Source organism: Mustela nigripes, chromosome 1 (genome assembly GCF_022355385.1).
Source record: "Mustela nigripes isolate SB6536 chromosome 1, MUSNIG.SB6536, whole genome shotgun sequence".
In the NCBI taxonomy this organism is placed as follows: Eukaryota; Metazoa; Chordata; class Mammalia; order Carnivora; family Mustelidae; genus Mustela; species Mustela nigripes.
This window is the reverse complement of record NC_081557.1, coordinates 121,164,346-121,308,524: the sequence shown is the minus strand read 5'-3', so window position 1 is coordinate 121,308,524 and position 144,179 is coordinate 121,164,346. Positions and strand designations below refer to the sequence as shown.

Here is a 144,179-nt window from a genome sequence, read left to right as displayed (position 1 = left end):
TGAGCTGGAGATGAAGGACGGGTGTCTTTGCTGCCAGCACCCCACAGGGTAATGAAACCATCCTTGGTGACATCATGTTTTCTGAGTGGATGTTTGTTTCAAAAGCTGCAAAAATAATCTGAACTTTCAGCCCCAACTTCTCCCCAGAGAGCAGTGTCCTCTGAATTGGGCCAAAATAGAGCTCCTACCTCCACTCATTAAGGAAGTAATTAAAGGGCACCAACAAACTCTCTCATACTTCCCACCCACTTCCCCCATAAAAATCCTCATAGTCTGAATTTCTGTAGGTGCCAAGTACTGGAAAAATGAGAGCAAGGGCGGTTAAGAGGGGAAGGGGAAAGGAAGCACAGGTCTAAAGAGCCTGGTACAGGATGGGGAATGACCCCCATCTGCGTGCCTTTGGGGCTGGTGTCTTTTATTATCGGCACTTGGCTAGCAGGAACCCCACTGCAGGGTGCTGGCAGACCCAGGAAGGAGCTGCTGAAAATCAATGCTGACAGTAAAGCCATCCCAGAGGACACTGGAAATTTAATCTTTGGAGGGCCAAGGTTAACATGTCTGAGCCAGAGGCCAGAGCCTAGGAAAGCAAGTACAGGTAGAAAGACTAGTTTCCTATCAAACAGGGGCTCCCAGGCCTTGGAACTAGAGAGAGCTCGATGCAGATCCCAGCTGGGTGAACTTGAATAATTTGCTTGGCTTCTCCAAACCTCATTTTCTGCAGAAGAATATGGGCATCCAATCATTTACTTATATGTTTATTTATTCAACAGCTATTTATTGAGTGCCTACTATGAGCCAAATGCTGTGTTAGGCACCAGGGATATAATAGTAATCAAACTTTTGTCTCTGTTCCAAAGGAGCTTGGGGAGGATGGGTAGTGCTACTCTAGGGCTGTATATGTGAGCACATAGTAGTTTGGGGACAAAGAACATCTTTCCCATGGATATGGCATCTAAGCCGAGTTTGGCAATATAGGAAAGAGTTTTTGAGAAGAAAAAAGAAAGCAAAGAGCAACATGTACATGGGCATGGTAGTAAAAGAAAGCATGGCTTATCAGAGAAACAGAAATAGCTCAGAATGGCCAGAAATGGAGCATATGTGGTAGGAAGGAGATCAGGGAGGAGAGAGGCTAAAGATGACAGTGGAGATTTGCTATCTGTGCTTGAGTTCATATTTTATCCCAAGTCTATACTTTAATAGAGGTTTTTCAGCAAGGATATGAGATGTGGCTACAGGACAAAGAACTGACTGAAAGAGAAAAATACACAAGAAGGTGTATACATCTTCACAAGAAGGTGAAGAGACTGTTAGAAGAAGGCTGTTGGAGTGAATCAGACAGGAGACAACAAGAGATCTGACTATGGAGGTAAAATGAAGTCAGAGAAGGGGCAAACAGAGAAGTGTGAGAGGTAATTTAGAGAAAAAAAATCAATGGAACTTGACTGACTGGATGTTTCAGTAATAGAAGAGGCTCTGATGTTAGGTGGAGTAGTAACTATTTTTGGCACTGAAAAGAAGAAATGTGTTAGTGGAGAATGATAATGATGAGGAAAGATCCATAGACCATGCCATAGACCCCTGAAGAAACTAAGAATGGAAAGGCACCAGTTAGGGAGGATGGTAGTTTGAGGCATGGGAGAAAAATGAGGACATGTTTCAGAAACCTGTCTATCTTCAGAATTCTATTAGCCAGATACTTACTTCTTAAGCAGGAGATAGTGGTTATTCTTGAAAGAAAGAAAACAGAAGAGGTTATGGACTTAGGGATCTAGGCACCAAATAATGCAGGTAAATTTCAGAGCTGGAAAGGAAGAATTAGTTGAAAGTCTGATTATAGAGCAGGCAAACCGTTAGCCTCTTTGTCTTGCCCTACCTGCTAATGGGCATCTTTTTCCCAGGCAGAAAAATAGGATTATTTAGAGGAACTGAATGGTGCCTAGGGAAAAAACTTCCAGATACTAATATTCTGGGGTGATGTGTTCCAAAGAAATGGCCAAGTCTCATCCCATTTACCCTCAACTGATAAGAAACATGGAGTTTACAGTCAACATTTCATTCTTAAATATGAACAATCGATCTTACATATTCAGAGAGCTATGTGGCCATAAAACAAGAACAAGGAGCTATGCAAAAAGAATAATCATTTGATGAGAAAGAGTTCTTAAAAATTAATAGATTAAAAAAAACATTTAATAGAAGGGTTAGAAGATAGGATTGAGAACATTTCTGAGGAAGTTGAATATAGAAATAAGAGAGGAAAGATGAGGAAATTGAGGAATCGATTCAACAACTGACTAACAGAAATTTCAGAGAAAGAGAAAACAGAGAGGAAGAAATTATCAAATAAATAGTATAAGAAATGTTTCCATAACTAAAGAGTACATGTCCCTGGATTAAAAGAACCTGCCAGGAGCCAAACAAAGAATTTGAAAAGATCTGAACCTAAAAGTTTGATCCTAAGATTTCAGGACACCAAGCATAAAGCAAAGAGCTTACAAGCTTCCAGAGACAGAAGAAAAAAAAAAAATACATACAAAAGATAAGAATGGCATTGGATTCTTAAATGTATCCTAAAATTATGACAGAAAATTGTTTTCTATATCCAGTTAATCTATTAGCCTCGTGTGAGAGGACAAGAGGAATGTTTTCTGAACATACCAAGATTCAGAAAATTTAGTTCCCATCCAAACTGCTTTAGGAAACTATGGGAAAATAGGTGCCAGTAAAACAGAAAAGTAAACCCAGTTAGAAGCCATAGATTCCAGGAAATGGGATTGCCACCTAAAGGAGTAGTGAAAAAAAGTCTCAGAGGACTCTACAGCAGAACTAGGATATGACCTCTCCAGGCTGGAGAAATACTGAATTCTCAGAAAGGGAGTTCTCTATAAAACAAAACAAAACAGAGACCCAACGATATAAAAATATGGAAGATTATATAGTGGAGCTTCCAGAAAGAAGTATGGAAAATTACGCAAGCAATAAAAGAGCAATTAGTAACTCCAGGAAAAACAAAAAAACTATACAAGAAAGAGAATGCAATCATAGTGTGCTACTTGACTCTGCCACAAACAGTATTTACAAGATCTTAATGATGTAAACCTTGATTACTGATATAATAAAAGAAAAAATAGTAACTTAACTATATTGAAAAGAAGAGGAGACAACAAGTGGAAGAGGTATTAAGAGAGCCAATATCATATACTATCATAACAGAAATGGCAATAAATATATTGTGTCTAAAACTGACATACCAAAATAAAGCAGTATTATATTATTTTTATATTGTAGAATTAACTACCAATAGAAATGGGTGGAAGTGGTTGTCTAGGTGGTTTGTGAGGAAAAGGTTTTGGAATGTAGGGAGAAGTAAAACAGATGATTACTGTTTTTCATTAGACTTTTAAAACCACATACAGATGTTCCTTTTGTACAACTTTTTAGTTTAAAAAATTAAATGTAAATGAAATAGCAAAAAGGAAATGTGAGTTCTCTTTCCCATCCCTCCTCACCACCCGCCCCTGTACACACATCCTTAGAATGTGATGAGACCCCAGCAAAGTCCTCTTGCATTTCAGAATCAGGAAAGGGGAGAAAGGCAAGTTGCTGAAAGTGTGTCTACAGTCTATGATTGATTTCTGGTCAGAGGGCACAGAGATGAAGATGGTAAAGTACCCAGCACAAAAATCTCCTCAAGAAATGTCAGTTTTGCTTTCTCCCCACCCCTTGAATGAGCACTTGCCATAAATTTGAGTATTTAATTAAATGAACACAGTTCAGAGAAAGGCAAAAAATCAGGCAGAACAGACTTCAAAAAGCAGAAGCCGTCTTAGTGACCATGTGGTTTTACCACATGGCTTCTAACCTGTGTGATCATCAGAATCACTTAAGGAGATTTTGCAAAAAAAAGATTTCCCTTCTCAAGACCTGGGGTCACTTGGACTCAGAAAAGAGGATTAAGTGACCAGGCCAGGAAGAGGCAGGATTAGAACAAGATCCCATCTTCTTGCCCACAGTGCCATGGCTTCTGCACACCCATCTGGGTTTCTATGCCACCTGGTTTTCTCTTTAATGGATCCCATTGGGTCCAGAAAGTTCCAAGCATGCACTTCTTTGAATAATGTTACTGCCATTCAGTGCTAGGGCAAGGGTAAGTTTTGGGGGAATGCTGTTTCAAGTCCCATGGACTTCAGCTCAGACTCACCTGCCTGCCCTGGAATTCCCCCAGACCCAGAGGAGCAGTAGAGCTCCCTTGCCAAGTAAACAGCTGTTTGACTTCCCAAAATGCTTCCCTTTTCTACTCAGAAGCATAGGATGCTGGCCCAGGGCTAGAGCCAAAAAATCCAGCTGTGCCATTTGCATGACCAAACTAGTGCTAATGCATGGTTCCAGCCAACTCTGATTCATATATTTAACCACTTGGGCAAGATACCACCCACTGTCCCTCCTTTATTTCCTCTCTCTAGATCTCCCTCCCAGCAACTGGTTGGTGGGCTGGCTCAGCTAGCTGTACCCCAGGATGTTAGGATCCCCAGGTCAGCAAATTCAGTAGTATGTGGTTGCAGAAAATCAAAAAGAGATGTCTCTTCTCATATATATTATCTTAGATATTTGAGCCTCACAAACAATTTTTATGTTTGTCATTGGAGACTCTAAGTCCAAGACCCTACCTTATCAACTTCATCTCTTGTTTCTGCTCCCTTATTGTTGGGTGGAGAAAAAAAGAACGTTTTCTGTTCAAGGAGATGCCATTAACACAATATGACAGAGGATCTCCTGCTCCCCTTAGAAGGGTAGGAGGCAGGCTAAAGGAGGCCCCAGAGCCAGAACAGGCTAGGCAGAAATCAATGAGTACGTTGGGTTTAGTTAACATTTAGACATGTTTATTACGGAAATTTATTTATTTTTTAAGATTACTTATTTATTTATTTGACAGAGAGAGTACAATCATGGGGAGCAGCAAAGGGAAAGGGAGAAACAGGCTCCCCGCTGAGCAGGGAGCCCAATGCAGAGTTTGATCCCAAGACCCTGGTATCATGACCTGAGCCAAAGGCAGACTCTTAACTGACTGAGCCACCTAGGTGCCCTTATTATGGAAACTTAAAGCATAAAAAAAGTAGAGATCAGGGGCTCCTGGGTGGCTCAGTCATTTAAGTATCCAGCTATTGATTTCAACTCAGGTCATTCTGTCAAGGTCATGAGATCAAGCTTCATATAAGACTCCATGCTCAGCACAGAATTTGTCCAACATTCTGTCCCTCTCCCTATGCTCCTCCTCCTCCCTGCACTTGCACTCTTCTCTCAAAAAATAATAATAAGAAGAAAATATTAAAAATATAAGTAAAAAATTGATAATAATAAACTACTATGAATTTTGATTTTAATAAAAGAAATCAACTCATGGTCATACGTTTTTCAACTGTATCATTGCCCACTCCACTTCTCATCTCCACAAATGGATTGTTTTGAAGCAAATCCATCTTATCATAAGATTCAGTAAGTGTTCAAATTTCCCCCAAATGTTCACATCACATTTGATTGATATGTCTCTTAAGTCTCTTTGAAACTACAGGTTCCTGCTCCCTTTTTTTCCCTTCTGCACTTCATTTGTTGAAGAAACCAGGTCATTTTTCCTACATAGAGTTTCCCACATTCTCAATTATGCTGGTCACATTTTTAAAACCTGTTCTTCTGACCCAGATGTTTCCTGTAAACTGACAGATGTACACACATGAGGTATTATTTTTGAACAAAAATACTTCATAGGTGATATTATACATTTAGAGGTACATTATATCTACTGATCTTTTTGTGATGTTAGTGAACATGGATCATTATCTGGATCCACTAGCTCATATGGGCTTTGCAGAATGATGATTTTAGTATTACATCTTCACTTACCAGCTGGAATTCTTACAGAGGGAAGACTATCTCAAATGATTATCCCCAATAATGGTATAAAATTCCTATGGGAAAGGCAGATTAAATTCTTTTTCTCCTTCCTCCTTTTTTCCCCTAGTATCCAGAATATGTTGATCCTCCCACTATATCATTCAAGGATGACTTATGAGTTCTTTTTATTTATTTATTTATTTGTTTGTTTGTTTATGAACTCATGGGCTTCAACAATTTGGATGTGTTTCAACATATTGCATTTATTCTTCTTTTTTTTTTTTTTTTAAAGATTTTATTTATTTATTTGACAGACAGAGATCACAAGTAGGCAGAGAGGCAGGCAGAGAGAGAGAGAGGAGGAGGAAGCAGGCTCCCTGCTGAGCAGAGAGCCAGATGCGGGGCTCCATCCCAGGACCCTGGGATCATGACCTGAGCCGAAGGCAGAGGCTTTAACCCACTGAGCCACCCAGGGGCCCCGCATTTATTATTCTTATTTGTGGTCAAATAGTCCCATCTTTAGCCTCTTCAATTTTGTTCCTGAATTCTTCTGACCCAAACTTACTAGTCATTGGTATGACTTTCTAGTCACTGGTATTGCTTTCAGGAATGATAAAATGTTCTTGGCTTATCTTGTGTATTTCCAGTCTTGGACCTATATTCCAAGACTCTTAAAGGGATTTTGATTCCTTTTGGTGGAATATAGTATTTAGAATTCATAATCTGGGCACAGGAGGCTCTCATTGCTCTTGGTTGATAATGGTTTCTGAATATTTTAAAAGAATTATTTATTTATTTTAGAGAGAGAGCGAGAGCAGGAGGAAGGGGTGGAGGAAGAAGGAGAGAATCCTTAAGCAGACTCCCTGCTGAGTGTGGAGCCTGATGAGGGGCTCTATCCCAAGACTCTGAAATCATGACCTGAGCTAAAATCAAAAGTGAGCCACCCACGTGCCCCTATTATTTTTAATGGATAGAGCCAAGAAATACAGATATTTTGGTGCTATTACTTTTAGTTTTGAAAAAAGTTCAAGTTTATGAAAAAGTTGCAGGTAAAGTGTGAAGAACTCCACTCCCCCACCCCAAACTGAGACTAAATTTCTGGCATGAATGTCCTATAACTCCCAAATGCTTTAGTAGTATTTCCAACAAACAAAAACATTTTTCTCCATAAGCACAGTACAACCATGAAAATGAGGTTGTTTCGTCATGGTCCCATTGTCTTTTATAACAAGAGATCCAATATAAGATCCCACATTGCAATCGGCTGTCATATTCCTTTAGTGTCTTCCAGTCTAGAAGAGTTCTCCATCTTTCCTTGAAATGCATGCCCTTGACATTTTTGAGGATTATAGAGCAGCCATTTTGTGGGATGTCTTACGGTTTGTATTATTCTGATGTTCCCTCATGATTAGATTCAGGTTGTGCATCTAGGGCAAAAATATCACAGAAGTGACATCACTGCATCCTATTAGGTGACACATGATTTCAATTTGGTGAATTACGAATGATGTTTGTTTTGATCATTTGATTAATGGTGGTGTCTGCTAGGTTTCTCCATAGTAAAGTAATTCTTCCCTCCTTTGTAATTAATACACATTTTATGGAGAGGTATTCTAAAAACTCCTTATCAAACTTTCAATTTAATCATTTATATATTTATATTGTATAGACTCAAGTTTCTTGTTTTATTAAATGGGTTATAATCCATTGTAAACATTATTTAGTTTGGTGCTCAAGTTGTCCCAGATATGGTCAGTAGATGCTCCTTCAGACTAGTTCTGTGTCTCTCTGACTTGTACCCATTATGTCTAGGTTCATCTTGTCTTTTGCCCATTCCAGCTGTGAAATAAACCATTTCTCCCAAGAATCCAGTTTATTTTAGGGTAGAATAATATTTGGAAAACAAGATCAGGACCCTAGATGGGCTTATTGTTTTCATGAGTGTCTGCATTCTTAGAACTTCTCTCGGTGGACATAGCTAGGGAATACACACACACATACACACACACACACCCCTATATTTATTTCTATTTCCATAGAGTTCAATTCCAATCTAACACCACAGGGTCCATTCTGCTTTTTCCTTTCTGTATTTGTGATATCTTTTTCCAATGGTTAGACAATTGCTCCCATTATCCATAATGTATTTATTCATTGGGTCAATCCCCCTCAATCTTCCTTAGAAGCTGCCACTTCCTCTCCTATGAGGATCCCTCTGTCCACCCTACTGGGTGCCGCTGATTACCTGGACACCCTCTTCATCCTGCTCAACTCCAGTATCCAGTGTTGGGCTGCTCCTCTTCACAGGCAATCTCCTTGTCTCACTCAACTCTGACCCAGCACACTGGCAGCCCACCTGTTCACAGGGACACCCTCTGCACCCACTGGGTTTCTCTGTCCCCAAGCCCCAGCATGGACACCTATTTTACTCCTCAGCTCTGCATTATGGTTTTAGGAGTGAATTGTTCAAGAAAAGAAATGAAGGGAGGTGCCTGTGTGGCTCAATCAGTTAAGTGTCTGCCTGAGCTCAGGTCATGATCCCAGGGTCCTGGGATCAAGTCCCACATCGGACATCGGACTCCTTGTTCAGCAGTGAGTCTGCTTCTCCCTCTGCCTCCCTGCCCCACCCTGGCTTGTGTTCTCTCTTTTTCACTCTCTCTGTGAAAGAAAGAAAGATGAAAGGAAAACAGAAGACAAAGGAAAAGGAGGAATCGTTATACTTTTTCTTTAAATAAAGAGAAAATACTTCTTGAGTATATATAACATTTCCAATTCAGATTTAGGGGGAGTACACAATTTTACTTAACTTCTTCGATTCTATATATTTATCTTTTTCTCTTAAGCTAAAAATCTTGATTCCTGAAATCAAGACTATTAGTTATTTATTCCACCTTACTAGATAGTTAGTAGATTCAGAATAATCAAACCAATACCATTACAAATAATATGGCGAAACAAGTTTAAGATCTTTTAGAGTTCTTTTTATCCGTAGGGCACTTCTGACTAAGAGTGTACAGACAAATTATTGAGCCTTTTAGATCAATTAAAATATTACACTCGGTGTGATTAAGTCTCTGACTCAAAATGTGGTTATGTTTAATTTGCCTTTGTATTTTAAGAATAATTAGAGAAAAGAGAACCGAGAGTGGTTAGAAATTTTGGCAGAAACAACTCTCTGAAGGAGGCTAGTTCGGGATGGGTGCAGGATAGAGTGGAGACGTTCAAAAAATTGGAAGGTCAGAAAAAAGGATTGAAGAGCCACAAAAACCATATAAACTCTTTTAAGAGGATCTTAGCAATATCTACCAACATAAACTTGAAACCTTACTACCATGTAATATTTTACTGCTCAGTATAGTCTTACCACATAAATCTCTATTTACATACAGAATTACCCTTTGACCCACAAACTCTACCTCTAGGAATCTATCCCAAAGACACAACACCAGCATAAATATGAAAAGATATGTATTCAAGACTATTCATTGCAGCTCTGTTCGTAACAGTAAAAGATTAGGGATAAGACAAATGTCCATCAAGATGATGAGACAGGGGAGCCTGGGTGGCTCAGTTGGTTAAGCTCCTGGCTCTCGACTTCAGCTCAGGTTATGATTTCAGGGTCTTGGGTTCAAGCCTCATGTTGGGTCCCACAGTTGGTGGGGAGTCTGCTTAAGGATTCTCTCTCTCCCTGTGCTTCCCCCTGCTCTCTCTCAAATCAATTAAAAAAAAAAAAAACCTTAAAAAAAAAGATGTTGATACAATCATGAGAACATGGAACCATGAGGAGTCATGATAAACCAAAGTTTGAAGAAGCAGAAACTGTGGGGAAACAGAATGATGGGGGAGAAAGACAGGAAGAGAAAAGAAGAATTGGTTTAATTGGAAGCTCTGTGAAGCTAGTTAGGAACTGTTTTAAGTCATTACAGTATCTCAAACACCTAAAATGGCACTTGGCACATAATGGGTACTCAATAAATATTTACTGATAAATACATAAGTTAGCAAGGTAGGAAGAAAGAATGAACTTAACAGAGAGATGTGGTGACCAAAAACAAAGAACAAAACAAAACAAAGAAACCCAAACCAAACAACTATGCAAGCCGCAAAAGCAAGAAAAAGAAAGTAAGCTTTTCTTCCCTAGTCTACTGTGTTCTTAGCGTGTTTGATTCAAAGCATCCTGGGATCCAAAGATAAAACTCAGGAGTCAAGATAGTATCTGCCCTCTTATACTAGCCCCTGTCTTCTGCAGATTTTGATCAGAATCAAAATATGTCGTCAAACTTTTAGCTTTTTCCTGTTGAAGAGATAAGAAAGAAGTGACATCTCTGTGTAGTTTAAACTTGCATTTCTTTTATTATGAGTAAAGTTGATCATTTTTTTATATATTTTTTTAAGTAGGTTCCACTCCTGAAGTGGGGCTTGAACTCACAACCCAGAGATTAAGGGTTGCATGCTCTACTGACTGAGCCAGTCACCCCTCTTTTCCTATGTTTAATATCCATTTGTTCTTTTCTTTCTTGGCCCCTTACTGTTCTTTTTGACTTCCTGATTTGGGAGAGCTCTATATTGTCTTTGGGAACATGACAATCCTGTCTTAATTACTTTATGACCAATTGGAATCAATCCAAGTACCTATCTAAATGGGATTGATTAAATACACCACAGTACATCTACAGAATAGAATACTCTACAGTCTTTTTAAAAAGAAATATACTAATAAGAAAGATCTCCAAGACACTTTAGTGAAAAATCAAAATGCAGGCCCGTGTACACAAAATGCAGGCAAACACTGGCCAGTTTTTTTCCAAAATGTTTCCCCTTTTCTCCTGGCACCGCTAAGCAGCAATTCTCAACCTCCATTGCAATATTGATTAAATTGCGGCCAGTGAATGTAAGCAAAAGTGATTTAATGTCACTTGCAAGCCTCGCCCCTAAAACTGTCCAGGGGGCATTTGCCCTTCTTTCTCTTCTTATATGACTGGTTAGATCCATAGGATCTTAAAGAGTTTTCCAAAGCTTTAGTGGATGGTAGAGCTACTAACTAGAAGCAAAGTTCTTGAAGGCCTATATGATTGGCCAACCAATACCAGACTGTTGTGAGCAAAATTAAATCTCTTTTGAAATGTAGGGACTATTTGTTACACCAGACAGCTCACACTGATTATAATTATGCTACCTAAGTATTTCATTTTATGCATCAACTTGGGTAGGCCGGGGTCCTCGGTTAGCTTATCAAATAGCCATCTAGATATTGCTGTGCAGGTATTTTTTTAGATTGGTTAACATTTAAATTGGTAGACTTTGAGTATAGGAGTTTACCCTGTATAGCTCAGGTAGGCCTCATCCAATCAGTTGATGGGCCTTAAGAGCAAAGACTGAAGTCCCCCAAAGAGGGAAGGCTTCTGCCTCTAAACTCTAACACAGATATTTGCCTGAGTTTCCAGCCTACTGACTCATAATTGCAACATCAGCTCTTGCCCGGATTTCTAGCTTGCCAGACTGCTCTGCAGATTTCAGATTTGCCAGCCACACCCCACAACTGCATGAGCCAATTCTTTAAAAAAAAAGTGTGTGTGTGTGTGTGTGTGTTGGCTGAGATGTCCAGTAATGGGGGCCACACAAACATGGCATTAGAGCAGGTGGGAGGCAGAGTGGTTGGCTACATGCATGAGATTGAACAAATAACTTAATAAATTGAGGACAATGGGAGTCAGGTTTTTCACTGACAGAGACAATCGGTGTACATACGAAAACGAAGAAAGGAAGAATGAACCCTGTAGTATAGATTAAAATTAAAAGTATCAGTGTGAATTTGTGGTTTAATAGATTGGTAGATAGATGATAGATGGATAGGAAGAAAGACAATAAATGGATATGCTGAGAGGGCTTGAGAGCAGGATTCCCCAGCAGAAATGAGCATGTCTGGCTCAGACATCTCCATAGCCCTGACCTTTAAATACCACACTCTACTAAGAGGAGCCAGGAATTCATGAAAAAATGACTGATTTCAGGGCTGGGGCAATGGAAGTACAAGGTGAGCCTGGAACTTCTCTTTTTTCTTTTTCTTTTCTTCTTCCTCTTCGTCTTTTCCTTCCCCTTCCCCTTCCCCTTCTTCTCCTTCTCCTTCTTTCTCCTGCTCCTGCTCCTCCTCCTTCTTCTCCTCCCTCCTCCTCCTCCTCTTCTTCTTCTTCTTCTTCTTCTTCTTCTCCTCCTCCTCCTCTTGCTCCTCCTCTTCCTTCTTCTTCTTTTTCTTTTTGTAGTACTAGAAATTAAGGAAATTCTCAAAGAATGATAGTAGTATGTAAAAGGACATGGAAACTAGCTTGCAGGGGCTCCTGTGTGTCAAATCTGGAACAGTTCAAGCATCAAAACCATGACATTAATAGATTTTTTTAAAGATTTTATTTATTTATTTGACAGAGAGAGATAGAGATATCACAAGTAGCCAGAGGCAGGCAGAGAGAGATGGGGGAAGCAGGCTCCCTGCTGAGCAGAGAGCCCAATGCGGGACTCGATCCCAGGACCCTGAGATCATGACCAGAGCTGAAGGCAGAGGCTTAACCCACTGAGCCACCCAGGCACCCCGACATTAATAGATTTTAATCCATTTCTTAAAATAGGAAATCCACACTGATATATGTACACAAACTAATAAATAGATGAGAAGAGAAAGCTCTTTCATATAATAAAATAAGACCTAATAAATACAAAAGAACAATGAAGTTAAAAAAAAAAAACCCAATTCACAACCACCAAAAGAATAATTAAATCAGACCAAAACAAAAATCGACAGGTTAAAACTAGTAGGTGAGAGTAGAATAAAAAATAGAATAATCACAGAGTCTCAAAGGATTGCCATACCAAGTACCTATCTGGTACAAAGTAGGAAGAACATAGATTTTCAGTGGCAAAATCTGGCAGACCCCATCTTAATTAAGTGATTAAAGCTAATACCACTAGGAATGGAACAAGTCAAATCACGTGAAATCTAATAGGGTGTAACAAGAACACAGCATTGCTTCTGTGCTATTCCTGCCCCCCAAAATGCATAATCTGGGTCTAATCCCAAGGAAATACTACATGAATCCAAGTTGCAGGATCTCCTACAAAGGCTGGCCTTATAGTTCTAAAAATATATGTCCACGGTTTGAATTTCAAGGAGGACCTGTTCTGGATTGAAGGAGATTAGACAGGTGTGGCAGCTGGGTGTGACGTGTACCCCAGGACTGCACTGGGACCCATGCTAGAATATCTCCAGGGCGTTTGGTGTAATGTAAGTGGGGGCTCTTGGTGAAGTTCTTTGTAGCATTTTTGCAACTCTTCTCTAAGATCAAAATGACTCCAAAATAAAATAGAGGTGAAGATGTAGCTAAAGATAGATGTAGAGATGGAAGTGTAGATGTAAACGTTAGAATGATACCAAAAAAATTAATAAAAAGTGGTAAGCTAGGACACCAGAGTATGGGAGAAGGGATGGTTGGAGTCAGGCACGAGGACAAGACTTCCCAATGCATACCTTTTCACATAATTTTTATTTCAAACCATGCAAGTATTGATTTACTCAAAAAAAAAAACCAATTTTAAGAAGCACAAAACACAACTCCGACCATGTCCCTGTTCCACCTAAACCTTATCGTGGCATTTAGTTCTGTCTGTCCTTCTGTCTCAAGCAAGCTTCCTTGCTGTTCATCTCTGTTCACACCCCTTCAACCCTGCCCCCGGCCCTGCCCCTCCCTCAGGTTCTATTACTACTGTAAACACTTATGGGCACTCAAACTCACTCAGGTTATGCCAAGCACTTGGCACATACCTCATCTAATCCATATGCTTCCCCCGCTGTGGCCTTGGTTCCACGGAAGACCCTCTACGGAGAATGTTCTTCCACAACCTGGTAGGTTCCTTTGAAACCCAGCCCTCCTCATTTGTTTGAGTTTCTGCCACCAAAATGTCTTTGGGTTTAAATGATAAAAGGCACAGTCCTTGCCCTCTGGGAACAAATGATGGATTACCATTTACTCTGAGAAGTGCTAGAGATCATTCCAGAAAACCTCCAGAAAACCAAGAAACACGGAGAAAGAGCAGGTAACTCAGCCTGCAGGGGATCAGGGAGAGTAAAGCCTTCACAGGTCAGGCCTTGGCAGGGTCAAAGTAAGGGAGAGGACCAGGGACCCTTCCCAGGAGAGACCTACAGGTTGGGGTTATGGAGATTATAGGAGACGAGCCGTGCCCCACCGGTGGGTATCACCTGGGTGAGAAAGTGCACCTAATTCCAGCAAACACTAATCAAGAGATGCTGAGCAGCCCCAGGAGTGGAGGCTGGGTCTCCAGCCTTGCTCAGAAGAGTCCAGGGGAGCCTGATGGTTCAGAGGCAGCAGAAGCAGGATGGAGCCAAGATCACATCCTCAGGCCCAGATTTCCTCCTTTGTTCCTCATGTGAGCTTGAATGTCTGGTCTTCTCAGCATCATATTTGGGCGTGGAAGGTACAGAGGTAACACGTGCCCTCGGCAGGACTCCATTCCCTCCCTGACTACCATCCCAGCCCACAGGATGGTTCGCTTGCCACGGACTGCCCTTTCCCTTCTCTCCAGCCACGCCAGAGCTCATCCAGGAAGAGGAGAGATTTCTCCCCCAAACGGCTCCATTTCTAACCTCTTGTGAATCTTGTCTCTCCTCCAAGTTTGGGGTCTGGTGGGCCAGGGAGGTGGATGGGTCAGTGGTTTAAGGATATGTATATGGCATGGGAGTAGGGAGTGAGGGTAGGCCCTTCAGTCTGTGCCCAGGACTGGATGGATTCCCAGTTTGGGGGAGCCTGAAACTGACATGATTTGGCAGGAGACTGTTTTTAAGAAGAGGAACAGAATATAACAAGTGCAAAAATATAGACCTTGGGCATAGGTCTGTGCAAGGACACAGGATGGAGGTTACAAAGATAGTACTGGTCAGGGAGTCAGGACTCTGTTCCAGACCTGCCTCTGCCACTCCCTAGATGATGAAATCAGAGCACATCTCTGTCTAGCTCATCTCTAAGGTCCTTTTCACCTTCCTTCCCTCTTTCATTCATTCAGTCATTTCATGAGCAAAGCCATTTAAAAGTCACCCAAGCCCCTATTACTTTTTTAAGAAGCCCCTTCCTGCCTCACGTTAAATGCAACAAAATGCATTCATATCATCCATTAACTATATACTCGTATGTGCTGTGTTCTTAAGCTTTTTTTAAACTTATAAGTTGAGGGGTGCCTGGGTGGCTCAGTGGGTTAAAGCCTCTGCCTTTGGTTCAGTTCATGATCCCAGAGTCCTGGGATCAAGCCCTGCATCAGGCTCCTGCTTAGCAGGGAGCCTGCTTCCCTTCCTCTCTCTGTCTGCCTTTCTGCCTACTTGTGATCTCTGTCTGTCAAATAAAGAAAATAAAAATCTTTAAAAATAAATAAATAAATAAACTTATAAGTTGAACTTCAACTTCACTTTTGAAAATTTCATTCACTTGACAAATATTTCACTGAGCACCTAGTACGAGCCAAGCACTGTTCTAGATGTTGGGGTACAGAGTTAACTAAAATCCCTTCCCTTACGGAGCCTACATGGGGTCAAGCTCCACAAATAGATTTTTTTTTTAAGAATTTATTTATTTATTTGACAGAGAGAGATAACAAGTAGTCAGAGAGGCAGGCAGAGAGAGAGAGGAGGAAGCAGGCTCCCTGCTGAGCAGAGAGCCGGATGCGGGACTCGATCCCAGGACCCTGGGATCATGACCTGAGCCGAAGGCAGTGGCTTAACCCACTGAGCCACCCAGGCACCCCACAAATAGATTTAAAAAAATATATACACACACACACACACACACACACACACACACACACATATTACAGCAGATGGTGATAAATGCTAGGGAGAAAAATAAAGCAAGGGGGAAAAAAAGCAAAAAATAAATTTGAAAAATGAAGCCAGAATGGGGGGTGAGGTTGGTTTATTGCCCATGAAGTTCCCTGGGTTTCAGCGGTTAGTTCTGGCCCTAGGCCAGGATTAATAAAGGATCACTGAAGTTAGCCCTAGGGAGATAATATCGGTAAGACTGAAGGTCTTGCCAGGAACTCGGGATCCTGGAGCTGAGCCTTGACACAGAGATGATTCAGATGTTGGTTGGTTCAGATAAACTCGATCCCTTTATGGATGTGTATTGCTAAGTTACAAGCTTAGAATGGAATGTTTATGAATGCTACATTTCAGCATAAGGATGGCATCTTAGAATTACATTTGTAGACCCAGTTAAGTATATGTATATTAGATTGTGCTGGTGCCTATTTCAATTTGGAAGCCCAGCTGTGCTTTTAAAGGTGTCTCTGATTTCCTAGGCCCTGGAAAGCTCGTGGGTATTGTGCCGAGTAAATTGTCCTGTTAATGAACTTCTGACTTTGGGCAGCGGCTCCTGTGGGCATGGAAGTGAGTAAAGACCCAAGTAGGCCCTGCTCACAGGGTACTCATCATTTACCTTCCTATCAACTTTGAACTTCTGCATTTAGAGATCTGCAAAGAGATCTCCACCCCATCAGGGGATCAGAGGCTGCAACAAGATCACTCCCGATCCTTACACAGAGCCCCCCAACTCTTTGTACCTTCCTCTATATTATCCTCAGCATCTCTCCTTGAAAAACCGCCCCCTGCCACCAGCTCCCTTGCTAGGTCCTGCAACTCTCTATTCGGCCTCAGCCCATTCCCGAAAGTCTGAGTCCCAGAGCTCCTGTCCCTGAGCCCTGCCGTTCCAGCTTCATCATTGAGAACTCCCATGTCTTCTCACTGCCTTTCCTCTTTGGCCCTTCTCCTTAGTAAAGTGGTTTCCACCCTGTCCTTTGGGTACATTGGGAAACCCACTGCTATCACATTCCAGGGCCATGCGGAAAACCGGCGTGTCCCTTGCTACAACATCCAGACCATTAACTCATTGCTGTCCCCTGCTCCTCCTTGGAAGATCATGCCGTCTGGCTCTAGTACGTTCCCTTTCAACCCTAAGGTGTGGGCCTGGTGCCCTGATAGTCAGCGGTGCTCACCCTCAGAGGGGTGCCCCACCTGAGCTTGTTTCCACCTTCCTGACCTCTTCAGCCGCAGGCAGCACCATTTTCTAGGACACATATTGCCTTACTCCATGTGTCTCCTACTCAGGGCCTTCCTTTCCTACCATAACCAAACTCACTTTTCATTAAACCCTCAGTCACATAACCTATCCATTTCCCCCACTTCCTTTGTTCTACCTGATTTCCTTCCCCCGGGGCCTGGAGCCCCTCAGCCCCTTTGGTGTTGCCCCCACAAATGTTGCTCCCCTAAATTTACCCCTTAGTTGGTGCACGCTCAGCCCCAGACTATTCTGTCTTCCTTCTCCTTTCCTGCTCCTTGGCTGGGAGTTGGCTGGTGGAGAGGGTTATCATTCCATGCTAAATGGACCAACTGCAAAGTCATCCTATCTCAACTCTTTCCTTTTGGCAATCTGATGCCTTTCTCATAAAAGCACACTTTCATGACTCCAGTCACTATCTCAATCCTGCTCCTTCACCCTCAAATTTTATTCCCACTCCTCTCGCCAATTTCTGAAAATGTTTTCATCTGCCACTTTCTGGAAGCCAATCATTAAGGGTTTTGTCCTCTTTGTGCTAAAAATGCCCTCCTTGTCCCAGCAGATTAATCTTGTTCCCTCCAAGTCATAACTGCCTGGTCCAGGCGAAGGACATTCCAGGTACTGAAAACTTGCTAAGGGAGGTCATGCAAGTGTTATTTGTGAACGCAGAACTCATGGAAGGCAATAGATTAGAAAGTGGAGTTCTGATCTTCTGAGGGTCAGTGGTGATGTCCTGTAACTACAAGCTTGGTGAGCTTGCCATCATTCTCAGGGAGGATTACTGAAGGGCTGCTTTAGGTGATTTAGAAAACGTCACAGCAATTATTAGGAGCTAGTACAAGTTCTTTAAGTCTCATTTTGACAAAGTTGCTCAACAGGTAAATCAAATGCCATAAATCTATTTGATCTGGATTTCAAACAAGGTGTTTTCTGATACCTAAGTAAGCAAGGAGAAAAATATGGTCCGTATTAAAGTAAAATTAAGAGGATTAGTTACTGGGAGAGTATGCCCAAAGAGTGCTGAATAATTGAGTAATCTATCAGAAAGGATGGTTCTAGAAGTTTGCTGGGAAGGTCCTACCCTGAGACCATCTGCATTCAATGTTTTCCCAAATTTTTGAATTATAATATAGGAGGAATATTTATAAATAGGTAGGTAATATTTGTAAAGGGGATTATTTTGGAGTAAATAATTAAAACCAGGATTAAGTTAATGAATTCAAACAAGATAAATAGGAAAAATTCATTAAAAATATATTAAGTGAAAAAATCAAATCATAAAAAATATTTCAAGAAGATTCTAAGTGAATGTATCTTTCTATACACTTCTTTGTGTGTTTGTTGCATTTTACAGAAAAAAAAAAAATCAATCCATCCATCCATCAGGCCAAAGTCCTCGAATCCCAAAAAACTCCCCCAAGCCCCAACAATCTAATCACCATGAGGTATGGAAAAGACTCTGGGGTTGACAGTGTTGGTCAAAGAGTCAGCTGATTGAGGCTACACAGTGAAGACAGGTTTCAGCCCTGTTCTGCGCAAACCGCTGGGGTTGGGGCCAGGGACTATGAATCTTTGGGGAGCTGCTCCGTCCCTGGGTGTTAGGCAAATGACTGAGTGAGGGGCGCTGACCACATGTGATGTGAGAGGTCATCTTCTGTCCTCAGAAACCTGTTTTTCTGCTAAGGGGACACTTAGGAGCAATCCCAGGGGGCAAAAGACAAAATGATGGGTAGAAGTCACTGAGACCTGTGTGGCTCCATAAGTAACTTTCTAAGAGACACGTGGCTTTAGATTTTTCTTAAAGATTTTTTTTTATTTATTGGAGAGAGACAGAAAGCACCAAGTGGGAGGTGCAGAGGGAGGAAGGGAGAGAGAAAATCTCTAGCAGACTCCATGTTGAGAATGGAGCCCAACATTGGACTCAACGTGGGGCTCGATCTCATGCCCCTGAGATCATGACCTGAGCGGAAACCAAAAGTCAGAAACTTAACCGACGGAGCCATCCAGGTGCTCCTGGACAAATGGCTTTAGAAAGTACTGAGCTTCCTGTCTCTGAATGCATTCATGCTGACACTGAAGGAGTTCTGTAACAGGATATCATAAAGGGTACAAAGAGGTCCATTGGCTTTGGTGACCTTCAAGGTCCCTTCCAAACTCCACAGCACATGTTTCTATGAAAATCCATCATTCTATGAAATCTGTGCATGAATGCCTGTGAGGGAAAGCTAGAGGCTGAATCTGAAACAAAAGAAGTCTGTTTTTAAAGATAAGCATTATGTTTTGACAGCCATTTTATTTTTATTTTTTTTATTTATTTTTTAAAAATTTTTTATTTTTTATAAACATATATTTTTATCCCCAGGGGTACAGGTCCGTGAATCGCCAGGTTTACAAACTTCACAGCATTCACCAAAGCACATACCCTCCCCAATATCCATAACCCCACCCCCCTTCTGCTAACCCCCCTCCCCCCAGCAACCCTCAGTTTGTTTTGTGAGATTAAGAGTCACTTATGGTTTGTCTCCCTCCCAATCCCATCTTGTTTCATTGATTCTTCTCCTACCCACTTAAGCCCCATGTTGCATCACCACTTCCTCATATCAGGGAGATCATATGATAGTTGTCTTTCTCCGCTTGACTTATTTCGCTAAGCATGATACGCTCTAGTTCCATCCATGTTGTCACAAATGGCAAGATTTCATTTCTTTTGATGGCTGCATAGTATTCCATTGTGTAAATATACCACATCTTCTTGATCCATTCATCTGTTGATGGACTTCTAGGTTCTTTCCATAGTTTGGCTATTGTGGACATTGCTGCTAGAAACATTCGGGTGCACATGCCCCTTTGGATCACTATGTTTGTATCTTTAGGGTAAATACCCAGTAGTGCAATTGCTGGGTCATAGGGCAGTTCTATTTTCAACATTTTGAGGAACCTCCATGCTGTTTTCCAGAGTGGTTGCACCAGCTTGCATTCCCACCAACAGTGTAGGAGGGTTCCCCTTTCTCCGCATCCTCGCCAGCATCTGTCATTTCCTGACTTGTTGATTTTAGCCATTCTGACCGGTGTGAGGTGATATCTCATTGTGGTTTTGATTTGTATTTCCCTGATGCTGAGTTATATGGAGCACTTTTTCATGTGTCTGTTGGCCATCTGGCTGTCTTCTTTGCAGAAATGTCTGTTCATGTCCTCTGCCCATTTCTTGATTGGATTGTTTGTTCTTTGGGTGTTGAGTTTGCTAAGTTCTTTATAGATTTTGGACACTAGTCCTTTATCTGATATATCGTTTGCAAATATCTTCTCCCATTCTGTCAGTTGTCTTTTGATTTTGTTAACTGTTTCCTTTGCTGTGCAAAAGCTTTTGATCTTGATGAAATCCCAATAGTTCATTTTTGCCCTTACTTCCCTTGCCTTTGGCGATGTTCCTAGGAAGATGTTGCTGCGGCTGAGGTCGAAGAAGTTGCTGCCCGTGTTCTCCTCAAGGATTTTGATGGATTCCTTTCGCACATTGAGGTCCTTCATCCATTTTGAGTCTATTTTCGTGTGTGGTGTAAGGAAATGGTCCAATTTCATTTTTCTGCATGTGGCTGTCCAATTTTCTTAACACCACTTATTGAAGAGGCTGTCTTTTTTCCATTGGACATTCTTTCCTGCTTTGTCGAAGATTAGTTGACCATAGAGTTGAGGGTCTGTTTCTGGGCTCTCTATTCTGTTCCATTGATCTATGTGTCTGTTTTTGTGTCAGTGCCATGCTGTCTTGATGATGACAGCTTTGTAATAGAGCTTGAAGTCCGGAATTGTGATGCCCACCAACTTTGGCTTTCTTTTTCAATATTCCTTTGGCTATTCGAGGTCTTTTCTGGTTCCATATAAATTTTAGAATTATTTGTTCCATTTCTTTGAAAAAGATGGATGGTACTTTGATAGGTATTGCATTAAATGTGTAGATTGCTTTAGGTAGCATAGACATTTTCACAATATTTATTCTTCCAATCCAGGAGCATGGAACATTTTTCCATTTCTTTGTGTCTTCCTCAATTTCTTTCATGAGTACTTTATAGTTTTCTGAGTATAGATTCTTAGCCTCTTTGGTTAGGTTTATTGCTAGGTATCTTATGGTTTGGGGTGCAATTGTAAATGGGATTGACTCCTTAATTTCTCTTTCTTCTGTCTTGTTGTTGGTGTAGAGAAATGCAACTGATTTCTGTGCATTGATTTTATATCCTGACACTTTATTGAATTCCTGTACAAGTTCTAGCAGTTTTGGAGTGGAGTCTTTTGGGTTTTCCACATATAGTATCATATCATCTGCGAAGAGTGATAATTTGACTTCTTCTTTACCAATTTGGATGCCTTTAATTTCGTTTTGTTGTCTGATTGCTGAGGCTATGATTTCTAGTACTATGTTGAATAGCAGTGGTGATAATGGACATCCCTGCCGTGTTCCTGACCTTAGCGGAAAAGCTTTTAGTTTTTCTCCATTGAGAATGATATTTGCGGTGGGTTTTTCATAGATGGCTTTGATGATATTGAGGTATGTGCCCTCTATCCCTACACTTTGAAGAGTTTTGATCAGGAAGGGATGCTGTACTTTGTCAAATGCTTTTTCAGCATCTATTGAGAGTATTATATGGTTCTTGTTCTCTCTTTTATTGATGTGTTGTATCACATTGGCTGATTTGCGGATGTTGAACCAACCTTGCAGCCCTGAAATAAATCCCACTTGGCCGTGGTGAATAATCCTTTTAATGTACTGTTGAATCCTATTGGCTAGTATTTTGGTGAAAATTTTCGCATCTGTGTTCATCAAGGATGTTGGTCTATAGCTCTCTTTTTTGATGGGATCCTTGTCTGGTTTTGGGATCAAAATGAGTTTGGAAGTTTCCCTTCCATTTCTATTTTTTGGAACAGTTTCACGAGAATAGGAATTAGTTCTTCTTTAAATGTTTGGTAGAATTCCCCCGGGAAGCCGTCTGACCCTGGGCTTTTGTTTGTTTGGAGATTTTTAATGACTGTTTCAATCTCCTTACTGGTTATGGGTCTGTTCAGGCTTTCTATTTCTTCCTGGTTCAATTGTGGTAGTTTATATGTTTCTAGGAATGCATCCATTTCTTCCAGATTGTCAAATTTGTTGGCGTAGAGTTGCTCATAGAATGTTCTTATAATAGTTTGTATTTCTTTGGTGTTAGTTGTGATCTCTCCTCTTTCATTCTTGACTTTATTTATTTGGGTCCTTTCTCTTTTCTTTTTTATAAGTCGGGCCAGGGGTTTATCAATTTTATTAATTCTTTCAAAGAACCAGCTCCTTGTTTCGTTGATTTGTTCTATTAGTTTTTTTTGTTTGTTTCTATTTCATTGATTTCTGCTCTGATCTTTATGATTTCTCTTCTTCTGCTGGGCTTAGGGTTTCTTTCTTGTTCTTTCTCCAGCTCCTTTAGGTGTAGGGTTAGGTTGTGTACCTGAGACCTTTCTTGTTTCTTGAGAAAGGCTTGTACCGCTATATATTTTCCTCTCAGGACTGCCTTTGTTGTGTCCCACAGATTTTGAACCGTTGTATTTTCATTATCATTTGTTTCCATGAATTTTTTTCAATTCTTCTTTAATTTCCTGGTTGACCCGTTCATTCTTTAGAAGGATGCTGTTTAGTCTCCATGTATTTGGGTTCTTTCCAAACTTCCTCTTGTGGTTGAGTTCTAGCTTCAGAGCATTGTGGTCTGAAAATATGCAGGGGATGATCCCAATCTTTTGATACTGGTTGAGTACTGATTTAGGACCGAGGATGTGATCTATTCTGGAGAATGTTCCATGTGCACTAGAGAAGAATATGTATTCTGTTGCTTTGGGATGAAATGTTCTGAATATATCTGTGATGTCCATCGGGTCCAGTGTGTCGTTTAAGGCCTTTATTTCCTTGCTGATCTTTTGCTTGGATGATCTGTCCATTTCAGTGAGGGGAGTGTTAAAGTATTATTGTTGATGTGTTTCTTTGATTTTGTTATTAATTGGTTTATATAGTTGGCTGCTCCCACGTTGGGGGCATAGATATTTAAAATTGTTAGATCTTCCTGTTGGACAAACCCTTTGAGTATGATATAGTGTCCTTCTTCATCTCTTATTATAGTCTTTGGCTTAAAATCTAATTGATCTGATAAAGGATTGCCACTCCTGCTTTCTTCTGATGTCCATTAGCATGGTAAATTCTTTTCCACCCCCTCACTTTAAATCTGGAGGTGTCTTCGGGCTTAAAATGAGTTTCTTGGAGGCAACATATAGATGGGTTTTGTTTTTTTATCCATTCTGATACCCTGTCTTTTGATTGGGGCATCTAGCCCATTAACATTCAGGGTAACTATTGAGAGATATGAATTTAGTGCCATTGTATTGCCTGTAAGGTGACTGTTACTGTATATGGTCTCTGTTCATTACTGATCTACCACTTGTAGGCTCTCTCTTTGCTTAGAGGACCCCTTTCAATATTTCCTGTATAGCTGGTTTGGTGTTTGCAAATTCTTTCAGTTTTTGTTTGTCCTGGAAGCTTTTAATCTCTCCTTCTATTTTCAATGATAGCCTAGCTGGATATAGTATTCTTGGCTGCATGTTTTTCTCCCTTAGTGCTCAGAAAATGTCATGCCAGCTCTTTCTGGCCTGCCAGGTCTCTGTGGATAAGTCAGCTGCCAATCTAATATTTTTACCATTGTATGTTACAGACTTCTTTTCCCAGGCTGCTTTCAGGATTTTCTCTTTGTCACTGAGACTTGTAAATTTTACTGTTAGGTGACGGGGTGTGGGCCTATTCTTATTGATTTTGAGGGGCGTTCTCTGAACCTCCTGAATTTTGATGCTCGTTCCCTTTGCCATATTGGGGAAATTCTCCCCAATAATTCTCTCCAGTATACCTTCTGCTCTCCTCTCTCTTTCTTCTTCTTCTGGAATCCCAATTATTCTAATGTTGTTTCATCTTATGGTGTCACTTATCTCTCGAATTCTCCCCTCGTGATCCAGTAGCTGTTTGTCCCTCTTTTGCTCAGCTTCTTGATTCTCTGTCATTTGGTGTTCTATATCACTAATTCTTTCTTCTGCCTCATTTATCCTAGCAGTGAGAGCCTCCATTTTTTATTGCACCTCATTAATAGCTTTTTTTATTTCAACTTGGTTAGATTTTAGTTCTTTTATTTCTCCAGAAAGGGCTTTTATATCTCCCGAGAGGGTTTCTCTAATATCTTCCATGCCTTTTTCAAGCCCGGCTAGAACCTTGAGAATTGTCATTCTGAACTCTAGATCTGACATATTACCAATGTCTGTATTGATTAGGTCCCTAGCCTTCGGTACTGCCTCTTGTTCTTTTTTTTTTTTTTGTGGTGAATTTTTCCGCCTTGTCATTTTGTCCAGATAAGAGTATATGAAGGAGCAAGTAAAATACTAAAAGGGTGGCAACAACCTCAGGAAAATATGCTTTAACCAAATTAGAAGAGATCCCAAATCGTGAGGGGGGAGAAAGGGGATAAAAAGAGGTTCAAAAAGAAAGAAAGAAAAAAAAAAAAAAGAAAAGAATTAAAAAAAAGAAAACAAAGAAAAACACAAAAAAGAAAAAATATATATATTAGATAAACTAGTTAAAAAACGTTAAAAAAGAAAAGGGTAAAACTTAAAAAAATTTTAGCAGAAGAAGAGAAGAAAAATGAAAAAAAAAATTAAATTAACTGCAAGACTAAAAAAAATCACAGAGAGAAAGCCAGGAGTTCCGTGCTTTGCCATTTCCTCCTCTGGAATTCTGCTGCTCTCTTTGGTATTGAAACCGCACTCCTTGGTAGGTGAACTTGGTCTTGGCTGGATTTCTTGTTGATCTTCTGGGGGAGGGGCCTGGTGTAGTGATTCTCAAGTGTCTTTGCTCCAGGCAGAATGCACTGCCCTTACCAGGGGCTGAGTAATCCTCTCGGGTTTGCTTTCAGGAGCTTTTGTTCCCTGAGCGCTTCCCGTAGAGTTCCAGAGGACGGGAATACAAATGGCGGCCTCCCGGTCTCCGGCCTGGAGGAGCCGAGAGCCTGGGGCCCCACTCCTCAGTGTGCCCTCAGTGAACAGCTCCCAGTTACTCCCGTCTGCCTGACCTCCGGCCTCGCTCCGAGCTCACCGAGCCTGCCACCGGTTCAAGGAAACCCCGAGCTGTGAGCTTACTGTCAGCTCTGTCTCTGTAGCCAGTTTTCCCATTCCAGTACCTGCAAGCTCTGCGACACTCAGACACCCCCATCCTTCTGTGACCCTGCAGGACCTGAGGCCACGCTGACCCCGCGTGGGCTTTGCCCCCGTTTAGCCTCTGGAGCGATGGCCCTCAGCGGAACAGACTTTTAAAAGTCCTGATTTTGTGCTCCGTTGCTCCACCACTTGCCGGGAGCTGGCCCCTCCCCCCGGGGTCTATCTTCCCGTCGCCTGGATTCACTTCTCCGCCAGTCAGTCCTACCTTTCAGAAAGTGGTTGTTTTTGTTTCCTTCTTCTCTTCGATCTGCCGATGGATTTGCAGGTGTTTGTAATCTTTAGATAAGCTATCTAGCTGATCTCCTGCTAGCTGAAGTAGTCTCAGCCTGCTACTTCTCCACCATCTTGACTCCTCTCGCCATTTTCTTTTTAAATCAGTACATGGTATTGGTTTAGAAGATTTAGTCACCTTCTACCCCACATTTCTAAGATTTCAGTGGCAAAGAGCTTTGAGACCCCTCCCTCCTACCCACCCAGACACCAAAGCATAGCTTTTCCAGTTGTGCTTCAAGATTCTTGGTGCTGGAGGGATACCTGAGGTCCTGTCTTCCTCCCCCAATCCAAATACAAGACATTGATACAGACTCACAAGTTGACAGCTGGAACCACAACTGGACAGAAGCTAAGACCCATACTATTCTCTCCTGCCACCTGCTGGCCCTTCCCTTCAGGTCTTGTTTCTGCAGGATTCTCGTTCAGGAGAATTCATTTCCAGGAGGCCTAGAGGGGAACAGGAGTGTTCCCTGTCTCTAAGGGGAAATCCTGGATGACTTCCAGTGGTTCCTACTCAATCTAAGAAAATTATAACTTTGCAGATGACAATGACTGGAAGAGACCTTCAAACCTGTTGTAAGTCAACCCTCTATTGATAGCCCACAGACAGGACTGATTTGGCGCAGGAGTGTTGGGTAATTTTGCACTGACATACACAAATTTGACTTAAAAATCAGATTCATGGTGTAATTTGCTATTGGATAGTCACGAAGTCGCAAAACTGAGAGCAGCATGTAAGTGAGTACACCCACATTTCAGTTGCAAGCCATGCCAATAAGGAGAGGACAATAGTCACAAAAGGCCTGCACCTGCCCTGTCTATCTTTCCAGTCTCTGCACCCCCTGCCCCACCTTCTAGAAGAGCCGGCCACTGGGGAAGAGGGAAGCATTGGCGGTGGTGGTTGGGGGGAGAACTGAAAGAAGCGGTGACCTAGCTGGTGGGCTGAAGTTTTGAATCATATTTGGGATTCAAGTTTTTATTTAAATGGCAACATTTTTTATACCTAAAAGGACATTCTAATTTTAAAGGGAATCTGTTCCTATTTGGGGCACTTGATCAGAAAGTCTCAGAATCTGATCTCTTGGCCCAAGACATCATCAAAAGGTGGACAGGGGAATCCAGAGTTCTGCCAAAGAAAGACCTAGAAGGAAACAGCCACTTCTTTTTTCCTGTGCTATCAAGCTCAGCCCTTCTAATGAATCGGTTAATAAAACCTCGTTTCCCCATGGCAATTGTCCTGAGCTGAGAGGCAGCTGCCGCCTTTAGAAGCTCAAGCTTGGTTCGCCGCGCTGGCCCTCCTTCCCGTTACCTGCCTGACCCCCACAGCACTGGAATTTACCTCACTTGTAGTCCATTTTCCAGTAGGCAAAAGGAAGCCCAGAGGGGACAGTCTTGTGCTAGCTCACATAGAAAATGTGCTGAGTTGCATCCTAAAATCCACACTCCTAAAGGTAACATCCATGGAAATGGGTGTCTGGTGTATAGCTCCCTTTCCTTCATGTTCCTGTGCCTATCCTCAACCACACTAGATCTTTTCTCCCAACCCCTGGAAGGGGCAAAGGGGCGCTGGGGCATGGGGTAGCCAAGTTGCAGGGGGTTAGGGCATGGACCTCCTGAGTCACTTGAGGCCAGTTCTGTCCCCAGCCCCTCCTCTCCCACCCCAAGCACCAAACTTAGGTCAAAGCAAGCAGCTCTCTTCCTTCCTCGTGTTCCTTCTCCACTGAGCTCAGGCTGAACTGGTATACAGGAGACCCTCGAGAGGCAGCCTGTCCAAGCAGACATTGTTTTGTGGGTGGGGACACCGAGACACTCAACTCTTTTGCTCCTCTCTATTTCAGACCTCATTACCCATCCCAAAGCCCTAGGAATCCAGCGTGATGTCTGGGAAGTGGCTGGGCCTTTTCTTTTGGATTAGATGCCCCAGGAGGCAAACACAGAGAGAAGCCCCTCACCCCTCCCTCCTTAGCTGAGCCTCTGCTACATCCAGGCCCAGCTCAGCTGAGTCCAGAGAGAGAAATTCTACCTTTGATAAAAAACCGTTAACACTGGTTGCCTCCAAAAAGGGGAAACTGGGAACATATCACTCTGTACCCTTTCCTTCTTTTAAGTAGACTTTATTTTTTTAGAGCTGTTTTCTGTTCGCTGCATAATTGAACAGAGCTACAGAGTGTGCTCATTTACCATCTACCCCCGCCCCTACCTACACACAGCCTCCCCCAACATCAACTTCCCGCCAGAGGTGTCCATTTGTTATCACTGATGCCTAGCCACTGACACGTCACCATCCCCTGGAGCCCAGTTTCCCTTAGGGTCTATTCTCGGTGTCCATGATGTGGGTTTGGACGAATGTCTACTGACGTGTGTCCACCATGACAGTATCCTACAGAGAACTCTGTCCCCTCTGCCCTTTTATACATTTGGAATTCTGAACCATGTGTCCCTAATTCATAAAAGGGAAAACAGTCTGAACATTCTTCCCAACTCAGAATGCCAGGAGATCCTGGGGTGTGGGGTTAGTCCTCCAGAGGAGCTCACTTGCGGCACCTGGAGGCAGCCGTGGGCAAGATGAAGTGAGGGAGGGTTTGTGTTCTGTACTCTTTTTAGTCCCTGCTATTCGAGTTGTCTGAATACGAGCAAGGAAGAAAAAGTCCAGCTAATCAATGTGATGTGCTGTTCACCAAGGTTTTACGATGTTACAAATCTTCAGTCGTTGTCTGGTTTTAAACGCGGCAGATAACACTTTTCACCATGGCAGAAGAGAGAACAAGCAGGGCCTCACTTTGGGGGTGAGGGACAGGAACCTGGACAACCTTCTCCCTTTTTGTGGCAGAAGGAAACATTTTCTAGCCATGGGCATCCATAAAGCCTTCTCTGGGACAAAATTTAAGCTTTGTCTATTTGAGACCTTCCATCCATTCTCAGACTTTTTTTTTCCCCCATGAAGCATGTTAATAACATCCTGGAAAAGGCCAGGGAGAAGGAATTTCACAGTCCCTGAGCAGACAGCTATAACTTTAGCTTCTCATGCAGCAAAGGCGGTGGGAAGACCAGGCTGATCCCAGGCAAGGGCAGGAACAGGGGAGACCAGGCCTGGCAGGGTGGTTGGAGAGGCCACAAAACTTGCTTCCTGCTAGGACCTCTGGAAGCACCTGGGGAAGACTGGGGCATGATGGTGGATAGGGACTGCCCAGGGGATGCTTTCACATCCAACATTCAGCAGCCTTGGGAGGTCTCATGCCCATTTTGCAGATGAGAAATGAAGGCTCTCAGAGGTGAGGTGGAGACCAGCAAACAGCAAAGGCAAGGCAAGCAGGGCCCAAGGTTTCACGTGAGGTCTGGAGCAGGACTATCAGCACAGAGGTCCCCACGGTGATGTTCTCATACAAGCCAATGTATAGTGACTGGCTGAAGATGGCAGGTTACCATTCTCATTCTTCTACAGAACCATGTGGTCAGACACCCTCTCACTGGCAAAGAGGTTGAAGTCATGGCGGTCCATGGTCTCAGAAGCCAGGGGGATGGCCGCCTGGATATGAATGTCTAAACCCCACAGCACGGGAATTTACCTTGCCCTCATCCTAGTCATTTTCCGGTGGGCAAAAGGAAGCCCAGAGGGGACAACGGTCTTGTGCTAGTTCACATAGAAAAGGACAGAGGTAGGAGTAGGGGAGATAATGAAGTGCTGGGAATCACTCCCTACCTCGAACATCCTGTTCTGGCCCAAGTTCCATTACTCTGTACGATCCTCTTCCCACGGGCCGTAGGGCAGGGATGAAGGAACACTGAAGCTTGGAAACTCCTCCAGAGGAAACAGGAATTCAGAGAGGTTAACTAAGGCACCCAAGGTTGCACAGGACATTGGAGGCCATGAAGATAAAAGTCCAGGCCCAGGTCCCAGGCTGGGCTGCCTTCCAAGCCAAGGGAAGCAGGGTCAGGGCATCCCCCAATTGTCGCTCCAGTATAACCTGAGCTACCAGAGCAAACAGAGTATGGCTGAGCACTCCAGAGCCATATCTGAGTGAAGGCTGGCAGGTGAGGCCAAGCAGGGAGTTGCCCCAAGGAGGGGTTTTAAACTGGCTTTAGGAATGAAGGGAGAATGGACTTGAAGAGTTCCAAAGACTAGCAATTCTAGTTTTGAAATAAGTTATGGAAGCCTCACTGATATAGAGGACATTTATGATAAAATGGAAAAGTTGGAGTCTTGAAGTGACAAAACAGAGATAAGGGCTCCACACCCGAAAAGAATTCTGGCAAGGCTGAGCTGGTGTAAAGGGTGGCCTCTAGCAATATTTTTCTCTTGACCTTCTGCAGTTTGTAATTTTGACCCACTGACCCTGGATTTGGCCGAGGAGCTAAAAAGGTTTAAGACTAACGACCAGTCTTTGACAGCTGAAAGATCCTATTCTCAGAAGCAGAATGCAGGAGTGAACAGCACACGTTAGCCTGCTCTCTGTGAAGCAAAACCCAAAATACCAGCAGGCGTGCAGGCGCCTACGGCCTCAGCCAGGCAGGATGTGAAATGTCAGACCATTAGTCTTGTATTTTTACTGCAGTGGCTACAGGATGGGGTTGAGATGGGAATGAAAACGCATGCTGACTTAGGAGAGTTCTTTTCTTTCAGCCTTAAATATCACCACCCACTCACCAGGCTCGGGAACGAGTAATGGCTACAGAAGATACTGAGGCTGCGCCTTTGTTTCCCCTTGGCCTCCATTCCTTGGCTCTCAGCAAAGGCAGAAAATGCCAGGTCAGTGGCGACCGGTGCCTGCCAACAGCAGAGAAGTTTCTTATTTCATCTGGCTCTGAGACAGACTATAGTCACAACCACTGAGGTGGGAAGTTCCTACCATAAGTGATACTGTGAAATCTGAAAGGCAGAAGGAAGCCATCAGTGTGAGCAAGAAAGAGAGGTTAAGTCAATTCCAACGGTAAACCATGGGGAGCACATGGTGTGAGACAGCTATTTGTATTTGTAGTGTATTCCAAGTATATGCTCAGGTCTCCACTTTTTTGGCATGAAAATTCTGGTTTCAACCTATATTCCTTGTATCAGTTAATTTACTCAAAAACTGAAATCCAAGAATTCTCACAGCTAAGGCAATTCAAACCAAAAGGATCTATGTGTTTCCCTGACTAGTGAGAAACAGGACTCAAAAACGTCTTGTAATAGTCATTGAAGAATTCAAGTATGCTTTTGCAGTTGGGAGAGACTCTGTGGCTCCCCTCTACCCCAAGACCTCCCCCTGCAAAGGTACTCAGTTACAGAACAAGCACCACTACAGAAGGGGTGAATCTGTAAATAACACTGGTCCAAAGCCCCTACATTCACCAGAGATACTATTCCAAGGCACCTGGGTGACTCAGTCACCCAGTTCAATGTTCAGATTATGATCTCAGGGTCATGGGATCGAGCCTTGCGTTGGGCTCCTTACTCAGTGGGGAGTCTGCTTCTCCCTCTTCCTCTGCCCCTCCCCCTACCTGTGCTCTTTTTCTCTCTCTCAAATAAATAAATAAAATCTTAAAAAGAAAAAAAAGAAGGCATACCATTCCAGCAAGTCTTCAGAAGTACAGCCTCATCCTGGTCAAAATCTCAGCAGAACCCCCAGGAATTCTGGAAGGTCAGATATCAAGCTGTAAACTTCCAATACTAACGCTTAAACATCATGGCCCTTGGGCTCCAGGCTTTTTGCTTCTCTTCCTGGAATTCTTGGGCAGTCTTCCCTTCACCCTAATTTGCTCTTTTCCTCCTGCTAAGAAGCAAAACTGACTGTTTGAAGGGCATCATTTTAGGCAGCCAAGAACCTCCTTCTTCCTACTTGCCTAAAAGAAGTATGCACATCCCATCAGTGAGACAGAGGCTTGGGGAAGCAACGTGAAAAGTAAAATCACCCCCCCCCCCAACACACACACTTGATTCTACTCAAAACTATAAGCTTTTATTGTATTTTACATATCATTCATCCAGGACGCGATGAATATGCAGTTGGCATCTTCTTGTTTGTGAAATGACACAGTGCGCATAAAGCCTCCTTAAGTGTGCTGGGCCCGGGTGGGCAGAAGTTGGAATGGAGCCCTGCTTGGGCGCTGGCAGTGGCCTCATTTCTGAACCATTACACTTACTGGATGGAGTTAGATGGGTTGAGACTGACACTGAGCTTGGTATTTCAGTTTCTAATTTTACACTTTGGATTGTAAGACAGTTTGATTGTTTTATAGTCTACTTTAAAATCAAAAGGTTGCCCACTCACTTTACCATCATTTTGAGTATGGGATTTGTTATTCACCAAGCTGTATTTGCAATCAAACAGAGACAAAGCAGGCTTCAGTATCACAGTTCAGGAAAAACTGGGAAGGTGGTTCTATTTCCCTGTCCGGCACACTGTTCCCCAGAATCTGTTCCCACCCAGAGAACAAGGGCTTTGCCTCTCAGATGCAGAGGCAGTAGGGAGAGCTCTGGTCTCCAGCTGGAGGCTACAGCTGAATTCTTTCTCCTCCTGCTCTGTGTACGCCTGACACCTTCCTTCCTCAGTGGGGAGACTACTGGCACTGAGTAGTTAAAAGGCTCACCGATGGCCGTGTTTTGAGAAAGTGTTAAAAATAAAACAACAGGGGCACCTGGGTGGCTCAGTGGGTTGGGGCCTCTGCTTTCAGCTTGGGCCCTGGTCCCAGAGTCCTGGGATGGGGCCCCGTGTCAGGCTCTCTGCTTGGCAGGGGGCCTGCTTCCCTCTCTCTCTCTCTCTCTCTGCCTGCTTGTGATCTCTGCCTGTCAGGTAAATAAATAAAATCTTTAAAACAAAACAACAAAATAAACAGGAGCTACTGAGAGGGTTCAACCGAAGCTTGTTGCCTATTCTGCTAATAACCACATCCTCCAGACTTCGGGAAGCTTCCCAACATGTGTTTCAGCACCGGCACTGTGACTGAGCTGCCTTGCCCAAAGACTGTGACCCCAGATCCACAAAGGCCATTAAGAAATGAATTCTAAAGCTGTGAGAATAAAAGAGCCGAGCTTGTGAAGCCAATTAAATAATGTGACCCTCACCAGCATGCCGCTTGGAGCAGGGCAAAGAGACACAGGTAAAAAGACACACCCTTAGGATGCACAGATTTGATCAAGGGCACAGCTCATAAAAATAATGACCTGGAACTTTCCTATAGGAAGTTTAGCGAACACACCACTAGCAAGAAACGAGAGGGCTTCAGTGCCAGCAGCGTGACCGGTCAGCTCCGAGCCAACATCCTCAAGAGAAAAGGTCCTTGTCCTTTCTGGGATCATGGACGCTGGGAAAAAGACTGCCCCCTACCCAGAGGCAGGGGAGATCAGCACAGAGCAGCTCTGGAAGTTCAGAGAGCTAGGAAATCGATCCGGGACAATTCAGAGGAGAGGCTTTGACACTAAACCAGTGTGAGGTAAGAATGAGGACAGGTTTAAAATTTGGACCCCAGGATCTCACACATTACACCAAATATAGATGTCTGCTTCAAAAGCTCTAATTCTTCCTGCTGTAACGGGGGGTATACAGGAGTCCTTCAGAAGCACTGGCAGGCTAAGGTGATATGGTGAGGCCCATTCCAGATGTTGGCCACAGTGTGCAACAAGTACCTGAGGTGCCGAACTGGAGCCCTACTAGCTCCCACAGAGGGTGGGAAAGGGCTTCCACCTCGGCCCTGTGGTGGGCATGTGGGGGAGACACAGGGGCAGCGAGGGAGGAAGAGGGTACCCTTCTAGAAGCTGCCATGTTGAGCCTCAGATGGACAAGTTTCTCTTACAATCAGAGCACCCCAAAACCAGCATGGAGATGGGGATAATGAGCAAATTCTGAGAGTTCATATATTAATATCCTTCCAAATTAAAAAAACGGTTTTTTATTTTTACATTTCTAAAATCACAGAACTCCAGGCTGAATGTTATCAGACACACGTACACGTGCGCGTGCACACGCACACACACACACACACACACACAATCTCTGATTTCTGGAGTCATCTCCCATACCCTCTTTCAAAATCTGGCTGAGTTACGCCTCAGGGAAATTTTCCAGTTCAACCCTACACACCGACTTGGGATAAATAGAAACACTGAATTACCCACAGCTCCAAAGTGCTCTAACAGGGTAACTTTTGCTGAGTTGGAATACAATTAACAAGAAAAAAGCTGCATGTGGAGTTCTGGGTGTGGTTAAAATGTAAATTTGTATGCCTCCTGACCCATAGGCTTTGCTCTCCTCCCCTCTCGGTTTTGTTTTGTCTCTTCCTACCAGGACGGCAACAAAAACACACCTTCTATTCAGAATCCCACTGGAGAGTAGGTAGTTCAGATGAGCAGTCCTGTTACATATTAAGTTACTGGGCCTACAACTGAGAAATCTGAACTCTGAGGATACAACTCAAAGTCAATATTAACTCAAGGTAAATAAACAAATTACTTAGCTGGCCCCTGAAATGCTTCGCTGTCTCTAAAATCATAACCCCAACACAGGACTTCTGCCTTCTGCTGTATCTCAAAACAAAAATCAGGTAACCTGACATCCTCAAAATGATTCAGATAATGCCGTCCTATTTCTCCCCTCAGCGCTGAGAAATGACTCCAGAGCCTGGAAGTTGTCATGTATGTGGTCTGGGTTACTTGGTGCTTAGGTAAACAGTGCCACGTGCCTGACCTTGACTAACACAGACTACCTCTCTAAGCATGATGGTAACTGGGGGGAGGCTCTCGCTCAGAGAAAGTATGCGGAAGGTAGAAGCCAGGATGAGGGGAGAGCTGAGGACAATGCTGCTAACACACTCATACAACATTGGGACAGGAGTACTGAAGCCATCAGTCTTCTGAAAATGTCACTATCACCTTCGAAACGCACAAGCTTTTTTGTTCTAGGCCCCTTCAGGGCCAAGGGCAACACTTGCATATACTGCTCACCGATACATTCTTCTTAACAGAAGTGAAGCTATTTTAAGAATATGAAAAAGCTTTTCAAGACATCTGTTTTCAGGGACACACCAGAGTAACAAATACTTCTCAGGGCTGGTTTGCTCTAAAGTCTATCCTGAGAACGAGGGCCGCCAACTTTCATGAGGTACCAAGACAGGTTTCAGCAAAAATATTTTCACTTTCCTAAAGTTATATGCCGTTTTTCAAGTCCAAATATATTATAAATATCTGATCCTTTTCTGTCAGCAAAGAAGGAAACTTTTTTTTTTTAAGACGCCAACGTTGGTAATATTTGTGTAGAATGAAGGTAGGATTTTAGTTGTGTTTTTTTTTTTTATATAACACCAAACACAGATGAAATCAAACCGTCTGCAACTGTCCCGAAATTCACATCTTTCAAAGGTCCTTTCCTCCATTCACATGAATTCATCTGAATCATTGCCATCCTGCAGGGAACAAAAAAGTGCAACTGTAAAAGCCTTCAACATAAACTACTCAAATTTTAAAAACTATCTTTTTTTTTTTTTTTTAAGAATTTATTTATTTGCCAGAGAGAGAGAGTACACACAAGCAGGCAGAGAGGCAGAGGCAGAGAGAGAAGCAGACTCCCCGCCTAGCAAGGAGCCCGGTGCGGGACTCGATCCCAGGACTCCGGGACCACGACCCGAGCCGAAGACAGCTGCTCAACAAACTGAGCCACCCAGGTGTCCCTAAAAACTATCTTAAGTAACAAGCTTCCTGATGTGTAACTGCAAAGTTCAGAAAATAAAAGTAAAAAGTAACATCATTAAGTTCACTCACCAGTTCTCTACCTTAAAGTAGGAGTCGTTTAGACGAGCTGGATTTCTATGGTGTCATTATATGGCCTGAGTTACATAGCCACAAGTGACCAACAGTTTCTAAGTTATGAAGTAAAGGCCCACCCAATCTAGGATAGGACGGAACAGGTGTGACGAAAACAAAATGGGATTGCTCTAACAACAACAGCAAATTACGAATCCAAACAGATCCTGCCTCATATCCTTTGCCAATGATGCTGCCAATAGGCACACACATTTTTGGCCTAGACGCCATTATTCTGAGCCCCGAGGCTGTCACAAGATGGATTTTTTTTTTAATAGGAAAAAAGATTAGGAAGTCATGGGCTAGGTACTAAATTAGGTGGCTTGCCAAGTTTTTGATTAAAAAACCTTAAATGATGGTATACATTTGAAAGGCCCTTGTTTTATTGTGTGGCTTATAGACATGTCCTAAAGACCAAGGACAAAAGTAAAGCCTGACTCCTTTTTGATCTGTTGCATACCCTCAGAAAACTGCCCTGGATGCCACCATTCATTAAGTATCTAAGTTTGGGACATTTGCTTGAAAACGTCACAGCCTTAACATATTACTTGCTGCAGCTTCTCCTTCCCCCGGGCCTGATACCTGAGCTGTGAGAGAAGGGGAGGGCTCAGGCTTCCTCCAGGTGTATATTCTCTACTCCCCCTTATTACCTCTTATTAAAGAAGGGCAAGGAAACAGGAAATACAGGCAGGAAACACTGGTTTCTGAGGCCCGCTCTGATCTCGAGTTTCATTCGGTAGTTCTCTCTGTGCTTCTCATCAATGAGTACAACAACCTGAGGCCATGGCAAAAAATGCCTTAAATAATTGTATGAAAAGCAAACTCATGTTGGCATTCTATGCACAAACTGGAACTGTGACTACCTTAGTTAGTGTCCTACGCTGAAATCACAGCATTAGAGATGTTCGAAGAGTAACCATCTATCTTGGAAGGTCCATATTAGATTCCGAACACTGAGGTGGAAAAATGCTCTAAGAAAATTTGGGTTGGTGACAATGAAAATGTGTCACTCCCAATAAAGGCTGTGAGTCAGATTTGCAGAGTATCTGTCCCATGTGTCTGAGGATCTGTATTTGGGGATTACAGTAACTTTTAAATATACATCTGAGATCTAAGACTTTATTTGGACAATTTAATTTTTTTTAAAGAGAATGAGAGAAATGGTGTGTACGAATGGGGCAGGGGATGGGGAGGGCAGAGGGAGATAGATGGGGGAGAGAGAATCCCAAGCAGGCTCCAGTGCGGAGTCAAACGTGGGTTCAATCCCACCACCCTGAGGTCATGAGTTGAGCCAAAATCAGGAGTCGGACGCTTGAACAACTGAATGACCCAGGTGCCTCTATTTGGCCAATTTTTATATTGAAGATTCCCTTTAAGAGTCAATATTGGGGCGCCTGGGTGGCTCAGTGGTTAAGCCTCTGCCTTTGGCTCAGGTCATGATCTCAGTGTCCTGGGATCGAGCCCCACATTGGGCTCTCTGCTCGGTGGGGAGCCCGCTTCCCCCCTTCTCTCTGCCTGCCTCTCTGCCTACTTGTGATCTCTGTCTGTCAAATAAATAAATAAAATCTTTAAAAAAAAAAAAAAAAGAGTCAATATGTTTTTCAATATAGCAAATAGATTTCCCGTCATCCACCTATAAAGTGATAAATAAACTGAATTGAAAGGAACCGTTCGCTGGATACCAAATTTAAAAGATTAGGAAGAAATTACAGATTGACAAGAATTATACTAAATAGGAGAGCAAGAGCTCAAAATTAAAATCAACTTCAGAGTGGAGACTATTTTTTCCTGATGAATTTACATAAGCCACATGAAAACTCAAGTCCTATTTTACATAAACACAAAGCTTTAACTAAAGACTAACCGATCACGCAGCCAAATTGGATCACAAAAGGTCTGAATTCCCGCAAGAGGGTTACAAGGAGAATGGAAACCTCTTCTTCAGCAGTACTGGGGGAAAGATCTAAGAGTCCTTCCACTACAAGGCAGAATAAAAACACCCAATGCAAAACTTCCCTGGAAACACAAATCTGATTGAAACCTGGAGCTCAGCTCAGGGACAGGGGAGCAAACAGACAGGAACAGCAGAGCAGTTAGGAGTCCTTTGGTTTATAAATCCACCTCACTAATCCTGGAGCTTTTAACATAGGCCCCACTACTCAGATCATGTCTGTATATATATGTATATTTGTGTGTGTGTGTGTATTAATTCCAGAATATCCAAAATTTAATAATCCACAGTGATGGAAATGAAAATGCCTAAAGTTAACATAATACAGGTGCCAGATTTCTGCAGGAAAGTAGTCTCTAAATCACAGAAAATTTTTAAGCAACAATAACCGTGACAAAGACAATGGGCTGAGGGTATGTTAAAGACTTCTGTTTAACTGTTTAGCTGTTTTAAGGGTTCCAAGAGATATAAGAGTAGTTTCCAGAAGGTAAATATATCTCATCCTCATTAATACTGAAAGTCTGTGGGAAAAGAGCAATTAAGGACTATATTGATGAGAAGCAACAATGACCATTTATATTCAGAGACTAAGAAACAACTTTCACATATATATGCCCTTGTTTGAATTTTAGCGCAGACCCAGGAAGTCATTAGGTCTCCCTTCCACTGCTGCTGAATACTCCCTCAGAGAGGTTAAATTATTTTATTAGGCTTATCCACTTAGTAAATGACAGCTTAGGTCTCTAACCTTCAAGTTCAAGGCTGTATTTAATTACATAATGCTACTCTTGTATTTTTCAGAAATAAATTACAAAGCTACAGCTGTGACTCATAAAAGAACCCCGTAAATTTAGTTCTTCACAGAGACAGGAATAAGAATATTGTTCTTACTCATTTTTAGAAGGATACTGAGATATGAACAAGGTATAAAATACTACTAACAAACCCAACTGGTGAACTAAATATGCGGTTTGACTCATTGACCTTTAAGGGATCTTAAATTCTGCTGTTTCTAAGCATCAAAGGAAGTAGTGTTTAATATTATTTTCTGTGATGGTGGAAATGTTCTATTTCTGTGCTGTCCAATATGGTGACCACTAGCAACATGTGGCTAGTATGACCGAGAAACTGAGTTTTTAAAGTACATTTTAATTTGCTATTTTAAAATTTTAATTAAATTTAAATGGTAACATGTAACTAGTGCCTAGTATCCTGAACAATAAGATCTCAAGCATACATAGTTGACCCGTGAACAACATGGGTTTGAACCACACAGGTCTACTTCTACACAGACCTTTTTCAGTAAATATAGCTCAGAGCCATAAAAGTATTTTCTTCTCCCTATCACTTTATGGTCTTTTCTTCTGGTTTACTTTATTTTTTATTTTATTTTATTTTTTAAAGATTTTATTTATTTATTTGACAGACACAGAACACCAGTAGACAGAGGCAGGCAGATAGAGAGGAAGGGAAGCAGGCCCCCTGCTGAGCAGAGAGCCCGATGTGGGACTCGATCCCAGGACCCTGAGATCATGACCTGAGCCGAAGGCAGCGGCTTAACCCACTGAGCCACCCAGGTGCCCCTGCATGTAACTTTTGACTCCCCTAGAACTTAACTGCTGGTATCCTCCCCTAGAACTTAACTGCTGGTATCCTACTATTGATCAGAAGCCTTACCCATAACATAAATAGTTGACACACATATTTTGTATGTCATATGTATCACGTACCATAGTCACACAATAAAGTAAACCAGAAGAGGGCGCCTATTTATGTTATGGGTAAGGCTTCTGATCAATAGTAGGATACCAGCAGTTAAGTTCTAGGGGAGTCAAAAGTTACATGCAGGGGCACCTGGGTGGCTCAGTGGGTTAAGCCGCTGCCTTCGGCTCAGGTCATGATCTCGGGGTCCTGGGATTGAGTCCCGCATCGGGCTCTCTGCTCAGGAGGGAGCCTGCTTCCTCCTCTCTCTCTCTCTCTCTGCCTCTCTGCCTACTTGTGATCTCTCTCTGTCAAATAAATAAATAAAATCTCAAAAAAAAAAAAAAGTTACATGCAGATTTTCAACTGTGTAGGTGGGCTGGTGTCCTTAACCCCCTTACTGTTCAAGAGTCAACTGTATTTGTAAACTATAAAATATGCAACATAACAAATATATACACCCAGTTTCGATTTTCTGCAGCCTGGTTTAAGTGATAGCTAAACTGAGCTATCTCCAGCCACTTCCAAATAAATTCTGGTAACAGAGTAGTCATGGACAGTAAGTCCCTGACATAGTTCCAATAAAATCATTAGCTGCTGATGCTAAGAAAATTCTTTCAGTACTATAATCTGGATCTCCATTTCTCTTTATCTGAGGTCCTGAGGAACATGAAATCAACCAATGTTGTCACCGAGACTGCAGGAAAGACCCTGGGGTTAATATTTTCATTTTGTTTTTTAATTAAAGGTAAGGATTTTGTTTTCAGATGTTAATATAGAAACCACAGTCACATTAATGTAGAATATTAATAAGGGCCCTTCTGGCAGCTACAACTAGGAAAGAGGGAAATGAGCAGGAAAGTTCCGAAACAGACCTGGACATCATAAAGAGTGCAACGATCTCTTTCGTGAGGTGACCTACTTAAAAACACATTGCCCCGCTTTCCCTTTTGCTCCAGGGAAGAGGGGCAATGCCCAATAGAATGCACCTGAGTTGCCAAGTCATGTCAAGCCATCAGCAACACGTGACTCAGTACTGGCTAGTCACCCGATTATTAAAAATTCTTTATTAAGGCACAACACTGAAACAAATAACTTGAACATACCTGATTTGAAGACATATTCTCAACTTTCATTAGTGATGAATAGCTCCTAGAAGAAAACAACACATTTAAAATAAGGTCATCCAGGGGGTGCCTGGGCGGTTCAGTCAATTAAGTGTCCTAACTCTTGATTTCAGCTCAGGTCATGATCTCAGGGTGGTGAGATCAAGCCCCAAGTCAGCTGGGTGTGGAGCTTGCTTCCGATTCTCTCTCCTCCTCCCCGCTTCTCTAAAAATAAAATAAAATACAATAGCGCTATCCAGTCAGCGAGTATTTCATGAACATTCACCATGTATCCCGCACTGCTGAGGGTCTTTCAGAGGAAAATATGATCCCTCACCTCAAGGAGAATGCAACAAAAAAAGGGTAGGTATCTTCGAACAGTAAATAAAATGTGCACAGCACTTTATAATTTACAGAGTGCTCCAGCCAATCTAGCTTCAAATCTTAAAATTTTATCTACAAAATTACTTCTCCCCGGTCCATTTCTCCCCATCTTCACGACACCCCTGTATTCCAAGCTACCATCATCTGTCATGTGGCAATCTGCCACAGTTTCCTAACCAGCCTAGTTACCCCCACCTGGATCCCCTTCCCTCCAGGTCAGTAAAATGAGCTTTCCAAAACACAAAACTTATCATACAACCCCGTTAAAAGTCTTGATAACCTCACGAACGTCTGACGAGGGATAAAGACAAACATGACCAACAGGCCCTGTGTGCATGGGCACTTCGATCCATGCATTCCCTCACTCCTGCATTCCACACATTTGGGCCTGCCTTTCAGGCCCTGTGTTTTGCCTTGCTCCCTCCCATACAGTCTTTGTACACCTAGTTCCCTCTGCTTAGAGCCCTCTTGCCACTCAATCCCCTTTTAACCAGAAAACATTGTTCTGATCTTAGCTCAAGCATCACTGTATCAGAGAAGCCAAATTCAGTTATTTATAAATCCATAATACATTAACCAATCACTCACTGCATATGCAAAGCACCGGGTCACACATAAGAGATACAAAGATGCATATCAGTGCCTCTTTGAAGAAGCTTATCATTAAAATGGAGAGCTACAGCACACAGGACAGTATAGAAAGCAGCAGTGCTCACATATGAGAGAGAAACAAAAGAAGGTACAATTAAAGCAGTCAATTCTACACTGGACTATATCATCTTTTAAATTAATGGTCTTGCTGTTGCCTCTTCTACATGTTGCCACTAAACTCATCCTATGGGTCTACTACTTCCTAATATCCTAGGACACCTATAATGGTTCCTTATCACTTACAACCTGAAATTCTGTACTATGCAAAACCTTCTAAAATCACTCTCTGCTGTGCCTATTTTTTTAATTCTTTTATTTGCCTATATGATTTCGACTCTGGCCTAGCCAACCTGCTCCTTTCTTGCCTTACAGGCAGCACAGTGTGGACCTCAGGACTCTAGACTTGAGGTAGAATTCCTGCTTTGCCACTTAATAGCTATAATTTTCCAAACATTGACCACCTTGCTAAAGTCATCTTTGTCCCCAAATCAAGTGCAGGTTACTGTTCAAACTGATGATCCATTCACCTGTGACTAACCATTTCACCTGGGTCTTGTACTTGTCTGACTTTGAGTACCCGAGCCTTGGATTCAAATTCGACCTCCCAGACTCCCAGTTTTTAAAATGGGACTGTAGCCACAGTCCCTACCTTTTTCTTTTCTGATCTGTTACTCAACTTATCTTCTATTAACTGCCTTTCTCTATTATTTCCTCTGGTTTCAATAACCACATGGTAGAGCTTGACTTTGATATTGATGTTATCACACCACAAAGCCCAAATAAGAGAATATAAGGCTGAAAGAGACTGGCGAACTTTCATTTGCAGGCAACCATGCATTCCACTGCAGAGATGAAACAACACTACTAGGACACACCGAAGGGAGCCAGTGATGCTCTTCCCCAGCACCTGCCAACAGATGATGGTGTCTACTGGGAGACTCATGGGTAATCTGCCTAAAGGATTTCTCCAAATGCCTGCTCTCTCAAACCAAATGTAGAATGAGTAGAAGCCATTCTGCTTCTCTCACTCTCAAGGTCACATCTAAGACACCGACTACTCTGAAAGTCTGTGTTGAGTCTCTGCTGTCATCTCAGCTTGCTCAATGTATGGCTTATGGTGTAGCGGTCACAGAAAGGAAGGAACCTGTGAGGAGGCTTCTTTCTTACACCATACCCTACACAAAGATTCTGTAACCCCAAGCCCCATGAGCTTCTAGGCTCAGGAGGCATGTGTCCAAGGAGCTAACGAGTAAGATGGGTAAGTGAGAATATGCAAAGTCTAAGGAAGGGGAAATTTTTCAAATGGTTTGGATGAAGAAAATAAACGGTGAGCAGAGGGTGTTAAGATAGTGCCCTCCCAACAACCCAAATATTGCTAAAACCCGTCTAAGAGGATGATCTTTATGTAGACCTATTCACATGATCAGACCATTCCAGGTTCTGCATGCTCAGTATAAGGAGTATAGGCTCATCAGCAAGAAGAAGATGGAGTTCTGTCTCCAGAGGCTACCGCTCTTCACGGCAGAGCAGGAAGTAATGCCTTCCACAGGGTGGGCTGGGCTTTGTTCACTGCTGAGCTGGGGCTGGACAGGATCCAGACTAGAGCTTGGAGAACTTGGAGCTGTATAATGGCAATTCCATCCAGTGCTTCTCCCGGTAGACATTAGAAAGGAGAAGCTTATTGCCATTCTTGTTCAACAAGTTGAGAAGAGAAAGGGGACAAGAATCTTAATGGCTTTAGACTTGGAGGGAAGTGGGCTATCTCCGGATATGAGGCTGTTGAGTTTTTCTTTGCTGCAATCATCTGGAAGCATTGGGGAGAACTTCTGGGAGAAGAATATCCCTTGGTTTCTCTGCAGAATCCCCTAGAGACTCTCAGTTTCTTAGGCAATTGCAGCAACTAAAGTGGACATTCCCTACCAGATGGTCCAAATAAAAGAACCATCTGCCAATGAAAGCTCATGAAATTTTCATTGTCAGAAAGCCAAGGGAAGGATGGAAGGGGAATGTCAGACAGCCAAGGGAAAGACTTGAGGATGAGATGATTCTGTAGGCCCACCACTAGAGCTCCTGGGTGGAAGAGTCAAAGGTAGAAACTCAGGTCATGGATAAAGCACTATAATGTATAAAAACAGATTCTAAGGCAGGTCAGAAGCTTAGAGCTTGTGGCTGGAACTTCACAGAAGCTGCAGGGCACAGCAAGCAAACAGGTAGGGGCTTGGTGGGTGTTGGTTCCCCGCACAGCAGCCCTGCCTCACATCCTCCCAGCCTCGGCAGTTTGGAGAAGTAAGTCACTGTGGTAGCACAGGTTTCATGGGAACAAATATATCAGTCATTTTTCGCCTTCTCAGAGCCACAATCATTCATTAAAAAAGAAAGCATCAGGGACAAAACTGTGTAGAAAAACATGGACTAGAAAAGTGATTTCCCCATTTCCCCATTTCGTTCACTTACACTTTCCTTTTGATAAATACGGGCCAGAGCAATATATGATAAAAATCTGTGTCTGAGAAAACAAATGGAAAAATTACAGGTGACAAGGGACAGCTTAGAATATGGGACTGATTAGATAAATTTGCTTTTGAGGCAAAAATTTCATTCAACAACAATGAGAATTTTTTCCCCCTCAACTTATGTAAGTATTTTATGGGTTGTTGATACTATAAAAGAAAATCTGGGAGATATGAACATTGTGTCTTAAACTAATAAAATCAAACACACAAAATCCCCTAAATTTTACTAGTACCCAGCTTGATTTGAAACAAAAATGATATACATTTCAAGATAAATTCCCATATCTAGAAATTTCTTGATTCATATGCAATAAATTTTATTTTAAAGCTGAATAAACTGATCAGAGGCAGAAGAGAGTGGTAATAGCGTGTTATGAGCTTGAGAATCAGAAAGACTAGCTATGTGACTTTGGGCAAGTTACTTAACTGCTTGTCAGGCTCAATTTCCTCTTCTAAAAATGCAAGTAATAACAACATTTGCCTCATATCCGTTATGGAGGCATATCCGATAATGGAGCTAAACATAGTACAGCGTTTGGCGGATGACAAGGGTCCCAAAATGTTAGCCATTCTTTCTCAAGTTTTCAGGTAAATTAAGTGATATTATATTCCTAACATATTATGTTTCTAAACAAAATTGTTAGATTTAGAAAGGGTACCAGCAGGTGTGTTTTCAATCTTTTCCCCCCTTCATATGAAAAACAAAAATGAATAAGCCGCTCTCAATCCCACATTGCTCAAAATTCCACACATTTTACTGCGCTGATCGAGCTGATAATTTTTCTTTCATTCACGAAACAAAGCAGACTCCCAATCTAGGTCAAACCCAATCTGTGCATTTGTCTCGTGTCAGCAGATTGTAACTCAGGATAACACTTCTGGAGTTCTCCATTTGAGTATTATGTTTTAATTGAAGTCACTTATCCCACTTTAGCAGAACCCCCAAAAGGGGCACATGCAGGCAGATAACTAAGAAATACCAGTACTTGATCATTATACCTACGCCAGGACCCAATACTCTTTCTAATCATCCAGTGTATTGCAAAGAAACCGAGTCAGGACATGGCAAGACAGCTCATTTTGATCCTATACCTTTTGCAGAGGCACAGCAGTATCCTTTCTTTCCCCCTTTCTTTTTGGTATACTTAACACAAATGGTATCTATGGAGAACTGTGGGAAAATCCAGAAATCCTGTGAGTAGAGGTGTAGGATTAAATTCCCTCTTTGACAAAGCAAACCCAGTAGTCCCTTTAAGTATAAACTATACATCAATTATAGATTTAGAGTGGTGGGCAGAATAATGATCCCACCTGTAGATGTTCATATCCCATCCCCAGAACCTGCAAATATGTTGCCTGGCATATTATCTGGCAAAAGGGGCTCTACAGATGTGGTTGGGTTAAGGATCCTGGATGCAGAGGCAATGGATTGTCTGGGTGGGCCCAATGTCATCACACTGGTCCTCAACAGTAGAGAAGGCTGTACTCAGAGATAGGGCTGTGACTGTGGGGGTATGTTTCAGAGATGCCATGTGGCCGGCTTTGAAGACGGAGGAAGGGGCCACAAGCCACAGAATGTGGATGGCCTCTAGGAGCTGGAAAAGGAAAAAGAGTCTTCCCTAGAGCTCCAGAAAGGAACACAGCCCTGTTAAACCTTGGTATTAGCCCACTGAGAACCATGTTGGACTTCTAACATATGAATGGATGGAACTATAAGATAAGAAATCTCTTTTATTTGAAGCCACTAAATTTGTGATAATTTGTTACTGTAGCCACAGAAAACTAAAAAAGTCAGTATTCTCATACACTAGAATTTTAGGACCCAAGCTATATTTTAACTACTCATTTTATTTATTTTTATTTGTTTACTTTTTAAAGATTTTATACCTTATTTTATTAGGTAAGCTCCATACCCAACATTGGGATTGAACTCAACCCCAAGATCAAGAGTCACATGCTCTACTGACTGAGCCAGCCAGGCGCCCCCTACTATTTATCACTTTAAAATGTAGCGCGTCGGAGTAGGCCCATTACATTAATCACTTCCAACGTTCAGAATGTTTTTCTTTCTTTAAAAAAAAAAAAAGGGGTTTTAAAAACAGATTTCTTTTTTTAAAAGATTTTATTTATTTATTTGACAGAGAGAGATCACAATTAGGCAGAGAAGCAGGCAGACACAGAAAGCCAGACATGGGGCTTGATCCCAGGACCCTGAGACCATGACCTGAGCCGAAGGCAATGGCTTAACCCACTGAGCCACCCAGGAGCCCCTAAAAACAGATTTTAAGAAATACTAGCATTGGGGCACCTGGGTGGCTCCATGGGGTAAGTGTTTGCCTTCGGCTCAGGTCATGATCCCAGGGTCCGGTGATGGAGCCACATCTCAGGTTCCCTGCTCAGCTGGTGGCCTGTTTCTCCCTCTCCCCTCTGGCTCTCAACACCCTCACCCTACCACCCTTGCTTGTGCTCTCTCTCAAATAAACAAATAAAATCTTTTAAAAAAAAATTACTAGCATTGGTCTTCAGAGCTAAGACCATCTTATTCAAATACCACAGCAAGTCAATGTTAAACCATTAATATAGCATCTTTTCCTGAAGATTTTTACAAACCAAACTCTAAAGATAACCCATGACAGTTTATCTAAGAATAAAATTAGCTCTTTTAATTTCACACACACTCATATCCTGCCCCTATAAAAGGGAGTCATTTGACTAATGTATCAGCATAACTGCCCTTCCCGGGAGAACATCTGTCCTGCCCTCCACTGGTCTAACCTTCCTATGGTCTGGTCCCTGATGAAAATTAGCGGCGATGAATCTCCTCGGTTAACACCAATACTGGAGCTCCGACATACCTAAGCTCGTCCATTTCCCGCTTCTTCTTCATCTCTTCCTTCTCTCTCCTTTTCATTTCCTGAATTTGGGCTTTTTTCTCATTCCTCTCTTCTCGGTCTCTGCATTCCTTCTCTGCCGCGAGGTCTGGGAACCGCTCCATTTTGGTCTTTTCTAATCTGTTCAGGATCTCATTCACTTTCTTCTCCACAGTCACGATTTTCACCTTTGAGGGAGATTTGGGGGGCGGGGAATAAAATGGAATCTTTATTGTAGGTTTCCACCCAGAACAGAGGCGACATTTTCGAGAAGCCGAGCAACCCAGCTGAAAGGGATCCGGAAGGCAGATGGCATGCAGATCCTTCACCAACCAAGGCAGGAGCCTGAAAAGCCTGGACTCCACCCCGCCGCCCTCTGGCGGTGTGCGACACTTACATCCCTTTGCCTGTGAAAGCCTATCTGTCCCACGTCCATGTCGGCGGTTTTCTTCAGGTTAGACCACGGTGTATATACCACATTCACGTTGTTCATCTTGCAGCCTGCCAAGAGAGACTGTCTTCAACATGCAGGCTGGAGGATACTGAGCAATGCGCTCCCTCACCCACTGGCGAATTACCCAAGTCCAGCAAAGGGAAAGGCAGCGCGAACAGCCATAGAAGGATTCAATCCACCAAATACTTTTTTCTTCAACGCACCCACAAGAGGTAAATGGTAAAGGTGACCACCACGAATCAAGCACAACTATTATGAAGAAAAGCAGGGGTCTGTGGCTCAGCTTCAGGGACTTCTGAGACTCCCAAATACTGAATGCAAAATTTAGGATACGCATTTTTTAAAAAGAGAAATGGACCAAACAGGTTTCCCTCAGATTCCCAATGGAGTCCTTGATTCAGCAAAGGCTGAACATCGAGATAAAAAACTACGGTCTGAGATTCAAGAGACCGGCATGCGCCCCTGGCACCAACACAAACTGGCTGTGTCCCCTAAAGAGCATGCCCACGGCTCCCGGAATCTCAGTTGAAACAGGAGGCGACTGGACTAGCAGAGTTGTTTGTTTCTCTTCACAGTGGCCCCCTTCTTTTACCAAAGAAAACGTATCAAAGGAATAAAAGCAGAGATACTCCGGATGAAAGGGGTGCTGGGTACCCCATACCCCACTCATTCCTCCTACCACCTCCACCTCACATTTCCCCTCTGCCCAGGACTGCTTCTCAGGCAACTTGAAGAACCTCAGTTTAGTCACTGGTTCAGCACTCTTTAAGGCCCTCTTCAGTATATTACAGAGTTTATTAAATCACCATATACAGTGGAGAAAACTGGTGCCCAACTGCTTAAGTGATCAAAATCAACCTCATCAAAAATGGAGCAAAATAGTACCATGTGCCTCCCGACTGTAACACACAAGATTTCACTTATGTGGTGTTCCTGACTCAAGTGGAAGTATCAGACCAACACATATTACAGGATATCCTACAAGTGGTTTCCATTCAAAGCGTCAACATCTTGAAAGATAAAGAAGTGTCTTTAGAAGCAGAAAAAAATATACAGTGGGAAAAGACCATCTCTTTAATAAATGGTGCTGGGAAAATTGGATAGCTATGTATAGAAGAATGAAACTCGACCATTCTCTTACACCATACACAAAGATAAGCTCGAAATGGATAAAAGACCCCAACGTGAGGCTGGAATCTATCAAAATCCTAGAGGAGAACATAGGCAGTAACATCTTCGACAACGGCCATAGCAACTTCTTCCACGATATATCTCCAAAGACAAAGGAAACAAAAGCGAAAATGAACTTTTGGGACTTCATCAAGATCAAAGCTTCTGCACAGCAAAGGAAACAGTCAACTAAACAAAGAGGCAACCCATGGAATGGGAGAAGATACTCGCTAATGACAATAAAGACAAAGGGCTGATATCCAAGATCTACAAAGAAGTCCTCAAACTCAACACACTCAAAACAGATAATCACATCAAAAAATGGGCAGAAGACATGAACAGACATTTCTCCAAAGAAGACATACAAATGGCTAACAGACACATGTAAAAATGTTTATCATCATTAGCCATCAGGGAGATTCAAATCAAAACCACACTGAGATACCACTTTACACCAGTTAGAAAGGCCAAAATCAACAAGACAGTAAACAAGTGTTGGAGAGGATGTGAAGGGGAACCCTCTTACACTGTTGGTGGGAATGCAAGTTGGTACGTGTAGCCCCTTTGGAAAACAGTGTAGAGATTCCTTAAGAAATTAAAAATAGAGCTTCCCTATGACCCTGCATTGCACTATTGGCTATTTACCCCAAAGATACAGATGTAGTGAAAAGAAGGGCCATCTGTACCCCAATGTTCATAGCAGCAATGGTCACAGTCACCAAACTGTGGAAAGAACCAAGATGCCCTTCAAATGGATAAAGAAGATATGGTCCATATATACAATGGAGTATTATGCCTCAATCAGAAAGGATGAATACCCAACTTTTGTATCAACATGACAGGATTGGTAGAGATTATGCTGAGCGAAGTAAGTCAAGCAGAGAGAGTCAATTATCACATGGTTTCGCTTACCTGTGGAGCATAAGGAATAACACGGAGGATATGGGAGATGGAGAGAAGGGAGTTGGGGGAAATTGGAGGAGGAGACAAACCATGAGAGACTGTGGACTCTAAGAAACACTGAGGGTTTTGGGGGTAAGGTTGGGGGGTTGGGTGAGCCTGGTGGTGGGTATTATGGAACACACATATTGTATGGAGCACTGCGTGTGGTGCATAAACAATGAATTTTGGAATACTGAAAAAAAATTAAATTAAATTAAAAAAATAAGTGTCGGGGTGCCTGCGTGGCTCAGTGGGTTGAGCCTCTGCCTTCGGCTTAGGTCATGATCCCAGGGTCCTGGGATTGAGCCCCACATTGGGCTCTCTGCTCCGTGGGGAGCCTGCTTCCTCCTCCCTCTCTCTCTGCCTGCCTCTCTGCCTAATTGTGATCTCTGTCTGTCAAATAAATAAATAAATCTTAAAAAAAAAAAAAGTTCTTAAAAAAAAGTGTCTTCAGGTTAAAAGAGACTAGAGATATGATGAATAACTATAACATATGATCTTGGGTCAGGAAAACAAAATGCTATAAAGGGACAGTAGTGGGACAACTAGGAAAAAAACAACTGGGACTGTATATTAAATGACAGTATTCTATCCACATGAAATTTCCTAAATCTGGTTACAGTAACACAGTTACTTAAGACAAGTTCCTGTTCTTAGGACATACTAAAGAGTTATGAGGTCTAGAATTTTTCCATTAAATGATTCAGCTAAAAAAACAAATAATTAGAACATTATAGAGAGAAGCAAATACATATGGAAAAATTATTGAATCTAAGTGAAGGGCATATAGGAGTTGCATTTTTTCTTGCAACATTTCTGTAGCTTTCGAACTTTTTTTTCAAAATGAAGACTTAAAAAGATCTCCATGTGCATGGTGCTATGGGAGACCTAAACATGGATCAGACAATGGGTCTTGCCTTCCAAGACTAAAGGAAGGCAGGTAAGTATGTAAATCACTACCATGGAAAGCAGAACTCACCACGGTGCCGAGGTGGCTCAGTTGGTTAAGTGTCTCCCTTTGGCTCAGCTCATGATCTCAGGGTCCTGGGACTGAGCTCCATGTCAGATTTCCTGACTTCCTGCTTAGCAAGAAGTCTGCTTCTCTCCCTCTGCCTTCCCTGCAACAGACACCCTCTCCCCTGGTCCCCGCTCTCTCTCTCTCTCTAAAATAAATAAATCTAATCTTAAAAAAAAAAAAAAAGAAAAAGAAAAGAGAAAGATAAGAAAAGCAGAACTCATCAAATGCTACTTGAAAGGTAGAGGTAAAGTGCTCCAAGAGGGCAGTGATCACTCACGCTGGAAGAAGGCAAAGGCTCCACTGGATCGGTTAATACAGTTTAGTGGTTTAGACAGAAGACTTTTAGGTCAGACTGACTTCAAATGCACCTGCTGCCACACTTCAGAGCTCTGAGGACTTGGGAAGGTTCCTTACTCCCTTAAACTCAGCTCCCTCATCTCTAGAATGAAAATAATAATGCATATCTCCGTAGCGTTGATAAATGAAATAATCCGTGAAGTTTTTAGCACAGTGCCAGGAATGTAATTAGCGCTCAAGGTTAGCTATTAGTACCATTACTACAACCACTGGGTGGACCTTGAACCTTAGCTTGCATCTAGACGTGAGATGACTGACAAGGCAGATAAAACTGAGGAAAGAGAAGACAACATAAGCAGAGGTGTATGGGAAGAAAACAGCCAAGACATGCTTTGGCTGGAGGGTGAAATATGTGAAGGGAAAAGAAGCCTGTAGTCAGAGCAGAGATGCTTACCTTCCAGCTTAAGAAGTCTGGACTTAACTGTGTAATTAAGGGGAAGCATGTCATAGATAGTATCTAAGCTTTTAGAAAGTTTAATCTGGCAAAGGAGTCTACGAATAAACTGACCAGATTCCATGATGACAAACAAGTTTAACTCAATTTCTTGGAGCCAGAGGTGGTCAAGCAGGGGGTTCGGGGGTAGCAAGGAAAATGGAGCAGCTCAGCATCCTCTGCTGTCAACTCCTAGGTGAGGTTCCTGGGCTCAGCTACTTGTTCTGCTAAGAGAGCTTTCACAGGGGAAAGCTGAAGTGGAAAGCAGCGGAAGGCAGTGTCAGAACTCTTCTGTCTTTTCTGTCTTCTCTAAAACTAGTAAACTACAAAGAGATTAAAAAGAAAGAGGCCAGGCCCAGAATAAACAGTCCAAAGATCCCTTAATAAAGTAACATCTCCTCGCCAGGGGCATGGAAAGGGGACAAGATCACGTGAAAGGTTGCAACACACAGGAGGATAATGATTGTTTTAATTTTATTATTTTTACTTTAATAACTGAAGCTCATGACTGGAAATCTTAAGAACTCTGTTCTGTTCATAAAAATGGAATGTCCTAAGATTAACTGCAATTTAATGATTTATGGAGTTGAAAATCACTGGCTCTACAAGACCAGACTTCTACTTTCTTTGGCTCAGTATCTGACTCAGTAAAGCTGCCCAACTCAGATTTAGGAAACCCTGTCTAAGTGATGAGGAAAGGGTACACTGGCCAGCTCTTATCCTATAATCTCCAACCCTGGTACCTGCTATCAGCTTTGTGTCCGCCCTCTATCAAACCATATTACTTTCCAACCCTCTAGATCACATCTCACCAAACTTACTTCCACTCTAACTCTACGTCCTACACCCAAAAATCCAACCTACTAGCTCAACCATTCTTAGCAGACTATCATCTCCTGGCTTCCTTTTTAAGTCACACTTCCACCCCCAAAATTATCCTTCTTGACCTGTACCGACTACTGACTGATTAAATCTACTACTGACAGAACTAAACAAGCACCAAGCCCAGAATTGCAGGCCTCCCCTAAAACAAGCCAATTGTTCTCAACCCTCTGTGCACATTACAATCTCCTGGAAAACAATGGAAAAATATGGATACTTATGGATCACCCCAGACCAACTAAGTGAGATTCTCTAGGAGATAAAAAGATCAACAGACTTGATTCCTTTATAATATACAGGGAGAAGAAAGAATGAAAAAAAGAGAAGGAAAGAGTAGGAAACAGGGATACAGAGCTTTGAGTTCTAGAATTTAAGAAAAAATGATGAAAAGAAAGACATCACATAGCATTAAAAAAATAAAGCCTTAAGACAATCTCTTGCTTAGCTATTAACCTAACCTCATTTCCAAAAGCTTTCTTTCTTTCTTTCTTTTTTTTTTTTTTAAGATTTATTTATTTGTGTGTGAGAGAGAGAAAGAGAGAGAGAGAGTCGCTAGTGTTAGGGCAAGGGCAGATGGAGAGACTATCCAAGCAGACTCCCACTGAATATGAAGTCCCACAAGGGGATTCGATTTCATGAGCCATGAGATCAGGACCTGGGCCAAAACCAAGAATCAGATGCTTAACTGATTAAGCCACCCAGGCGTCCCCAAAAGTCTTTCTACGAACAACATCAAGGATAGGCAGGTCTAGACAAGCTTCCAGTCAAGGTAATGAGAACACGGTAGAAAGAACTTTTTGAGAAAGGACCGGGAACGTGAGAGGGGTGGAGAGATTAGTTTTCAATTCTTGGACAGGTAGCAGAACTGCCACCTTAAAGAACAAAACAGGGGAAAGGTGTATTAGAGATTATTCGTTTGACTCAAGCCGAAGTCACTGACATGTTTTCTAAAATATATTCAATTTCAGACACAGACATTGGCATTAATTCTGAAAACACCTCTAGGAAAACTGACCTTGAATGCTATTGGCCTTCACAAGATGGGCACAGTCCATCAGGACTTCCTTTGGAATGTCTTCTATCTTCTCCCCCTGGAACATAAAAATAAACCAGATGGCTCACTACCTTGTGACTGATCAATACCAGGCTTTGGTGCCTTACAAGGCACAATTAAAAGCAGAAGCTCTTCATCATATCTCTGAACACTGAAAAATGAAGTCTATATTATGGGAATGTTTGAGAGAAGGCAGTACAAGTAATATGGAAAATAATAATACTTAATAAGTGGGGGAAAAGGGTATAAAAGAAAACCACCAAAATACTAATTGGAATTATGTCTCAGGAACTTTCTCCTCTCTCTTGTTACTTTCTTCTCTTCATTCTTACTTCTGGAAACATTGTAGGGAAATGGTACCTATTTTTGATAATTGGAAGTCTTCTTTGCTGAGGTCCCTACGACCTTCCTCTCACAGAGATATCTTATGGTCTTGGGTCTCAAATGTCATTTGAGGCAGGTCATCCACCAGCCTTAATTAGGAACCCGGCTCTTGGTGTGTTCGATGTAGCCACCCACCCTAACGGAAAAATAATATTGACTCATTTTTCTGTACAGATACTGTAACAAAGTTCAAGCTGAATAAGCAAAGCCATTCCAAAAGAACAAAAATATTTCAAAGGCAGAGCAAGCTGGAATCACCTCAGTGCTGGCTCCAACTAGGCATGGGACTAAAGCAGCACTTCTGTATGGGAATGAAATGTCCTACCTACCCAAATAACTTGAGATAAATTAAGTTTATTCCATGATGTTTTTGAATTTTGTTTTGTTTTGTTCTAAAGTGGGGATCACTCAAATACATGAATTTTGACCAAAAAAAAAATACACGATTTAAGTTTGCCACTACTTCAATGACATACCTCATGCTAAGCAATTCCCTGACCACTTAAAGAAAGGATTCTGAATTTAACATCTTGATAATACAATGTCATTACTAAGACTACCAACCATTACACTAGGCCATTAAATGGTGATGGTGATGCCTTCAGAAGCTTCTAAAATGCACAGGACATTCTGTTCTAAATAAATTCAAATGAATAAGTAAAAAACAAAAGAGCTACCACTTTTTAAGTAGCCACCATGTGCCAGGCACTAAGTAAACAGTCATATGAAATAGACAGCATTATCTTCACTTTAGCAATGATGAAAATGAACTTTAACAAGGTTAAGTAACTGGGCCAGGGTCCCCCAAATCTAGTAAGTGACAGAGCTGAGAGACAGGCTCTCTCAGCTGAGACAGGCCTAAGGGTTATAGCAACTGACCCCAGGGTACGGTGCTTTCAGAATTCTTACGGAAACATAGGTTCTTGGTCCCTGATGTTAGGCTACATCCTGATATCCCTTCTTACTACCTGTGTCTGTCACTATGGTTGAAGCGATCTCATCTTTCTGTTGGCTACTTCTAATATAATATGGGAGGACTTAAAGCAATCTTTCAGCTTAGCATCATGCATAAAGTCAGAGTGAACTGACTGGAGAAGTCTGAGGTGCTCTCAATGTAAATGTCAGAATTGTAACTGTGGGCTTTGTGCCATCTCTGTCAACGAGATAAGAGACCTCTAGATAGGTGAGGGGTTTCTACAGGTTTCTGAAAGTCAAAGAAGCCGAGGAAAAAACACTGCTGAAAATCCATGATCTTCAAGTTCTGGGTTGAACTGAACTGAATTCAACAACCAAAAAGTTAACACATACGAAGCTTAGCATGTGCTAGGCATTACTTTAACTGCTTCAGTCATTATTCAGTCATTATTCTAACTGCTCAGTTAATTCTCACAATGGCCCAAGAGGACAGGCACTATTAGCTCCTTTTACGGATGAGGAAACGGGCACAAGGTGATCTCCTCAAAGTCACAGCTAGAGAGCCATGGCTCACCTCCAGCAGTCTGGGTCCTCAACCACTTGGTCTGACTCCAGCTCCAACACTCACTTAGGACCTACTAAGTACAAAAGGCTATGCCATTTACTACAGATCGAACAGGTAAACTTCCCTAAAGAGTGCGTATTTTTATAGAATACATGACGTGCTTCCAAAAGAAAATGAAATTAAACTTCTTCTCAAACAAGGAGTAACTGGTGGTAAATGAACTTGGGGCTACCACTATTATTTCCATTTCCTGACAAAGCAGAGTCTAAAGGAAAAAAAATTTAATTTGAACCAAAGGGAAACTTGGTAACACCATACTCTATTTACTCTAAAATTAAAATAGTTCTAAAATGGCAAGAAGTTGCCAAGGAGAATCCAGACTTTTGTTCCAGCACAGAGTTCAATCTTCCTTTTTCCTTTACAACACAGTTCTCAAAAACAAACAGTATAAATAAAGATGGGGCACACTTTTTAACCTTGCTAAAAAATTAAGAAGTGAATATTATTATAATCATAATGAAATAGCATCTTATACTTATTAAAAAATTGTCAAAAGATTGCTATTGTTTTGAAGTTATAAAATCCCAGGAAGGATTTGGAAAACCTGTATATATCAGGCAGCATTTTAAACTAGTGCAATTATTTTTAGAGGGCAATTATCTTTTGACTCGGTGATTCCATTTCTGAAAATCACTGTAAAAAACTTAATTCAAAAGAAGAACAGAAAATGGTTCATTAAAAAAGAAATTTCTTGTTGGCAATTCATAATGCCGAAAACCATAAAGAACTCATGTTCTGACATGAGAGGTTCCGTATTAATTGCGGCACAATATCTATCAACTCAAAGCATCTAGTCAAAACAATAAATATGAAATACAGTAAGATGAAAAAGCGTATCAAACTGTCATTTTAAAGAGTAATATAATTAACTAGGGGAACTAACAATTGTTGCATAATACAACAGGATGGAATGTAAACTGAGACAAAAATATCTAAGTGCGTGGCATGACATCACTGAAAGGCATCGGGTAAAAAACGGAGCAGCTTAAAAATAATTTTGGGAAACAGTATTTTGACTGGAAACTATAAGGCAAAAAGATAAAAAATAATTGCATATAAACACTGTACTTTAGTTGATAAAGTTGTTTTGCATGGGGAGATACCTGAACAGATCTGAAACCACTTATACAAATAGTGGAGCTGAATAAGCAAATAGATGGTAGATTGTGGGAACCAGGCTTCTTGCTCTGGGAAGTAACAGAGAAGCAAGGAGAAAAGGCTAGAGTGGCCTCTGTAATAACAGGTTAGTCAGAGACATCAGTATGAGCTCATGTTTAGCTTAAAATAGATAAAAATGGAGACACAGAAACAAAGGTTCGTAGGAATTACTAACGTGTTAGTATACACATATGTAGTTCCTAGCTCTGTAGCTGGCATATACATACATGTAGTTCCTAGACCTTGGAGAGGCCCTAGAAGCAATGACACTCCTGGAGCGGTGAGCACACCACATCCAGACTTGGCTTCTAAGTACCATTCCCCAATAAAAGGAATCAGCATCCCTTGAAGAAAGGGCTGGTTCTAGGACTGTGCAGGGAAAATACAAGACAAGTCCACAGCATCTTAGTAAGCCAGAAAGTAAGGAAGTGCTCAAAAACAAAAGAATGGGAGCATATCAAAGGAACATAGAAGTCAAGCTGAAAGAGCTCCGACCAAAGCTGGGACAATTTCAGCAACCAAATAACACAGAATTGGTTTATAACCCAGAGTATAAAATAAACATATGAGTCCACAGTGATACAAATAAATTACTGTATTAAATATACAGGGCAGAAGAGGTAAATTTTCCTTATATATGTAAATACTCCACCCACTGCAAGAAGTAGAGCTTAATTCCATCCCTACCCCCTTGAGTATGGGCTGGACTTGATGACTTGTTTCCAAATAACAGAGTGTGGAAGGGGGGAGAAAAATAACACTCCAGTGGGCAAACCTCGCAAACACTGGCCTGGCCAGGAGATGAAGGTTAGCCATGTCAGTGCTAAGTTCTATCAATGCATGTACCCTTGACATGATGGGATGAGGAGGGTGCTCCACCTTTGTGCTATTTCTTCCTCCAAAACCCAGAACTCCAGTCATGAGGAAAACATCAGATAAACTCAAATTGAGTGACATTCTGTGAAGAACCTGGCCAGTGCTTCTTATATTGTCATGGTCATGAGAAATACGGAGAGTCTCACATTTTCAGTGTGAAACTGCCACATATCAGAGCCTAGGCAGATGTGACCATTAAACACAGTGTGGGACACTGGGCTGGTTCCTGGGACAGAAGGAGGACATTAATGGAAAAACTGGTGAAATCAAAATAGAGTCCAGAGTTTAGTTAACGGTAATGTACCAATGTTGGTTTCTTGGTTCTAACCAATCTGCCATAGTCATGTAAGATGTTCACAATGGGGGGAAAATAGGCATGGGGTCGAGGGGAACTCTGTGCTATCTCTGCAACTTCTCTCTAAATCTAAAATCATTCCAAAGTAAGACATTAAAAAAAAAAAAAGTAATACACATAGCAAGTATATACACCCTATGATTCAACTGTATAAAATGTAATATATGAATGTAAAGATATTAGAAAAATAGCACTTTTATGTTACTAGGAGACACTGCATTTTTTTTTTCCCTTTACTAATTTAATGCTGTTTTAAATGTCTCAGAGAAGCCCCTGATAACTGGGAACATCAGTCCTCAGTGAGGCAGGACAATCCCATGAGGGATAAGATAGAGGTCCAGAATTGTCAAATGAAAATGAAAGGGAGAGGAAGCAGAGGTGACAAACCACACAGCTGAACTGGCAGGATAATTACGCCAGTCAGGGCAGTGGTTCTAGCTGGGGTATATGGACAATGGCCCCTTCCAAGTATCCAAAAATCACCAGACTTTCCCTTAAGTGATGTTCCAGGTCAGGGGTAAGACATCTCTTCATTTGCTCATTTTTCAACTGTTGTACATATTTATTACTTTAAGCAATTTAAACTGCAAAAAAAAAAAAAAGGACAGAGGACGAGATAGGATGTTCATCCCCAGAGAAAAAGTCATGAGTCCACGTTTAAATCCAGTTACCTTATGTAATCGAAGGTATACATGAGCCGAAGAAAGTTTGTCCACATGAAACCTACAAAGAATGAAAACCACTTTTAGCAAGAGGTATAAGACAACCATCTCCTCAGGCCCCTTGCATTCAAAGCATTCCAATTCAGAAAGTATTAACTCAGTGCTTACCACATGCCAAGCACCACAGGGAGTATAAAACACAACCACCGCCTCTAAAGGCACTATCAACCAGGAGAAGTAAGATAAACACAAAAAGTTCTGCAGCTGTGTGAGACGAAGTGCCAAGATGAATACCAGAGAAATGGAAATACCCTGGAAAGGGTGATTTTTCCAGTGAGAAAGAGCTACCCATGACCAAAGGCTTCTCTGAAGGACTGAGGTTTAGAGAGTCCCTGAAGGAACCAGAGGACTTAGAGAAACACAGGGAAAGGAATTTCAGGTGAGGAGAGAAGGGGAATGAAAGACGTCATCAAGACTTCAGTGTTGCAAGCCTGGGAGACTGGTAGGACCACAGGGGGAAATATTTTACAGCTGGAGAAGACACCAGCTTGGGAAAAAAGATGAGAGGTTTGGTTTGAGACATCCTAAGTTTCAAGGCATGGCAAAACAATCCAAAGAGAAGCACAGAGTTGGAAAAGTCATAAAATGGGTCAGACCAACAACTCATCCTCCCTCACATCTGGCAGTGGCCCTAATACAGGCCTTCTCGGAAAGCATGGGATAAACCCTTTAGGATACTGTCCTAAAAACATCTGGAATGTCCTCCCATCTCAATGTCCCAAATAAAACCTTACCTTTTATTAAGGCTCTATCACCCGCCAATGTAATGAAATCTTTCTAAACTTAATCCCTTTCTCACCTAGCCTAGTGGTTAAGATTTTCATACTTATAATTTACCAAATAAAGTTGACTTTCTCTCTTTTCAACATCCAGAGATGCCCCCAGGATTCTAGCACCAAACAACAGTAACACATGATGGTCACTTTGGGATTCCGTTAACTTGACTTGTCTCTTCCTTAGTCCATAATGTCCCGGGCTGTAGAGTTTTCAGTAAAAACCTAAGGAGGTTCCATTGCATCCCATTATGCATTTCTTAAGACATTTTCGTAGCATTAATGTATCTTTCAGAAGTGAAAATAGTCACTCACACCTAGTACAAGATGCAGACAGTATGATTCTACATAAATGTTAAGATTATGGTGTTCCTAATATTCTTTTCAACAAATTAAGCATCTTGTTAGTCACTGTGGATATAGAAAAACAGTACACATTTTTGGCAGTCAATGATGACTCTAGGTTTTTTTTTTAACTTTTTATTTTTTAAAAGATTTTTATTTATTTATTTGACACAGAGAGAGCGAGAGCTCACAAAGCAGGCAGAGAGGCAGGCAGAGGGGGAGGGGAAAGCAGGCTCCCTGCTGAGCAGAGAGCCCGATGTCTATGGATGCCTATGCCAGGCTAGATCCCAGGACTCTTGAGATCATGACCTCAGCCAAAGGCAGAGGCTTAACCCACTGAGCCACCCAGGTGCCCTCTAGATTTTATTTTTAACCATCACTGCTAGCCAGAAGTGGATACTGATTTTTCCCCAACTGGTTCATTTACTCATTTGCATTCCATATAAAAGATTGCTACTGATTATCATCTTCAGCTTGGCCTTTTCCATTGGGAAAAAAATGTGTTTTTACAAATTTAGAAATTATCTATATCATTACTCTCTTTCAGAATCTTAGGAAAGACTCCATTAGGAAGCAAGTTCAGCCGAGAACTAACTCCTCCCATTCCAACTTGTTTTAAACCACTTCTCCACTTACAGCAACGTTTTCCCACATACACACAGTAGTTTAATTGTATTCTGATTTCCCTTAAGAAAAGGTCTCTGATATGGAATTTTATCAAAAGAAGTACACAAATAATTCAACGTATATCTAATCCCAAAACCCACACGGGAATATATCACTGCTGATACACAGACCAATTCCACACTGGTAGGTTAACCTCTATGAGGGCACAGGGAATGCAGGGAAATACAGGGCTTGGTTAAACTGTAAAAACAAACAAAAAACCCCCCAAAAACCCAGCTCTACAAGTTTCCTTAAAAAACCTTTCCAAACCTTCTAAAATGTTTACTCCAAAAAGTTTCAATTATTCCCCGTAGTTTCCTAGTTCCTTCTTGTCCTTGTTATCTTCCTTTCTCTTACTTCATCCCTGTTTTCTTTACTGAATGCAAAGACTAGAAAGATCAACAAATGAGTGTCAATGACTGGGAGATGCAGACCCTCAAAACTGAGTCATTTAACTCCTCAAAGTGGGGTCCCTGGGAATAGTGTTCACTAGGGTGTCTGGAGGCAAACTATTTCTATTTTTCTATGTTCTTTTGTTTAAAGATAAACCCAGTTTCATTCTCATTTAGTCCCGGGAAAATCCTTTGCTTAAAGGTGCCTCAGAAGGTTTTCTGGTACAAACTCAGGTAAAGTTCCAAAGTGTACCTTGGAGAGACACAGGTTGGAAAAATCACCTTGGAATGCTGATCAACTGAATCATTCCTAGCATGCCGAGGACTGTTCCCAGGATTGCCAAGAAAGTCCTGAAACCGAGGGCTGGCTATTCCACCTTACATTAGGCCCCAAATAGCTTCAGAACGTAAAAGTCCATCACTTCCAACAAGTCATTAGTCTCAAGAGTTGGTCAAGATGGGTATCAAGGTATCTATAGACATTAATTTGGTTAAATAGCATTCCAGGAGAGAGTAAACCATAGTGAAATAAAAAACTCAACTCAGAACACATAAGGCATAGAAATTTCTCTTCCATGTATTTAATTTTTTAAAAAATTAAGGTAAAAGGCTGTGGTAAATTGACTTCCGTGGTACATCTGAATACTCTGAATATGGCACCTTTACTAGGCGAGTATTTACACCTCAAACGTGACATGTTAGAAATTCACAGCAGATAACTACATAACAGAGGCAGCCATTCTCATCTCCTTTGACAAGATCTGGAACTCTGTGGGTTTCAAGGACAACTGAAATAAGCCAGCTCAGTGATACGTCCTCAAAATAGAGATACCAGAATGTAGTTATTGTGGAGAAATGTCCAGTAGAGATGACTGCTAGAGAAAAAGAGAGTTAATCAGGAAGTTAACAAATATTTATAGGACATGTGCCATAGGCCAGGTGCCATGGTAGGTAATGGGATGGGATAGTAAGTAAAGTGATCATTGTCCTCATGAGGCGTATAATCTAGAGTTCCAAGAAGGTAAGCAGTACTCAATCCAAAAGCCCCTTGGCAGTGTACACTGCCCACCTCAGGTAAGAGGGAACCAAGCAGTGTCTACCGTGAGGACCCCTAATTTTTGAGTTCAGAAGACAGGCCACTGTGCTGGAAGAGGGGGAAGATTGAAAAAAAAAAAAAAAAAGACTTTAAAATTCTTCAGGTTTATAGTGCCTCCTGGCTCTTGGAGTGTGGACTTCAGAGAAGACAGACAGGAAAGCATTTCCTCTTAGTCATGAATTATCCCCTCCATCATAGGGCAGACTGAAACAAGAGAGGAGGCGCCCTTTGGTGGGTACCTGCAGCTGGGCTTGGGGGTTCTGAGGATGGCCACCTCTGGAGGGGAGCTTAGGTTAACTTCTGTGCAATAGTTTTCCTATTAAATGTCCAACGCTGTCCACTTTATTGAAAGTAAAGCAGCCCTTCTAAAAAGTGTCTAACTTCTGTCTCTCTAGGGAATTGAGTGAAAGATCCAGGCCCACACTTGGGAGAAAGGAGGTCCAGAGAGAGCTGCAGCAATGGCCCGAGGGAGGAAGGAAGTCACCCTTAGCCAGAGCGCAGCAGCCGAAGGGAAGAAAAAAGTTGGTACTTCAGAACTCGAGCCAGCTGGGGAAACAGCAACAACCAGAGCACATCTGTTCAGTCTCCCAGAGACTTAGTTTCTTCATCTGAAAATGGGTATAATACCAGTAACTCTTTTACAGGGTTACTGTGAAATTAAAGGTATTAATAAAGTAAACATCTACCAGCACTTGGCATGCAGTTAGGTATTCAATACGTGTTTGTTATTACTATCATTAAAGCAAATAGGATCTGTGTGCTTATCTTTAGGGACAGCATTGAGGGGAGGGGCGGTGTTTGGGATGTCGTGGAGACCATTTCCTGCTCTCTATATAGAATTAGGCTTCAGGAAGAAAAAATGAAACAAGATGGGATTGGGAGAGAGACAAACCAAAAGTGCTCTTAATCTCACTGAACAACCCGGGGCGGAGGGGGGTTGTCAGTGGGGAGAGGAGGGTGAGGTTATGGACATTGGGGAGGGTATGTGCTATGGTGAGTGCTGTGAAGTGTGTAAACCTGGCGATAGACAGACCTGTACCCCTGGGGATAAAAATACATTATATGTGTATAAAAAATAAATTAATTAATAAAAAAAAGAATTAGGCTCCAGGAGACACATCACAAGAGTAGAAGTTGAAGACAGAAAAAGAACACAAACTGAGCCCAAAAGTGTTATGTGAAAGTCATGGGAGTCCATGTCCTCCTAAAAGGTTCAAGGTCTGAGAAGTAGAAATGCCCATATGGCATTCTAAGGCAGTCAGAAAAAGAAAAAGAACTCAACTAAAATGAAGGAGTTTTTTGATCATTGGTCATCATCCTTTGGGCTGGGTTTTGTGAGCAGCAAAAATAATCCTCGGAGGCAAAGAAAGTAATTATTATGTTTTAAATTTCCAGAAAATATTTTAAAGAGGGAGTAGAGGCTGGATCAAGATGGTGCTAACTTCATGAGGGAGCTGGAAAGACAAAGGGAAGCCAGACTCTGTTTTCTTTAAAGCTGGACCTGGTCAGATGCTCTATATATTCCATCTACAGGAAAGCTTCTATTTTCCTCATTGTAACTTGTAAGGCCCTCACTCATCCTTTGTCCTTTCAGGAAGAACTGTCTGAGTGTGTGAGTGAGATGGTCTCATTAGCCTACTATGAGAAGACACACATGAGGTTAAAGAAAGGAAAGCCTAGGTTCCAGAGGCCTCTGTGGTCATCCCTAGTTTACAAGGCAATTGTAAATGAGGGGAGCTGGCAGGCAGCTACTTACCACTGACCGTTCGTAAACAAAATGCAAAGCAGTAAGTTCTAGGTTTCAACATAAAGATCAGGTAGGCTGGCCAAATCTAAAAAAGTAAACAAGGCATAGAAAGCAGAAGCAAAATTATTTCTTACCAAATATCTTCAGGCCAGCCATGCTTTATTAGATCTTCATCTATAGAGAGAAACAAGAAAACAAAGAAAAGGTTAAAAGAAAAACCTCAAATGAAAATATGCCAGAGTTTACAGTAAGCTGGGGAGTGGAGAAATACCAAGCCTTTCCACAACTGTTTCTCTCACTTAATGGAGGAAAGAGGAATTCAGAGAGGCTATGATGCTCGAAAACACAGGAAAAAGAAAAATTTGTAAAAATGGTTTTTACATTTGGGCCATGATAATTGTCATTATTTTTATAATAACACTTCTAAGAAACTTCAAAAATATTTCTATTAAAAAGTAATAAAACTTCAAATCAGAGCAGCTAAGAAATTAGATGAGGTCTTACAAAACTGATGCACTGTAAGAAATTTATTTGTTAAAATGGTTTTGCTAATCAGAGAACCGCATTTTACTTTTTTAAAAAAGACCTCTCAATTATAAAATTGTAGGATGCAACAACCATCAGAAGTATAAAAAAGGAAATAAAAATCACCTAAAATTCTGTCACATATAAAACAAAAATAAAATAGAAGAAATAGCTAGAAATTAAAACTGTCTCTCTGGGATGGAACATGGGTGTTGGAAAGGATAGGGGAAAAACAAATGTTTTTATGATACGCATTGTTACTATTTGAAGTTCTGAGCTATGTATTTGTTAGATCAAAGTAAAATAAAAAATGAAAAAGTTCTTTGTAAACAATGACTACTTAATTCTATCATGTGAATAAACTTCTCTACTGTTCATATTTGTACTGTTTTTAATTATAAATACTTTAGTAAATATTTTTAAAATAAATATGTCCATATTCCTGATTATTTCCTTCAAGCATATTTATAAAAGGTGAATTATTCCTTCAAAATGTATACTTTTACATTCTTAAGGCTAATAATATATTATCAGTACAGAAAACTAATATCAATATACACTTCCAATAGCCACATTAATAATTAAAAACTAATTGTGTTTAATACAAAAGCATTATTTAAAGTGTTAGATACAAGGTTAGAAACTGTAAGGTAAACAAAATGATTAATATGATGATTTAAAATGTACCCAAGAAAGTATAATCTATCTTACTTGAAAGGGGTATTCATTTTCCAGAAAAACAAAGGGATGATAAATCTTGGATGAGCGTGCAGACACCATAAATTTTCTGAAGGGCTTCCTACTAGCTGAAATGGGAAGCTGAGCCAATAGCCAACAAGGAACCAAAAAAAGTAAAGGGAAATACAAAAACCTCTTTCCCTCAGTCAGGCCATGTTTGGCTCCCTGGTGACACCTGCTGGCTAATAAAAAGAAAACATCTGAAAGCTTTTCAGTAAAAGAAAATTATTCAATTAAAAATTCACTTATGTTCCACGTAGTCACTTGTCTGAAGTCATCAAGGCTGTTAGAAATAAGTATGAAGTGCTAGGAGCACTAGAGAATGGGGTGTTTTAAAAATTTAATATTTTCATACAAAGTTGACTAGGAAAACGAACATCTCCAAATAACTCCAAATGGTCGTGGGGAAAAAATGTTCTATCATAGCTTTCTTTCTACATACATTTTAAGGACAGCAAAACACCACTCCAGTGGGTTCTGGAAAGAATCTAAATTTACATCTGTAGAATCTAAATTTATGTCTTTAAATATAAATCTGTACATAAAAGTTTCTACAATGGACATTCCTTTAAATGGGCTACAATCAAGCCCATCCTAATCCTTTTTTCTCCACGAAGACTTCCTGGTTCTCTCCCAATCACTCTTACTCTCTGCCTCTCTACTGCTACAGCACTTACTCATACTGCTTCAGTGAACCCATACTTTTTTTTTTTTTAAGATTTTATTTATTTATTTGACAGACAGAGATCACAAGCAGGCAGAGGGAAGCAGAGAGAGAGAGGGGGAAGCAGGCTACCCACTGAGCAGAGAGCCCAAGGAGGGGCTTGATCCCAGAACCCTGGGATCATGACCTGAGCTGAAGGCAGAGGCTTTAATGCACTGAGCCACCCAGGAGCCCCTAACCCACACTTTTAAAAATAGGCTTCATTTTTAAGAGCAGTTTTTAGATTCACAGCAAAATGATCATTATTTGTTTTTGCATGTACCTCTCCACATTTAATGCTGCAAAAGCACAGATTACATCTTCCCCTTTGGCTACTCAGAGAGGATGGCATGTGGACCCACACAGATCAGCCTCAGCAAATAGTAAACTAAAATGGAAGGAAAAGAGAGACATGATGGGACTGTCCCTGGCATAGCTGCCTTGGGAGCTCGTCAATGGGAAGCAGTATCAATGCAGTCCTTCATTGTAATAAATAAAGTTTCCTGCTCAGAGTCATATAGTGCAAAACCCACACAACCGTAGGGAGCAGCTCTCCTTTAGGTGCTTCTCAGTAACCTAAGTCTTGGGCTTGCATCCTCAATGTAGTAGAAAGCAAAGTAGATTTGATCAGGTATGGATCTATATCTAGTGTAGGTAACCAGGACTGGTTCTAACTGTTCCTCCTTGCTCAGCATCCTCTTCTCAGCCACATTCATCAGGAGGATGCTATGAAAAAAATACAAATTACCTATGATGATGTATGAGTTACTAAGAGAAATAGAAAACTCAAGTATTAATATAGCGCAGATTGCTTCTCTATAACTCCACCAGAGACAATGTCATAAATTCATTATAAGGAAAAACTGTTTAAAAATTACTTTATTCTATCGTTTTTAGGTTTTTTTTTTTTGGTCTTGGATGGGATGTAATTGTCTTGCTTATTCTCATTCTGCTTTATGCAACCAGTATTATTGCAAAGTTCTAAACCATTTATACAGATCTGATTAAAACTATATATATTTACACAGCTATTACATGTCATGTATCACATTATACATTTTATATATATTACATTGTATGTTATATTAAATATGTGTATATGTTAACTATAGTTCTACATCTACATATACTATAGTAATATATAACATTACTGTTCTCTGACATTTTTTTCATTTTTGACTTTATTAATTTCATTCATGTCAAATGTCTCATACTGAAGAATGTTACACTTGCCTCTTTTAAAGAATCAAGTTTAAACTGTTATCAGTTTCAAACTGCACCTGGAACAGACTGATGGTTTTAGGGGTGGTGGTGGCGGGGGGAATAAAGCAATACCTGGAGGTTAAAGAAAAGTAACTGGAGGGAACTGGCCAGCTCTCAGAGTCCTAAGGTGGTCACCCAGCTATGGAGCGGTCCCAGGAGCAAGAGGAGCTGGTTCTGGGGAGCTAAAAAAGCTCCATTGGTGACTCCTACCATTGCTGAGCACCCACCCCAGGCCAGGTGCTTTACTCAGGCTCTTTATTTAACCCTCACACCCTTGCAAGACAGACAATGGCCCATGATCCTCTTTGTACACCTCAGCAATGTGAGGTTCAGAGAGGTGAAGTGACTACAGCCAGTCTGCTAAGAGCTTGCATTTTAACCCACATGGGCCTGAATTCAGAGTGCTTTTTTCCAAAACATGACACAACCCCTGTGAGAAGAGCCACTGCGTATTCTCCAAGCTTGAAGAAGAGGGGTTCTGTTGGGTCTCCAAGCTCCCCTGCTGCTATCTTTTCTCCCTCAGCTCAGGGCTGTCAACTCCCTGCTCCATAGCAAGAAAGCTCACCTCCGCTTTCATCTCCCTCCTCACTCCGGCAATCAGAAGGCCACATCCCTAAAGCGGTTTTCCCTTTTAAACTTTAGTTTACATTGATTAGTGGATCAAAAAAATTAATATAGCTGGTTGAGTCTAGCTTTGTAAAAATCAAACAAAACAAAAAACAGGGCACAGCAAAAAGTATGGGCATTTTTTGTAAATTTTTATTTTAGTTACATCGATGTGTACAGTGTAGAATAATGTATTTCATTCTGAGCAGAGTGATCAACATAGTTTGAAAAAAATAATGTTAACATTCTGTAACTCAAAAAGAGCCATCTTCGGCCTCAAAAATCCTAAAAGTATGTTTCCTCTATTCTTAAATGTGGTAAAAACATACAGAAAATGATCTTTACAACTAAGTTACACATGATTTTTACTTGATATAAATTAGCACAGGTTAACCTCTGATTCATATCACCTTACATCAGACGATACCACAAAACTCTTAGTAAAAGTTAAGTTTCTAATCAGCAACAAGTGGTCCAAAAAACCCCAATACTATTTGATATAATTAAATTGTAGGAAAGTTAACCCACTGGAGTGTCTTATAATGGGTTTAATTAGTAGAAATTAGCTGAAAACTCATATCTGACCAACCAAGGCAGGGGTAGGGGAGGAGGCAATTAACACTTACCTGCTGGAAATTTCAAAATCAAATGCTTTTGAAAACTTACTTTCATATTTATCCTTTCCCATGTAAATAGTGTAAGCAGATGAATTAACTAAGACAAAACAAAAATATAAAAAACAGTTAGGTAATTTCATCCCCAACAAAACTGCTTCATGGAAAAAATACACAACAATACTTTGATTAGGGGTTGGCAACACATGGCCCACAGGCCAGATCCCGCCCTTTTTTGGAAGCCCGCATGCTAAGAAATGACTTCTACATTTTTTAAGGAGTTGAAAACACAAAATGAGGAATAATAAAGCTAGAGACTGGATGTGGCTCACAAAGTCTAAAATATTTACTACCTGGCCCCAATAGGAAAAGTTTATTGACCCTTATACAATAGATACTTTCCTGCTTTCATCAGGGATAGAGTTCAATACAATTCCAGTTCAGCCCTATACTTTTGCCTTCTTCAAAAGAGTAAAAAAACAAACAATTTAACCTTCACCTCAACCATATAAAAATAGGCTTCTATACTTAGCTGAGTTTTTTCATAATTTTATTTTGGCAGTATTATTCTCTTCCAGGTGTGCTGCAAATTTTATATATATATATATATATATATATTTGTGCTGCAAATTATATATATAATGCACTATCCCATTCCGGGCAAAGACAGGTTTTCAATTATCTTCAAAATCAGTGACTGAGTCCTGATTACACATTAGAATCACCTTAATTATGTCCCAGGTCCATTAAGACTAACCAAATCCAGATTTCTGGTGGATAAGTAATGGTGTGTTTTTTTTGTTTGTTTGTTTTGTTTTTTTAAGAATCTTCAACTATCTCTAATGTGAAGTGAGTGTTAGGAAATACTGCCTTAAACCAAACTGAATATTCTAGATATGGCTTACCTTAGAAATGACATTTGTTTTACTGAGCTAGTGACTTGCCGCAGGCATCTTCCATCTGGAGTCAAACAAAAATTTAAGTTTCTGAAATTGAAATTGTCTGGGCATTGGGTTTCCAAGCTAGTCTACCAAAACTTGTTTGACCCCATCTGGATCTAAATTCCTGAGTTAATAGTCACTGGGCCCCCAATCTGGGCAGCCTGTTGGCTGTCATTCCAGGGTACAAACTAGTACATATGAGTGGTGCTCCAAAGGCCAGAGGTAGCACTCTCATTTATAAATTTTTAAATAAATTGCCTGTACTTTCAGTAATGAGAAACTCCTTAAATTATCAATCATAGTTGCTCTGTTGGGGTGGGAAAATCCCATTTCCTTCAGTTAACTATTATAAATACCATAACCCAAATTATGGTATTTATAGTAAGTAGTTGAGGGAACTATCTGGAAAAGAGAGAGTATTTGCATTGACTAGTTGACAGAAATACTCATCTATAATTGAGTATTACATTAGCTTGGTAAGACCTTAGCATAGACAGAAGAGCCATTATAACAAATGCCAGAAGTGCAGGAATAAAACCATTTCAGATTGTCTCTGTACAACCTAGTGTTATTCTATGTGTACACTCTTTGATCCTGTAATGTCACCACTAGGTATATACTATAACGACTCAATCAAGCAATGATGTTCTTTTTACAATCTAAATACCCATTAATTAAGACTGGTTAAACACAGAAGAACATACATAAACAAAATACCACGTACCCACTGAAAACAAAAGGCAGGAATTAAATAACAGTATTTTTGTATACATATAGCAAGATTCAATTTGTAAAAAATTAATATATAGTTGTATATTCAGGTTTCCAACCATATGCTTAATATATGCATCTGTTTTCTTTATATGTATGAGAAGATATACATATAACTATTAACAATGCTTACCTTGGCTAGCTTGCTTACCAAATATATAGATGGTTTTTTATAATCAGAACGAAAGTAATTTTTCAAATGATTAAAATAAAATAAAGCTGTTTCTGCAGGCTAAGCGACCCAAATTGTAGCCAAGAGAGTGAGAGACAATTGTTTGGATGGTTGACCTATAAAATGAGGTGATTAAGAACATAACTCAAATGCAAACTAAGAGGCATTCTACAAAATAATTCTTCAACAAAAGTGTCATGAAAGACAAAGACTAAGCAACTGCTCCAGATTAGAACAGGCTGAAGAGTACTGAATGACAACCAAATGCAACAATGATCTGTAATGTTCCTTTGTTATAAATGCATTATTGACACCAATGAAAACCAAATAAAAGCTGATGAATTAGTAGTATTGCTGCAATGTTAATTTCTTAATTTTGATAATGAGGAATGGTTTTTGATAACAGAACATCTTTGATTTTAGGGGGAAAAAATCCTGAAGTATTTGGGGGTAAAATGTGACTTACCAAAAAATGACTCAAGAAAAGAAGTGTGTGTGTGTGCACACATGTGTGCACACACATGTGGCGAGAGGGAGATGAAGAAAAATAAAGAGGGAAGGAAAGAAAGAAGTTCTAATGTTAGAATTTGGGCGACCTAAGAGGTTATAAAGGAAATCTTTTGTTATTTTTGTAACTTTTCTGAAAGACTGAAATTAGTCAAAAGAGAAAATTAAAAAAAAAAAAAAAAAGGAAAATGTTCAGTAAGAAATCTGAAGAAAGTTCCTGTGTATGTTAAGAGGGATATAGGAAAAGTAAATTGAATTATTCTAGTACTTTTGTTATTCTTGCCCAAAGAATAGGGTTGATTAGTATGGAATATAGTCATCTTAAAGGTAGAGGATTCAGGTGTAGCAACCAATCCAACTTTAGAGGCTCTGAAATAATTTCATTATTTACAGATGCAATCAAAAGGTACTAGAAGTGCAGATGGACTTATGAGCCAAGTGCATATACTGTGTGGATCCATAAATCAGATGGTCTTGAATCTGACAGTGGAAATACAGTAAGGCTAATGTTTCATTATTCCATTATGACAGAGCATGAAACACGAATTAAGTCAAGGAGATTTTAGTCCGAAACTAATTTTAAAAGAAAAAGCAATAACTTTGTATTGATATTTTCTCCCCATTTAAAAAAAAAGTTTTTATACAGCAAACCCTAAGTTGTCTGAAAAGCTTGGCAAGTGCTTTCCTGAAGAATCTGTATGTTCAAGTTGATTTCTCTAAGAGGATATGTTAAAGTTCTATTACTATTTTACTAACCAAGTTAAAATTTTTCCATTAACTTTGCAATTTTATTTTTAAAAATTTTATTTATTTATTGGAGAGCAAGAGAACAACAGAGAGCCTGCAGGAAGAAGATGGGTAGAAGGGAGAGGACGAAGCAGGACCCTGGGGATCATGACCCAAGCTGAAGGCAGATGCTTAACCGACTGAACCATCCAGGTGCCCCTTGGCAGTTTTAAAAGATTTGCTGCCCAAGTGCGTTTTTGTTAGACTTAAAGTCCAAATATTTTTCTAACAGGAAGCAGTTCTGACCTTATAATGGAAGCCAATGAGGAAAACATGACCCATAATCTGCTAAAACACCTCTCTATTATGGGCATCTGTGTAAGTACAAATAGTGCTCAAAGAATTTAGAATGGCTTTAAGGAGAATAAAGCAGCTAACATAAAATACATGTAGTACCTATAAACCCCACCTGTATTTTTTATTTCATCGTTGGGCTTCTTCTTTGGATACCTATATTGTTGGGAACTCTCATGAGTGGAGAAGCTAAAAAGAGATTGGAGTTAGGACAAAGTCAGCAAACAAAAAAAAGGGAGGATGCTATTAGGGGTCTACAACAGCTTTTCAGGCTAGTGTGAATTGTTTCTGATAATTTTAATAATATGGGTAATACAAACCAACTCTATAAAGGCAGACAAGTCTAGACTACTGAAAAAAATGAGATGGGACAGTGTTATGGAACGAGGATGGGGGCAGTCTGTGAGCAAATTCCCTGGGCCTTAATGTTCTCATCTTTAGAGAAAGTATCACCTTATTCAACAACATGAGACTGGTTTCGCTTAAATCCCACGTTTAACAAGCAAGCAGAGAGAGTAACAACAGAATAGTATGTGCTGTGACTAAGTCAAAAAATACCTTTATTCAATAAGCATTTATTAACTACTATAAGCCAGGCACCAGACTAGGAAACAAGGAGATCCTGCCCCTGTCCTCAAGAAGCTTACACTCTAGATTAAGCAGACAGCATCTAATACCAAAGATACACAGGGGGTGTTAAGGGGGTTCCCCAAAGGGGTTTAGCTAAGTAATCTCCGGGTTAGGTTGGGAGAGGCATTTGTAAAAGATGGGCGAGAGCTGTCTAGCACCCTTTCCTGGGCTGCCAAAGACAAATCAGAAACACTATCATGTGTCAAATTTTGAGATCTGGGACATCAACTCTAGCCAGTGAGTGGCTGTACCGCCACTCCACGTTTTTTTTTGTTTTGTTTTGTTTTTTTTTACTGTTTTCTGTTGCATTCCAGGATCTATAACGCTATCCTAGAAGGGTAAGGCGCACTTCCTGGAAGGCAGTGTGGTTGGCAGGTAAGCCCCTTCTTTCTCAAGTGGGTAATTACCAGGACGCAGTCAGAATAAAGGTCAAGGAGGTGGAGATGAGACCTGCGACGGGGGTGTGAAGAAGCCCACAAACTCTGCCCAATTCCAGGTAGCGAAGGGAGGTCTTTCCGAGGAAAAAGAACTCCCGGATGCAAAGACAGCAGGAGTGATGGTCCATTTACACTCCCCCAGACCCACACAAGGGGCACAGGGGGAGGACAGGGACGGACACAAAGTGGGGACCGAAAGGGAGTAGGAAGAAGCCCCCACTGCTGAGGAGGAGCAGCTTTAAGATGAAGTTCAGGCTGAACAGCCGGGGGTCCCGGCTTCGGAACCCCACTGTAGAGCAGGGACGGAAGGGGTCACCGCGCCCACTCACCGCTGTTGCTGGTAAAGTAGAACACCATGATCTCGGCGGCGGCGCGGGGACTCCAGCGCGCAACAGCAGCACTCAACTCGCTTGCTCAGGATACCAGAGAGCGGAGGCCGCCTGTTCCCCGGAACTCCTCACGCACTTCCGGCGGACGTCGGGTCGCGTCATAACGCCAGCCGTTGGCGCCATCTTTAATCCTGGCGAATTGCTGATGGGGGGAAGGTGTGCGGGCGGGCTAATAGCGTTCATTGGTTTGGGGGTTGAAGAAGGAAAGTAGATGGAGCTAGGACAATTCGTAGTTGAAAAACGCAGCGAGGAAATTCTGTCCTCTTAAAAGAAAAATACCTTTGGCCGACTTTGCTTTTAGAGTCACCACCAAGTGAGCAGTCTTATCCTGAGGCTTATGTGTTGGTTGTTCACGGCTACCCATCACCCCCTGATGTGCTCCGGGACAGCAGCAACCATTGCCTCCACAGTGTTCCCTGCGCCAATCACAGTAGCTGGCACGTAGTAGGAACCTTTAATTTTGAAATGAACCCAAATGCTTCCACTATTCATATTCTAGCTCCACCACTTATAAGGCGTTTGTTGGCCACATTTTGTGCTTCACTCACCTGATCTCAAAATGAAGATGAATACACCAACTAATTCATAGGTTACTTTTCCAAGGTGAAGTAAGTTAACAGGTGTAAATGGTTAGAATATAGTGAATGGTTAACTAAACTGATTTGTTAATGATATTCCCCACAGGCATATGCTTCTTGGGGTTTGGACTCAGGACTGTTCTGCTGTAAACTCTATGATGGGCCATCCATTACCTGTGTTATAGGGCAAATTCCAAACCAATGAATCTTAGAAATCTTACTGCTTTTGTCACGTGGGAATAATATTACTTATGTAAAGCTCCTCAGCAGTTAGTTTTGACCTGATGGTTTCTCTTTCACTCCGACAGACTACGTTCTATGAAGAAAAGTGCATTCTTTACCCAAATTTATTTAGAACTAAAAATGTGCCTAAGATTGTACCAGACTCTGGTGACACAAAGAGAGTAACAGTAGCTGACAGCCCATGAGTACTTTAAGAACCACAGAGCTTCCCAAAGCAAGAACCTAGCTATATCCTATAAATAGTAATTGTTTTCGGGCCCTCAGTTTTAGTTTCAGTAAAATGGGAATGATAATACATATCTCACAGGTTTGACGAGAAGTAAATGGAATGAAACTCGTAAAGGGTGTGAGATGCCCGGCACGTCACAGATGTTTAGAGCCAAGACTTAATTTTTTTTTTTTAATTTAAGTTGAAAAATTTTAAAATAAGCTAGAAATCTAACATATTACTAATTAAAATCGTTAATGAACAAAGCTTCGAACGTAAAAGACAACTGCCTGGAGAATCTTGGGGAGGCTACTTTTCAAAAACATGCTAAACCAGTAACCCCAGAAGGTGACTCAACTTCAAGAGGATGACTTTTTCCGCCGAAAACTACAATCCCCAGAATGCATCTAAACCAGCTCTAGGGAAGGGAGTCCGGCGCTCCCGCAAGGGATTATGGAACGTGTGGATTCCTTGCCTGAAGAGAGCGGTTCACCTGCCAAGGGCGGGAGAATCTTGGAGACCCCCTCCCGGATAGGCGGGGCAACGGCTAAAGAGCGACCAATCACCGAGCCAGCCCTTGGAGGGTCTGAAAAGCGGCGAATCAAAACGCAGCGGCTTCAGCCTTCACGGGCGCGCGGTAATTTGAATATAGTGGAGGAGAAACGGGCTCCACCGGAGAGATTCCCGGCTTCGAACCTCAGGTGAGCTGCGGGGGCCGAGGCGCGGGGCGGTAAGACTGAGGAGAACGGGAGATTCTGTGGAACGTGCGGGTGAATGTCAAGGAAAAAGGGCTTTAGCTGAGAGCTTGGCGCCGCGGCGGCTCGAGACCGAAACCACTCGGGGGTTCTCCGCACTTTGAGGTCACCGGGTTTCCATTTTTCTGACTTAAGGTTTCCTTGTCTTTTTGCCCTGACAGGGTTTGAGGACAGGCGCGCTTTTCTGTCATACCTTTCTTCATTCCTCTCCAGAAGAGTCCTCTCTTAAGCAGGGGCTCGACACTGACTTCCAGAGACCCCGGTTTTCTGCCTGTGTGTGACTTTTTTTTTTTTTTTTAATGTAACTAATCCGAAGGAAGGAGGAGAAACTACTGAGCAACATAACCAGGCTCTCTCATGCTCGAGGATTAATGTGCAGGATTGTGTTTATTTTCAGCAGCGGGAGGAGCTCCTAGTCTTTTATAAACAAGGCTTGCTGTAGGCTCCTCAGGAAGATGGGAGAGGATTATGCTAAACCCATTTTCTTGCATGAATTCTGAAGAAAAAGCTAGAAACGGTCTCTGCCTTCATTGAGCATTTGGGCTGTTGAGGAAGAAAGTTAAACCACCAAGAAGATGTGTTAAATGTCGTATTAAGGAAGTGTGGGGTCTGGTGAGGGAAATCACAGGAAGATATCCCGGTAGAGTATTTAAACTTGGTGTTAATTAATCCGGCTAACTAAAGGGGAAACTGTGCCCTGAAATGGAATTTGAAAAAACAAAACAAAACAAAACTTCTTCCTTGGTGGGATCATTTTCCAGCTTGAAACATGTACTAATTCTTTTATTTCTTCTTCTTAATTGCTACTGTGAGACCGTGTTTTCCTTTTTTTTTTTTTTTAAACCTTTCAAATATTTATTAAACTGATTTTCTTTTTAAAGTACCTCTCCATCAAAAAAACTTTTTCAGACTCTGAAAGTATAATTTTGATAGCAGTGACTTTTATACATATTGGATAAATTTGGTTGTTATAATTTTCCTGTTGCTTTTAGGAGTCCAATTAAGAAGATGTCAGCTTTTACTCCAAGAAAAAGGAAGCAGCATTCTTCAAACTATGACAAGTGAGTCTCATCCCATGGTTAGAAACTCCTAAAAAAGTAAAATCCACCTTTTTGTCTTTCTTATATTTCCTTTCTTTTTCTTAAAATCTCCATTATTCCACTTATCTACTTGTGGCTATAGCAACATTTTAAATTCCAATTCGAGGGCGCCTGGGTGGCTCAGTGGGTTAAGCCGCTGCCTTCGGCTCAGGTCATGATCTCAGGGTCCTGGGATCGAGTCCCCCATTGGCCTCTCTGCTCAGCAGGGAGCCTGCTTCCTCCTCTCCTCTCTGCCTGCCTCTCTGCCTACTTGTGATCTCTCTCTGTCAAATAAGTAAATTAAAAAATCTTTAAAAAAACAAATAAATAAATTCCAATTCGAATCTGGAAATACTGTAAACTTTCAAAATTAATTGTTCAGTGCCTTTGGAGAGAATCAGGAAGAGCTGTTTTCTCTGACTTGGAAATGTATGTTAAATCTTTTATTACCTTCCTCCTTTCTGTTCTCTTATAATAATTAACATAGTGGTTTTCATTCAGTACTTTTCTGTGAACAATCTTAGAAAGTCTGTTTACTCACTGCTTACTACATGTCATAATAGGAGATAAATTACTCTGCATAGAACAGGCTTGAGAGGGTCAGTTTATTACATAGAATTAATAATTTTAGGGAACTTGTAGTCAGTTAAGCCTGGTGAGCTCTGAATATATGGCCAAAACTTACAAATAGGTTTTAAAGCAAGGGCGTGCCACGATATAAAAGCTTTTTTATTAACAGTGTTTGTTATTGTAAGCATTATTGGGAATTTACTTTTGAAAAATATTTGAATGTTTTGGTAAAGACACAATTTGATAATCCTGTTTAATAAATAATGTGTATGGATGGATGTTTGGTAGAGAAGATGTATTATTTTTAGTATGACAGGCAAGTATGGTTGTTTATTACTTAGCAATAGATTGCCATAAAATTGAAGCACGATGATACTTAAAGATGGACTTTCTTTTCATAGCCTATTATCAGACATTCCATCAAAGAAATTAATTCTGGACTTTGCTGAGAATATACTTCCATCACCTGACCAAAATTCTATTTGCCAAAGAAGTGATAACAGTGAAGAAAAGGCACATTGCTCTCAACAAGGCCATTTCCTTTCAAGTCCACTCGAAACAACTAAAAAAACCAAATTTCCACCTGCAAATCAAGGTTCGCCATTTAAATCTGCTGTGTCTACTGTATCCTTTTATAACAAAGACAAGTGGTACCTCAACCCATTAGAAAGAAAGCTGATAAAAGAGAGTAGATCCATTTGTCTAAAAACTAATAATGAAGACAAATCGTTTCCCGTTGTGACAGAAAAAATGCAGGGAAAACCAGTCTGCTCCAAGAGATTGAATAAAAAACCACAGAAGAGTTTAACTTCTAAGTGTCAACCAAAATACAAATGCATCAAGCCTCTATCAAAGAATTCTAAAAATTCTAAGCAAAATCAAGTGGCCTATAAGCCAATTACAGAGAAAGAGAATAGTTATTATTCAGCTCAAAATAATCTGAATGCTCCTCGGGTTCTAAGCCAAAAAGTCAAACCACAAGTTACACTTCAGGGTGGAGCGGCATTTTTTGTTAGTAGAAAAAAGCCCTGTCTTAGAAAATTGTCTCTGGAAAACAAGCCATTATTGGGACTCACACAAAAGAATATATCAGAAGTGATTGAAGATTCTGATGTAGAGACTGTCAGTAAAAGAAAAAATTTTGAGACAAGGCAAGTGCCAAAGTGCTTGTTACTAGAAAAAGAACCGAACGTCGAGCTACTTCATGCAAGAAGTAAAAATGAAAAATTAATAAAGGTAAAGAAAACCAAATATGTAACTTTAAAAATAATTAAAACTTCAGTATACGTAATATATATGTTTACATAATACGGTTGAAAAAAAATTTTATTTTCTTTATTGTCCAAAGGACTGTTTTATGAAGCCAAATAGTATGTTTAATCACCACAAAAGAATATAGGGGCAGGGTGGAATGATGGGACTTTTGCTCTCTTTTTTGGCTTAAGGAAACCTAAACATTTTCTTGCATTAGGTATGCATTTCATTAAATCCCCTTATTACTGAAGTCCAGAGAAGCTTAGCAATTTTTACTTGGTAGTATTTTTAGAAAGTCGAAATAACAAAACCAGGGTAGTAGTTTTTCAGTCTATGAGCATATTGCTTTTGTTTGTTTCAGCTCATTATTTAAAGTGCTAGATTCTAGAACATTTAGAGAAGACAAAGTACAACTTTTTTTTAATACCTTGTTTTTGCTGGCTAAGCCATGACATTATGATTTTACTAATTCTTCCTATTTTTTCTGTCAAAAAACACCCCTATATCTTGACTGGAGTTTTGGGTTTTGGTGATGTAAGTGTTTAAGTTAATCAAAACTGATCAGATTGTATACTTTATATCTGTGGACTTTATATAAATGTACCTAAGTTTTTAAATATGCACAATTCAGGGTAAAATTCTCAATTTAGCAAAACCAAGTGGTGGTGTGGGGGTAGTTTCTACATTTCCACCCATCCATCTTATTGTTAGTATTCTCCCTATCTGTTTAGTAATAGAGAACATTTACACAGAGACCTGATGAATTCTTGGCAACTGTCTTTTTTGCCTTATTTTCTTTTCTGAACTTCCTTTTGAGGGGCTGGGTATTGGGTTCTGTCTAGTTTTCAGTAATCTTTGAGAAGCTGGGTTTTTGTGCATCTTAAATTTGTGAAACTGAGCTCTGCTCAAGATTCTTAATAATTTGTTAAGTACCTACTAATAGTATTCATCTCATCTAGCCAAGGATGAATCCTCTTTTCGTTTGTTGGTACATCACCTTTCCCCAACTCATTATGGTGCCCTGAGAAATGGTGAACTGATGTGTTGTCCTATTTCTACTGAGATGTAATGGTCTTGAATAAGAGTTCTACTTTGATCAAAAGGGGTTATTTCCTTTCCCCTCAAGCTACATATTCTGAGTCTTACCAAATTAGTAGTGTTAGTGAAATACTTGAGAGTGTTTTCTACTTTGCTTTTCTCCACTTCCCTGCTACTGCCCAAACAGGTAGGATTTGGAAGTCTCTCCAGCTACTCCAGAGTGGGTTTTTTTGTTTTGTTTTTTGTTTTTTTTCCCCTTGGCTGCCTCTTTTTTTAAAGTTCATGACAGAAGGTTGTTCCTTCCAGTTTGGTGGCTGCTGGGGAAATTTTTGCCAATTTTTTTTTTTTTAAACTTCACTATCATAGAAGGGATGTTTTATAATCTTCAATCTACCATCTTTACCAGGAAATGTAATATGTTTTTGACAGGATGACAATTACAGTATTAAATATGTGCCCTCTGTCTTTTAAAAGATTATGTACATTTAGTAAACAGAGAGGAAATTTCCTTAAAGTAGTCTGGAAATTGAGGATTTAAAATCAATTTAAAAGTGTAATTTATAATAAACTTGATATTTTGCTTTAGGGATAAATCTATTGGGATTCATTCATGAGATAGAAAATAATTTAAGAATTATAACTTTCCTTTAATTTTCCCTATTCATTATTTTCAGGATTCATTAGGTGGAGTAGTTTCTTTAAGAGAATGTAAACCTAATGAAAATAAGTGTTTTCCTTCAGAGGATTCTCTCAGTGAAAACAAGGCAGGTAAGTAAGAGAAAACTTCTCAAAATGAATTTATTTACTTGTACTGATAATTCATGTGTCAATATGGAATTATATACTGTAATATATTGTGAGGTTTTTTATTTAGTATGTGAGCTTCTGTTTTGTATCTTTGTGTTTATCTCAGTAACACTGTTATCAATGGTAAGCATTGCAATGCATTTTGAAGACAAGGAGAACTTGGGCTGGAATTTAAGACAAAATACTGATGCATAATTGGTCTATGCGATTTGGCCAAGTTACTTAGAACTTGGTCTTCTCATCACACCTACCCTACCTATCTTTTACCCAAAATAATAGGAAGGAGTAAAACCAATTTATGTTATATATATGTGATCAAAACCCTGTTGTAAATAAGCATAATTTACAAAACCATAGAAAGAACACTGAAATGGGCATCAGGAACCTTAGGATTTTGTCTAGGTCTGCCACTGTTTAACTGTGTGATCTAGGGAGGAGATGGCTAAAGTAAGGGGTTGGTCTTCATTTTTAAATTTCTCTTAGTTCTGAAATCCCATTATTAACTCGTGGTGTCATTGTTCAAATAACCAGTATTTACTAAACTATGAATATACAGACAGGTTAATTAACATTTTATTTACCAACATTTTATTTACCAACCAGATTCTTGGTAACTTGACCTTGTTGGCTATATCTGTAATTTTGGAAATAAATTAAATTCAAGGGGTATATATGTTGACTATGAGAAAACTGCAGTTTATAGGAAGAAAATAAAGATAAAACTAAAAGCATAATCTGGAACTATAGAACGTAACAGGACTTAATGATATACACAGAAGGATTGTTCATAATGATAATTCTGAAATACATGGTTAATAACTAGTATTTACTAGGTGATGAATATGGTTTAGGCAGTGCTAAGTGTTTAGTATGGGTTGTGCTATTATTGATATAATAGAACATGTAACAGAACAATAATGGCTTTCTCTTTGCAGTAGTTATAATGTTTTCTTTTAAAATAAATTTATTTCAGTACACTAAGTCCATTTAAAGAAAAATATTTAATGAATAAAAAATAATACAGATGGCATAAGGATATGGTAAGATTCATAAAGGCAGTATACAAATGGTAAAAGTTTAATTTGTACTTCATAATTAGTTTATCATTTCTCACAATAACCCTAGGAAATGGGTTTGTATGCCCATTTTATAGAAGAGGAAAGAGACTTAGGTTAAGTAACTTAGCCACAGCAGATCAGACCTGTTTTGGCCTTGTTTCTAGAGAATGAGCTCTATTTTTCAATGTGAAGTTTAAAGTTTGCTTTTTTCTACAGAGCCCACTGCAACATATTTTTCTCTAGTCAACTACTATTTTAACTTCGATCTTTAAAACTTTTTTTTTTAAGATTTTATTTATTTGATAGAGAAAGCAGGGAGATCAGCAAAGGGAGAAGCAAGCCCCACACTGAGCAGGGAACCCAATGTGGGGCTTGATCCCAGGACCCTGAGATCATGACCCAAATCTAAGGCAGATGATCAAGGGACTGAACCACTCAGGCCCCCCCATCTTGACTTAATTTTTATGGAAAGTGCTGTCAGGTTTTTTTGCATATGACTGCACCCATTTGTTGACTGTCCTTTCTCAGCTTAATTACTTTTGCTTCTTTGTCAAAAGTCGGTTGGCTGTATGTGTGTAGGTCTGTTTGGTGCTCTCTATTTTGTTCCATTGATCTATTTGTCCTTTTGCCAATACCATATGGTTTTGATTACTTGTTAAGTCTTGAAATCAAGCAATTTGAATACTTTGGTCATATTAACGTTTAAAATTTTATGATTTAAAGCTTTGAGTTTATGTGATAAATTATTGTCATTTTTTCCCCCTCCCAGTTTCTCCTGAGTCCATTGTTTATCCCATCTTCAGTGTGTCTCCTGTCAGTACAAAAAGGTAGGGATTGCTCTTCTTTAATGTTTAAGTTGTTTTTAATTTTGGGTCCTCTGGGTATCTTTCTTTCTTGCATTCTTTAATTTGGAGAATATTTTTTTTCCTCCCCACTAAGGGAATATTGAAAATAAGATGAAATCAGGTCCTCTCATAGAAACTTCGTAAGAACCTAAGAGTTGAGAGAAGGGAAAAATCTTTATGGGTTTGAGCAATAATAATTGTTAGCTTTTTTTTAAATAAAGATTTTGTTTATTTGAGCGAGAGAGAGCATGAGTAAGGGAGAGGCACAGAGGAAGAGGGAGAAGCAGACTCCCCACTGAGGAGGGAGCCTGATGTTGGTCTCAATCCCAGGACCCAGAGATCATGACCTGATCCAAAGGCAGACAGATGCTTAACCAACTGAGCCTTCTAGGCACTCCATTTTGCTAACGTTTTTATACAGTACCTGACCCATAGTAAATAGTTTATATTCTTTATCTCACTTGATTCTTACAGTAACCTAGAAGGTAGGTAGTATTAATAATTTTTTAATAATTTCATTTTCAGCTGAGGAAACAATTGCACAACTCTTAGGTATAACAACTTTTAATAGCCATGATTTGAATCCATATCTGAATTAAAGCCCATTCAGCTATATTGTCTTTCCTGGGTGATAATATATTAATAATAGTTCATGTTTAACAAGCATTTATAGCTTCACGATGTAGGTACCATTATTACATTATTACCTGTTTTATAGACTGGGAAACTGGCCAGAGGAGTGAGTAACTCGCAGCAGTTCAGTGCTCTTATAAATGCCAGCTGAAGCTACCACTATCCTAGTCAAAGCTAAGACTGGGTTGAGGGAGCATTGGCAGGTGTGAGCAGGATAGGTGGAAAAGCTCTGGAAAAGAAGTTTCTTATAGTCTTAACATCTTCCTAAGTAGTTTTGCTCCTTCTCTCCGTACTTGATTATAAATAGCAAGGTATTGAGCAAGGAGCTTGTAACTAAGTTTTACTTTCAGGACACCTTAACTTCTGTCACCTCAGAGACTGGGTTGGGTAGACAACTTTCTCTCTTCAAAGGCCATTTTGCGGGTTTTTGTACGTTTCCATTTTTTCATCTATGTCTTCTTTCATGAGTATTTATTGCGAATTGAAACCTGCCACAATTGACTGACAAAACTATATACACTAATCTAGCCTAAGGAGATACTAGGATACTATTGCTTGAATTGCTCAAAATTTCTCTTTATGTAGGATCCAAAAGGTCAAATCTCATCAATCCCTTACAGTTTAACCTATGATTTTTAATTTAGGTAGGTTACAGATTCTCCAGGCACCTTGTCTCACATTTTTTTTTGTTCATTCACTCATTTGGCCAACATTTAGAGTACTACGCGGTACTGAACTGTACTGAGTTTTGGAGCTGTGAAGATAAATAACACATGGTCCTATCATTGAAGTTATGGTTGGAGGAAGACCGGTATTTAAATGAGTACATATAATAAAGTGTTAAAATTACTAGGATAGAATAAAGGGGGTGCCTGGCTGGCTCAGTCACTTGGGCATTTGCCTTCAGCTCAGGTCATGATCTCAGGGTCCTGGGATTGAGCCCTGCATTGGACTCCTTGCTCAGTGGGGTGTCTGCTTCTCCCTCTGTGCCTTACCCCTTGCTTGTGCTCTCTCTCTTTCTCTTTCATAAATAAATAAAATTATAAGAAAAAAAAATAGATTGTGGTCATACATGCAGGGGTGGGAAGAGTTGAGTTCCTTAGCAAAGTTTGCATAAACAGGAGGGGTTAAATCAACCTAGAGAATGTGTTTTATTTTGCAGGTGTGTACCATTAGAGGTATGTCAGGTCAGTTTAAAAGCATCATATCTAGCATTTTTTAAAAGGAATAATGCATCTCTCACACTTATTTTCAGTAAGTCGTTTAGTGGAAATTCTTTGTTTTTAGTTTTATATATGTGTATTGGTCAAAATGTAAAATACATTTCTTACCAAAATATTGCCAAATCAGTCTGAAAAATATTATTCTAGTCAAATGATAACAGGGTTGGTTGGCTTAGCCTTAAAGCACTGGACAGGATTTTTTCTAGTGTTTGTTTATTTAACTTGTTAGTTTTCTCTGAATCTCTTGCTTTGGGCCCTTGGTTTTTTACTTGCTAATTTTCTTTTACCTCTACCCTCCACAGATTTTTATTCCTTTCATTCTTGGAAACCAAGGTCCTTTCATTATAAGATAAGAGTTACAAACTCGGCCTACAGAGACTGGTGAAGAGTGCATACCTCATCTAAAAGAGCATGCACGCTATTAGTTACATTCTTTGAAGAAATAGTGGTCTGGTGATATTATAGTGTCTCTTGCAATATTGAAAATACACATTTTTAAGTGAAGTCTGTAGATTTTGAAATATTGGTAGCTAATCCAAAGTTTTAAACATTGTGTAAGCCAAACAAAACATACCTGCTAGCTGGATTTGGCCTAGTTTACAACCTCTATAACCCAATCCCAACATTCTTTCCTAATGAGAACAGGTTGCTTCAACACCATCTATCCAGCCAAAATATTTTTTTCCTAAGTATTTGAGAACAGTGGAGTAGTGCATTTGGTATGAGGACAAGTGAATATATTAGCCTCATTCAGCTGCTCAAGTAAAGAGTTGTTAGATCATGAAATGCTGGTGACTGACTTCCTGTGGAACTGTGAGGTTCAATAATAAATCTGCTTATTTTGTATGGTGTTAGGAATTTCTTTATGCCTACATTGGTAGCATTATGCCTACATGTCCTAAAATTTGGTAAAGAAAAAAAAAAATTTTTTTTTTCACTTTTTAAGAAGGAAGTCAACTTATAGCTATGTATGTACATGTGATACTTTCGATGAGAGTCCCTTGGATTTTGAGTTAGAAGATAAGGATTTGTGTCTTACTGCCATTCTTTACTACTTTGCCTGGATGAAACTACTGATCCTCTCTGCGTGGGTTTCAGGTTTCTCTTTGTTCTGAGCCATATTCATTAAGTTACTGTCAATAAAGAGCAATAAAAATTGCAAGGTTCTCTGCAAGTATTATATACATATGTGTTTTCATTGTAAGTCCTTAGACATTTTTAATTTATTAAATAATTAAATGCTATTAAATATTAAATAATAATTAATTTTCATTTCAAAGATCTTTAGTTGAAGAACAGTCTTCTGTGGAATCCATCATATCTGCTAACTCCTTGAAACAGATCAGTATGCAGAAAAGTACTAATACCAGAGATACAAATAAAGGAACAAAAGAGCAGCTCATCATTGTGAGTAAATTTAAAACAAAGCTTCTCCTGTTTTGTGGCTCTCACATACAGAACATGAAGTCAGACATGTTGGCTTAGCGTAGTTAACATGGTTTAGAGACATTTTGAGTTTTGTAAATGCCAGCTTTGTTGTAGTGATAGCCTTTAAAGTTAGTAGAGTAGATTTTCAGACTCATAATGTTAGGCAATGCTAGTAATTTAGTAGAATACTGATGAATAAGTTGTCTCCAGATAAGGAAAATTATTAGTGATCCACAAAAGATGTAATGAGCATAGCCACACTGTATTAGACCTGGGCTTGGCAAATGATGGCTATAAACCAAATCTGAACTATATGGCCTGTAAACTAAGAACAACTTTGACGTTTTTAAAGGGTTGGCAAAAAGAAAAAGAGAAGAATATGAGACAAAAGGAGCCTAAAATATTTTCTGTCTTTCCCCTTGCAGCAAAAGTTTTCCAGCCCCAGTATTCATTCAGAACTTGGTGTTTTTAGTAGCATTAAGTATTGCCTTATGAGATAAAATGGAAATTAATAAGCCATAAAATTGAATATTCCTGACTATCCTATAGTCATGAATTTAACTGTGCTTTTTCTGATCTTTTATTATGTATTACATTTGGGGTTTTTTTTATTAACTCTTAGGGGAAAGAATTTTAATATTTTGAGTCACTTAAGGAAAAAGTACTATATAACGAATATACAAGTCCTGAGATTTTTGCCCTACCCCTTTGAAACAAGGCCTTTTCAGATCTTTCATTTAAGAGCTTAATAAAGAGGCTCTATTGTTCATCTTAACTATTGTCTTTATGATTTAATTTGATTCCTTCTAGAACTATGGGTCCAGGCAAGGAATCTTGATTTTTTTATATTATCAAAGAAATAGTTTCATTTCTTTCATCAATTTATTGCATTTTTAAGTTTCTTCTCATTCCATTATTTTTAGGAGATGGGGGAGGAGCATATAATAACCAGACTTTCATTTAGTATTTCACTCATGCCGGCATAAAAGAAAAATAGGGAGAAATTTGAGTGAGTGGTTACATAAACTAAACATAGAGCTATTTGTGATATGTTTAAGATGGGCTTTCTCTTTTCTTTTCCCACATATAGGACGCAGGTCAGAAACACTTTGGAGCCACCATGTGTAAGTCTTGTGGCATGATCTATACTCCTTCCAGCCCTGAAGATGAACTGCAGCATGTTCAGCATCACTACAGATTTCTGGAGGGCATCAAATACACTGTAAGTCAGAAATAGTCTTTCAGTTTGGTCTAAAAGTAAAACTGCCTTAGAAGTTATATTTCTTTTTAAAATAAATAAATAAATACGTATATGTGTGTGTGTGTGTATACATATATATTTTTTCTTTTGCTTAGATGTTGAAAAGGCATATATGATCCATAAATAATATCATCTGTAGTTTCATTGTCTTAATATTTGAGGCTGACGATACTCAAAAGCTGAATTTTAATAAAAGTGCCAGTTCAAACTTTCTATCCTAATATAAGGGAAGTATTGTTCTAGGTTGAGTGAACACCCTATTCCTAAGTCTAGCCTTTTGAGCAGAGCTGAACCATGAGGATACAAAACTGAAAGACTTGAAACCCTCACTTCCCTGGACCTCCTCACTTTACTTTCTTCTTTGTAGATAGGATTAGAAAAATAGCTTTTCTGTGACTTCTTCAGACTCTTTTCTTTTCTCATAGGAGAGGTTCCATCTTTTTATTAAGCACCTTTCTAGTCCAGTACATCCACTTGTTGGCTTTGTGATGGTTCCTGCTACTCAAATGCATTTCCTTTTTTCTTCTATTTTTAGTGTGGTTTATTAAAACTGCTTATTCTAGCCCTCCCCCACCTTCCTACTGCTATTAAGTCATCATTTTTTCTCTATATTGCTATGAAGGGCTCTTTAATTGACTTCGTCTTATTTTGTAGTAAATTATGTACATGTCTCCCACTAGGGTGTCCGCCTCCTGAGGACTGGCATTTTATTTTAGGCATCTTTTATTTCCCTTTTCACATTCCTTTACATGGATCATGTCTTTTTTCATAGCATTCATTGTTCAACTTTTTGTTCTCTCCAGACTGTTTGATGGTTTTTTTCCCCCTTCTTCAATTAAACTGTGACTTTTTTCTTTTTGTCAGGGCTGGAAAAAAGAACGTGTAGTAGCACAGTTTTGGGATGGGAAAATTGTGTTGGTCCTGCCACGTGATCCAAGTTATGCTATTAGAAAGGTATGAAACATTAGTTTTTAATCCTTATTCTCCTCCTACTCCCTATTTCTCCTCTCACCAAGAAATCAACCTAAGTATAAAATACCATTCCTAAGGGCTAATCCACTTCAGTGCACATGCATCTTTTAAAATATAAATAAATAAATATTAAACATTAATTAAAAATTAACATAATAAAAGGTGCACTTTCATTCTGGTTTATATAAAACTAAAGTAAAAATTATAAGACAAAATGTCAGTAAAAGATTAAAGAAAACAGTTGTCTGTTTTATCTTTTACCTTTATTTTCACTTATGAAAGATAAATTAAGCTTTTTAATATTGAGAAATTGCCCCCGTAGTCTTTTTCTGTATTGGTATTGTTGTTTCTTGGGCGGGATGTTGCGCCCCCAGTAAACAATGAAAAAAGCTGAAACAATCTCTTCTGGCACTTCCCACTCGTTGCTCCCCCAGGAGTCTGAATTTCTTTCCGCTGAGAGTAATATATAAAATCAGTTTTTCAGACCCTGTTTCCAGAGTGACAGATACATGCAATAGTGAAGTAATTTGGGGAGTGTGTAAATTTAGGAAATAGAGGTAAAGGAGGCTAAAATGAGAGTAATCATAAATTAATCACTTCTCATGTCTGACATCGTTAGGTAGAAGATGTCCAAGAACTGGTCGATAATGAATTGGGTTTCCACCAAGTTGTTCCCAGATGTCCAAACAAAACCAAGACGTTTCTCTTCATATCTGATGAAAAGAGAGTAGTTGGGTGTTTAATTGCAGAGCCCATCAAACAGGTATGGTATATGTCTTTTAAATTATTGTCATAACATGTGAGCAAAATAAAGCAGTTGGGTGAAATCTCAATAAGCATTTTAAGCATGCTACCATTAATGACTTTTTTCCCTACTAAAGTATCCTTGACCATGTGGATAATTGAAGTCATTTATTTCTATTAGATTTGGCATTTTGTCATATGTAAGCAGAGTAAGTCAGTCTTAGGTTCATGTAGTCCTCTCCATACCTGGGCTGTAAAATACAGGGATTTTAAATAAACAAATCTATAGAGCCCAGATATTGAACATGTGGCTTAATGCAGGTCAATATATCTGGCAAAAAATTATTGTTCCTTAATTAGCATCTATTTTAAGTGCTAATTAGCAATGTTCTGGAAGAAGAGTTGGCAAACTTTCATCCCATGGACCAAGTGAAGCCCACCACCTGTTTTATAAATAAAATTTTAGGGGCACCTGGGTGGCTCAGAGGTTTAAAGCCTCTGCCTTGAGCTCAGGTCATGATCCCAGGGTCCTGGAATTGAGCCCCACATCAGGCTCTCTGCTCAGCAGGGAGCCTGCTCCCTCCTCTCTCTCTGCCTGCCTCTCTGCCTACTTGTGATCTGTCAAATAAATAAATAAAATCTTTAAAAAAAAATTTATTGGAACATAGCTATGCTTTTTAATTTCCTATTATCTAAGGTTGCTTTTGTAACAGAGACCACGTGGCTCAAAGCGCCTAAAATACTTACAACTTGGCCTTTCACAAGAAAAGTTTGCCAACATTTGTTCTAGACTAAAGAGAGATAGTTTTTGTCTTGAAGGAGCTTACAGTATAATCTTTAGCTAAAGAGAACTATAGTTCAAATATGTTTTTTTTTTTTTACCAGACTTTATAGTATTCTACCCTTATGTCTCCTTTTAAAAATACTGTTTCATTGTCTTAAAATGAAATTTACGTAAATGTATCCTTTACCTTTGTATAGGTCTTCCCTTTCTCCTCTCATTTCTACAACCTTTTTTTTTAATTTTTTTTAAAGATCACATGTACTTATTTGAGAGAGAGCATGCGCACAATCGGGAGGTGGGCAGAGGGAAAGGAAGAACAAAATTCCTGGCTGAGCTGGGAGTTGGCTGCAGGGCCCAATCCCAGAACCTTAGGATCATGACCTGAGCCAAAGTCAGATGCTTAACAGACAGAGTCACCGAGGCACCCTTCATTTCTACTATCTTTATTGTTCTTCCTTATTTTCTCTTTTTAATCTGCCTTTTCATTGTGTATATATGTGATACCCATAAATATGTGTGTGTATGTGGAAACGTGTGTGTATATATACGAGATATATACACAATATTTGTGTGTATATATGTGAGGTATATACAGACATATCCACATATACACACACATAATATAGGGTGTCTTGTGGGTTTATCAGAAAATGGAGAGAAAAGTTACTGGTTTGTATTAGTGATCAATTTGGCTTTTTCTTTCATTTTAAGGAAGTAGACTATTTATGTAGTGATGATAGGCAAATACAGCCAAATATATTCTCTTCTACTTTTTATTTCTTATTTCAAAAGCAAAGTTTTCTTGATGTTAGTTAAAAATTAAGTACCCACCTATCAGAATAGCTACATTTAAAAATAGTGACAATATCAAATGCTGGCAAAGATGCAGGGAAACTAGATCTTTTAGACATTGTTGAAGGAACATAAAATGTTAAGACTGAAAAACATTTGCCAGTTTTTGTTTTTTTTGTTTTTTGTTTTTTTTTTTAAGATTTATTTATTTCAGAGAGAGGGAGAGAGTGCCTGTATGTGCACCCAGTAGGGAAGGGCAGAGGGAAAAAAAGAGGGAGTCCCAAGCAGACTCCATGCCAGACCCAGTGCCAGGGCAGGACTCGATCTCACAACCCTGAGATCACAACCCAAGCCAAAGCCATGAGTTTAACACTCAATGAACTGCACCACCAGGCACCTTGGCAATTCGTTAGAAAATTAATCATACATTTTGCATATGACCCAACAATCCTATCCCTGGGCATTTATCCCAGAGAAATGGAAACTTACTCTACACAAAAGCCCATACCTGATTTTTTTTTTAACAATTTTATTTATTTGACAGAGATCACAAGTAGACAGAGAGGCAGGCAGAAGCGGTGGGGTTGGGGGGAAGCAGGCTCCCTGCTGAGCAGAGAGCCTGATGCGTGGCTCCATCCCAGGACCCTGAGATCATGACCTGAGCTAAAGGCAGAGGCTTAACCCACTGAGCCACCCAGATACCCCCCATAACTGAATGTTGATAGCAGCTTTATTTGTAGTAGTCCAAGCCTGAAAACAATGAAAGTATTCTTCAGTAGGGAATGATTACACAACTGGTACATCCATACAGTGGAATATGACTTAGCAATAAAAAAGAACAAACTATTGATATATGCAACAACTTGGATAGATGTCAAGGGCATTGTGCTAGTGAAAAAAAAAAACATGATCTCAGAAGGTCACCTGAAGTATGATTCCACTTAAATGACATCCTCAAAATAACAGAATTATAGAGATAACAGATTGAAGTAGCCAGGTTTAGAGCTGCTGAAGGAAAAAAGATGGGTGACACTGTACAGAGGCAGCAAGAGAAAGATCTTTGAAATGATACAGTAGCTCTGTACGGATTGGCTGTGGTGCTGCTTAAATGAATATACAGGTATGATGAATTGTTCCCTGACATGGAACTATATGCATACATTATACCTATGTTAATTCCTTGGTTTTCGTATTGTATTTTTTTTTTTTTAAAGATTTTTATTTATTTATTTGACAGAGATCACAAGTAGGCAGAGAGGCCGGCAGAGAGAGAAGGAGAAGCAGGCTCCCTACTGAGCAGAGAGCCTGATGTGGGGCTCAGTCCCAGGACCCTGGGATCATGACCTGAGTTGAAGGCAGAGGCTTTAAGACACTGAGCCACCCAGGTGCCCCTTGGTATTGTATTACAGTTAGGAAAGATATAACCACTGGAGGAAACCCGGTGAAGGATACATTATTTCAAAATAGAAAGTTTAAAAAAAATCCTTAAATACCAACCAAATTTCATAGTTAATTTGCAAAAATCTTCTTTAGTATAGTCAGTTTTTTGGGATATCATAAATATGGTTGAGGCTGGAGAGAATGGGAGAAGTTTACGTACTAGATTAAAAGTAAGAGTCTGATTTTTCTAATTTTTTAATCAGAAGGAAGTTTCATAATGGTATATAATACTCTAGAATGTAGGAATATCTCAACAGCACTAGTTTTTGTTTTTAAGCATTGTGTGACTAAATGGATAAGAATTCAAAAAGTATCAGAATTTTAACATTTTTGGTGAAGGTATATAACAGGATTAATTTTAAATATTTAAGTTTTAAGGAATGGCTTTTAAAAAGAAATATGAACACAGCTGTTTTTGTTAGCTCTAGATGTGTCTGTATATCATTGTAGGCCTTCCGTGTCCTTTCTGAACCAACTGGTCCAGGATCCCCAAGCTCTAAAGAATGTCACCGGGCTTGGCAATGTTCAGATGTACCAGAGCCTGCAGTCTGTGGAATAAGTAGAATCTGGGTCTTCAGACTGAAACGAAGAAAGCGCATTGCACGACGATTGGTAGATACTCTCAGGTAAGAAATAAAATAAAATGGATCTAGACCCAGATTAGCTTTCCCATAAACTTTCCCAGCTCATGAGTCAAAGGGAATGATGTTATTAAAACACTTTTGTTTAAATATTACCAAAGTCAGGCTAAGGCAAGTGTTGGCACTGGGGGGGAAACGCGGTTTAGGGCACAACATTCCAAGTTGAAACATGATAACCCAGAGCTACTCAAACTACCTGTGGTGAAAAACTAGTTTAATTATAGACCAACCCTTTAATAAAAACAATAAAATGAGATGAATTGCTAGAAAATGAAATAGAAAATAAGAAATATAAGCCCAAATTTTTATTAGATTCAACAGAGGTAAATAAAAGTAATAAGGTAAATAACATTGCAATAAATACACTTTATACAAACAAAATTCAAGTTTAAAAAATAACTATATATATTGTACTTGTTCATTGACTAGTGGGTGACCAGGTATAATTAATGAAGACTTACTCTAATTCACGGGTGCAACTAAATGTAAAAGTGAATTAGCAAGGCAGCACATAAAATGGGAGAAAATATTTGCAAATCCTTCATTAAAAAAGGGTCTCGTATATCCAGTATATATGAAAGAATACTTACTACACATCAATAAAAAGACAGGGAGCCCAACTTCAAGATGGGCAAAAGATTTCAGTATACAGTTCTCCAAAGAAAAAATACATATGGCTTCTATCAGGGATTTGCAAACCCAAACCACAATGAGATACCACTTCACACTCACTAGCGTGATTATAAGGTTTTTTATTTTTAAGAGGGAAAATAACAAATATGGGTCAAGATATATAGGAAATTGAAATCCTTGCATGTTGCTGGTAGGAATGTAGGATGGTACAGCTACTGTGGGATAGTCAAGTAGTTTCTCAAAAAACTAAACTCTTAACCATATGACCCAGCAATTCTACTCCTAAGGTATATACTCAAAAGAAATGAACGCATGTGTCCATATAAAAACTAATACATAAAGCTTCATAACAGCGTTTTTTGTAAGAGCCAAAAAGTGTAAATAGCCAAATTCATGATTAACTGATATATATATAATGTGGAATTTCCATGCAATAATACAATGGAATATTATTTTGCCACAAAAAGGAATGAAGTGTTAACCTGTACTACAACATGGATGAACCTTGGAAACGGTATGCTAATTGGGAAAGCCAATCACAAAAAAAACCCATATTATATGATTCTATTTACAAAAAATATCTAGAACAGGCAAATCCATAGATAGAAAATAGACTAGGAGTTTCAGACTAGGAGTTTCCAGGGACTAAGGACAAGGTGAGCAGAGAGTGATTATAAATAGGTACAGGGTTGCTTTTTGGGGTGATGAAAATGTTCTGGAATGGATATTGGTGGTAGTTTCACTGTTGTGTGAATATCCAAAAAAAACACTGAATTGTACACTTGTAAAGGGTTTTATGATATATGAATTATATCTCAATAAAAAACAGTGATTTGCTATTTTAAACTCCCAGGTGCACATTTTCAATAACATTTAATTATTTGAAGTTTCTTCCATGACAGATGAACTTAACTTCTTGCTTCATAATGTACCTACCTGATCTAGGTTGGCTGGATGAGTTTCGCAAAACTTCCCCTCGACCCGAAATCAAGGTTACAATCCAATGACCACACTTTGATCAGACCAGAAACCAGGCTTCAAGTAGCACTCGTCTAGCATTTTGAGTCCTGTTTACTTTTTAAAACCAAAACCGCTGCGGGATCCAGTGTTGGGCCATCATCCTAGTCCCCTACACATGCCTTATAAAGGGGAGCAGTGAGAAAAGTTAGTGTCTGTAAGATTTTTGACAGTTAATTATGAAATACCTCTACTTTCTGTGTATTAAGAGATGCATGCCTTTGGCATAGGGAATACCAATATCAAATCATCTTCACCAGCCCGTAGTACAGTGCTTCTCAAATGGGAACGTGCGTATGAGTCACCTGGGGATCTTGTTAAAATGCAGGTGTGAGGGGCACCTGGGTGGCTCAGTGGGTTAGGCCGCTGCCTTCGGCTCAAGTCACGATCTCAGGGTCCTGGGATCGAGTCCCGCATCGGGCTCTCTGCTCAGCAGGGAGCCTGCTTCCCTCTCTCTTTGCCTGCCTCTCTGTCTACTGTGACCTCTCTCTGTCAAATAAATAAATAAAATCTTAAAAAAAATGCAGGTGTGATTCAGAGATTCGAGTGGGGCCTGAGAATCTGCATTCCTATGGGGCTCTCAGGGTCTGATGAACGTTTCTGGTCTATAGATCATACTTTGGGTACCCAAGCAATAGGTTATCCATAAGCAATAATGAATAAAAATTACGTTGCCTTCAATGAAAAAATAAAAGCACATTCATTTGAGAACATCTCTTTCTTTTCATGTTCATGAGTTAAAGCTACAGGCAGCATAATTGGCAGCTATCCTGTATAAGAGGAGCTTTGGGCTCAACTCTCTCATCTATACAGGCAATACATCTTTAAATCCTCGCAAGAGTTGAATATTGTTCCTAGTTGTTTTACCTAAGAAGCAACTGAGACTCACCTGGGATTATTAATACACGTCTACACTGATAGGCCAATAGAAGGACAGAGTTAGGGCTCAAACCCACAGATCTAATGTTCTTTCCACAGCTGATACCACTTATAAAGATAGAAAGACCTGTTGAATCAAACCAATATTTTGCCTTGGATTCTAGTAAATTTAGCAATAAACTTTGTATGAAATTGCTTAGTATACCATATGCTTATATCTTCTAATTGAATCCAATCTTTGGTTTTATATTTTTTTTAACTAATTTCAAGCCTGTAGGAGTAGCAAGAATAGTAAAAAGAAACCCTTATTTACCTTTGCCCAGATTCATCAAGTTTCAACATTTACTTTCTTCCTGAATTATTTAGAAGTGAGTTATGTACATTATGCCTCTTCAGCTCCTCTTACTTCAGTGTGTATTTCTTAAGACCAAAGATAAAAGGTAGTCTCTTTCGTAAGCATACTTCAGTCATCAAACACAGGGTATTGAATGGGAATGTAATGCTTTCATGAATGTATAGTTCATATTTCTGTTTTGGCATTTGTCTCAAATGTCCTTCATAGCACTTTTTTTCCCTGCCAGGATCACATTGCACATAGTTGTCCTAGCTCTTTCGTCTTCATCTTCCTTCACTTGGACCAGTTTCTTAGTCTTTGTCTTCTATGGCATTGAAGAATTTGAAGAGTACTGGCGGGTTATTTTTGGAATATCCCTCAATTTTGTTGAATTCTTTTAACCATTTGATTTTATAACTGTTAATCCTAGCTGAGCTGGGTCAGGAGAGTTGTGGTCAAATACAGGTTACCTTTTGCCTCCTTAAAGCTCTGAGCGTGTGAGTGTAGTTGAGGAGAATAGTTGTTAAAATTATTGATGGTAGCTTTTTGGTTTTAATGAACTGTTGCTTTTAGTCAGCAATATTATTGTCTATTCATTGCTCATCATCATGGATCCCCCGGCATCAGCTAGCTGGTTTTTATGGTTCCTTTTGCCTCTCAGCAGAATTTTATCTGGACCTCAGTTTGCTCATCTGTGAAATGGTATCATTAAACTTCCATCTCTAAAATCTAAGGCATTAAATCACTTTATCGTTTAATAATTTTAACTTTAATCAAGGGTATTTAAGGGGATTGAAATTTTATAATTGGATTGCTTTAAAATAAATTATAATGATTAACCAGAATTTTAAGTTTGTTCCATTGTTAAATTGTCTTTCCGTCTTTAGGAATTGCTTCATGTTTGGCTGTTTCCTCAAGATTGACGATATAGCGTTTTCTGACCCAACACCAGATGGCAAGTTATTTGCAACCAAATACTGCAACACCCCTAATTTCCTTGTATACAATTTTAATAGTTGAAGTCAATGTCTATTATCAAACAGTTACTGTGTGGATGAGTTCAGACAGCCCCATGTCATATAATGTGAACTATTTGACAAATATCAAAATAAATCTGTTAAGACACATATACACACATAAACCTGTATCAGTTTTGTTCCTTATGAATTGAAAAGTGAGGGATAAATTTGTTAAAAATTATCTGGGGATTCAAAAAAGAAAAAGAAAACTTTGGATAATATACTGACAAGCGCTGGAATCCTTAATTATGAAACTTTGTAGCTATAGCTGGAAAATGGCGTGCCTCCTACTAAAAGCATTGGCAAAGCTAGTTTCCACAGATACATACCCATTTTATAAAGCATACTTTTGCACCAGGATTATCTCATGCTTAATCAGAAGCAAATAGCAAAATTTAAAATGTGCAAATAATTTCAATGCCTGGTCTTTAAATTTAATTCCTGAATTCTGTACAGAAAGTTCTCACTTTATAGGTATCGGCTGGAGGAACTCAGTTGAAACAGATATAGAAAGTATTTTGAATTTTTAATTTGTGAGAGGGCTTTTCCATCTTTATGGTAAAGAAAGTGTAAGATTTCCATATCCTTTTATGTAGAACAGAATTCTATAGCTTAAGGTTTTAATCCTTTCAAAAATCCTATTAAGCAAAATGTACCTGTCACTAGATCTGATTACAGTTAAACGTAGTAATTGTACTGTTGTCATTTCATGACTTTCGGGAGTGTGAAAATGCTCATTGTGCTGCTTACCTTCAGTGTGCTCGTTGTTGGGGATTGATGGCATTAACAGAATGGACCCCCAGTTTTATTAGACGATTCATATGGTTATATTTTTAATATGTTTGCATGTTTAAAATACATCTGACTTGTTCTGAGTCTGGCAAATATGCTGACAAAGTCAATAGTAATATATAACTGAGGTCAGTAAATCAATGTATCTAGGCGGAACGGGCAGAAAATGTGATGACATTATGTAAACACATCAGTACGCACACATTTTTCTAGAATAATTCTTGGATACTTTGAAGAGCAAAGAATATTGTTTTGATTCTAAAATTCATATAACTGCTTATCTGGTGGTAGGACTCTAGAGAAATAGTTTTCCAGATTATAACTCTAGAATCAGTTCATCTTCATTCTTCTATTTGCCTGTAATTTAACATGTTCCCCAGACTTAAAAGCCTGGATTCCAAAAAGAATGTGGAAGTGTTAAAATGTCTGTTATATGCAAACATTTTAATGCTGTTTTCTGCACTGCTGTTTTTGTTTTAAATATTTTATTTAAGAATTTTTATTAACATTATATTGCTTGCTTTTAATGCTTTGTGATAAATCAATTAAAATTCCTTTCAGTGTTCTCTGTCTGTTCTCTATTTTTTTTTTTTAAAGATTTTATTTATTTATTTGACAACAGGAGAGATCACAAGCAGGCAGAGAGGCAGGCAGAGGGGGAAGCAGGCTCCTCGCCAAGCGGAGAGCCCAATGTGGAGCTTGATCCCAGGATCCTGAGATCATGACCTAAGCCAAAGTCAGAGGCTAAACCCACTGAGCCACCCAGGCGCCCCTCTGTCTGTTCTCTTATACAACCAAATGTATTGATTTTCTTTCTAAATTATTTTTGTGATTATAGAAACAGTATATGCTCATTGATTGTAAAAACTGATCATTGGAAACATATCCACACAAAAACTGCCCAATGGAGATTTATAGCAGCTATATTCATAATTGCTAAAACTTGGAAGTCATCAGGGTGACCTTCAGTAGATGAAAGTACATCCAGACAATGGGGTATTACTCAGTGCTAAAAAGAAATGAAATATTAAGCCCCAAAAAGGCACAGAGAAACCTTACTCTGAATTAATGAAAGAAGCCAATGTGAAAAGGTTACATACTGTATGATTCCAACTGTATGATTTTCTGGAAAAGATAAAACTATGGAGATAGTAAAAACATCAGGTGTTTATAGGGAGGGAAGGATGAATTGGAGGAACACAGGATTTTTAAGACAGTGAAACTAGTCTATATGACACTGTAAGCGTGGATACATCTCAAACATTTGTCCAAACCCATAGAATGGACAATACCAAGAGTAACCCCTAATTTGTCAGTATAGGTTCATCAGCTGCAACAAATGTACCACTCTCATAGGGGATGTTGATAGTTGGGGGAGGCTGTGCATGTGAGGCGGGGAAAGGAGTATATGGAAATCTCTGCTTCCTCCTAATTTTGCTTGAACTTAAAAATTGCTCTAAAAAAATAAAATCTTCCTAAAACAAAATTTAAAAAAAGGACAGTCTGAAAAATTATTATAACCAATGAGACATAACATCTAAACATAATATGAGATCCTAGAATGGAAGAGGACATTAGTTGAAAATCAAGTAAATCTAAATTAAGTACTAAGTATACTTTAGTTAATGTATCAGTATTGGTTCGTTGGTTTTTTAATTGTGACAAATATACCAATGTAAAATGTTGACATTTAGGGGAAGCTGGGTGTGGGGTATATAGGAATTCTCTTTGCAGTTTTTCTATAAATCTAAACCTTCTTTAAAAGTTTATTTTTAAAAATGTACACCTCAGTTATCAAACAACTTCATAATTACTACCCTGGTTAAAAAAAAAAAAAAAAAACCCACTCAGAAGTCTCATGTTCTCTTCAATCATTATTTTCCTCAAATGTTACTATCCTTTTTTTTAAAGATTGTGTTTATTTGAGAGACAGAGTAAGAGAGAGAACATGAGCAGGTGAGGGGCACTGGGAGAAGCAGACTCCCTGTTAAGCAGGGATCCCCATGCAGGGCTCCATCCCCAGACTCCAGGATCATGACCTGAGCCGAAGGCAGACGTCCAACTGACTGAGCCACCCAGGTGCCCCTACCGTTTGTTTTTGGCTTTTTTTTTTTTTTTAAGACTTTATTTATTTGAGAGAAAGAGCACAAGCAGGAGGAGAGGCAGGGGCTGGGGAAAGATAGAAGTACACTCCCTGCCATGGGGAGCCCAACTTGGGGCTTGATCCCAGGACCTTGGGATCATGGGATCATGACTTGAGCCAAAGGCAGATGGCTTAACCAACTGAGCCACCCAGGTGCCCTGTAACTACCTACTGATGTCTCAAATTTTAGTCTGTTTTTTAACTTTATATAAATTGAATATGTTGTCAAGATGCATCCATGTTATTCCATCTAGCTGAAACCCATTTTCATTGCTGTATATTCTATTATAAGAATATACCGTAATTTATACTACTGTTGATGAGCATCTTTGGTTGTGACTACTGAGCTATTTATTTTTGATTTGCAAACTTTGTCATAGATTGTGTCCAATATATGGGTCCATTTCTTTTTTTTTCTTTTTTTTTTTTTTTAAAGATTTTATTTTATTTGACAGACAGAGATCATAAGTAGGCAGAGAGGCAGGTAGAGAGAGAGGGAAGCAGGCTCCCTGCTGAGCAGAGAGGCCGGATTCGGGGCTTGATCCCAGGACCCTGAGATCACGACCCGAGCCGAAGGCAGAGGCCCTAACCCACTGAGCCACCCAGGCGCCCCTGGGTCCATTTCTGCCTGTTTACTCCCACTAGCCTTGTGGGTTTTCCTTATTGCACATTGTGTTATTACATTCTTGACGTTGGTATTATAAATGCTCCCACTTTTTTTTTCCTACACAAGTATTGGTCTTGGGGCACCTGAGTGGCTGAGTCAGTTAAGTGTCTGCTTTTGGCTCAGGTTATGATCCCAGGGTCATGGGATGGAGTCTCACATCCCCGCATTGGGCTCCCTGCTCAGTGGGGAGCCCGCTTCTCCCTCTACCTGCTCTGCCTGTTGCTTGCCCTGCTTGTACTCTCTCTGACAAATAAAATCTTAAAAAAAAAAAAAAAGTATTGGGTCTATTCTTGGTCCTTTGCATTTTCATGTATAGTTTACAATTAAAAAGCTCTCAAAAAGCCATCACCAATTCAAAAAAACAACTATTGGGATTTTACTAGAATAACATCAAATTGTATTGGCCAATTTGGGAAAGATTGTGGAAGCTATTTTATCTTTTATTTGTACACATGTTATATTTCCCCATTTATTTAGTTTCTCTGTAATTTGGGGCTTTCTTGTTAGATGTCTTGTGTAATTTATATAGATTTATTCATTTGATCCTTTCTTTGAAGCCACTGGAAGTAAAGTTATTGAAGTTTCATTTGTTTGCTGATAAAATAAAACTGACTTTTCTGTATTTGACCTTGTATTCAGCAGCCTTTCTAAATTTATTTAATCCAAAGTTTCATCTGTAGATTCTTTTGGATTTTCAGTTTTGAATTAATGTCTCATTCCATTTTATGTAGGAAAAGCTTTCAACATTTCACTCTTGTCTTAGTTGGGCGCTATAACAAAAGTACCATGGCCTGGGTGGCTTAAACTATTTCTCACAGTTCCTGAGGCTGGTAAGTCCAAGATCAAGGCACTGGCAGATCAAGGGCCTGGGGAGATCCTACTTCCTGCCTTGCTGCAGCCTCACAGGACAGAGATCATATCTCTGTCAAGGACAGTAAGTCCACTCCTGAGGGCTCTGCCTTTATGACCTAATGACCTTTCAAATGTTCCCCCTTCCAGACACTATGACGTTCCGGATTGATTAGGCTTCAACCTGAATTTTAGGGGACATAAACTTTCTATTCTTGGTAACTATAAAATGTTAACTTTGACTTGTTAGATGCAGACACACTTAAGGAATCTCCTCTTCTCTGTTTTTAGGTTTGGTGTTTTTTTTTTTTTTAAGATTTTATTTATTTATTTGGTAGACAGAAATCACAAGTGGGCAAGAGAGGCCGGCAGGGAGGAGAGGAGGAAGCAGCAAGCTGTCCGTGGAGCAGAGAGCCTGATGTGGAGCTCGATCCCAGGTCCCTGGGATCATGACCTGAACCCGAAAGCAGAGGCTTTTAACCCCCTAAGCCACCCAGGCACCCCTGTTTTTAGGTTTCTGAGAGGCTTTTATTTTTATTTTCTAAGCTTTCAAATGTCTTTAACTATTTTATCAAAATTTTCTTCATTGGGCGAATATGATTACATTGATCTTTGAATGTTAAGTCAACCTGGTCTTGCTGAAATAATTCTCAACTTGGCCTTGAGGTTTTTATGTTACTGGTTTTGGTTTACTAATACTTTTGGATTGTTTTCAGCTGTTCATGAATGAGACTGAGTATCTGTAGGGTATGCACTGTTACCTTTTTTCACTAGTGATGCCTTTTTTACTCTGATGACTCTTACTAAAGCTTATTAGGCTTATGAATTTTATTTGTATCTTCAAAGAACTTTTGACACTATTGATTCTATTATAGGTTTGTTTTCTGTTTTATTTGGTAGATTTTGTTTTTAAATTTATGCTCATTTCATCCCTTCTATTGGGAGTTTTGTTTTTCCTATGTACTTAGCTTGCCAATTTTTCAGGGTTTTAATAGCATTTAAGACTATAAATCTCTATAAAGCACCATTTTAGCTGCACCCTCAAGTTTTTAGGTATAGTGTATGATTACTTAAAAATCTCTTCTAGTGAGGTGCTTCGGTGGCTGTCGTTGGGTATCTGCCTTCAGCTCAGGTCATGATCGCAGGGTCCTGGGATTGAGCTCCGCATCAGGCTCCCTGCTCTGTGGGGAACCTGTTTCTCCCTCTCCCACCCCACCTTGCTTGTGTGCCCTCTCTTGCTGGGTCTCTGTCAAATAAAGAAAGAAAATCTTAAAAACAAACAAACAAAAACCTCTTCTAGGAGCACCTGGGTGGCTCAGTCTGTTAAGCATCTGCCTTCAGCTCAGGTCATGATCCCAGGATGTGGAGATTGAGCCCCACATCAGGGTCCCAGCTCAGTGGAGAGCCTCTCCTTTTGCTGCTCTCCCTGCTTGTGCTGTCAAATAAAATCTTAAAGAAATAAGAATTTGTAAAAAAAAAAAAAAAAAATTTTCTGGTGGCACCTGGGTGGCTTTACATCAGTTAAGTGTCTGACTCTTGGTTTCAGTTCAGGTGGCGATCTCAGGGTTGCAGGGTTGAGCCCCAAGTCTGGCTCTGTGCTCAATGGGGAGTCTGCTTGAGGATTCTCGATCTCCCTGTTCCTACCCCTGCTCTCTCTCAAATAAGTAAATCTTTTTTAAAAAACCAATTTTATTTTAAGCAACAAATTGTGGATAAAGTAGGAACCAGGAGCCAATGAATAATCCACATTTCTTGAGAAGCACTGATCTGTTTTCTAGAGGTGCAAACGGGTTCTTGGAGGCCTTGCCCTGATAACAAAGGGAAATTTTCTGGGAGGTGAGAAAGCTAGTTGGGAGAAGCCTGTGTAGAACTGCCAATTATAATTAATTCAGCAAAAAAGTCCTGCTGTATCCTTCACTCAGTCACATTACTTTTCTGAGAATAAGGCAAATGGTCCCAAACAAGGTAACATCTAAGATTCACAGAGCAAGTTCCAGAACAGGATAAAAAACTTTCTTGGAGTTGGCAACAGATCACCTACAACTTTGTATTGAGGACTTTAAGACCCCCCATCCAGACAAAAAATGCCAGGAACATTTTGCAGTGTCTGCCATTGACAAGTGACAAGTGCTGTGAATTTGCTGACCCAGTTCTTGGGTATTAGTTTGTTCCCATTTAGATATTCCAACTATACCACCCGAAACAAATTTCTCATGGGAAAAAAAAGGTATAGGTTAAGAAAAGTATTGGATTATGTATTAAAAAGAAAGCTGCAATTCATGAGAATGGTCCGAGAGACTTGTCAAACTTGGCAGACCTAATGAGATCATATAAAAGTCAACGTGAGGGTAGCTATATACAGCATGCAAACTTGTACATTAGATTTTTCTATGAGTCAGCTTTCAGTTTGCTTTAATGTCATTTTACTGGTATGCTGATGGAACATACACCCATTAATATCTGTGTACTATTGCTTGGTACAATCTCATTCTAAAAGGAACCTCCAGTGAATTCTAGAATTGTTTAAAGCTCAGTGTGTAATGGTTCTTCCTCTGTCCACAAGAAGGGACAGTAACTTTTCAAACTCTTTGTACAGTCAAGTCCAGGTGTATCACCTGGAGTCACAAACACAACTCACTAACGACAAATGCCCAGGCGGGGGGCACTGGGGTGGCTCAGCTGGTTAAGTGTCCAACCTTGATTTCATCTCAGGTAATGATCTCAGGGTCCTGGGACCAAGGCCCATGAGCCTGCGCTGGGCTCTGTGCTCAGCGGGAAGTCTGCTGGAGAGTATCTCTCCCTCTCCCTCCGTCCACCCCCTTACTGTCTCTCTCTCAAATAAATGAAAAAATCTTAAAAAAAGATAAAATGCCCCAGCGGCTGTGGCAGAGAAACTGCTGATCCAAATCACCCTTGTTTTATAGGCCACAAGAAACTCACATTCACTCACATTCATTCAATACATTTAATGATGACACTCAAATTAATTATGTATAAAATAAGACAAATTCTGGTAACTGAAGTCTCCTTTATTCTATATCATCCTATTCAAATTTTATTGTTCTTACACCGGAACTATGAAATGCTTAAGACAGATCACTAAATAAAAATAAAAAAGGGATCTCCATGCAGAAAATACATTTAATAAATTAAAGCAAAAGCGAAAGACCTGGGGAGATCCAAGAGAGCAAGGCAAGCCTGAACCAAAAATGCCTGTAAATACCCAAGGAGCCAGTCTTTTGAGCCTCATTCTCTCAGCTTCTGGTGACCATATTTAGTAATAAGCAGGAAAAAGTTTAATGGTTTATAAAAGGCCAGGAAAAAGTTTAATGGTTTAAAAAAATAAGCAAACATGGACTTATTTTGTAGTGCGCAAAGTGCTAATCTCAATAGATCCATTAAAATAAATTTTTGGAATTAATATAAGTAATGGTCACTCAATCTAAATTGTTAGACATAGAGTGTATAGTATTGTGTTATTGCTAGTGTTTTAAATTGTACAAACAAATTCACATACTTAAGTAGCTAGTTTCTTAAACTTAATAGAAAACTTCTACAATCTCAAATGCTTACTATCGTAAACATGTTAAATATAAATAATTGTTTAAATGTTCTAAGAGCCATGGTCCTAAAGCTGGTCACTTCAAAAAGTATAGTAATTACAGCTTATCATAGTAACTATATAATGTATTACACTAAACAGAACAGTTATATACATGAGCCAACGTAAAGTAAAGCTCAGGAGTCACAAAAATGAGGGGATCACTGGACATCTATTTCCAAAGCTTCCACAATGTGTGCGGCAGAAGGGCGATCTTTAGGATCTTCGTTAGTGCATACAGAGAAGAGTTCAATTACTTTCTGGTACGTTTCATCTAGTTCTTCCATATTAACAGGAGGCCTCGTCCCCAGAGCTGCATAGTATGCTTCATCATCAAAGTCACTTTCATCAAAAGTTTGATCTGCTCAAGAGGAGTTGACACAAACAAAATAACACGAAGTCATGGAAAATCTTAGCATCTGCTCAAACTCACCCTCCAAAACAATAGCTCGTCACCTGGGAGACAGGTGGTCTCTTCCATTACCCAGCCATGGCAGAGATGAGCTACCGTCATGGTTTACAGGTCATGAACCCTTCCCTTCTTACTACATGACAGCTCTCCAATTCCGCTGGCGAGGGGAGTTTCCAAGGAAACTTTCTGCTCTGCAGGATCTTCTCAATTTATCTCCCTATTTATTGTCAATTAACATATTTCTCATTTGTAGGAGATTAAACTGAGATCGTGCCAAATTAGTCCTCATTAATATAATCCATTATCTCATGCACTAGATCAAACAACTTCCTCTTTTAAATTTTAACTTAATAGAAAGATGAAATATAATTTTATCAGCTAATCTTAGTTCAAAATGAAGAGACTGGGGTTTATAGTAAAAATATGTAGTTATACCTTCATCGTCATCATCTGGGAGATTAATGTGTGGAATAGACAAAGTCATCATTTCCCATAGAGTCAGGCCAAAGGCAAATATATCTGCCTTGTCAGTAATAATCCCATTCTCTTCCAAAGCTTCTTTGGGTTTCCAAGGCTCAGTGCCAATGTAACAGGCCTCAGGGTCAGTCACTGAAACAAGTAAAATATAAGAATGTCGGTCTTTAGGGCAAACACTAGAGATCACTAAGAAAGGCAACCAACCTAAAGAAAACTGGATAAATGTTTTAATGGTTACTAAATGTAGGTAATAAACATGAAAATACACTCAATCTCAGTAAGAATTACTTTTTCCTTATCAAATTGTAAAATATTCAAAAAGCCGGCCAGTTGGCAAGGGTGTAGAGAAACAGCATTTCTCTTAGAAGGTGGCAGGAATTGGGGTGCATGAGGGGCTGGCTCAGTCATTTAAGAATCTGACATGCCTTCAGCTCAGGCCATGATCTCAGGGTCCAGGGATCAAGCCCCAAGTGGGGCTCCCTATTCAGCAGGGAGCTTCTTCAGATTGTCCCCCTCCTTCTGCCCCTCCCCTCTCTTAAAAAAAAAAAAAAAAAGAGAAGTGGCAGGAATATAGAATATAGATACCACAAAAGACCTCAAATAGCCAAAGCAATCTTGAGAAAGAAAAACAAAGCTGGAAATACCACAATTACAGATTTCAAGATATACTACAAAGCTCTAGTAATCAAAACAGTACGGTACTGGCACGAAAGTAGACACACTGAGGGACAGAACAGAGCCCAGAATGAAACCATGCTTATATGGCTAATTAATCCATGACAAAGGAAGCAATCAATATATGGTACTAGGAAAACTGGACAGCAACATGCGGAAGAATGAAACTGGACCCCTTTCTTATACAAAAACAAACTCAAAGTGGCTTAAAGACCTACATGTGAGACCTGGAATCATAAAATTCCTAAAAGAACACACAGGCAGTAATATCTTTGACATTGGCCTTAGCAACATTTTTCTAGATCTGTCTCCTCAGGCAAGGGAAACAAAAGCAAAAATAAACTACTGGGACTACACCAAAACAACATACTTTTTTTGTACAGTGAAGGAAACCATCGACAGAACAAAAAGACAACTTACTGAATGGAAGAAGATATTTGTAAATGATATATCTAATAAGGGTAAGTATCCAAAATACATAAAGACTCATAAAACTCAACATAAAAAAACCAAACTATTAATTAAAAATGGCAAGAGAATCCAAACATTTTTCCAAAGATGACACACACCCAGCCAATGGGCACATGAAAAGATGCTCAACATCACTCATCATGGGGAAACTGCAAATCAAATTCACAAGATACCCCCTCACACCAGTCAGAATAGCTGGTATCAAAAAGACAAGAAATAACAAGTGTTGGTGAGGACGTAGAGCAAAGGAACTCTCGTATACTACTGGTGGGAATACAAACTGGTATAGTCACTGTAGAAGAGAGTATGGGGGTTCCTCAAAAAATTAAAAATAGAATTACCATATGACCAGTAACTCTACTACTGGTATTGACCCAAAGGAAATGAAAACAATAATTCAAAAAGAAATATGCCCCTCTCAGTTTACTCTAGCATTGTTTACAATAGCCAAGACCCAGAAGCAACCCAAGTGTCCATCAATAGATGAATGGATACAGAAGATGTGGCTTACACACATGTACATATATGCCTGTGTGTGTACGTATGTATGTACACACATACACACACAATGGAATATCATGGAGCCATTAAAAAAAAATGAGATCTCACCATTTCCAACAGCATGGAAGGACCCAGAGGGTATTATGTTAAGTGAACTAACTCCAAGAAAGACAAATACTATAATTTCACTTATATGTGAAATCTAAAAAACAAAACAAATGAACAAACAAAACATAGAAACAGACCTATAAATTCAGAGAACAAACTGATAGTTGCCAGTGGGAGGGAAAAGTGGGTAAAAGGGAATGGGAGGTACAGATTTCCAGTTATAGAAAGAATAAGTCACAGGGATGAAAGGCACAGCAGAGGGAATAAAGATGGTGCTGTAACAGCGCTGTATGGTGATAAGTGTAGTTATACTTATGGTGAGCACAGCAGAACATACAGAACATACAGACTTGTCACTGTTGCGTACCTGAAACCAACATAATATTATGTGTCACCTATGCATTAATTTAAAAAATACATATAAAAACTTTAAGAAGGGGTAAGAACTGTGTCCATCCATTTTCCTCTATATTCACAGTACCTAGCACAATACCCGACTGCACTCAATACAAAAATATTTGCTAAATCAATCAACCAATCTAGAGATAACCATTGTTAAAATTTGAGCTTGTCACAGAATACCTCGTGTATAATCTACATGAATATGTCTCCTATTAAAATACAAAACATAAAAATAAGTTTTAAAGATTTAGATGTATTTTTTCCAAACTTGTCTTAATACATATATATTTAAGTGCTATTTTAGAATGTGTTTGTTTCACTTAATATATCTGGACATACCATTCCTACAAATATAAACCTATGTAATTCTAATGAAATTCTATTGTGTGGTGGTACAGTAAATTAAATCATCCCTTACTGATGGACATTCACTTAAAATTCTGCAGTCTGTTCTGCTACGAAACATATTTTTGTAACACAAATTAGTGCAGAAACAATGAAGTATAAAAAGATTAATTTTGTTTCCCCATTACCTGTTATTTTTAAACTTCCTCATAAAGAGAAAGCCTTTGCTCAAGAGAAGAAAAATGCCTTCTCTTAATGCACGACTGGTCTAGCAGCTTTAAGAGCTGCTAGGCTCACTCTAACCTTAAATTGTCTCCTGAAGCTGAGAGTTCCAGTAAAGGAGCTGCCCAGACACTTCCCCCAAGCTTGCCAATATTTTTTTTTTCTTGAGAAAGCCAGATCAAATTTTTAAATTTTATTTTTTTATTTTGTAAAGATTTTATTTATTTGACATCACAAGTAGGCAGAGAGGCAGGCAGAGAGTGGGGGAAGCAGGTTCTCCGCTGAGCAGAGAGCCCGATGCGGGACTCACCTAGGATTCTGAGATCATGACCTGAGCCGAAGACAGAGGCTTAACCCACTGAGCCACCCAGGTGCCCAAATTTTAATTAAAAGTATCTATTGAAAATAAATGCCCTCAAGGAAGCACAAACCCAGGTTTATGTTTACTCAGGATGGACTGAGGCTGAGGGTCAGCCAAAATTCCAAGTATTCCTATTTTTATCAGGATCGTTATTGTTTTTGTTTCTGCTTTCCTTTTAAAGCTACATGGGTTTTGATTTTCTGTCTCAATTCTATTTCCTCTATAAGCCTATGTCTCCTTTGGTTTTGCTAAGTTAATATATCAGGTCATTATTAAAAATACCTACTCTGGGGGTACCTGGGTGGCTCAGAGGGTTAAGCCTCTGCCTTCAGCTCAGGTCATGATCTCAGGGTCTTGGGATGGAGCCCTGCATCGGGTTCTCTGCTCAGCGGGGAGCCTGCTTCCTCCTCTCTCTCTGCCTGCCTCTCTGCCTGCTTGTGATCTCTGTCTGTCAAATAAATAAATAAAATCTTTAAAAATAAAATAAAATAAAAATACTTACTCTGGAAAAAAAAATACCTACTCTGCCCAATTATTTCTTTTGGAATACGTTCTTGGGAATGAATTATAGGATCAAAGGGCATTTTGAAAGGGTTTTCTTCTTTAAAAAAATACCCCTTTCCAAATTGCCCAGTGTAGCAGTTACCAGTGCTGTTCATCAAGTAGTTCATACTCTCTCCCCTCAGGACACATGGCAGGATTGCACTCTCTGGCCTGTCAAGCTCAGATGGAGCCAACTGCCTGGTCCTGGCCAGCGAGTTGTGAAAGAGGGGACTTATGTCATTTCTAATCGTGAGTATCTGTTAACGCAAGACTTTCTAGGGCAGCACTTTCCAACAGAACTTTCTGTGACAATAGAAATGCCCCATATCTGCCTTGTCCAGTATGGTAGCCAGTAACCATACATAGCTACTGAGCGCTTGCAAAGTGGGTGGGTGGGCTGAGAACGGAATTGTTTAAAATGTTAAAATATTAATTTAAATAGCAAGATGTAGCTAGTATCTACTGCAGTGCACACATAGAGCCTTTTTTACCCCTCCATACATACAATGATGACAATATTCCATACAATGGATGTTCGAGCACCTTAGGTCCTCAAGTGAGCATGCGTGGAATGCAGCCATCTGGACGTGCAGCCTGAAAAAGCCTTGGTTGTTGATGCCGCTGAGTTTTTGAGGGTTTGCCGCCACAGCACAACTTAGCCTAACCTGAATGGTACACCAATCGTACTTCTACATCGCATATGAGAGTACACGTTAAAGCTATCCTATCACTCGTAGTAGCATTGAGAAATTTGTTAAAGAATTCTTCATAGTCATGGCTTTTTTAAAAATTGTATCTAACTTTGGTCCTTCTTAATCCCAATATTTAGGAAATATTTACTTACAATTTTTTCCACTTTTTTTTTTTTACATCCTCAATCTATGAGGATGAGCATGAGTATGGAAAACAGCTTTATTTTTCTAAAACATCCAGACATCATCATTTATTGACTCAACCACCTCTTTCCCACTAATACTAAATTGTCACTTTTATTATAACAAATTTGATATATTTGGGAATACCTGACTTTATATTTTTCTGCCTATTTTCTCATGAGTATCACTGCTTTAATTACTGTGGCTTTATAATACTTCTTAACATCTCCTTGGGAAAATTCCTACGGGTCATTCTTTCATAGAATTTTCCTGGCTCGTTTGAACATATATCAAGGATGAACTGTTAATATGTTTATGAACTGTATTACATGTTTATAAACTATGAACTTTGACACATTCTAAAATAAAATAGATCATATTGGGATAATGCAGAATTTATGGGTTTTTTAATTCATTCACTTTCTGCTTTCTGTTTTTTAGGGCTTCATTTTTTTTTCTGATGAGAGCTGAATACTCAAACTTAATTTCATAAAGATTAAATAATGAAAATGTTTTAATCTGTGTAGTGTTGACAATATCAAATAGGTTTTGGTTTGTCGTTACATTCTCCTCATTTTGTAAACATTTATGTAGGTGGAATTTGATTTCAGATAAGAATTATTTACAAATATTTTGAATTCCTAAAAAATGCAGGTGTTTTGTTTCTAATCGTGTCATTAATTTCTAGATTTTTAGTGCTAACTGACATAATGACTGTCAACCATTAGGCCACTTATACTATTATTTTAAATTTTTTTTTCAGTGTTCCAAAATTCATTGTTTATGCACCACACCCAGAACTCCATGCAATACTTCCATTTTTTGTAATCTGAGGTTTTCTCTTATAATTTATGTTCAATTTTAATAAATACTTGGACGCATAGAGAATGACCTTATTATCTACTCAGCACTTCTACATCTTAGTTTTGTCTATCTGTTCTATTAAGAACTGAGAAAATTATGCTAAAAAAAAAATCTTATTTTTACTGTTACTGTTTCACAATTTCTCCTTTAATATTTGAAAGTTTCAACTCTGCAGCAGTTATGTAGCCTAAAGGCTTGTAATAGGCCTACCTTCACGAATGATTACAGACATCTGTATAAAGTTGCTCTATTCATCTTGGTTTTTTCCTTCAACCTAACTCATAGATTATTTTCCCTTAGTTAGAAATTAAAGAGTGCAAAAGTTCTTAACAGCATTCGTTAATCTTATATTCATATCAAGAAGCAAATTTAAATGTTATTTATTAAATAACATGTTGAAAGCAAAGGCTTTCTTTACAAGGCTGGCTTTTGGTTCTCACCGAGATCTTAAATTCTCTGAGGATGTATTTATATTAGAGTGAAAAGAATGAGTAGAGAGACAGGCCAAGGGACAAGAAGCAGAAGGCCTTTAGTAGCACCCCACTTTCCTACTTCTACCCCGTTTCTACCAGTTTCTCCAATCTTGTCACTAAATGAATTCCTTTATAAAACCTTATTAAAAGAAAACTTTGTTTTCTAGTCTCAGATCTTTTACCACATAAAAATCCCAATCCTGGTTAGAAATAGTTCCTAAAGTCACCTTTGGTTAAAGTAGATGTTAATAAAAATGAAATAATTTACATTATGGGTGTAGTGGGGGGGGGTGCTGGAGGCTAAGTGGAAGAGAGGAAAGGAAGGATACTGTTTACTGTATACTTTTTATACATGGTTTTTGATTTGTGAAGTACGTAAGCTTATCTATTAAAATACATAAAAATAAGAAATTTAAAAACTACATAAGAATAACGTTTAAAAATTCAAATATTACTGGGGCGCCTTTGTGGCTCAGTCAGGTTAAGGTTCTGCTTTCTGCTCAGGTCATGATCCCAGGGTCCTGGGACAGAGCCCCCAGGGAGTCTGCTTCGCCCTCTCCCTACCGGCTGTTTGTGCGCTCTCTCTCAAATAAATAAATAAAATCGTTTAAAAAAAAAATAAAAATTCAAACACTACTTACCAGTCATATTTTCATCCAATGGTAGAGAGACTCCTACATCACAGATTTTAATTGTTTCAAAATCACCTTTAATGACAACATTTGAAGACTTTATATCTCCATGAAGCAGTTTCTTTTCTTGGTGTAGATACTAAAATAGTGGGAAATTTAACACATCTGAGCAAACACATAAACTGATAAAAATATATATGATAACTTTCAAATACAAAAAAACAACTGAACTCCCTTCCTGAACTACATGCAGGGCGATCTGTCCATCATTTCAGATTACTCAAAGTCAGACAAGAGAACATCCCAGGTTACTCCAGTCTGCCATACTGAGCAGACATAAGGCGGCTTTGGAAATCAATGTCTGTTTATAGATAAGCTAACTTTTCCTTTTCAAATGCATTTCATACTTTTACAGCAAAAGGGGATACTGTGGCTTTAAAAATATATCACAATTCTATTTGAGACTAGTAAGTTTTAGAAATGAATTTGGAATCTTCAAAATGAGGCACATTTTTCACAAACAAGTTGTCAAGATAATGCAGATAAGGGCATTAGTTACAACAAGAAGAGGAAGCAGAAATATCATCTAAGACTAAGAGTTTATTTTACACATTAACCCTTAGTAATGATACTCACCCATAATCAAAAATAATCCTGCCAAACTCTTATTTGTTCATTCATCAGCATTTGAGCAACTACTCTGTGAGCTGCTTGAAACTAGTGCAGAGACAATTTTGGTATATACTTTCAAACACCTACTGTGCTTAATTTAAATGTTGATCATAAATTGAGTATACTCAAATATATTTATAGTGAAATTTATTAATTGTACTATCCATACATAAAGTTATTTATTAAATAATTCAAATGATTAATTTAGCTTATCCTATCCATTTAAAATCAGTTTTTCTACATACATATGAAAATATGTACTTAGAAATACTGCTTTTATGCAGTTTCATATTTCACAAGTCAATTTTATATGAACTCTTAACATGCAACTTTGACGTCAACACCAATACATGCTCCACTTTCCAGTCATCCAACAGTGTTCCCAAGCTGCCGTTTCTCCTGTTCGGTTACCTACCATAACAAATTCTTTTCCTTTTGTTGTATGTATTCAAAGGCACAACAATTTATCTGACAACACTAAAAGAGCTTTTTTTTTTTTCACTTGACTTATAGATGTATATTGATATCCAAAACTTAACATCTCACAAAGCAATCTTTAAGAGGTTTGTTTACATCCACAGAGGATTAGGTTATCCACACCCCCCCAGGAATAATTACTAAATTTGTGTTAAACTGATTAATCCTTTTAACCAAACCTAACATATGATCTCTATAAACAAAACTACCTGACTTGGATTATTTCAGGCTCTGTAAAGGCCTCAAACAATACTCTGCTCATCAAGATAAGGAAGCCCTGCTAGCTGCAGTATGAGAGTGGATGAAGACTTTCACTTAGCACATCTACTTCTTTTGGGGAAAAAAAAAAAAATCCCACCTTGTAATTAGGTATGTAAGATAGTTCTTTTATGTTCCACAAAAGCCATTTAAAATATAATGGCCTGCTGGGGCGCCTGGGTGGCTCAGTGGATTAAGCCACTGCCTTCGGCTCATGTCATGATCTCAGGGTCCTGGGATTGAGCTCCGCATCTGCTCAGAATCCCTGGTCAGCAGGGAGCCTGCTTCCCCCTCTCTCTCTGCCTGACTCTCTACCTGCTTGTGATCTCTCTCTCTCTCTCTGTCAAATAAATAAATAAGTAAAATCTTTGGAGGGGGAAAAAACCAAACAAACATAATGGCCTGCTTACCTTTAACCCTCTCGCCATGTTCAAAGCAACTTTTAAAATTACAGCTGCTGGAAAAGGATCTTGGCTGTCTTTATTTCGTTCTTCTATTAAGTCATTTAGAGACTTTTCACCTCCATATTCCATAGCAAGACAAAGACTGCCATCACTGGCTTCAGTGAAAGCACGATAACCTTAAAGAAAACAGGACATTTTCTTACAGGAATAGGAAAAAATAACAGTATTTAAGTTTTTTTACAGTGATGTGATTGGAAACTGACAAAATACAATGAAACAATTATTTATAAAGCTCGTTCAGTAGATACAATGTAAAATGACTTCAGTGTTTGCCAATAGTAACACAAATTAAAATATTTTTAAATGTTCTATGCCTCCCTAAATATAATGGTTTCACTAGTCTTATTTACATTAAAGATGAAAATAAGGAAATTATCTAAATGAAGGTCATTTTATATTCCTGAATTCTCTACAGTGCCAGCATCATAATGAGTATATCTAGTCCCATTAAATTTTAAAAATACATAAGCATCTAAAAATATAATTCTTATTTTAGAACATTCACAATAATCTGGTTCTTGCCAAACTCCATCACCACCTTCATTTTGACTGGTCAAGAGACTGTATAAACTGTTTCTGAATAAACACATGCACTACTTCAAGATAAATTTAAACTTACCTACAATGTTTGGATGATGGAGGTTTTTCAAAATCTTAGCTTCATCTATTAGTCTCTTTTGATACATACTTTGATAATGATCATTACATCTAGGGTTAATCTTTTTCACAGCCCAAGGAGAATGAGACAAACCTCTGGGAGATCTTAAAAAAAATAATCAAACAATGTATGGAAACAATAATAACATAATGCATTTCAAATGACTAACAAGAACATTCAGATTTTAGAAAGGGTTCAATAATAATTTGTTTAAAAATTTTTTACAAATATTTTTGACTCCTGGGACACCTGGGTGGCTCAGTCACTGAAGCATCCAACTCTTGGTTTCAGTTCAGGTTATGATCTCAGGGTCATGAGATCGAGCCCTGCATTGGCTCTGTGCTCAGTGCACTGTCTACTCAGGACTCTCTCTCCCTCTCACCCTCCCCCACCTCCATGCATGCTCTTTCTCAAATAAATAAATCTTTAAAAAAATTTTAAAATAAAGTATTTTTGATTATCAGCACCTCTGCTACATATTCTTTTTAATTGGAAGATATATAGCTCATATATCTATTAGTTACAAGAGAAGTCTGATATCCATTGCTGAAAGGGAGGGGTTAAAAAGAGACAACTAAAAGGAAAAAGATGAACATTATAAATTCTAAACTTCAAAATTATTATACTATTTTCTAATTTTTTCCATTTCAGCATGTCAGACTACCAACTACTTATCAAACATTTAACTATATGTACCAGAGGTAAGTTATAGAATGCTAAGTAATAAAGACTACTATTCAAGAAGTTTAAAGAAGAGATGTATGAGAAACATTTGGCCCATATACAATTGTGCAAAGAGTAACAGACTGCTCTTCACCAACAAATATTGTGCCTCCACCGTAACCGATCTGTCCAATACCTTCCACCATATACTCAAAGACACAAGCGTAAGGAGATAATAAACACAAATGAGAAAAAACATAAACTGTCTGTTTTCTAAGAAGCGTCAGTCATTTTCAGAATATTTAAGGGGAAAACAGGTGGAACAAAGTCAGGGAAAAGTTACCTGATAAAGTAGGTAGTTATTCATGGGACAACAGCAAATTAAGAAGGAAAAAGTGTATGCAGCATATGGGCAGGAAAGCTAATAAAAGAGCCTCGAAAGTTAGAGATAAAACATTTTACCATAAGAAGATAAAACAGACTAAACAAAGAATCAGGAATCCACTGTTTTTTACTAACTCATGAACATGGCTCCATGATTGCAGGATCTTTTTTTTTTAAATCAAAAAACATGCACTCAAAGGATGACTAGATTTCTTAATTCACATCCATCTATCTATCATAAGTCTATCCAAAGTATTCTTAAACCTCCAGTTTTAGATAACAATAGCATTTAAGGATGACCTCTTCCATGTGATTTTATTATGAAAAATATATTTTTCAAAGTTCAAAGTGTACCCCTCAGCTTCTGAAGATTTAGAATTCAGTGAACAAATCCATCTTCACCTTTTCCACAACATATCTGAATCTACCGAACATCAAGAACATATTTACGGGGGCGCCTGGGTGGCTCAGTGGGTTAGGCCTCTGCCTTCTGCTCAGGTCATGATCTCAGGGTCCTGGGATCGAGCCCCGCATCGGGCTCTCTGCTCAGTGGGGAGCCTGCCTTCCTCCCTCTCTCTCTGCCTACTTCTGATCTCTGTCTGTTAAATAAATAAATAAAATCTTAAAAAAAAAAAAAGAACATATTTACGAAATCTGAATAAAATATTTTGCCAAGCTAAAAATTGATTCATTGAAAAGACAAAACAGGCAGAGTTTTAAAATGAGATTGCACAAGGGAAAAAATGAGACCCAAATAATATTGCCAACAAAAATAGAGACATAACCACAGATTTCTCAGAGATAAAAATTATAAGTGAATAAATACTAAAACTTTTACCCCAATAATTTAAAGGACAAAATGGACAAATTCTTAGAAAAATCTAAGAAACCTGACAAAAGAGAAAATGTAATCAAGAGTTTAAAATATTCCCATAAAAAATACAAAGCCTAAATAATTTTACAGGTCAGTTTACTAAACTTTCAAGGAACCTATCATTCCATCTTACACAAATTGTTCCAGGGAATAGAAAGAAAAGGGGCTATGAATCTAGCATAACCTTAATAAATCAAATAAGGACAACAGAAAAAGAAAAATCACAAACAATTTCACAGACATAAAAATTTTAAATAGCAAAATGAATTCATCAGGTTTATTAAAAAATAATAATATGTCACAACTAAGTTAATCTAGGAATCTAAATTTGATTTAACATAAAAAATAGACTTCTTGGTTAAAAATATAGATTTCTAGCTTATACATACACAATTAATTACGATCTGTCCCAAGCCCCATTAAAATAAGAGAAAATGGGTATTTTAAGACCTATACCCAATGAGAGGGATAGAAATAATGAAAAGGAGACAACAACATACTTTCGGAAGCTTAGAAGAGCATGGGGAAGCCCATGAAAGTAACAGACTAAACAGGCCTACTGACCTTCTTGAAAGTCACTTAAAAAGCAGGTGAATTTCTAGACACACCCTCCCCGATTCTGCATCAGCTGTCCAGCTATTCCCCCAGCTTCTGAACACTGGAGACCCACTTTGGAAGGGTTAAAGCAGAGAACTTTAGCCTGAGGTTTACTGCCATAGTTGAGAACTCGTGAAGCACACGGGAAGAGTAATCCATGACCATATGCATATTAAATGCTGAATGTGTTTTCACATGTGTTATACCGGTTTATTAACATCCAGACCAGGATGGAGAGCACTTATAGCACCCTCAAAAGACTTAGGATGCCAACTGAAAATGCAAAATGTTAAGATAATTAATGAAAAACAAAACAGACAAAAATGAAAAAATAGAAGTATCAGAAGATGAAGTTGTTGGAGAAAGCTCCCAGAAATCAGAGCAAAAAGAAAATGAGCCCCGCACCCAAAAAAGAATAATAGGAATTCCAGATAGAGAGGAGAATAATGGGGATGAAAATTATCAACAAAGTAATTTAAAAAATTATTTCCAAAGATTTAAAAGTAAGAATTTTCAGATTCCAGAAGGCCCACACCCATGTATCTCATTGTGAAATTTCAGAACATGGTGACAAACAGAAGATCATACGAGGTTCCAGGACAGTGGGAGGGACAAATAACCTAAACCAGATTACATAAAAAGCAGCAGCAATCAGAAAGGCTTCAGAAATCTCAATAGTAACACTACAGGCTAGTAAACAATGGAACAATGACCTCAAAATTCTAGAGGAAAATTATTTCCAAATAAGAATTCTGACTCAGAAAAACAAAAAGGCCCATTCAAGAATGAGAGTAAAATGAAAACATATTCATAAATGCAGATTTGCAAAAAAGTTATTTCCTGTACGTCTTTCAATGGGGAGCTACTACGTGCCCTCAGTCAAAATAAAATATAAACCAAGAAGATACAGAAAAACAGAGAGCCCAATTCACCAGAGAAGTGAAGGAAATCTCTACCAGTTAAAAAAAAAAATCCCGGGTGCACAGGGCTATGTTAGGAGGAGTGGTAGGTCAGTAGGTGACTACTATTGTCAGTATCAACAATGTGAAGTTTTCTAATTAAGTCTTGCCTACAGTAGAACTTTGTTGGTAACACACATTTTACATTTAAGGATATTATTTTAAAGGGAGGGGAAAATAAGACTAGCCATAAATCTGTGAGAATTTTTTCTTTCAAAATAACAAGCTTTTAGGCACTAAAAAAATGAAGGTCTAAAAAACAAATAGCACAAGAACACACGAAGGGGGTGTTTAAACTACAAATATTCAAGAATAGCCATTTAGTAAAATAATTGCTATGCTAGTCTCAATTCATTACCTTTTTTATTGAAGAAAGCATTTCTATTTGGAAACAATATAAACCTAGATAAAGCTAACAATATGCTGGTAGTCAGCCTGATTCCAAGAACGCAATGAGGAATATATATTGACTTAAGTTATTTGCCACTTAATAAATAAAAGTACAGAGTAATGGATATAAGAAACAACTTTAAAAAAATGTTTATTGACACCTATAATTTCACTCTTCTTTTAACACAATTTTCCTACTTTAAAATCAAGCGTATACCCTTTTTTTAAAGGTTTTAATTTATTTATTTATTTAATAGAGAAAGAGATTGTGTGTGTGTGAGCAAGAGAGCACAAGCAGAGGGAGCAGCAGAGAGGGAGAAGCAGACTCCTCACTGAGCAAATTCCTTCTCCTTTAATAATCTATCAGTAGGAAGGTAAGAGAAAAGTTAACCAGGCAAAACTCTGGCAAAGTTATAAAAGGCTTCTAAGACAGGAATATAGCAGTCAGATAAGACCAGGAACATATCTGAGATCAAAATATTTGAATTTTCATCTTCCTTTTTGTCTTCAATTACAGGGCAACTAGGGTTCCATGTGAAAAGTTTAATGTGGAATGTTATACTCACCTTTTCATAAGGTAGACGTTTACCCCAGTGCCAAAGCCAAGCTTCTGCATAAATGGAGAGGCAGGAATATTTATACATGGAGTTGAACATAATGCTAAATGTCAGAAAGAGAAATAAAAAAATATAAAATGAGCATTTGAAAAGACCTCAACTAAAGCATAAATTGGCATAGTCTTCTAGAGAGCAATTTGATACTAACTACCCTAATTTTAAGTGGAAACCCTTTGACCAAATCTACTTTTGAGGCCCTGTCTTACAATAACACCGAAGCACGGGTCAGCAAACAGCCTATTTTCGTTTGGCTCACAAGCTAAGATTTGTTCTTAGATTATAAAAGTGTTGTTAAAAAACAAATAATAATAATCCACAGAGTCCCTATGTGGCCCACAAAGCCTAAACTATTACTGTATGTTGTTTGCCAACTGTGTACTACAGCATGTGTGCAGACATCATACACACACATGCATGCACACATATGTATTTGAATATTGGTATTTGATTTTGTGACTGCAAAAAAACAAAAGCCTAAGTAGGCATCATTAAAGTCATAATTACACTCTATCTGTATTGCAGAGCTTTATGTAGTCATTAAAGAAGATGATATTGAGGAGTTCTACTTTTGTTCATGGAACAAATGAACAGCCTTCTTGCCATGAATAACTAAAACACTTGACAAAATGTAAGTTTTCAGACATTTGATGACAGGCAGAGCAGGGTTGTGAACTCTGAGTGAAGAGAAACAATGATGTGAGTCCTATCATAGCCCTAACTTGCTGTTTTAAGGCAGTTTCTGGGCTGCAGTGCAAAGAAACACAGCCCAGAAGTCTTGTCAAACTCAGGAGACAGAGATCAGAAGTCCAAGAGACCTAAGTAGCTAGAATTTGTGGAGTAGAGAACTATAGGGAGCCACAAAAGGAGAGAAAAAGCTCCAGAGACCTGAAAGAGGTCTCCCTCTTTTCAGTGTTGGTTATAAGCACATCCAATGGATAGACCCCCAGACCCACCCCCTGCCAAATCAGGGAAGACACCAAGTGTAAACAGTAGACTAAACAGCTGTCAGAGAGCACACGGGTCCAGGAATGGTTCAGTTACCAACAGCCAGGGTGTGGTAACTCAGTTAATACCCAGGGCATTGAATAAAGTCCTCTAAACAGTCCAGCTAAATTGTAACCCAAGGAAAAGGTTTACAATAAAGCTTAAAAGCAAACCTCAAAAAAAACAAGCTAATGTGCAAGTAATGTTAACTGGACCATCACAAAACCACACAGTCCTCCAAGTAATAACGAAATCTAGCACTCGACAATGTAAAATATCCAGCAGCCAATAAAAGAACCACCAGGCATGAAAGAAGAAATATGACCCACACCAGGAGAAAAATAAACCAATGGCAATATACCATAAAATGACAGTGATGTAGAATTAGGAGGTAAGAACCTTAAAATAGAAATCTCAAAAATATGCTCAATAATGTAAAGGAAAATGTGAGTATAACAATAAAAAAAAAGATGTAAAAAAGCTTCTAATGGAACTACAAGAAATAAAAAAGACAATGGATAAGAATTAGAGCATCTAGAGATGCTGTTAGAGAAGCATCTAGAGAAGAAGGTAACTAAATTTTAAGACAAAGCAACAAAAACTACCAAAAATGAAGTACAGAAAAAAAATATAAAAAAAAACAAAGAAATAATCAGCAAACTTTGGGACAATGGCAAAATAGTAGATTTGATCCAACCACAGAGAATTACATTAAAGGCTGTCTAAATACTGTTGTCCAGTAGAATTTTCTGTCATGATGGAAATGTTCTATATCTGTGTTGTCCAGTATGGTAGCCACTGGCCACATGTAGTTATTGAGCACTTGAAAAGTAGCTAGTACAACTAAGGAACTAATTTTGTAATTTTATTTTTAATTCATTTGAACCTAAATTTAAATCACCACATGTGGCTAATGACTGAACAGTCCAATTAAAGGCAGAAATTGTCAGAATGGATAAAAACAAAACAAGACATAATTATCTGCTATCTATTATAAACTCACTTTAAATATAAAAACATAGATGAGTTAAAAGTAAAAAGTTGGAAAACATCCTATTCAAACAGTAATCAAAATAAAGCTGGACTGGTTTTATCACATAAAAGTGAACACATATCACATAAAATGAACTTCAAAGAGTACAACACTGGATAAAGACATTTCATAATAGTAAAGTGGTAAATCATCAAAAGAAATAACCATCCTAAATGTAAAAGTATCTAATAACAAGCTCCAAAATATATAAACAATCACTGTAGCACTCAAAGGAAAAAGTAGGTAAATCCACAATTGTGGTTGGAGATACCTCTCTCAAAAACAGAATAAGTAAAATTGGTAGAGATACAGAAGACCTGAACAAAACAACTTAAGACAATCAACTTGACCTAATTGATAGTCATGGAACACTGTACCCCTACGCAGCAGAAAGCATGACCTTTTCTCTCTCTCTTTTTTTTTTTATTTGACAGAGATCACAAGTAGGCAGGGGGCAGGGGGAAGCAGGTTCCCTGCCGAGCAGAGAGCCCGATGTGGGGACCAACCCCAGGACCCCAAGATCACGACCCGAGCCAAAGGCAGAGGCTCAACCCACTGAGCCACCCAGGCACCCCAGCATGACTTTTCAAGTGCCTGAAGTGTTCACCAAAATAAATAAACCTCAAGACAAGAAAGAAAATGTAAAATACCAGTATCAAACATGAAAAAGGAGATATCACTACAGATCCAACTGACATTAGAAGGGTCATAAGGTAATAAAGAGAATATCAAAGATAACATTTTGCCAGTATATTTGACAATTTTAAAGTGAAAAACTTTATTGAAAAACACTAGCAAGGTTTATACAAGAAGAAATAGATAATTTGAAGATCCTTATGCCCTTGTAAAGTCACTGTTAAAATCTTCCTTCTGAGAAAACTTCAGGCCACATACATGGCTTTACTATCAGTAGAAGAGGAAAAACCAGTTAAGGAAAAAAAAAATTATCAACTCCACATATACTTTCCAAGGAAAGAGAAGGAAACACTCCCCATCATACTTTATGAATATAAAATATGCTAATATCAAAACCAGAAAGACATTCCAAAAAAAAAAAAAAGACTATACAGTCCAATATCCCTTATGAACACAGAAAATATTAGCATACCGAATCAAACAATACATAAAATACACCAGGAGCAAACTGACTTTACCCCAGGAATGAAAGGTTGGTTTAACATTTGAAAATTAACATAAGTTACATTTAAAGACTAAAACAAGCAAACTATCTCAATGGATTCTGAAAAAGCTCTTGACAAAGTTCAACATCCATTCATAATAACCTTCAACCTGATGAAGGCTAATAAAAGGAAATCCCTCTCCCTGATAAAGGATAACTGAGGACACCTGGGTGGCTCAGTGGGTTAAGCCTCTCTGCCTTCTGTGCAGGTCATGATCTCAGGGTCCTGGGCTCGAGTCCCGCACTGGGAGCCTGCTTCCACCCTTCCCCACTGCCTGCCCCTTTGCCTACTTGTGATCTCTCTCTCTCTGTGTCAAATAAATAAATAAAATCTTTAAAAAAAAAAAAAAAAGATAACTGAAAAACCTACATCTAACATAAAACTTCACTAGGAACAAGGGAGGTATGTCTAATTCACACCTCTTCTATTAAAAAATATACTAGAGCCAATGAAATAGGGAAAGAAAAAAAGAAACTAACACAGACTGGTTAAAAAAAAAAAAGTAACACTATCTTCATATATTCATCTACAACAGTACCAACTCTGTATGTAATAGCCTAAGAAACCCATAAAAAGCTAATAGAAGAAGTGACAGCACAGTTGCAGGACACAAAGTCAGTACACAAAAATCTACATACTAGAAATGAATAAGATAAGATTTTCTCCTAAATTATCTTCCAGAAAATGTATAATTTTAATCATTTTTGTATGATTAAAGTGGAGATCAATTTGCATATGAATATCCAAAAGCTTTTTGTTGTTGTTGTTGAAAAGATTACCCTTTATTCACTGAATTGCCTTAGAAATTCTTCCCCCACAAGAGCACTGCATGTACCAGAAGGGGAAAGCTAAAGTACTTCATTCTAAATCGGTTAGAATATCAATAAAATTATCCACTAGATGGCCAAACCCTGGCCTACAAAACAAGTCTTATTAAAATCAACATTCCAAAGAGGACTTACGCTAAAATTGTATGTGTATGATAAATAATAATTAAAGGATCAAACTCTAATAATGATAAATAATAATTAAAGGATCAAACTCTAATAATGCTAAGACATTTCTATAGCAATAACAATGAAAAAAGATTTTTATATCTCACCAGATTTCTTTTTTTCAGATACTTTGCTTGGTGTCTTGAAATTATTGATTTCTTCCATTGTAATAAACACTTTAGGTCCTATGATGAAAACAAATTGAAAATTACACTGCAGTTATACAGATTACAACTCTTATTCATGAAGGAAAAAAACCCTGTAACACTGTAACTCATTTTATCATATAAACATAAAATCTGAGAACTGAAAAAAACCATGACAAATATTTAGTCCAATTTTATTTACAATGAGAACACTGAGACCTAGAGAAGTAGAACTACTTACCCAATGTCATACTATTAATTATTAGGTTTTTATGCTTGTGTATTATTAAAAAGTAATATACACACTAGGGGAAAAAAGTTATATATGAACTTGGTTAAAAAATAAAAATCACCTAGTACATAAAGTTTCCCTCTCACTTCCCGGGGGTCATTGTTAACAGGTCTTTCATACATTTTAGAGAAACCATCTGTGCAAGCAGCATTTATTCAGAACAGCCAAAAAGAAGAAGCAGAAGTATTCATCAGATGATGAATAAACAAAATAAGGCATACAATATACACAACAGAATTATTATTCAGTAATAAGGAGGAGTCCTGATATATACTACAGTATGAATGAACCTTAAAAAGATTATGCTAAGTGAAAGAAGCCGGACACAAGAGGCCACATATATGATTCCATTTGCAGAAGATGTCCACAATAAACAAATCCACAGACAGAAAACAGATTAGTAGTTGACAGGAGCGGGGGAGAAGGGAGAACACAGAGTGACTCCTGGTGGGTGTGGGGTTTCTTTTTGTGATGATAAAAGTGTTCTAAAATTGGGTAGTGATTTAATATACTTAATTCAGACTATTCCTAAACTTGCTGCATCATATATTTTCAGAGAGTAAGTTTAATAATATGTGAATTATATATCTCAAAAAGTTATATAAAAATTATCTATCAACAAGAAATATACATACTGTGTATACAAGCAAGTTAATCCAAGCTTTTTATTTCTTCTGTAATACGTCTGTTAAAGAATCCTTTTTTATAAAAATTTTAAATATTACTTTTTCTTTATTAAAAATAGTTTGGTTCATATTAGATTTATTGTAAAGCAAACTGTCACTACATGTCTATAAGATTGTTTGGTTTGCCTATTAAAAAAATTGGGAGGCAGATTAAGGGTTTGTATCCAAAATATATAAAGAACATAAAAAAATCCAATTAAAAAATGAGAAGACTTGAATAGACATTTTTCCAAAGACATAACAGATGACCAAGAGGCACATGAAAAGATGCTCAACATCACCCCATCAGGGAAATGCAAATCAAAATCACAGTGAGACATCACCTCACACCTGTCAGAATGGCCAAAATCAAAACCACAAGAAACAACATGTGTTGGTGAAGATGTGGAGAAAAAGGAACTCTCATGCACTGTTGATGAGAATGCAAATTGGTGCAGCCACTGTGGAAGACAGTATGGAGGTTCCTCAAAAAAACTGAAAACAGAACTATTCTATCTTCCAGTAATCTCACTACTTGGTATTTGCACAAAGAATACCAAACACTGGGTGCCTGGGTGGCTCAGTGGGTTAAAGCCTATGCCTTCGGCTCAGGTCATGATCCCAGGGCCCTGGGATCGAGCCCCACATCGGGCTCTCTGCTCAGCAGGGAGCCTGCTTCCCCCTCTCTGTCTCTGCCTGCCTCTCTGCCTACTTGTGACCTCTGTCTTTCAAATAAATATATAAATCTTTAAAAAAAAAAAAAAAGAATACCAAACACTAATTCAGAGGGATATATGCACACAAATGTTTACTGCAGCATTATTTATAATAGCCAAATTATGGAAGCAGCCCAAGTGTCCATCAGTAGATGAATGGATAAAGAAGATGTGGTACAAATATGTAGTGGAATATTACTCAGTCATAAAAAATGAAACCTTGTTGTTTGCAACAACATGGATGGATCTAGAGAGTATAATGCTAAGTGAAGAAAAATACCATATGATGTCACTCATATGTGGAATTTAAAAAACAAAACAGGGGCACCTGGGTGGCTCAGTGGGTTAAGCCACTGTCTTCTGCTCAGGTCATGATCTCAGGGTCCTGGGATCGAGCCCCACATCCGGGCTCTCTGCTCAGCGGGGAGCCTGCTTCCTCCTCTCTCTGCCTTCCTCTCTGCCTGCTTATGATCTCTGTCTGTCAAATAAATAAATAAAATCTTTAAAAAAAAACAAAAACAAAAACAAACTGGAGGTGGTGAAACAAAGACAAACCAAAAAACAGACTCTTAACTACAGAGAACAAACTAATGGTTACCAGAGAGGAAGGGATGAGATAGGTGGAATAGGTGAAGGGGATTAAGAGTACACTTATAGGTGAAGGGGATTAAGAGTACACTTATGATGAGCACTGAGTAATACACAGAACTGTTGAATCACTATATTGTACACCTGAAATGAATATAACACTGCATGTAAATGACACTGGAATTTAAAAAATAATAATAAAATAAAATAAAAATTGGCAGGTAGAGAGAACATATGTTTAAATTTTGAATAGAGCTCTTAATAAATAGTATTTTTAAAAACTCTGCCAAGAAAAATCACCTCAAAGGCCTACCTTTAATTGTCTATTAATGAGAAGTTTTTTTTTTTTAATTAGTTACAATCACCACTGTTTTCAGATTTGCCTGAATTTTGAACACCAAAGATCTCCTCTTCGTGCAAAAATACCCTAATTTTATCAAGCGAAACATTTGACTAAAAGGAAGGAACACATTTTTCAGGACATTTGAGGTCTTTCAGGAAGGATAAACCATTTTAACAGAGGGGGTTGGAGGAGCTACTTCCACTTGGGAAATAATTTCCCCATATGGTTTTGATTGCCCTTCTTCCATCTTCATTCATTTGCCCTCAAAAGAAGTTGTGAAGGAGCACTCAATGAGCTTCTAAGATTCCTATGTACCTATGAGAAGCCATTCTTCATTCACTCAGTCAACACACAAACTTATTGAACATGTATTATGCACCAGGCACTGTTCTAGGCACCGGAGACCCAACAGTGAACAAGACCCAAACAAACAAGACAAATACAGAAGATAATGGTATAGGGGCTGGGGAAATATACAGCAGTGAGGTGAGACAGGAGCTCCTTTGAAGGAGCTTGAAATTTGAACTGGGGTGGTCAAGGGAGGTCTCCTCAAGATGTTGTTTAAAAGAAGTAAGGGAGCTAGTCCATGCAAATATCTAGGGGAAATCTGCAGGACAAAAGTAGTAAATACAAAGGCCCTGAGGCTGAAAGTATTCAAGGGAAAGCTAAGAGGGCAGGGCTAGCAAAAGGGAGAAAGAAATGAAGTCAAAGAGATTGGGCACCAATGAGAGCAAACCAAGTGCGGCACTGAAGGCACAAAGACCTCATCTTTTCTTCATAGAACATCCGTCACAGTAAGGATTTCAGCTCTTGCTGAGAAAGAGGAAGATATTGGAGGGTTTTACAAGAAAGAATAATATACTCCATGTTGTGTTTCAACAGGATCCCTCCCGCTTGTGTTTATTAACAAAAGGGGAACAAGGACAGACACAACATTGCAGTAATCCAGGAGAGATATGGTGGTTTGGATCAGGATGGTAGCAGTAAAGAGATAGTGAGAAATGGTTGGGTTCTAGACGTATTATGAATCTGGAACCAAGAAGAATTCCTAATGTTTGGATTTTTGTTAGGAATGAGAGAAAAGTCAAAGACAGCTCCAAGTTTTCAGACTGAGCAACTGAAAGAATAGAGGTACCATTACTCAGATCAGGAAGTCATTTTTTTTCTTTAAACTTTTTTTTTTTTAAAAGATTTTATTTATCTATTTGACAGAGAGATAGCATAAGTAGGCAGAGCAGCAGGCAGAGGCAGAGGGAGAAGCAGGATCTCCGCTGAGAGGGAGCCTGATGAAGGGCTCGATCCCAGGACCCTGAGATCATTACCTGAGCTAAAGGCAGCCGCTTAACCAACTGAGCCACCCAGATGCCCCAGGAAGTCAATTTTGAATACCTGATTAGACACCTGAATAAAAACGTGAAATAGGCAGCTGGATAAAGGTCTGGAATCCAATCTGAAGGTATAAATTTGTGGCATATCAGTATATACATATGGTATTAAAGCCAAGAGACTGGTTAAGATCATCTAATGAGTAAGTGAAGATAGGAAACACAGAACTCTGAGGAATCTCAACATGAGAGATGAAGAAAAGAGTAAACTGACAAGGAGCCAGAAAACTAGGATGCAAAAAAATCCCACAAAGTGAGGTATCCTGGAAATTTTACTGCCTTTTAAGTCTCATTGCCTTTTCCCTCAGCTTAAAGAAGATCTGATCCTCAGAAGCAGCATAAAATCCTCCTCCAGCTAAAAACATCTAAGTTTAAACAAGGCTTTTAATATTACATTCTAGAACACTCGAGGACTCAGTCCCACTTCCCACTACAGCCTACTTGCACCTAAAAACACTACACCCTCTCCATCTCACGGTTGTCTGAGCACCTTCTGTTATGGCAAAATAGTTCAGGCCTCAGGCAACTGAAAGATGGTTTCTAGCCACTAGTCCAAACTCACAGATTTGATATATGTAATCTATATACATATAGATCTATCTCTTTCTCTATATATAAATTGCTAAATAACCACAGTGTTCTGAATCACAAGGTTTTTACAAAGGTAGCAGCATTAAATTGTGAATATCTTACATGACGATACATTAGAAATGAAAGTATTATGACTGTGGACAAAATTTCATTGTCTATGGAGTATTTAGGAGATTTTTTTAAATCAAGTACTGTTTAAGAAGCAATATTTAAGAATTAAGAGAGCTCAGCAAGTTAATCAAAAGATCTATTGGATCAGATGTCAATAACTTTGGTATGTGAAGCCACTGTAGGACTAAACACATGGACACTAGTGGGCAGAACTGAAGTGTATAGACAGGCAACAACAACGAAAAAAAAAAGAAAGAAACAAAGAAAAAAAGAAAAAGCATAAATACAGAATTGGTAACGATAATGAGAAAAGGAAATAGAGGGGGAAAGAAGCCTGAAAAAGAAAGGCAAAGTTCTGATCGGATTATTTCTAAGGTTCTGCACGCTTTACATCCCAGGGCTTCCTGGAGGTAGAAGCACAAACCGTTTACCCACCCCGTCTGCTCCCTCCCACCCCCCATCCAGGAGCTTCCAGAAGGCTAGTAGTTAAAATCCTTCTTCCACTAGCTCAGTCACCTCACCTGAAAACTGGAAGCAACATTAGACGTGAAGTTCAAAGAAGGGAAGCGTGCTTTCTCAAGAACCCTCTTTTTCAAGCCCTACCCTCTCTGTTTCCACCAGAAATCCCTCACCAATTCCAGCCGCCCCTAAGAGCTGGAACTGAGATTCACTGGGCGGCGGTAAGAAACCAGCGTTCCCACCAAGCGCAAGCCTGTGTTCGGATCTGGTGCATCTAAGAGGTCCCTAAACCCTGGGGTCTCGCCTGGAGCAGAGACCCGGGCCTCTCGGCGTCTGTCTGTGAAACCAACCGTAAAATAAGGGCAACCCGCTAGATCCTTGGTCTTGTCCTACGGATCTTCCATAAACAGTACAGACTGTTAGGCTTTACTTCGAGGAAAGGGCAATTTCTTTCTTGAAATCCCCACCCTACCCTGCGATTCAGATGCACACGCGGGTTTGGGTCGAAAACACTTTTCCTAAGGGAATTCCCCGTTGAACGCCACATTCCCAACGTCACCTTTCCCTCTGGGCCCCGAGCTGTCACCAAGCAAACACAGAGACCGCGGCTCCGGGGGGTGCGGGGGCTCTGCCCCAAGCCCGGCCCACGCGCGGTTAGGGGGTCCACCAAAGCCCACCTTACCGCAACCGCGCCGGGGTGGAGCGGTCCAGGCTAAGGCTGTCTTGAAAACGGATCCCGAGTGGCCCTCAGCACAACCGCGGGCTGCCTCAGGGCCCGCCACCCGCCGACACGAGCACTCCGTAACAGTCGTTGGGACCGGACCCTCCCCGCTTTCAAAACCGCGCGCGCCGCCCTTGCACGGCGGCGAACTACGGGGCGGCACGAAGGACATAACAAACCGTATTCGTCGTTCTCGGCATTCCTCCTCCCCCTGCCCCTCGCTGGCTTTTCCTATCTCAGCCATTCCATCTTACTATCAAATGCCGACGCCTTGAAGACAAACGAAAGAAAGAAAAGACAAACTGATTTTTACACATCCTGTCAGCCATTCAGAGGGACAACTTCGGTTAAAAAGAGTTCTATCTTAAGGCCGAAATTCTTCCCCAATTACGAACCCCGTTCTTAAAATGTGTAATGATGATTATATAAATTTTATTAGAGATTGATTTGGCCTTGACACACTCTAAAAACGCATTAATCTAGAGTAACAATCATTTTTGGCTACGAAGACAAACATACTTTGAACTTTTGCTAACTCTTGCGATTACCACATTCAATTTGTTCATCTCTTTCTAGAGCATCATTGGGAGGGCACTACCATTGGCGAAGTGTGTGTTGACTGTCCACTGCATGGTATGGACTATAGTAGTTATACAAGAGGCACAAAGATGATCAAGTCATAGAATGACCTGCTCAGGAGGAGCTTGGACTCTATGGGGTGGGAGAAGGGGAGGGTGAGGAAATGCCCTAAGAAAACACACACACGCATATGCACACAATATAATACAAAAAAAGACTATTTTGTAGGTTATTATGATCATAAACCCCATCTTTCTTTTTTTTTAATTTAAAATCAATTAATTAACATGTAGTGTATTATTAGTTTCAGAGGTGGAGTTTAGCGATTCATCAGTTGCATAAGACACGTGGTGCTCATTCTATCATGTGCCCTCCTTAATGCCTATCACCCAGTTATTCTATCCCTCACCCACCTCCCCTCCAGCAACCCTCATTTTATAAACTCCATTTTTCAAATGAGGACTCTATGGTACAGAAAGGGTCATTTACCTAAAGTCACAGAGCTAGTAAGCGGTAGGATCAGAATTTGAACCCATGTTGAGCTTAGACTTCCTCTTTAACAAATGTACTCAAAATCTCTTCCAACACATACACATGCATACACACTGAGACACACACACACCCACCCCTCCACCTCCAGCGCCTTCTCATTTGGGCATCCTCTCCTAAACATAGATGATCTCATTGAACCTTCCCTCTATTTGAGTGCTTTTTCTGTGGAGGTATAATATAAACCTCATCACCTTTTTAAAAAATCTATAATTTTCTTTTTGGGGGCATAAAGATTTATTTATTTATTTATTTGAGAGAGAGAGAATGGGGGTTAAGGGCAGATGAAGAGGGAGAGAGAATCCCAAGAAGACTTCCGATGAGCAAAGAGCCCAACGTGGGGCTTGATCTCACAACCCTGAAATCATGACCTGAAGGGAAATCAGGAGTTGGATGCTTAACTGAATGAGCCACGCAGGTGCCCCAAAATTTATAATTTTCTACATTTTTTATTTAGTCCAACATTTTTATAGTTCTCTATTTTCTATTCTTATTGGCTAATAAAATCCTGCCTAAAGCCTGAGACTGAGAGATACTTAATTAACCAGTTTTTGTGAAAAGAAACTCTAGGAAGATGAGAATATTGACACAGATGTAATACCAGGCAGAAAATATTCACAAAAATGAAGGCCCTTGGGTAAAAACTTATAACCATCCTGTTCCCCATCTTGTAACCAAAAAAGTATCTCCAGAGATTATCCCTAGAACCATCTGAACTTTACAAGCTTAATGTTATTGCCTGTGAAATGGAATCATTAATCTCAAAGTCTTGCATGCCAGTCAGTTGTCATGGAAACAGCTGCCAAATTGGATTGACCATTTCTTCCATAAATGGTCTGGAATCCTTGGTTTAGGCAAAAGAACCACAAACTCTATTTGGCTCTGGGATGGTTGTGCCCAAAGAAATATCTCTATTGTCACCTTTTTTTACAGCGTAAACTTCAACTTCTGCTCTAACAAGGGCCTCTCCTTCTGGCTTTCAAGAGCCTAGTTTGAAGCAAAAAAGAAAGGAAGAAGAAAGAAAGAAGGAAAGAAAGAAAGAGGAAAGAAAGAAAGAAAAAAAAGAATATTAACATTTTTCCCTCTTTTCTGCTGCTGTTACATTTGCATTCTCTTTGAGGCCATATGGATCTACTGATTGGCTAGAAGAATGGTAGGAATATTTTAGAACAAGAAATAAAAATAAATTTCACCATTTCATCTTGTTATATCTGTATATCCAACCAGCCAGCTCCATGTGTCCCTCGGTTGCTGTCAGGCTTCTTGAGATGTGAAAATGCCTCTGTGTCACCCCATTCCAGGGGGAGGACTTCAGATATGCCAAACAGCCTGTTTCTTCTCACACAGCTCTAGTTTTTGGGAAATTCTTCCTCATTTTGTGACAAGAATGTACATAATCACAAACTCTAGCCTAATGACAACATTTAACTAATATATATTTTTTAAAGTCCTCTCTACACCCAGCATGGTGCTCGAACTCACAACCCCAAGATCAAGAGTCACATGCTCTACTGACTGACCAGCAAGGCGCCCCTTAACCAATATTTTTGATGCAACTACTGTATGCAAGCCACAGGGCTACATACTGGGGAAGCAGTGTGGACAAGATCAACAACTTGGCCCCTTTAAAGGGGAAGGTAGACAATAAATAAGTAGTTAAAGCACTTGCAAATGTTGATCAAGGCTGTGGAGGAAATATGCAGGCTGCTGCGACAGAGAATGATGGGCAGCTGTGTAGAAGGTTCTGCTCTCACAAGGTAATCAGAGAAGTTTATCAGAGGAGATGATTTTAAACTGAGGCTTCAGGGAATAGAAAGAGCCTGTCTTGTGTAGAACCAGAGAAAGATCCTTCCAAGCAGAAGGAAAGGTGAGCTCAAAAGCAATTGGATTGTATAGGGGGATGAAAGGAAGGAAAGCTGCCTGGGATATAGTGGGAGGTGGGTGGAAGTTGGTCCAGGATGAAGCTGAAGAGGTAGGTGTCCTCTTAGTGCAGCAAGAAGCCATTGCAGAATTTTAACAGGAGAATGGCATGGTCTGATTTTAGTTTAGGAGGATCCCTTTGGCTGGAACATGAAAAACACCTGTCCTGTTTTTTCAACAAATGGTGCTGGAACAAGCAATTGGACATCCATAGGCAAGGAAGGAAAGGAAAGGAAAAAAAAAAAAAAAGAAAGAAAAGAGCAGGGAAAGGAAGGGAAGGGAGGAAAAGGAAAGGAAAGGAAAAGAAAAAAGAGAAGGGAAGGAAGGGAAGGAGAAAGGGAAAGGAAAAAAGGAAAAGAAAACTCTTTACCTAAACCTCACCTTATAAAAAAAAAAAAAAACTAAAAATGTCACTTTATCCACACCTACATATATACCCAGCTCAAATGCACATAAGTGTCCCCAAAAGACATATACATAATTATTTATAGCAGTATTATCTGTAATAGTCATACTGGAAAAGGACCAACCCTCAACCGTAGAAAGGCTAAAGACATGGGGACATATTTATACTGCGGAATACTATGCAGCCATGTCACTATCTGCACTACCTGGATTAACATCACAATGCTGAGCAAAAAACTGGACACACACACACACACACAAAAGGCATATCACTTTATAAAGCTCAAATGCAGGCAAATGAAACCATAGTACTTAGGGATATGTTACTTTAACTGGCATATATATATATATATATATATATATATATATATATATATATATATTAAACCACAAAAACAATGACAAAAACAGGTTTGTTGTCACTCAGGAGGAAGGGAGCAGAAGTGATTGGAGAAACAGAAGGGCTCTCTAGTGCTGACATTCTAGCTCTCACCTGGACGATGCTACATGAGGGTTTGCTTTGATCAATCATTGAACTCAACATTTTTCTTGAGTACATTTTTGTTCTCTTTTGCCATAAAGGAGCTTGGAAACAAGAGTAAAGAAAGGAAAAGAAAGTGTGTGATGGAAGGTGGGCCTGAGAAGTTTGGTAACCTGCTGAGGGACTGAGTGAATGGGCTCCGATTATGCATTTGACTCCCCTGACCAGATGTACCCAGTGCGGTCTGGAAGGCAGAAGTGAGATGGATCCTCCTTCCTGCCCCTTCACCTATGTCCCCAGGCAAGCAGAGCTGTGGCATTTGGGAGCTTTGGAAGCTGTGTTCTAGTGTCTAGTCACTCACTCCTGTGGACATGAAAAGACATCTGCCTGGCGATGGCGGAATGGGCCAAATGGTGTAGACCTGTGGGTTACAGCTTGGGTGGATATCCTTGAACGCAGTATCTAGGATATACTATTACTGGGTAATAGATTTCATCATGGCAAACAACAGGAAAACATGGATTCAAAGGAAAGATCAACAACGCTAAAACTTTTAGAAAAAGATGTAAAACATAAAACCATGAAACTTCTAGAAGTAAACTAACCGGTGCTCCTTGGAAAAAGAAATCCAGAACCAAGGGCAGGATGAAGGGTTGGTGGCTCTGACATTAAAAGCATGCTCTGTCAGGGGAACAAAATGATCAACTGACCCTCATCACAATGAAAAATTTTTGTTCTTCCAAAGACCCCGTGAAAGAAGTGAAAAGACAAGCTAGAGAATGATGAAAAAAAATATTTGCAAACCACCCATCTGTAAAGGATTTGTATCTAGACTGTTAAGTAGAACACTCTCAAAATTCAACAGTAGAGAAAACAATCCAGACAGAAAATGGGTCAAAAGCATTGTAACAGGGCTAAATAACAGTCCCCAAAGCCCGCAGGTCCTAATCTCTGGAATCTGTAAACGTGAGCTCATTTGAAAATCAAGTCTTTGCAGATGGGATTAAGCCAAAGGATGTTAGATGGGGAGTTTATGTTGGATTATCCAGAGAGCCCTAAATGCAATCACATGTGTCTTTACAGGAGGGAACAGGTGACTTCACACACACACACACATACACACACAGGGAAGGCAATGTGAAGATAGGGCCCTGTGTCACAGACCAAGGAGCCTGGGAGAGGCAAAGCATGGATTAACTCTCCTCACTCCCACTGTATTCCACAAGGACCCACAAACCTGCCAAAGCCTACCGCTGCCTCTGAGACAATGTTTCTTTTTTTCCTTTTTTAAATTTATTTGACAGAGATCACAGGTAGGCAGAGAGGCAGGCAGAGAGAGAGAAAGGAAAGCAGGCTCCTTGCTGAGCAGAGAGCCCGATGTGGGGCTCGATCCCAGGACCCTGGGATCATGACCTAAGCCGAAAGCAGAGGCTTTAACCCACTGAGCCAGGTGCCCCTGAGACAATGTTTGAGGACCATGTTTGCCCTTTGCACTTAATCTCCCAAAGAAACCACCATGGCCTAATGGTTGTCACCTGCTTTTTTTTTTTTTTTTTTTTTAAGATTTTATGTTTTCATTTGACAGAGAGAGACACAGTGAGAGAGGGAATACAAGCAGGGGGAGTGGGAGAAGGAGAAGCAGGCTTCCTGCAGAGCAGGGAGCCCAATTCGGGGCTCAATCCCAGGACCCTGGGATCAGGATCTGAGCCGAAGGCAGACGCTTAACCCACTAAGCCACCCAGGTGTCCCATGTCACCTGCTTCTTGGATGCATCTATGGGAAGTAGGGAAGTGATAGAACATGGGGCAAGTATAACTCGTTAGTGCAGTTTAATCACTTTTCGGCTTCCTAGTCTACCCCTCTCCCTGAGGACAGTAAAAGGGCAAGTTAGTTCAGATGGCTTGTGATCAAGAGATGGAAACGTTTGAGGAGAGAAAAGAGAAGACAGGAATGGGAGTATCAGTAAACTCTAAGAGAGACTGCTTGCCCAGAGCAGCGCCCTAACCCTGGGGATCTGGGCGAGGGTGCAGCTGTAGCCTTGGAGGCCAGCAGGAGCTGGGAAGTCCTCTACACAGCAGCCTCCTAGCAAGGCTGAACTCCACCAGCATTTCCTCATCGTCAGTGGCTAAAGATTTCCACTTGCAGCTCTCTGATTTTTTTTTTTCCTACCGCCCAATAAGAAGGGAAAATTGGCTTGTTCTGGGAATACAGGCTTGAAAAACAAGAAGGGCTTTGGAAAAAGTGCTGGGATCTGAGTGGCCTATAATTGATGAGTTCCTTCTCCACTGTGGTCCAGAGAACTGAGAAGATGTGACAGAGAATTCTAACCTCCCTCAGGGAAGACGCCTACTTCAAGCTTGACAAAGATGAATATTCCAGCCTCGGGATAGTGGGAGACTTCTGGGCTGGCCCTGACATCTGGCCACAGTTTGGACACCCTGACACTGTTTTTGCTTCATAGTGTTCTTTGCTTTCTAATGCAGCCAGAAAACACTTCCTTGACTCTCGGCTTCTTGGGAATGAATCGATACAGGGAGGGGCAGGAAAGAGGTTTTGGTGGTTTATATTTTACTCACTCAATTCCCCACCTGGAATGTATTGGGAATTTAGAGGGAATGGAAGTCCTCTTCCTTCGTGGCCCACCTCTAGGGCCACAGCATCTACTGACCAGATTGTGTCGTGAGAAATAGACCAGATGATCTCAAGGCATTTGAAAATATATTTCAAATACAAATATATTCAAAACCCTATTGAAAATAGGTTCAGGGCCTTTCCCCCAGGAAGATAGTTACACGGAGAGGGTGGTCGGGCTGTACACATGTGTGCTATATATTAAAACCAGCGAAGCAGAGCCACAGAAACAAGCCCAGAGCTTGTTACCACCAGAATACCATTAACCAGAGATCACTTTTCCAGTAACATGATACATCCACTTTTTGCAATAATTATTCCTCCAGAGCTGTGAAGAGCTAAATGAGTATCAGAAGGGAAGGACCCTCCCCCTTCCACCCCCAAATCCCCAAAGCTCTGATGTTTCATGGACCTATTAATGTTCTCAGCAAAAATTCAGCACTCCTGAATCTGAGAACGGCCCTAAGCTAGGTCTATGGCTTATTAAGAAGTGGCCATTGTAGTGAATAGGAGCTAGTTGTTTGTTTGTTTGTTTGTTTATTTAATTGTAAAGGGGAACTAGGTAGACTTTGATGAGGCTCCTTCCTATGTGTGGAGAGATTACACTTTAACAGTTGGTTATGAAGGGGACACCTGGATGGCTCAGTTGTTTGTCTGATTCTTTTTTTTTTTTAATTTACTTTTTTATTTTTTAAAAAAGATTTTATTTATTTATTTATTTGTCAGAGAGAGCACAAGCAGTGGGAGTAGCAGGCCCGCTGCTGAGTGGGGGAGCCCTATGCATGGCTCGACCCCAAGATCTCGGGATTATAACCTAAGCCAAAGGCAGACTTAAGGGACTGAGCCATCCAGCGGGTTCCTGTCTGATTCTTGACTTTGGCTCAGGGCTGTGAGGTAGAGTCCTGTGTGGGGTTTCATGCTCAATCAGGGAGTCTGCTGAAGATTCTGCTCCTTCCCCCGCTCTCGCTGGCACACAGAATTTGTCCCTCTTTTTTCTTTTTTTAAAAGATTTTATTTATTTGACAGACAGAGATCACAAGTAGCCAGAGAGGCAGGCAGAGAGAGAGGAGGAAGCAGGCTCCCTGCTGAGCAAAGAGCCCGATGTGAGGCTCCAACCCAGGACCCTGGGATCCTAACCTGAGCCGAAGGCAGAGGCTTTAACCCACTGAGCCATCCAGGTGCCCCTGTCTCTCTTTTAAATGAATAAATCTAAAAAATAAAAGAAAAAAATGTTCATGAGAATTCCAGAAGTGGGTGAACTCATTCATCCCCTACCTCCTTCCCTTATTCATTTTATTTCTTCATTGAACACATGATCCTGAGCCAGATGCCAGAGATTAGAAAGATGAAAACAAAACCCAAAAACACCCTGCCTCCAGGGAGCCCACAGACAACTGGTTAAGAGCCTGACTGTGCTTGAGGTGTGGGAAAGATTTCACTGATGTGGTCTTGTAGAATGCAAGGTTTGGGTAACCCTCCTGATTGGTGGGCAGAAGGAGCGTGGCAGGGATCTGCCCCCAGAGGACAGAGCATATGGAAGATGATAAAGGCTGTACAGTAGGGGCACCTGGGTGATCTCAGAGTCCTGGGATCAAGCCCTGCGTTGTCGGGCTTTCTGCTGCTCAGCAGGGAGCCGCTTCCCCCTTTCTCTCTTCCTCTCTGCCTACTTGTGATCTGTCTGTCAAGTGGATAAAATCTTAAAAAAAAAAAAAAAAAAAAAAAAAAAAAAGGCTGTATAGTATGAGGGCAATAAATAGTGGGGAAAGTGGGAAAATAGGTAGAGGTCAGATCACAGCCTTTTCTAGGAATTTGGTTTTGTTTTGCAGGTAGTAGGGAGCCACAGAAGGATTTAAAACAGGAGAGTTGTATGATCAGAATCACATGTTAGATGGAGAGATTTCCTTGGTGTGCACTGGTGGGGCGGACAATGGGAAATTCTTTTGGAAGTCCACGTGAAAAAAATCAAGAGGGTTAAACTGGCCGGTGATGGTGTGCCGGGAATGGACAAAATTAATCTGCAGTGTTTGCAGCGCAGAATCCACTTGCAAAATTTGTGAGACTTTCAAAAGCCTATTGCCAAAACAAAAGGAGGTTAGTCCCTCGGGAAGAATATTGGAAAATGGTCAAACGAGGGAAAAAGGCCAAAAGGGCTTTCCCAGATATTGCTCCCCTGTGGTAGGGAGAGACAGAAAGCTGGAAGGAAAGGAAGCTAGGAAAGGCATCCACCAAGCTAAACTGACATCACATTGAATTCCCTTTGTGGTTTAGGTCAAAAAAATCCATTAATATATAGTAGAAATTCCAGGTAGGATCAAGACCGAAAGCATGCCTTTTTACATCTTTGTTAATTTCTTTCTTTCTCTCTTTCTTCTTTCTTTCTTTTTTAAAGATGCTTTGAAAAATGCGTTTATTTTCATTCATGTTGAATTGAAATTCACATGCAGTGAAATGCATAGATTTTATGTGCACAATTAGTAAGTTTGACTTATCTCTCATACAATATGCAAATGTCTACCTCTGGGTAATAAATACTACAATCAAAATAATATACATTTCCACCACCCAGAAAGTTCCCTCAGTCCCCTTCCTGATAATCCCCACTATCCATAGATAACCATTGTTCCAATTTTTATCATTGGATTAGTTTTACCTGTCTATGGGTTTCACATAAAAGAATCATACAGTATTAACTTTTTTTTCTTTTTTTTGTCTGAATGGATATATGACGATTTTTTCCCCCTAATTTTCTCTTAGAGCTGGTTTCAATTTGGGACTATTATGAATATAACTGCTGTAAGCATTCTTGTACAAGTCTTTTTGTGGATATATGTTTTCATTAGTCTTGGATAAATATTGAAAGTGGAATTTCTAGGTCATGGAGTAGATATGTATACTTAACTGTATGAGGGCTTGCCAACTCATTTTTTCAAAATTGTGCCATTTTACACTCCACTAACAATGCATGATTTTGTTTCTAGTACAAAGTAGTATCATATTGTGGTTTTAATTTCTATTTCCCTGATGGCTAATGATGTTGAGCATCCTTTCACCTGTCTATTGCTCACTCACATTCTTTTCTAAAGTGTCTATTAAAGTGTTTAGTCCATTTTTTCAATTTGATTGCTTGCCTTTTTTTTTTAAAGATTATATTTATTTATTTGTCAAAGAGATAGAGAGAATACAGGCAGGCAGAGTGGCAGGCAGAGGCAGAGGGAGAAGCAGGATCCCTGCAGAGCAAGGTGCCCCATGTGCCACTCGGTCACAGATCATGACCTGAGCCGAAAGCAGCCACTTAACCAGCTGAGCCACCTAGGCGTCCCTACCTTTTTATTACTGAGCTGTAGGAGTTGTTTATGTACTCTGAATACAAATCAGAATACAAATCTGAATACAAAATACAAATACATGATTTACATGTAACAGAAGTACTTTCTCCTAGTCTCTGACTTGCCTTTGATTTTCCGGACACCATTTGAGGATCAGATTTTAAAATTTTTTCTGAAATTCAATTCAACAGTTTTTCATGGTTAGTGCTTTTATGTCCTTTCTAAAAAGACTTTGCCTAACCCAAAGCTGCAATGATATTCTCCTAAGTTTTCTTCCTTTTTTAGCTTTTAATTTAGGTTTCTGATCATCTCAATTTTTGTGTATGACATGAGGTAGGGCTCAAGGCTCATATTTCTCACATACATATCCAGTTCTTCCAGCACTGTTTACTGAAAGACTTTCTCCCATTGAATTACCTTGATGACTTTGTTGAAAATCAATTGGCAGTATACATGTAGGTATATTTCTGAACTTTCGAATATAGTTCATGGGTCTGTTGTCCTTATACCAAAATCATATTATGTTGATTATTATTAATATTATAATATTATAGCAAGTCTTTAAAAATCAGATCATCTGATTTTGGACATCTTCTATTGTGTTTGTTCTTTTCAATGTCATTTTGGTTATTCTAGATTCTTTTCCATATAAATTTCAGAAATATCAATTTAAACAAAAAAACTCTTAGAATTTTGATTGAGGCTACATTGAATCCATAGATCGATTTGACATCTCTAGTAATATTGTATCTTCATGTGAAGATTCTCTTCACAAAACATCTCTCTACATTTATTTAGGTCTCCTTGGCAATACATTATAGTTTTTTTGCGTAGAGGTTTTGTATGTTTCTGTCAAACATGTTCTTAATATTTTATGTTTTTTGATGTTACTATAAGTGATTTTGTTTTCCACTTCAGTTTCCATTTTTTATTGCTAGTATAAACAATACAGTTAATTTTTGTATGTTGAGCTTATAACCTGCCACTTATTTATTAGTTCTAGTGGGGTTTTTTGAGCCAGTGGGGTTTTTTGTACACAAAACAAGTAGATGTAGTTCTGAATTTAATTTGCCAGTATTTCATTAAAGATTTTTCTACCAATATTCCTGAAGAATATTGGCCTGCAATTTTCTGTCTTGTAACATCCCTATTGGGTTTTGGTATCCAGGTTATGCTGACCTTGTAAAAAAATATTGGGAAAGTATTCCCCTCCTTCTTTATTTTCTGAAAGATTTTAAGATGAGTATTATTTCTTCCTGAAAATTATAAATTTAACTCTTAGAAGACAGGGCTATTCAGATTTTCTATTTGTTTCTGAGTTAGGTTTGCTAAATGCATCTTTCAAGGAATTTGTCTGTTTCTCTAAGTCCTCAGATTTACTGAGAGAGGGTTGTACATAACATTCCCTTATTATTATCTGTAATATCTATAGTGATGCCCCTCTTTTTTTCCTGATTTTAAAAATGTAATTGATGTTTTCCCTCTTTTTTAAAGATCAGTCTTGCTAAGAGATAATAAACGATTTTATTCTTTTTTTCAAAGAATATACTTTTGGCTTTGTTCATTTTCTCTGTTGTCTATCTTCTGATTCATTATTTATCACTCATTTTTTAAAAATTTCTTATCTTCTAGTGGTTTGGGACTTAATTTTCTCTCTTTTTTAAAATTTTAATTCTTCTTCTAACTTCTTAAGGTGGAGACTTAGATCATTAATTTTAAACTTTTTTCTTTTATTATGTGAGTATTTAAAGCTATATATTCCCTTTAAGCATTGCTTTAGCTGCATCAGATTTTGACATGTTGCATTTTCATTATACTTTAGTTCAAAATATTGTCTAATTTCCCTACTGATTAATTTTTTAATTTAGGCTTATTTAGAAGTATGATTTCCAAAATCTTATTAATTTGTTTGAGAGAATGAGAGAGAGTGTGTGCACACAAGCAAGGAGAAGTAGCAGAGGAAGAGTGAGAAGCAGGTTCCCTCTGAGCAGGGAGTCTGACATAAGACTCAGTCCCAGGACCCCAGGATTGTGACCTGAGCCAACAGCAGACATGTCAAACCAACTGAGCCACCCAGATTTCCCAAGAAGTATGATTTTTAATTTCTGAACATTCGAAGACTTTTTTGATATCTTAGTATTATTGATTTTTAATTTAATTCTATTTAGTCAGAGAACATACTTTATAAGATTTTTTTTTTGTAATTTATCAGAATTTATTTTTATGACCCAAAGCTCAGTCTGAATTAGAGAAACTTTCAGGTTCATGTTTAGAAACAGTACATTTTGAAGTTTGGAGTGTATTACCCTATGAATGTCAGCAGATGAATTTGTTATAAAGGTAGAACAACATATATTCTATTTATATAATGGCTTCTATATCCTTACTGATTTTCTGTCTACTTGTTCTATCAAGAACAATTAATTAGAGAAGGGTGATAAAATCTTGAACTATATAGATTGGTCTCATTTTTCTTTTTTAGTTCTGTTAGTTTTGTTTCACGTGTATTAAAACCTAAGTGGTTGCAGGTTTTTTCATGAAGAGGCACAGAATGGGGGTGCCTGGGTGGCTCAGCTAATTAAGCTGATTTGGGCTCAGGTCATGAGCTCAGGGTGGTACGATGCACCCCCATTGGGCTCTGCACTCAGTAGAGAATCTGCTTGAGGTTCTCTTTCTCCCTCTTCCTCTGCCCCTCCCCACTGCGCTCTCTCTCTCTCTCTCAAATAAATAAGTAAATACATCTTTAAGGGAGAAAAAGAAGCACAGAATGTCTGGTTGTATCCCTCTTTATGTTAGTAGTTATTGACGTCCACTCCCTAGATCCATTAACTTCTTGGAAGTTACATAAAGGTCACTTTTAATTCTATCAGTTCTTTTTCATTTAGTAGTTTCTTCTCAGCTATTATTTTTATGTAGTTATACCATTTGTATAAATGCCTCATTTTTTCCATTTGTTTATCAATTTTCAAAGTAATGAGTTGATTGAAATCATCCTTCTAAAGTGACCACTTAAAGTTTTTCTGAAAATATCATTATAAATACATGGATTCCAACAGATTTGATGGATTTTTAATACACTGCAACTGTTGTCCTTACACACTCTTATTGTAACATCTTTGGCTTGCGGAAGCCACTTCAAGTTGGCTTCTGAATCTTGCTTACATGACCTTAATAGTTTTTGGTAACTTCGTCTCTAACTGATGTGACAAGATGTTTCAGATTCATCTTGTACATATCTCACCCAAGACTTGATGTTGGCCATTTTTCCAAAAAGCCCCTGTGTTTTTCTTTTTAAAGTAGGAAACAAGGGGCACCTTGGTGGCTCAGTTGGGTAAGCATCTGCCTTCAGCTTAGTTCATGATCTCAGGGTCCTAGGATCGACCTTGGGTCAGGTTCATTGCTCTGCAGGGAGTCTGCTTCTCCCTCTTACTCTGTCCCTCTGCCTCTGCCACTGTCCCTTTGCCCCTCCCCTCAGTTCATGTTTTCTCTTTCTCTCTCTCTTGCGAATAAGTAAATAAAATCTTAAAAAAATAAAGTGGAAAATGATGTTTCAATACCACAATCTTGGTGCTCGGGATGATCTTTTGATTTGGTCACTGTTTTAAGTCTGTTTTTTTTTTTTCTTTAAAATAATTTTTTAAAATTTTATCTACTTATCTGAGAGAGAGAGAACTAAAGAGCACAATCAGGGGGAGCAGCAGAGGGAGAGGGAGAAGCAGGCTCCCCACTGAGCAGGCTGCCCTAGTTGGGACTTTATGCCAGAACCCTGGAATCATGACCTGAGCCAAAGGCAGACACTTAACTGACTGAGCCACCCAGGTGACCCTTTACTTTTTCTTTTCTTTTTTAAAATTTTATTTTTAAGTAATCTTTATGCCCAAATGGGGCTAACACTTACGACCTTGAGATCAAGAGTTTCATGCTCTACTGACTGAGCCAGCCAAACACACCCAGGTCTAACTATTTCTTAAATAGACTTAAACAGTCCTCTAGTTTTAGCCCATCTCTATCCCCTCTCCAAAAGTATCTACTCCCACAGAATCCAGAGATTTTTGGGAATTCTCCACTTCATTTAGCCTTACATTTGGCCTTCTCATGTCTATTAAGTCATTCACTACTTATCCATCGGCTTTCTGATTTCAAAAATGGTGCTGCTTTTGTCTCCCAACCTATAATCCCACTCTTGTAGGTTTATGTCTAGAAAAGACAAAATATCTTTATTCTTATTTCACTAAGATTTGGGGAGGGAGTAAAAGGTGGTTCATAGGCCCAATCTACCATTTTTTTTTAGTTCTGAAAGTCTCTCCTGATATTCCTGGTCCTTTGTATTCCTGGTCCAAGCATAGGCTTCATTACTCTTTGGTAAGTATTTATAAATGAGAACTGCCCTCTCACAAGCCTTGCTAGTGACAAGATAGGCTGGACCAGGACACACTGGGGACAAGATGTCCCTAGATATTTTTCACTTCAGCCCCTACTTCACCGGCCTATTCTTGGCCATCATATCATCATTTAGGTTTTAGATCCTAGGCTTGTGTTCCCCTGAGGACTCCAGATCTCAACACATGTCTAGTTGATCTGGACTTTCTGATTCAGTCAGGGTTAGAGACTCCTTTCTTGCTTAATAACCTTGCTAGTGACTGTCTGGTCACCAAATCTTGACCCACAGCTTTGATTCCAAAAGGATGCCTCTGGTGAGCTGTAAGTTGCAACAGAAAGCCGTATGGAGAACAAGCCCTGATTACACTGTCTTTTAAGGCAGTTAGGCCTTCTCAAACAGGAAAACACTTCAGGAAAGGACCGCTGTGATCCGTCTATGAGCATGGAATATTATCAGCCCAGATCTCCCTTTGGCTTGATGGAATCTGAGCTGTCTTCCCCATCCTAAAGTCCAGGGAAGAGACTTCTTTCTGTCAGAATTATTATTTATTTCAAAACATTTTATATCCTGGAAAGGGAGGGAAAAGACACTTACATTGTTTGTTTTGGAAGATATTTTGCTCGGCCCCCAGGTTATTTCTCATCTTCCAAATAATTTGTGGGATGAATGGATCACCTGATTTCTCTTGTGAAAGGAAAAAAAGGAAGAAAAAAATAACTCCTAATTCTCTGGAGAAGCAATATGGAATTAAAAATGGAAAAAGAGGCACCAGTTATACATTCCATTTACCTCCAGCAAACACTGTGTAGGGCACGCCTTGACCACAGAATCCACAATGCCAGAAATGAATGCCGGCTCCTTTTTTCAAATGTGACATATTTTCCACAGCATTTGATTCTGATCTTTGCTATTACTGCCTGTGGCCACTCGGTTACTGGAAACCTGCAATGCCAGCTCTTTGCTAAGTGGCTTTGGAAAGGCCTTTCCTAGCATTTAATCTCAGTAAGAAGGCTCCAGAGACTTTATTAGCTGTATAAAGAATTATAGAGATATTAGCATAAGTTGGATGAAGCCCAGAGCAGCTGTACTGCTCTTTAAGTGCAGGAAAATTTCTCAGAGATATATTGTGCTAAGAGAAACGTATCCTGGGATTTAACCATAAATTATGTGACTAATAAACATAAGTACTCTTAAATTTTACAAAATAGCTATATTCCTGAAAATCGTTGTGTTAAATCTAATGTTTCATACCCAACCCTACTTCCTCATTTAATACCTTATAATTTCAAAATTCCTTAATCTCCCTTTATGGTTGAATGTCAATGTCACACTGTTATCTTTTAATCCCTCTATTCTCCAAGTTTCTTTGACAGGTACTTGAGTATAAAAAATGTAAATATACTGTGATAGATAGCTATGTATTCAGAGGAGAGTTTGTTAAATATTTTGGTAAAGAGAGTAATTCTCCCAGAATTTTGTTTTTTATATAAAGTGTGCAAATGGGGGAGGGGTAACTTGCCAAAACAAAGTTTGCCATTTTTATTTGTTTAGGTTACAAATTTTGATGGTTCCAAAATGCCAATTTTCTAATCTGTCTGTAACAAATTTCCCACATGAATACCATACTTGGAGAAAATAAGGAGAATAAATATTTTAGAAGACTAAATGCATTTAATTTAAAAGATTATGCTTCATAATCCCGAGATAATGACCTTTTTTCTTTATTGATGCTTAAACGCCCTCTTCGATCTGAAATTGTGCTGGTTTGTATAGAAGGTTTTTCAATGATGTCCTTATACGACAAATATTAAAAGTAGGCAACTGTATGTATAACAATCTCCTGATTTGAGGGGCGGGAGTAACTAACTTGTCAGTAAAATTCCAAAGTGGCTGGCTTAACTTTCTGAAATGTATTTTCCTGTGATGAATATGTACTGTCATGAGGTGGTGATAACACTTTGGCCATGCATACTTTATCAAATGACATAAATAAGCTCTTCCTTTTAAAATCCTGTATGAGTGGGGTGCCTGAGTGGCTCAGTGGTTAAAATCCTGTATGAATCATATTTTACTGTTGAAATAGGTACAGTCTGTGTGTTTTCCATTAATCATTAAATACCATCACGCTCATCTTACTCTAATTCTCTGTTTATTTCAATGCTTGATTAGTCTATGTCAGTGTTTTTCAAAATAAATTTTGTATAACACTAGTTCCTTGTATAATAGTTTTCCCTCCTACTAAACACATTACCAGAATCCTAGCAGCTTTAAACAACAAACATTTAGATTTTTACTTCTGGAATGACCTCTCGAAGAGCTCCACAGTCTCCAGAAAAACAAGCATAACTAGTGAGAATTATTCTTAAAATCCAATATTTAAAGCCTTAAGAAATCGTCCTTAGGGTATAAAAAAAAATAAAGAAATATTCATTCAAGAAACTCCAGCAAAACTTGGGTAGAACAGTGAGAGTCTGTAGCATTTGAGCAGTGACTCATTGGCTCCCTCCTTACTCCTGGCTCAGTGTGACAGAAACTCCACTCCAGGCAGGTGAAGCCAAGAACACAGGGCTCTCTCTTCTCCTAGTTTTCACTTAAGGGATATGGATCTTCCTGGGAGGGGCAGACCACCAGATTTTTTCAAGCACCCCAGCTACATATTGGCCAAGATCTGGAGAATCAGAACTCTTGTACACTGGTAGAAATGAAGACGGCGCAGCTGCCTTGGGAAAGAGTGTGGCAGTTCCCTGACAGTTCAGTCACACAGTTACCGTCTGACCCAGCAGTTCTACTCATGCATATATTCCCAAGAGAAATAAAAATATCTGTCC

At 39.3% G+C, this 144,179-nt stretch overlaps 3 protein-coding genes across 9 annotated transcripts; 1 reads left to right on the top strand and 2 right to left on the bottom strand.

The window, feature by feature from the left end:
• Nucleotides 1-31,434: 31,434 nt before the first annotated feature.
• Nucleotides 31,435-72,274, bottom strand: CCDC25 (coiled-coil domain containing 25). Of its 3 annotated transcripts, XM_059372656.1 has the most exons (10): nucleotides 72,149-72,274; nucleotides 70,868-70,941; nucleotides 67,334-67,381; nucleotides 62,967-63,006; nucleotides 57,763-57,814; nucleotides 52,740-52,815; nucleotides 46,866-46,969; nucleotides 46,454-46,656; nucleotides 40,051-40,096; nucleotides 31,435-34,895 (listed from the first exon to the last, which is right to left on the bottom strand). In XM_059372656.1, exons 3-10 carry the CDS (start codon nucleotides 67,353-67,355, stop codon nucleotides 34,866-34,868), a joined length of 573 nt encoding a protein of 190 aa, XP_059228639.1. In that variant the 5' UTR covers nucleotides 67,356-67,381; nucleotides 70,868-70,941; nucleotides 72,149-72,274; the 3' UTR covers nucleotides 31,435-34,865. The 3 variants fall into 3 exon arrangements, with proteins under 3 accessions (XP_059228639.1, XP_059228630.1, XP_059228649.1); XM_059372647.1 differs by lacking the exon at nucleotides 70,868-70,941; XM_059372666.1 differs by lacking the exons at nucleotides 67,334-67,381; nucleotides 70,868-70,941; nucleotides 72,149-72,274 and adding an exon at nucleotides 65,082-65,140.
• A 1,455-nt stretch (nucleotides 72,275-73,729) lies between these two features.
• On the top strand, nucleotides 73,730-95,800 carry ESCO2 (establishment of sister chromatid cohesion N-acetyltransferase 2). Its single transcript, XM_059393577.1, has 11 exons — nucleotides 73,730-73,938; nucleotides 74,985-75,053; nucleotides 76,043-76,877; nucleotides 78,608-78,701; nucleotides 80,568-80,625; nucleotides 83,780-83,906; nucleotides 85,018-85,149; nucleotides 86,053-86,142; nucleotides 86,780-86,923; nucleotides 90,371-90,546; nucleotides 94,312-95,800. The coding sequence occupies exons 2-11, from the start codon at nucleotides 75,001-75,003 to the stop codon at nucleotides 94,442-94,444; spliced, it is 1,842 nt and encodes a 613-aa protein (XP_059249560.1). The 5' UTR covers nucleotides 73,730-73,938; nucleotides 74,985-75,000; the 3' UTR covers nucleotides 94,445-95,800.
• Nucleotides 95,801-101,902: 6,102 nt separating this feature from the next.
• PBK (PDZ binding kinase) lies at nucleotides 101,903-127,196 on the bottom strand. Of its 5 annotated transcripts, none has more exons than XM_059393545.1 (9): nucleotides 127,036-127,196; nucleotides 123,210-123,359; nucleotides 121,170-121,247; nucleotides 116,819-116,912; nucleotides 112,347-112,489; nucleotides 111,674-111,843; nucleotides 109,866-109,995; nucleotides 103,343-103,516; nucleotides 101,903-102,856 (listed from the first exon to the last, which is right to left on the bottom strand). In XM_059393545.1, the coding sequence occupies exons 3-9, from the start codon at nucleotides 121,225-121,227 to the stop codon at nucleotides 102,657-102,659; spliced, it is 969 nt and encodes a 322-aa protein (XP_059249528.1). In that variant the 5' UTR covers nucleotides 121,228-121,247; nucleotides 123,210-123,359; nucleotides 127,036-127,196; the 3' UTR covers nucleotides 101,903-102,656. The 5 variants fall into 5 exon arrangements, with proteins under 5 accessions (XP_059249528.1, XP_059249538.1, XP_059249519.1 ...); XM_059393555.1 differs by having other exon boundaries at nucleotides 127,041-127,196; XM_059393536.1 differs by lacking the exon at nucleotides 123,210-123,359.
• Between the last annotated feature and the right edge of the window lie 16,983 nt (nucleotides 127,197-144,179).

Excerpts from the sequence above, each read along its gene's own strand:
- CCDC25 (XM_059372647.1), bottom strand. The coding sequence starts at position 72,176 with ATGGTGTTCTACTTTACCAGCAACAGCG. Across the intron at positions 52,816-57,762 it reads TATACCTTCGATTACATAAG|GGGGAGAAGATAGAAGACAT; the intron begins GTAACTGGATTT and ends TTTATGTTCCAG. Across the intron at positions 40,097-46,453 it reads CGGGAAATGGACGAGCTTAG|GAGCTATTCATCACTAATGA; the intron begins GTATGTCGGAGC and ends GTTTTCTTCTAG.
- ESCO2 (XM_059393577.1), top strand. The coding sequence starts at position 75,001 with ATGTCAGCTTTTACTCCAAGAAAAAGGAAGCAGCATTCTTCAAACTAT. Across the intron at positions 78,702-80,567 it reads TCTCAGTGAAAACAAGGCAG|TTTCTCCTGAGTCCATTGTT; the intron begins GTAAGTAAGAGA and ends TCCCCCTCCCAG. Across the intron at positions 83,907-85,017 it reads CAAAAGAGCAGCTCATCATT|GACGCAGGTCAGAAACACTT; the intron begins GTGAGTAAATTT and ends TCCCACATATAG.
- PBK (XM_059393545.1), bottom strand. The coding sequence starts at position 121,227 with ATGGAAGAAATCAATAATTTCAAGACACCAAGCAAAGTATCTGAAAAA. Across the intron at positions 116,913-121,169 it reads ATCTGAAAAAAAGAAATCTG|CATTATGTTCAACTCCATGT; the intron begins GTGAGATATAAA and ends TCTGACATTTAG. Across the intron at positions 103,517-109,865 it reads ATTGGATGAAAATATGACTG|TGACTGACCCTGAGGCCTGT; the intron begins GTAAGTAGTGTT and ends TACTTGTTTCAG.